Raw genomic sequence first — 144,179 nt, 5'->3', positions numbered from 1 at the left:
GTTAACAATAAATATATTTCTTAAGCGAGGGTCAATATTATGCGGTCATCCTTTGATTTAGCGAAGGGTTAATGATCTGTCTAAATACACAAAAATGAACGACAAATATACTGGATACACTTACTTCCTTCATCTAAACCGCATCTATCCAGTAGGCGTGAATTGCTAAAATTACAACATGTCATATTTATTGACAAGCGAGTGCACAGAAATAAATGTGCATTCATCTCTAACGATTATCTACCAGGAAAGTTTTGCACAAAACATTATTCATATTAGATAAATGTATCACCTGCAAGCGGCGGCTATGATATGTTGTTACTCACCCCACGTCACCCCAGTGTAAAGGCATGTGGCTACAGTGCTGATGGAGAAAAGCAATCCCCTCCACTGAAATAAGCAATTTATTTAGCAAGTTGACGATAACAGAACCTGATGCAGTCTGCTCAGTTGAGTCGACTTATCTATCTGTGTCATAGGACAGTGTAGTTGGATAAGTGAGCAATAAATTGGCACACAACTTTTACGGAAAAATGAATTTCTCTTTCTTGTAACCAATGTATATTTCAATAAACGATTATAATGACATGAACAACTAAAGTAACAACAACGGGAGATTATGCACGAATGCTTATTTAAATTGAAATCTGTGAACAACAATCTGAATCACTAAAGCCTCGTACAAGGTGGGATCTATCTAATGTCTTTCGTAAAATTTAGAAAAATAAACTGAAATGTAAGATTATGGAATATGTATCACATGACAAAAGTGTCAATGTTACTCACTAAGGACGGTAAATTAGTATAAAGGTGACTTAAAAATATATTGGGATACATAAGTCATTATGTTGTGCTGTCGATAGTTATGTTACTAGGTGTTATAAAACGTTTGTAATATTGGAGAATAATATATATATTATGATCTGCCTGTGAATGCCACCGTGTTATTTTCTCGGGCAGTGTACGTTACTCCATTTGCTAAGGAAATTTATAACCCATATGCGTTCCCGTGTTGTATTACATCAAGCGAGAACAAACGAACGTTTCATCTCAATAACATAGTAGCCATTTGTTACATTCATACATTTAAAACAGATTATGCACAGAAGTGAAGCAATGAAAGTATTTATACAGACATCGAAACTATTCCTTTCGATGCCAAACACTTTCTTTCAAACGCCTAGACAAGTCGTCAAATGACGAAACATATCACGGTATTAAAGTCATGTCATGACGTGAAGCATTTTTGTTGTTTTATTGATTTCTAACCACAATTCGGCGTAATTGCTTTCGTACAGGAAGACAATAAATTATTGCATTTAACCGGTTATGACGATTACTTGTGAGAATTTAATGCAGTTAACACTACTATTTCTGACGGGAATGTTCTCTGGTATCATTATAACAGTTGTTTATATCACAATAACTTCTCTCGAAAATAAGTCTCACCAACATTTTAAGACTTTCTATTTGACAGAAATAATCAATTGTTATATCGCCTTTTGTAAATAGAACAAGAGATAGAGACCAATTTAGTGAGCCTAAACTTGGCCTGTCTAGTTCGACTTCGCTTGTATCACAATCTAAAGTTCGTTACATGTAAATGAACAAACATAAAAAAGGCAATGAGGTAATCAATAAAAAAGTTCAACTTTGCACACGCATAAACACACACACACACACACACACACACACACACACATACACACACACTCCCGCCACCACCCATCACATTTTCTAAATCTGAACCCGTTGAAAAACATCGAGTATCCGGCCTATGTTTTAGTATAACGCATTACCTTTTAAATCTTTGATATACTTAACATTGTATTGTAGTATGTGTGTGGTTTGGATTTTTAACGTAGTGCTTTTAACAATTTTTAATTCATATTACTACGATGTCCGCAGTGTGAGAGTTTATAGTGATATCTAGCATTGGGGCGTCATGCCGCAGACTTGTAGAATGATGTCCCATCCTGTCACGTTATCCTAACACCAGGCCGACCAGTCCTAACACTAACCTCTTAATGCTGAGAACCTAGCGAGGCAGCTGGTAATACCATTTTTATCAGTCTTTGGTATGACTGGCAGTGGTTTGTTCCCGCGACCTCCCGCATCCGAGGCGGACGCTATAACCACTTAGGCCACAAGAAAGGTCACATTTTTAGTGGATATGAGGAGAAATTAAACAATCCAATTACGACAAACTTGGTAGGAATAGAAAACAAAATCTCATCTAGTACTTTGATATATGTTACAAAGGTTTCCTCATTATTTGGAAACAGTTTAATGTCACGCAGAAACATTCCTGATGGTGGAACTTGCTTATATCTGAAAAATTAAAACAGCTATTTTGATAAATGGAGTTAGTTATGCACACCATTATGCCCTGCTGAGTACATGTTTGGAAACATCAAACCGTCAGTTTGTTTTTTTAAGCGACAGTTAACAATAAATATATTTCTTAAGAGAAGGACAATATTATGCGGTCATCCTTTGATTTAGCGAAGGGTTAATGATCTGTCTAAATATACAAAAATGAACGACAAATATATTGGATACACTTACTTCCTGCATCTAAACCGGATCTATCCAGTAGGCGTGAATTGCTAAAATTACAACATGTCATATTTATTGACAAGCTAGTGCACAGAAATAAATGTGCATTCATCTCTAACGATTATCTACCAGGAACGTTTTGCACAAAACATTATTCATATTAGATAAATGTATCACCTGCAAGCGGCGGCTATGATATGGTGTTACTCACCCCACCCCACCCCCGTGTAAAGATATGTGGCTACAGTGCTGATGGAGAAAAGCAATCCCCTCCACTGAAATAAGCAATTCATTTAGCAAGTTGATGATGACAGAACCTGATGCAGTCTGCTCAGTTGAGTTGACTTATATATAAGTGTCATAGGACAGTGTAGTTGGATAAGTGAGGGATAAATTGGCATATACATTTTACAGAAAAATGAATTTCTCTTTCTTGTAACCAATGTATATTTCAATAAACGATTACAATGATATGCACAATTAAAGTAACAACAACGGGAGATTATGCACGAATGCTTATTTAAATTGAAATCTGTGAGTAGTAAATGGGGATAGATTAGCGACAATGGAAATTAGCATTACAGAGACCCCTGGGTCAGATTAGCGACAATGGAAATTTAACATGGCGAAAAATCGTGGGTCAGATTAGCGACAAGGGAAATTAACATGGGGAATAAATCGTGGGTCACTCTAGCGACAAGGGGAATTTAACATGGAACTATAGTGTGGGTCTATCTAGCGACAAGGGGAAATTAACATGGGGAATAGAGTTTGGGCTTGTCTAGGGACAATGGGAAATTTAACATGGGGAATAGATCGTGGGACTGTCTAGGGACAATGGGAAATTTAACATTACGGAAACCCCTGGGGGATATAGCCTCAAGGGAATTTAACATATGGAAATTGAACATGGTGGATCTGTATAGCGTCAAGGGGAATTGAACATGGTGGGACTATCTAGGGACAATGATGGTAGAGGGTCAAACACAACAGAGACAGAAACATACAAACACTAGTACAAGCGTGGGATTTATATATAAAGCGTTACCAAGACCTGAAATCTTGCTGGGGTGTTCAAAAATTTGCATAATTGTAATGATGCTATAAATAGCTATAATCAAGGAAATGATCAACGACAAAATGGATGTGACTAAAAGTAACGTTAAAATGACGAAATTGTCCCAGAATTTAAAGGAAAATAAACATATCCCCGAAAATTAAGTTACAATGGTTTAGACTAAAATGGATAAAATTAGTAACTACTTACAATATCAACTTCTGTGACGATCGTGGATAAATACCTATGTGTCTATAATCAGCTGAAATTCCTATGAAATCCCACTATCTATTTATAGCTCCAACTTGTGGGTTTTTCCTTTGGAGAATCCCACTATCTTTTTATAGCCTCAGCTTGAGTGACGTTCCTGTTTATGAATTCTAGTATATATGTATAGCTACAAAATGTGGAAATCCCCAAGTCGATATTTATAGTCTCAAAATTTCCAGCGTCAGTGACGTCACTGTACTGAACACTAGGGGATAAATGGCAACAGTGTTGCAAGTAGCTGACCTGAATACGCGCTACTGTAGGTAGGTAGGTAGAGTGTATCTGATAGGGATAAAGTGAGTTTTATAGGGACAAACAGAGACCAATACACACACACACACACACACACAACATACGCGCACAGACACACACACACACACACACACAGAGGGAAGAGGAAAAAACAAACCCCAAAATACACTATCCACACTCGGGAGGAAGAAAAAAACCCAACCAAATATACGATCTACACAACGTACGCGAACAAACACACACACACACACACACACACACACACAACATACGCGCGCAGACTCACACACACACACACACACACACACACACACACACAGAGGGAAGAGGAAAAAAACAAACCCCAACTATACTATCCACACTCGGGAGGAAGAAAAAAAAACAACCAAATATACGATCTACACAACGCACGCGAACACACACACATACACACACACACACACACACACACACAGAGGGAAGAGGAAAAAACAAACCCCAAATATACTATCAACACAGAAGGGAGATAATACAAACCCCAAATAAACTATCCACACAAACGTACGCGAACGCATACAAACCCGAAATATACTATCAACACAGAAGGGAGATAATACAAACCCCAAATAAACTATCCACACAAACGTACGCGAACGCATACAAACCCAAAATATACTATCCACACAACGTCGCTAACGCATACAAACTCCAAATATGCTATCCACACTCGGGAAGAAGAAGAAAAAACAACCAAATATACGATCTACACAACGTACGCGAACACACACACACACACACACACACTCACACACACACACACACACTCACACAGAGGGAAGAGGAAAAAACAAACCCCAAATATACTATCAACACAGAAGGGAGATAATACAAACCCCAAATAAACTATCCACACAAACGTACGCGAACGCATACAAACCCCAAATACACTATCAACACAGAAGGGAGATAATACAAACCTTAAATAAACTATCCACACAAATGTACGCGAACGCATACAAACCCCAAATACACTATCAACACAGAAGGGAGATAATACAAACCCCAAATAAACTATCCACACAAACGTACGCGAACGCATACAAACCCCAAATATACTATCCACACAACGTCGCTAACGCATACAAACCGCAAATATACTATCCACACTCGGGAGGAAGAAGAAGAAAAACAACCAAATATGCGATCTACACAAAGTACGCGAACACACACACACACACACACACACACACACACACACGCACACCACAGAGGGAAGAAGAAGAAAACCATTATACACTATCCACACGCAGTGAAGAAATAACCCTTTATATATATACTATCAACAGAGAGTGAAGAAAATAACCCATTATATTCCATCAACACAGAGTGAAGAAGAAAAAGTTTTTTGAAAGCACCTAAGCCCTCACCTGCAATGACCAACTCTGCCAAACACCTACACCCCACCCACCCCCACTCCCAACACTACAAAACCCATTTAACCCGTTATTTTACGGCATCAGTGTGTGATTTAGGAAACATCAAGACACAAAATGATGGACGAATAGACTGACTATTGTTTACGGACTTGCATGCCTAAAGAGCGTGCGTGAAGGAAAACATCCTTCCATTTCAATTCTAACTAAAACATGATCCAGAGGGATAGAGAGAGGTGAAAGAGCACAATTTCATAAAGTGTGAGTAAAAACAAAACACGCCATCCTTATTATACAATGTCAAGACCAAGAGACACTTACATTTTCTTTCTGGTCTATTCTCTTTTAGAAGGTAGTATGAAATTTCACATCAGGGCCAACGCATCGGCTCACATTGTCAATTTTTCCATTTCCATGTTTTTACTGGCACAAGTTCCTCATCATCTTCAATTTCTTCTTCTTCTGAATCCCTCTTCTCTGTTTCGTCTTGTTTTTGTTTCTTCTCTTTTCTCGTAGGGCACTCTGAATTCCAGTGTCCTTTCTCCTGACAACGATATTAGGTATCTTGACTTTTGTCTCTCTTTCTTAGACGAAGCAGGTATTCTGGAGACAAATACCCATTTACCTTTGCAGATATAGCAAACTTCATTAGCACTTACACACTTTCGTATGACTCTCATCAAATCAACGACCAAAAGAGTAAGTTTTGTTGCCACTTTCGCATGTGAATTATGCTTTCGTATGACTTTTAGCAAATATTTGACCAGCAGGTCGATCTGTGCTGACTCTTCCATCTACTTGATCGTTTGAGAGCGGAATGAATACTCTGACGCTAAGACACTCTCCTTATATACATGGACCTGCTGCGTATGAAACCTAGTCAAATGTAATTTTGCAATAAGATGAAACGATTTCATTGAGGAAGTAAAAAGCAATGATGTACCGTATCGCCTCACACAAAACCTGAAGTTTTAGTTCAAATCCGTGTCAGCGATTTCGAAGACGATATAACTGAGCTTTAATCAATGCTCTCCAATTATGCCACAAAACCACGAGTCCTGATTCACGCCAAAAGAAATTTCGTTCGGTCCATAGAAAATAGTATCACATCTGAGAAACGCAAAAACGAACTTCCAGAAAACTGAGAACGACGGCTTACACCTACAACGTAAATGTGTGAGTTCAAGTAGTGCGTAAAACTTAGTCAAATTAGATTTTTATAGTCAAGACGAAACGATCTCTTTTCGAACAAGAAAGCAGACACCAAGCGACAATGGCGATCCGTGTCACACAACACTTTTCAAAATGTATATTATCAGAGGTTTGTTCTAGCGATCTGCACGGTTAAATTAAATGTTGATGTATTTTGCAATAAGACGGACACAATTTCCATGGGATCGCCCATGGTACGATTGTTCGTGGATTAGTTTAATTTTTTAAAATATTTTTTATATAAATCGCCTATAGGATAGACCCAGTAAAGCATGGCCATTCTCGTCACTGTCTGAATAGCTACTCAAGTCAATTCGAAGCGAACGCGGTAAGAAAATAAGTATAGCCAATGAAATGGCTTACAACGGGTGATGCATTGTTTTGTTCTAGGGCTGTGTGGCATAATAATCCCTATGTTCTTGCGTTGTTACCATTACAGTGCAGACAGACTGAAATGTGAACTTACAAGCCATCTTTGTATGTGTTGTACCATTTCCTCTTACCACATCAAAATACTGAGCGTCACAGTATTGGTTCGCGTTTTCAAGCTGACCATTTTTTTATATCTCACTTAAACATTTCGACATAAACACTCACATCGGTAGAGTCAGAACAGACGTGTTACAGTATTGAGGGGCATGCTATCTTTTCTTTTTCAAACTAATAAATTTGGGGTTTGTATGAAGTAAAGAACCGAAAGTACAGTGAAGCTCAAGGATGATGACCCAGTCTGTCTGTCTATTGATGCGTGTATTTACTTAAGAAGAAATGTGACCTCTAAAACACAAAGAGATACGGCAAGCATGATTAGATTAAACACAACGATGTTTTCCTTCACGCCCGTGTAATTTAGAGTTTCAATCGTCTTTGAAGACAAACTTGGTCTCCTTTTGTAGGGCTTGAAATAATAAAAAAAAACTGAAAAATCTTAAGCACTTTGCTATAGATAATTTCATCAACAGACCAAACAACATAAATACCGTTACAACAATAGAAAGCCTTAAATCTTCTATCAAAAAGAAATGCATGAAAAAAATTAAAGATTAACGATAACTAACCAATGAAACCGAATTTAACAAAGGCAATGACATGTGAAGAAATGCCTCTCACTTTGGAAAGGTAGGCGAATGTACTCTGTCATGCACCGTCAACTTGAAAAAAATTATAAACAGAGAGAAACCTGAATTCAAAATTCAGTTGTTTCTTTTTCTTCAAAATTATTTCGTTTCTTTTTTCTTTTTTTTTTTGGAACAGATCTAAGCACTAATATAGAGTGGAAAAGGGAAAATGCACATACAAGCTTTGATATTTCTGAAAAAAGGAGGGGATATTCCTAACGTTCATAACCACCTATATATGCTTGGACTTGTCTGTGACTTATCCACAAAACAAGATATACATATTTCTGGTCAAGCTGCAAGTGTGTGCGTGTTTTTGAAAATGGTAAAAATTGAATATACAATTTTCTCGTGACACTTATAAAGTGAAGAGTCTGTGCAAGTGTCAAAAGCCAAAGTCATATAAGTTTTGTATTTTGTACGGCTTGCAAAGATTTCTACTTTAGAAAATGTGAAGTATCACAAGTTATTATCACAAACAGAAGTGGAACATAGGGGCTTGCAAGAAAGAAAATAACCCAGACAGTTGGTGTCATCAAGAGTGCTAGAGACGGTACCCGAACTTGCTTGCCTGCTTACTTGAATTAAAGTGATTTTCGCTCTAATGGAGCATGTATCACTGGTTTAATAACGCACCGCGTGATTTTTAATTACTCCTGGGGAAGGAAAGAGAGCCTCATCCCCCAGGCTTTTATGTACTCACAGACTATTTTTAAATTTAGCCACTCAGGTGTAGGACTAACTAGTCCTTAACAACCTGACTGAAAGACTTTAAACATGAGTGGGAATTGTCTCACCACACACTCATTTTTCTGTCCGAGCGTGGTAAAGGAGGAAAAAGGTGCTCAGCAAGACAGCCATGGATGTTAAGTACTCACCAAAACGCTAGCCCGTACTTATTTCAAATCAAGTCCCGTTTTTGCTAATGGACAATAAAAGGTACCAATAATGTGTTAACCACCTGTGCAATTAGTTCAAATCTAACGAGTCTGTTAAATTTCCTACTTCCTAACATATCTGTCTAATATTAGTACTTAGTGTACATAAAAATAGCCATACTGATCTTATTTTAAATTATTATGTCTAAGCGACATATACCGGTTTGATCACTGTTAGGTTTAAAAAGTTAAGTTTGTTGTGGTGTTCCAATGGGTCAAGTTTGTTTCGAGAATAGTTTAGTCAAGGAGGGATACCAAGCCAAATATGGTTCCCTATTTAATAAAAAGCAATCTTTTGGAGCCCTAAAAAAGTCTGTTTTTTCTGTTAGAAGGTAACACGTCTCTCTTTTGCTTTCACGTTCTTTCCCGCACTCCTAGTCTCATGATTCTTGATATCAGGAAATGCTTAGCCATGATGGGCGGTAATGTAAGCAGCGGTTTCTACCAGTTGACTGAGGGGGTATCCAGTGTAGGCTTGTCTGTAGAATTGGGGAAGAACTCTGACCCCTAATCCCCATTGAGAAGGTCTTGGTTTAAAGGTGTCTAGAGATTTGTAGGCAACGTATTGTATGGCTGTAATAAACTGCCCTGCTATGTTGACGTCATACAATGCTTGATCTAGCCCCATTTCGGTGTACTTCTCAACGAGGGTCAGCGTCCCCCTCCTCCTCAACCGCCTCAATTTCCTCTTCTGGTTCTGATACTAATTCTTCAGTTGAGGTAGATAGTTTCAAATCCGCTGCTATGGTGTCTGTCGCTGTTATTGTTGTTGTGGTTGTTCTTTCAGCTGAGATTGCCTGTAGTATCGGAGTGAGAAAAGAACGTAGTGCCTCCGATAATTACATTTGAGTTTGCCATACCGTTTGTGTAACATAATTGGACCTTTGTTTTGCCACCAAGATAAAGAAATCATTTTTGAATTCAAAACTGTTGTGTTGTGTTGTGTCTCCAGTCTGTCCATCCATTGTCGACTCATTTTCCTACGAAGATGTGCTCAAGATAAGCCAAGTTGAACGAAGCCTATGTGAATTTGCATAGGGTCATGACAAGTCTGATACCGAGACCTGAAGAGATAGACAATATCATAATGTTGAAAGTCACTGAAGACCTGAAAGAAGAGCTCTTCAAGGAGGAATTCAAGAAGGAGAAAGAAGAATGGACGGAGAAGTACAGACTTCATAAACATTAGAGAGAGCAGCAACAGTAGCAGTAGCGTGAACCTGGCAGAGGCTTTGTTAACAGTTTTATCGACACCAAAGAGTTCTTCTTCTCTTTCCGAAGAAGCAGACCTTATCCTGTGAGAAAGCCTGTCGTCAGAGGAGGCCGTCATCTTATAACCTAAGCGATCGCCATAGCTTCAACTTCCCCAAAACAAATTTCAGGGCTACCCCATACTCTCGAAAAGAAATCACATTCCATTGCCTATGATACGTTAGTCAGTTAGAAGAAAAAATACAGAAGTGAGTCTATCAGCACATGATTTCTTTATCTTGGTTAGAAAGTGTGACTCTAAGTTGTTCGTTTCCGTCGCTTATCAAAATTTTAAAAATAGTAATGTTCTGTAAAAAGTGAATGAGTGTTTCTTTTAGGTCTGTGCGTTTTGTTTTCTTTTGTTGGTGATACTATGGATAATGTAAGTTCGGGTACAACGAAATTTAAAGAATTAGGTCCAGAACTCGGTGTGGAGGGAAGAAATATACGCAACAGCAGCGGGAGCAAGAAATGCAGACCTAGCCAGTTAGCACTCCACCCACCTCGAGAACACAAATAACAGCTAGTCAACAGCCGACTATACCTAACAAACAATCCGTCCCGGAAAGAGTGGTGGCAAAACAAAGGTCCAATTATGTTACACAAACGGTATGGCAAACTCAAATGTAATTATCGGAGGCACTACGTTCTTTTCTCACTCCGATACTACAGGCAATCTCAGCTGAAAGAACAACCACAACAACAATAACAGCGACAGACACCATAGCAGCGGATTTGAAACTATCTACCTCAACTGAAGAATTAGTATCAGAACCAGAAGAGGAAATTGAGGCGGTTGAGGAGGAGGGGGACGCTGACCCTCGTTGAGAAGTACACCGAAATGGGGCTAGATCAAGCATTGTATGACGTCAACATAGCAGGGCAGTTTATTACAGCCATACAATACGTTGCCTACAAATCTCTAGACACCTTTAAACCAAGACCTTCTCAATGGGGATTAGGGGTCAGAGTTCTTCCCCAATTCTACAGACAAGCCTACACTGGATACCCCCTCAGTCAACTGGTAGAAACCGCTGCTTACATTACCGCTCATCATGGCTACGCATTTCCTGATATCAAGAATCACGAGACTAGGAGTGCGGGAAAGAACGTGAAAGCAAAAGAGAGACGTGTTACCTTCTAACAGAAAAAACAGACTTTTTTTAGGGCTCCAAAAGATTGCTTTTTATTAAATAGGGAACCATATTTGGCTTGGTATCCCTCCTTGACTAAACTATTCTCGAAACAAACTTGACCCATTGGAACACCACAACAAACTTAACTTTTTAAACCTAACAGTGACCAAACTGGTATATGTCGCTTAGACATAATAATTTAAAATAAGATCAGTATGGCTATTTTTATGTACACTAAGTACTAATATTAGACAGATATGTTAGGAAGTAGGAAATTTAACAGACTCGTTAGATTTGAACTAATTGCACAGGTGGTCAACACATTATTGGTACCTTTTATTGTCCATTAGCAAAAACGGGACTTGATTTGAAATAAGTACGGGCTAGCGTTTTGGTGAGTACTTAACATCCATGGCTGTCTTGCTGAGCACCTTTTTCCTCCTTTACCACGCTCGGACAGAAAAATGAGTGTGTGGTGAGACAATTCCCACTCATGTTTAAAGTCTTTCAGTCAGGTTGTTAAGGACTAGTTAGTCCTACACCTGAGTGGCTAAATTTAAAAATAGTCTGTGAGTACATAAAAGCCTGGGGGATGAGGCTCTCTTTCCTTCCCCAGGAGTAATTAAAAATCACGCGGTGCGTTATTAAACCAGTGATACATGCTCCATTAGAGCGAAAATCACTTTAATTCAAGTAAGCAGGCAAGCAAGTTCGGGTACCGTCTCTAGCACTCTTGATGACACCAACTGTCTGGGTTATTTTCTTTCTTGCAAGCCCCTATGTTCCACTTCTGTTTGTGATAATAACTTGTGATACTTCACATTTTCTAAAGTAGAAATCTTTACAAGCCGTACAAAATACAAAACTTATATGACTTTGGCTTTTGACACTTGCACAGACTCTTCACTTTATAAGTGTCACGAGAAAATTGTATATTCAATTTTTACCATTTTCAAAAACACGCACACACTTGCAGCTTGACCAGAAATATGTATATCTTGTTTTGTGGATAAGTCACAGACAAGTCCAAGCATATATAGGTGGTTATGAACGTTAGGAATATCCCCTCCTTTTTTCAGAAATATCAAAGCTTGTATGTGCATTTTCCCTTTTCCACTCTATATTAGTGCTTAGATTTGTTCCAAAAAAAAAAAGAAAAAAGAAACGAAATAATTTTGAAGAAAAAGAAACAACTGAATTTTGAATTCAGGTTTCTCTCTGTTTATAATTTTTTTCAAGTTGACGGTGCATGACAGAGTACATTCGCCTACATTTCCAAAGTGAGAGGCATTTCTTCACATGTCATTGCCTTTATTAAATTCGGTTTCATTGGTTAGTTATCGTTAATCTTTAATTTTTTTCATGCATTTCTTTTTGATAGAAGATTTAAGGCTTTCTATTGTTGTAACGGTATTTATGTTGTTTGGTCTGTTGATGAAATTATCTATAGCAAAGTGCTTAAGATTTTTCAGTTTCTTTTTATTATTTCAAGCCCTACAAAAGGAGACCAAGTTTGTCTTCAAAGACGATTGAAACTCTAAATTACACGGGCGTGAAGGAAAACATCGTTGTGTTTAATCTAATCATGCTTGCCGTATCTCTTTGTGTTTTAGAGGTCATATTTCTTCTTAAGTAAATACACGCATCAATAGACAGACAGATTGGGTCATCATCCTTGAGCTTCACTGTACTTTCGGTTCTTTACTTCATACAAACCCCAAATTTATTAGTTTGAAAAAGAAAAGATAGCATGCCCCTCAATACTGTAACACGTCTGTTCTGACTCTACCGATGTGAGTGTTTATGTCGAAATGTTTAAGTGAGATATAAAAAAATGGTCAGCTTGAAAACGCGAACCAATACTGTGACGCTCAGTATTTTGATGTGGTAAGAGGAAATGGTACAACACATACAAAGAGGGCTTGTAAGTTCACATTTCAGTCTGTCTGCACTGTAATGGCAACAACGCAAGAACATAGGGATTATTATGCCACACAGCCCTAGAACAAAACAATGCATCACCCGTTGTAAGCCATTTCATTGGCTATACTTATTTTCTTACCGCGTTCGCTTCGAATTGACTTGAGTAGCTATTCAGACAGTGACGAGAATGGCCATGCTTTACTGGGTCTATCCTATAGGCGATTTATATAAAAAATATTTTAAAAAATTAAACTAATGCACGAACAATCGTACCATGGGCGATCCCATGGAAATTGTGTCCGTCTTATTGCAAAATACATCAACATTTAATTTAACCGTGCAGATCGCTAGAACAAACCTCTGATAATATACATTTTGAAAAGTGTTGTGTGACACGGATCGCCATTGTCGCTTGGTGTCTGCTTTCTTGTTCGAAAAGAGATCGTTTCGTCTTGACTATAAAAATCTAATTTGACTAAGTTTTACGCACTACTTGAACTCACACATTTACGTTGTAGGTGTAAGCCGTCGTTCTCAGTTTTCTGGAAGTTCGTTTTTGCGTTTCTCAGATGTGATACTATTTTTTATGGACCGAACGAAATTTCTTTTGGCGTGAATCAGGACTCGTGGTTTTGTGGCATAATTGGAGAGCATTGATTAAAGCTCAGTTATATCGTCTTCGAAATCGCTGACACGGATTTGAACTAAAACTTCAGGTTTTGTGTGAGGCGATACGGTACATCATTGCTTTTTACTTCCTCAATGAAATCGTTTCATCTTATTGCAAAATTACATTTGACTAGGTTTCATACGCAGCAAGTCCATGTATATAAGGAGAGTATCTTAGCGTCAGAGTATTCATTCCGCTCTCAAACGATCAAGAAGATGGAAGAGTCAGCACAGATCGACCTGCTGGTCAAATATTTGCTAAAAGTCATACGAAAGCATAATTCACATGCGAAAGTGGCAACAAAACTTACTCTTTTGGTCGTTGATTTGATGAGAGTCATACGAAAGTGTGTAAGTGCTAATGAAGTTTGCTATATCTGCAAAGGTAAATGGGTATTTGTCTCCAGAATACCTGCTTCGTCTAAGAAAGAGAGACAAAAGTCAAGATACCTAATATCGTTGTCAGGAGAAAGGACACTGGAATTCAGAGTGCCCTACGAGAAAAGAGAAGAAACAAAAACAAGACGAAACAGAGAAGAGGGATTCAGAAGAAGAAGAAATTGAAGATGATGAGGAACTTGTGCCAGTAAAAACATGGAAATGGAAAAATTGACAATGTGAGCCGATGCGTTGGCCCTGATGTGAAATTTCATACTACCTTCTAAAAGAGAATAGACCAGAAAGAAAATGTAAGTGTCTCTTGGTCTTGACATTGTATAATAAGGATGGCGTGTTTTGTTTTTACTCACACTTTATGAAATTGTGCTCTTTCACCTCTCTCTATCCCTCTGGATCATGTTTTAGTTAGAATTGAAATGGAAGGATGTTTTCCTTCACGCACGCTCTTTAGGCATGCAAGTCCGTAAACAATAGTCAGTCTATTCGTCCATCATTTTGTGTCTTGATGTTTCCTAAATCACACACTGATGCCGTAAAATAACGGGTTAAATGGGTTTTGTAGTGTTGGGAGTGGGGGTGGGTGGGGTGTAGGTGTTTGGCAGAGTTGGTCATTGCAGGTGAGGGCTTAGGTGCTTTCAAAAAACTTTTTCTTCTTCACTCTGTGTTGATGGAATATAATGGGTTATTTTCTTCACTCTCTGTTGATAGTATATATATAAAGGGTTATTTCTTCACTGCGTGTGGATAGTGTATAATGGTTTTCTTCTTCTTCCCTCTGTGGTGTGCGTGTGTGTGTGTGTGTGTGTGTGTGTGTGTGTGTGTGTTCGCGTACTTTGTGTAGATCGCATATTTGGTTGTTTTTCTTCTTCTTCCTCCCGAGTGTGGATAGTATATTTGCGGTTTGTATGCGTTAGCGACGTTGTGTGGATAGTATATTTGGGGTTTGTATGCGTTCGCGTACGTTTGTGTGGATAGTTTATTTGGGGTTTGTATTATCTCCTTCTGTGTTGATAGTATATTTGGGGTTTGTATGCGTTCGCGTACGTTTGTGTGGATAGTTTATTTGGGGTTTGTATTATCTCCCTTCTGTGTTGATAGTATATTTCGGGTTTGTATGAGTTCGCGTACGTTTGTGTGGATAGTTTATTTGGGGTTTGTATTATCTCCCTTCTTTGTTGATAGTATATTTGGGGTTTGTATGCGTTCGCGTACGTTTGTGTGGATAGTTTATTTGGGGTTTGTATTATCTCCCTTCTGTGTTGATAGTATATTTGGGGTTTGTTTTTCCTCTTCCCTCTGTGTGTGCGTGTGTGTGTGTGTGTGTGTGTGTGTATGTGTGTGTTTTCGCGTACGTTGTGTAGATCGTATATTTGGTTGTTTTTTTTCTTCCTCCCGAGTGTGGATAGTATATTTGGGGTTTGTTTTTTCCTCTCCCTCTGTGTGTGTGTGTGTGTGTGTGTGTGTGAGTCTGCGCGCGTATGTTGTGTGTGTGTGTGTGTGTGTGTGTGTGTGTGTTTGTTCGCGTACGTTGTGTAGATCGTATATTTGGTTGTTTTTTTTCTTCCTCCCGAGTGTGGATAGTATATTTGGGGTTTGTTTTTTCCTCTTCCCTGTGTGTGTGTGTGTGTGTGTGTGTGTGTGTGAGTCTGCGCGCGTATGTTGTGTGTGTGTGTGTGTGTGTTTGTTCGCGTACGTTGTGTAGATCGTATATTTGGTTGGGTTTTGTTTCTTCCTCCCGAGTGTGGATAGTATATTTTGGGGTTTGTTTTTTCCTCTTCCCTCTGTGTGTGTGTGTGTGTGTGTGTGTGTGTGTCTGTGTGTGAGTCTGCGCGCGTATGTTGTGTGTGTGTGTGTGTATTGGTCTCTGTTTGTCCCTATAAAACTCAATTTATCCCTATCAGATACACTCTACCTACCTACCTACAGTAGCGCGTATTCAGGTCAGCCACTTGCAACACTGTTGCCATTTATCCCCTAGTGTTCAGTACAGTGACGTCACTGACGCTGGAAATTTTGAGACTATAAATATCGACTTGGGGATTTCCACATTTTGTAGCTATACATATATACTAGAATTCATAAACAGGAACGTCACTCAAGCTGAGGCTATAAAAAGATAGTGGGATTCTCCAAAGGAAAAACCCACAAGTTGGAGCTATAAATAGATAGTGGGATTTCATAGGAATTTCAGCTGATTATAGACACATAGGTATTTATCCACGATCGTCACAGAAGTTGATATTGTAAGTAGTTACTAATTTTATCCATTTTAGTCTAAACCATTGTAACTTAATTTTCGGGGATATGTTTATTTTCCTTTAAATTCTGGGACAATTTCGTCATTTTAACGTTACTTTTAGTCACATCCATTTTGTCGTTGATCATTTCCTTGATTATAGCTGTTTATAGCATCATTACAATTATGCAAATTTTTGAACACCCCAGCAAGATTTCAGGTCTTGGTAACGCTTTATATATAAATCCCACGCTTGTACTAGTGTTTGTATGTTTCTGTCTCTGTTGTGTTTGACCCTCTACCATCATTGTCCCTAGATAGTCCCACCATGTTCAATTCCCCTTGACGCTATACAGATCCACCATGTTCAATTTCCATATGTTAAATTCCCTTGAGGCTATATCCCCCAGGGGTTTCCGTAATGTTAAATTTCCCATTGTCCCTAGACAGTCCCACGATCTATTCCCCATGTTAAATTTCCCATTGTCCCTAGACAAGCCCAAACTCTATTCCCCATGTTAATTTCTCCTTGTCGCTAGACAGACCCACACTATAGTTCCATGTTAAATTCCCTTTGTCGCTAGAGTGACCCACGATTTATTCCCCATGTTAATTTCCCTTGTCGCTAATCTGACCCACGATTTTTCGCCATGTTAAATTTCCATTGTCGCTAATCTGCCCCAGGGGTCTCTGTAATGCTAATTCCCATTGTCGCTAATCTATCCCCATTTACTACTTCTGTGAACAACAAGCTGAATCGCTAAAGACTCGTACAAGGTCGGATCTAACTAATGTCTTTCATAAAGTTCAAAAAAATAAACTGAAATATAAGATTATGGAATATGTATCACAGGACAAAATTGACAATGTAACTCACTAACGACGGTCAAATATTATAAAGGTGACTTAAAATTAAATTGGAATATATTTGTCATTATAGTTATGTCTCTAGGTTTTAAAACGTGTGTAATATTGGAGAATAATATATATATATATATATATATATATATATATATATATATATATATATATATATATATATATATATATATTATGATCTGCCTGTGTATGCCACCGTGTTATTTTCTCAGGCAGTGCACGTTACTCCAGTTGCTAAGCAAATGTATAACCCGTATGCGTTCCTGTGTGGTAAAACATCAAACGACCAAACGAATGTTTCATTTCAATAACACAGTAGCCATTTGATATATTCATACATTTAAAACAGATTATGCACATAAATGAAGCAATGAAAGGATTTATACAGACGTTGATACTATTCCTTTTGATGCCAAACGCTTTCTTTCAAACGCCGAGACATGTCGTCAAATGATGAAACATATTACGGTATTAAAGTAATGTCATGACGTGAAACACTTTTGTTGTTTTATTGATTTCTAACTACAATTCGGCGTAATTGCTTTCGTAGAGGAAGACAATATACTATTGTACTGGACCGGTTTTGACGATTACTTGTGAGAATTTAATGCAAGTAAAATTGATATTCATTACAGGAATTTTCCCTGGTATCATTATAGCAATTGTTCATATCACAATAACGTATCTCGAAAATAAGACTCAACAACATTTTGAAAATTTATATTTGACAGAAATCATTAATTGTTATATCGCCCTTTGGAAATAGAACAAGAGATAGAGACCAATTTAGTGTGCCTAAAATTGGCGTGTCAAGTTCGACTTCGCATGTATCACAATCTAAACTTAGTTACATGTAAAAAACATAATAAAGGCAATCATGTAATCAATGAAAATTTTCAACTTTGCACACGCGTAAATACACACACACACACACACCCCAGACACCACCAATCACATTTTCTAATTCTGAACCTGTGGAAAAAATAGACTATCCGGCCTATGTTTTGATATAACGCATAACTTTTAAATCTTTGGTATATTTTACATTGAAGTATGTGTGTGGTTTGGAGTTTTAATGTTGTGCTTTTAACAATTTTAAGTCATATTTCTACGATGTCCGCAGTGTGGCAGTTTATAGTAATGTCTATCATTGGGGCAACATGCCCAGGCATGTAGAATGATGTCCCATCCTGTCACGTTGTCCTGACACCAGTCCAACCAGTCCTAACACTAACCTCTTAATTCTGAGAGCCTAGCGAGGTATCTGTTTCTAACCACAATTCGGCGTAATTGCCATCGTAGAGGAAGACAATATACTATTGCATTTGACCGTTTTTGACGATTACTTGTGAGAATTGAATGCAATTAACACTACTATTCGTTACAGGAATTTTCCCTGGTATCATTTTAACAATTGTGTATATAACAATTACGTTTCTCAAAAATAGGAAACAATAACATTTTACGACTCTTATTTTACAGAAAGCATTAATTTTTATATCGCCATTTGTAAATAGAACAAGAGATAGAGACTAAATGAGTGTGCCTAAAATTGACCCGTCCAGTTCGACTTCGTATTCATCATAATCTAAAGTTCGTTACATTTAAAAATATGATAAAAGCAGTCAGGTTATCAATGAAAATATTTGAATTTTGCACCCACCCACACACACACACACACACACGCCACCTGCATTCAAATTTTCTAATTCTAGATCTGTTAAACAAAAACCATCGACTATTCGACAAACTCGGTAACAATAGAAAACAAAACTCATCTTGTGATTTTAGATATGATATAATGGTTTTGAGATTATATGGAAACAGGCTGGTGTCAAGTGGAAACTTTCCTGAAGGTAAAACTAACTTAAATCTGAAATATTACAACAGTTATTTTAATACGTGGAATTATTTATTCGCGCTATTATGCACTTCTTAGTACATTTATGGAACCACCAAACTGTCATCTTGTTGTCTGACGCAACAGTTAACAATAAATGTATTTCTCGAGGGAGGGGCAGTATTATGCAATCATCTTTTCGTTCAGCGAAGGGTAAGATCTGTCTAAATATGCAAAAATTAACGATAAATATACTGAGTGCATTAACTTCCTGCATCTAAACCGCTCGATCAAGGCCTTAATAATGTTTATCTTCATTTCCATCTTGCAGGACACAGCGGTGTCTTTGTTGTCTGTGATGTAAAACTGTATATTGCATCAATGCCGGTTTTGTTTGAAAGAATTACGTCACGTTAGTGTTTCGTTCATTTGACTGTAAATATGCCCCCTCCCCCATGTCCGTGATGTCCACTTTATACTGCTTCACCTTGTGTAGGTTGATAATTTGTTTGTGGCTCACGTGCTGCTCACATCTTTGCAAGCAAAGGTTTAATCGGATCATCCTTTGACTATTGCGTTGCAAATTAGAAACAATCTTCCTTGAAATGATGGCTATTTTAACCTTCTTCAAGTCCGTGGTGGCTAATTTTTAACAATAACTCAAAATGCCACAATGAATAGATGACATGTCATCTCTAACAGGAAAGGCAAGCAATAGTTGCAGAAGGCTGAGCTCGAATAATTTCCTCAGTTTTATCTCAAAGTTGTATTATAAAGTGATTATGCAGCTGTTTTGTTAATAGTTGCAACGTCGTCGTGTATTATTCTCAAGACCTATCATGTTACAAGACCCTGGTAATCACACATAGGGTCAACTTTGTTTATCACACATATGGTCTACACTGTGTATCACACACATGGCCTGTCTCCAAAAACTTACCAGTTTGGGAACTATCACTTCGATTACCTCTGAATCTCTTTACGAGAGTAGACGTTATTACACTCACGTCGGAAAGAGAGCAGAAAGCTCTATATCAGGTGTGGGCAAACTACGGCCCGCGGGCCGCATGCGGCCCGCCAAGGGCTTTCATGCGGTCTGCCAAGGGTTTTCATGCGACCTAGGAACAAGTCATCATTCGCACTGACTCTGTTTATGTTACTCTGTTTATCAAATAAATGTGCTTCTTTTGAAGTTTAAGTTTAAGTTTTCAAACATTAACAACATATTAACAACTGAAAATTAATTATGATGTTATTTAGAAAAACCTTTTGTTTTTGCTATTTCAAATATTAATTATTTTACTTAATGAACTATGCGGCCCGCGACAAGGTGTAAATTTGTGTATGCGGCACTTGTACTGGAAAGTTTGCCCACCTCTGCTCTATATCGAGTGATGTTTAAAGGAAAAAACATCCCCGTTCTTCCTGATTGATATTTCATGGATTTTAAAAGAGACAAGATATATCTTAGATATTGTTAAAATTAAATTTAACAAAAATTGCCGATAACTACGTTTATATTTCTTATAGTATTTTTCGCATCATTTTTAATTCATTAATTGCACTCTGACGTGTTACTATTGTACATTCTTTCCGAATTTAGTTTCCCTATTTTAATAATTTCTAAAGTTTGTTTACAAGGACAAATTCAAGTTCATATCTCTAGCACATGGGAACAGCTATTTCCAATTTTAAGTATGCTTTTTGGAGCGCTTTTTTCCATAATACGACATGCAAAGAAAGATCAGCCGAAGCACGTAAAAATAAGCCGATGCACATACAAGTAGCATCAAGGTAAATTTATATTCTCACCACATTTCTTGTTGCAATAGCACACAAGTTCACCTTATATCTGTCCCTCGTTCAGATGTACTTAATAACTGAAGATGAGAACCGACAGTAATGGTCGTGGATCAATATGAATGGGCAGGTTTTATAGGTAGAGTGACATACGGCGATCCGCTAACATTTGCGTAAAATAACCCTCCTTCTGAGTCGACATTGTTCATGCACAGCCTGGTAATTTTTTTCTTCTCTTTAGTGTTGCAAGTTAAATGACGAAACCTATCACGGGTTTAAAGTCACGCCATGACGTGAAGTATTTTTGTTGTTTTATTTATTTCTCGGCATAAATGGCCTCGTAGAGTAAGACAATATACCGTAGCATTGGACCGTTTTTGACGATTACTTGTGTGACTTTAATGCAGTTAACACTACTATTCATTACAGGACTTTTCCCTGGTATCGTTATAACAGTTTTGTCTATACCAAAACGTTTCTCAAATATAAGACTCACCAACATTTTATGACTTTTTTAAAGAAATCATTATTTTTTTGTATCGCCATTTGTAAATTTAACAAGAGATAGAGACTAATTTAGTGTGCCTAAAATTGTCCAGTCCAGTTCGACTTTGCTTGCATCACAATCTAAAGCTCGTTACATTAAAAAATATTATAAAGAGAATCAGGTAATCAACGAAAATATTAGAACTTTGCACTCACATACACACAAACAAACACACACGCAACCAACCATCGCATTTTCTAATGCTGAATCTGTTTAAAACAAACATCTACTATCCGACAAACTCTGTAATAATAAAAAACAAACTCATCTCGTGGTTTTATATATGAAACAGGCTGGTGTCAAGTTGAAACTTTCCTGAAGGTAGAAGTAACTTCCATCTGAAATATTACAACAGTTATTTTAATACATTGAATTATTTATGCACACCATTATGTACTTCTGAGTACATTTATGGAACCACCAAAATGTCAGCTTGTTGCCTGACGCGACAGTTAACAATAAATGTATTTCTTAAGCGAGGGACAGTATTATGCAATCAACTTTTGATTCAGCGAAGGGTTAATGATCTGTCTAAATATACAAAAATGAACGACAAATAAACTGGGTGCATTAACTTCCTGCATCTAAACCGCTCGATCAAGGCCTTAATAGTGTTTATCTTCGTTTCCATCTGACACGGTACAGCGAGTTTTTGTTGTCATTGATGTAAAACTGTATCAATGCCGGGTCTGTTTTAAATAATCACGTTACGTTAGTGTTTTGTTTATTTGATACTTTTGACTGTAGATATACCCCCAAGGTCCGTGATGTCCCATTTTCTACTGCTTCACATTGTGTAACTTGCTAATTTGTTTTATGGCTCACGTGCTGCTCACATCTTTGCAAGCAACAGTGTAATTTGATCATCCTCAACCTTTTCCATCGCAAACTAGAAAACAATCTTACCTGTAAAATGACTATTTTAACCCCCTTTTCATAATAACTCAAAATAATCACAATGAACAGATGACATATCATCTCTAGCAGGAAGGCAGATAATAGTTACAGAAGGTTGAACTCGAATAATTTCCTTAGTTTTATCATTTTAATATGAATTGGCAGGTTTAATAGGTAGAGTATCGGTTGTCCATGTTGTACGTACATTCACAGTCTTTGTGCAGTCTAAGTTTTCACTGATAGTTCATTCTATTTATTCAAAGATTTCTTGCTCCCAATGGTATACAATTCTCTACAGTCTACACGATTTAAAAATTATTATGCGCTTCATTCGTTGTAAGCTTAGTACAGAAGCAGTAGGGAGGGTGAACAGACCACTTGCTATAAAGTCCATTTATGAAAATAAAATTTCATACTAAAAAATGAAAAAAATGTCAATAACATTAAACCGAAACCTCAAACAGGTATGATAAAGGAGGGTGAAAAGACCACTTGCTTTAAAGTCTAATTATGAAAAATATAATTTCATACGAAAAAATGAAAAATACAAACGTAATAACGTCAAACCGAAGCATCTATCCAAAACCGAGAGTTTCTCTAATTGCTTTAGCTCATTTGTTACTTCATCTTTGTCGTTCGTGTTTTTCGAAATTTGTAATGCGTGTTTTTGTTTACCTTTCGGACACTCATTTGTGGTCGCACCCTCCCTGCTGCTGTAATGTGAGAGTAATTAAATCATTATTGTATCAATAATGAATCTCGTACTGCTAGATTAGCTCGACAGCGACTAGAAACAATTAAAAAATATATCCCTGTTCGTGAATCTGTCAGACAAAAATTATAAGCTCATCAAGAGTCTCAGGTGGAATTTGCAGAAGGTGCAGAGCAAATATTTTAACCAATTCTCGAAACAACAAGGACAATTGTTACAGCAATTGAGGCAACTCACAAAAACTCTTCAAACATTACCTGTTGATATTGCTGGCCGTCTTCAAGCAGTTCAACCACCATCCAGCAATCTCCTCAACCACCCCAGCAACCTCCTCAACCACAACATGAAGATTAGCCACATCCTCTGCCAAGAGCTAGAACTATCATTTCAGATAAATTCAGGTCTGAAGGTATTTCCGATATCAAAGATCTAGACAAAATACTTAATATTGCCGCGTATGGATATCGTGATAGAGATAAGTATGTAAAATTCGACTATGTTAAAACTCTATGAAAAAATCTGATTAGGGATGTATATCCCAAAGCTAATGATATTCCGCAAATCAGATCTGAGGAAGATGTTAATAATTTTATCATCTTTAACCAGAAAGTAAATGAGTATATTGAATAAACAAAACAAGAAAGGAGACAAAAAGACGAAGAAATAAAGCAGCAACTTGAGAAAGAAAAAGCAGAATGGAAACGGTGGAATAAATCACATTCACCATTTATGAAAAAGTGGACATAACAATAAGTGAGGAAGAAGCAGCAACTGGAAGTGGTTTTGGTACTCGAGGAAGTAGTCTTCACTGGAGGAAAAACGAGCCGATACTAATTCCCCAGAAATTATTAATGAAGTAGCTGATATTTGTCAACGATTATTTACAGGAGGTATCATGGATATTAATGTTTATTGGTCTCTCATAGATAAAATCGTTGATGATTATCACAGTGATTGAGAATATACAATTAGATCAGTGACAGTATAATAAGATGATTATACCTAATGCTCAGCGTTGATCTGTAATAGTCAGGGAGATAAATTCGCGATTACCTATGTATAAAGTTACCTAGAGAGATGGATTCGGTGATGTTATTCATGGTCTATTTAGAAGGATAGCCCCAAAAACAATACCGACAGGAAAATAACTGGGACTGAAAGCTATGGACGTTGTTCGTGATAAAGGTATTGGTGATGTTGGTGCTGTTGCTAGTAAAGCGTTCTCAGCGATCAAGGATAGTCTAGCACGATTAATACGAAGAAAACCTCAGCCAGTAACATTACCCAGCACTGAAGTTATGCCTGTAAATGTTAGTCAAATAATAAATCAAGCTGCAAATCAAACACTAGCAGAGTTGGCTGGTGTAACCATGTCAGAAAAGGAAACAAATACGATTGTTAGTCTGATAGCAGGAAGTGGTCTTCGTAATAGATAATAACAATTAAAATAAAGATGTTTAAACGTGTATCCGATCCAGCATTTGATATGGGTGCGCCAGTTCTCAAAGATGAATATGTGAGCGATTATCAATATTATGACGCACGTTTACGAATCGAATTATTAGTTCAAGATACAAGTATATATATTTTACCTGCTGAAACGTTTATTGAAGTAGAATGTAGACTTTTTTAAGAAGATGATACAGCATACGGACTTTTCGATCGACCTGGTTTTGTTAACAATGTAGTTATGGCATTATTCAACAGTGCCATTTACTTGATTGACGTAAAAAATATTGAATCATGTCTCGAAAATGTTGATATTGCTACGACGATATTGGGTTTGGCAGAATATTCCGATGATTACTCGAGGTCAGCTGGTCCATCAATGATGTTTGCAAAGGATGCCACTGATTATCCAAAAAACAGAAATGTAGAAGAGGGTGATGTAAGAGATGCTGCAAGAGCTGCAACTATCAGCGAAGTACTATCAATGAATGACGATTTCAACTTTTGCGCACGTAAATCAATGTTAAACGGAGAACAAAATTTTTCATGTGTGATTCCACTATCACATATATTTGGATTCTGTAGAATTGTTAGAAAACTTAAACTTGGAGCTAAACACACCATGGTACTTGTTAGAAACGCGATCGACAATGATGCAATCTGACGAACCAACGCAGTTGATGCTGGTAAAGTAATACTAACAAAACTTTCGCTGTGGATGCCAGTAATGACTCCATCGATCGACGAATAACAACGACTGTTATCTTTCATGGGTCAAGGCGGTAAATCGGCATAGGCATGGTTGACAATGAAAACAGATAGCGTTCAAAGCAATGTTGATGGCTTATTCACATGGCATGTAGCATCACAGTAAGGAGTATCAGCACAACGACACAAATTTATCGCATTTCATGAGAATGCCCGATTAGATTCGCTGGAACGAAATCCATTGGTATTTGACACACTTGGAGTTTCTGAAGTTACTTTGAGGATAAATGGACATCAAGAACCTTCTGAAGAGGTTTTGCTGAATTTTGAACACAATCATGTTGCACGTGCTTATCATCGGTTGATGATATTCATGGGGCGCGAACAGAATATGGATTCTGGTTTGCAGATTTCCCAGCGGGATTTCACAACGCTGTATCCAGTCTAATATTTTCCATTGGAACACTTAGAACTGTTCAGACAATCAGTCGTTGATATACACTTCCGAGCTCGTGATGCTCGACTGCCCGCTGGCGGTTATAGAGCAATTGCAGTTATTCTCCCAGACAAAACAATGTTACTTGAAGGTGCTGGTGGATGGATGAAAGTCAGTGATGCTCTAGTAGAAAACTTGTAATTAAATCGCTCTTGATATTTATAATGTCATATCATCATGTTAGTGTCAGTCTGACTCCTGGTCAGATTAAAAAGCTTCACTCACTATGAAAAAGAACGGTAAAATAAAAATATCGCTAAAAATGATCAGATCACAGGTGGTCAAAATAAACTATCATGGTCAGAACGTTAACTCAGGCATTTCAACGACGCCAAACAATGAAAGACAGGCGTTAAACTTAATCTGTCTGCGAGCTCCATTAAAGATTCGGTCAAGACTGGCGGTATATTATCACTTCTTGCAGCTATACCAGCGTTAATAGCCGCTGCGGCTCCAGCTGTTGCAAAAGGTGCTGCACCTAGTGTTGATAGAACTGCTGCTGGAATGGTATTAAAGAAAGCAACATCAAAAGGAATAAAGACTTCTAAAACAAAGGGAAAGGGTCTAAGATTGCCGAGAACCGCTTCTTGGTCCGGAAAAGGTCTGAGACTTCCAGGAACACTTAGCTGATTCTTCCTATGGCCAATTTTGATTTACTCGATGCTGCTACAAAATTAAATATAAAAAAATTTCAAAGGAGTTTTTATGCGTGATTAATTACCAAAACAACCAAACCGTGTTGTAACCGGTATCATTAATCTTGATAAAAGTTCCGGTCCTGGTACTCGTTGGGTGGCATACATAATTGATCCACGTTGAATTGTTTATCTTGATCAGTACGGTTGGCTCCATCAAAAGAATTTTTAAAGTACGTAAACACAATAAAACTCCAGCTTGGTATTCAACATTACCAACACAGACAATAACCGACCCACGTGTAATCGTTTATTTTGATCCGCACGGATTGGCTCCACCAAAAGAATTTTTAAATTATGTAAACAAAATAAAAACTCCTATCTGGGACAGGGAATTCAGAATATAAATTTGTATGTAAGCTCATAGATCTTCACGTTAGTCATTGATTTTCAATCCTGGTTCATAATTCTGATTCTAATATGTATTCGGATTATAATATTTATTCCGATTCTGAAAATAACTTTTTTTCTGATAATAATATTTATTAATGATGCTGATTTTCGTATAAAATCTGATATTCTGATGAAATTTAGTCGAAATTCATCGTTTTCTCATTGATTTTAGTATATTTTTTCGTAGAAAATCTGCTAAATTACTTAGTTTCGAAGGGTCAAAACTAACGCAGTTATCTAAGTGATTTTAACTGTAATTGATAATTTTGTTAATTTTGTTCATTTATTAGATGAAATTTAATCAGAATCAGATATAATTTTTTTTTACTTCAGACTGTGTTTCATGAGAAATCATCAAAAATCATCAAAATCAATTAGAAAAGTGCATGATTTTGACCCTTTGAGGATCAGCAATTTAATAGATTTGCCAAGATCATTCGATAATAATAATAATAACAATAATAATAATGATAATAATAATAATACTAATAATAATAATAACAATAATGTTATTTCATAATTCTGATAATAATATTATTCTGATACGAATATTTATTATGTAAGTTCTGTTTTTAGTAGGATTTTCACAATTATGAGCATCATAAACCCTACCAATTAATAAAATCTGACTGATTTTCATGATTTTAAGTAGCATTTACCCTATCAAATTATAAAATATGACTGATTTTCACAATTATGTGTACCATATACCCCATCAAATTTGCGAATCAGTGAAAAACAAGATTATAATATTTATTTTGATAATAATATTTATTTTTATTCAATAAGAATATTTATTTTTGTTCTGATAATAATATTAATTTTTATTATGATAATAATATTTATTATTATGATAATAATATTTATTTTTATTATGATAATAATATTTATTTTGTATTTTTTCCAGATGAGGTTTTCATTACTTTAAGCATCATATAGCCAATCAAATTATAACATCTGACTGACTTTTATTATTTTGAATACAAAATACCAATCATATTGTAAAATCTGTAAAATATAAATTTTGTTATATTATTTTTATTTGTTCCTTGACAAGTTCAAGGGTGAAATTATTATTACGTATTTCCTTTCTTTTTTCGATGAGATTTTTGTTATTTTGAGTATTATTTACCCCATCAATTTGATGAAATTGTTTGATAATCTGTGTAACAAGATAACCGGGTGGGATTGCGGATTTACGACAGAACACTTTTGATGGTGATACAAATGCAATGTTTAATGACGAATGACTTGAATGCTAAAAGAATTATGATTATTACGTGCGTATAATATCAAATTATTGGATCAGTTAACATAATCCGCACGAACAAACTAACCGCGACTCCGATCATTCTGGTCACTCTGGTCAGTTCTACAGGATCGACTCCGATCACTCTGGTCAGCTGAAAATACATCTAACACCGTGTACTATGCATGACACGGGCATATACGATCAAACGTTATGACATACGGTAAGTTACGCAGATTACATTATCGGCACAATAATAACAAAACAATACACAAGTTCAGAAGTGAACCTAACCGTGCCCGACAAGAATCCTACGGTACTAAACATTTCTTAAAAATGCAACTTTATATATTGCTTATATAAATCTCTAATTAAGACACAAACAAGAATAGAAAATATTCGCATGATGCTGCGTAAGCTGAAGCTACATAGAAAATATACAAAAATAGATGTGGTAGTATATTAGTTATATTATCTACACAAAAAGTTACTAACTCACATACATCTACAGCTGAAAATGTGTAAGTCTTTAAGGCAGACCATCACTGACAAGACGTTCTGTAATATAAAGATTTTGACCTACGCTGAGGTATTGATATACGTACGATGCCACAATATATCGTCTGTGCGCTGGAAGCATTCGGTTCTTCCCATCGAAAGCAAATGGCACGTGCGGCATAGGGTGAACCGAACTCACTATTTCGAAATCTTTGTACAATATACATAAATCACCTTCGGGTATCGTTTTGCACAAAACAACGAAACCCGAGTACATGTATTTAATAAATAAAAGGATTTACACTATTCCGTGACAATCTGAACTAAGGCAATATCCTCATCAATTTGATGAAATTGTTTGATAATCTGAAAACTTATGAGTAATATACCCATAATTTTTATTATTTTGAATATCAAATACCTGAAATCTGAGCGAGAATCAGTAAAAAATAAATTTTGTTATGATATATTTTGTTTCTCCTGATTAAGAACGAGGATCGAAAACCAATCACTAACGTGAAAATCTATGATCTTACATACAAATTTATATTCAGAATATTCTGTCTCAAATCAAGCAAGTGTCCGGATTGGTCAGTAAGTCTGAAACTTGTTCGTTACAGAAAATTAATGTGACAGCGCAGATAGACAGGATTAATAGGTTCTTGCAAACATCCAGGCGGTACTAAAGGCGTATGTAAATACAATATATCCTGGTTGAGCCTGATTTGTTTTTGAAGATCTATTTGATAAATGACATCGATTGCATCACACACAAGATTAAATACTATTGTTGATGTTATATTTACAATTCCTGGTGAAATATGACGACTTTAACCGCATGGATCATTGTTATGTTTGAGAATACTTGATGGTGGGTCTATTTTTCTCCAAAACTCAACAATTTGTGAGAAATAGTCATTGATAAGAGCAGTGACTGATTTCTTCAGTTCCTCGGCTTTAAATCCTGGTATATACACTAATAGCCTTTTGAAACAAACAGGAGATCTTAGGATCTTTTTCCTGTTCGACCACAAGTGATTGTCGTTTATCACCCTGATAAGAATAAAGATAATGAGTAGTTAAAAGAGGATCACTGGGATCCATACTTTCTCATTGAACCAAACAAGGAGTGAGAGTGACCTGATTAAAAGCCTGACCAATACACGCGTCAGCTAAAGGAATACTTTCTTATCAACATCATTCTTGAAAGCTTTCTTTGCCATATTCTGGTAACTGCAAAAACTGGAAATAAATCAGGGAATTCTTTTTCAAAAAATTTAATCGATTTCCTGATTCAAGCAAGACTTGTCAGTTGCAAGAGGATTAACCATAACCTTGTCTCCAGATAGGTCGTTGCCTAGTAATAAATGAATACCCTCCACGAGTAAAACAGATACTGTTCTGACTGTCACGGGTCCTGAGACTAAGTCTGATGACAGATTTACGCAACGGAGAGGAACATTAACAAAGCCGCACTCTACTCCCTGAAAAGAAAAACACTCGCAATAGATGAAGACTTCTCAGAAAAAGTACCTGACAATAAAAGGCTCTGAAAAGCTCCTGTGTCCCTTAAACTTTTAAAAGGGATTGGATTGGCCGAATCACCAAAGAGTGATATAGAACCCTTCGATATGAATGGTTCATTATTCTCCGTAATAAAATCAGACTGGGGTTTATTAGACCAAACAAATGTATTGCTTTCAATACATGACCGTGACCTTGATCTCTTAGAAATAAGAGCATGTGGAATAGGTATCTCTTGATTCTGATGCCTTTTTTAAATTGTTGCAATCAGAAATAGCGTGTCCTTTTCTTAGCAATAGGTTTGAGTTTTAGAAGGGCTTTATTAGGCTGAAATAATTTGCCAGAAGACTGTTGAGTAGAGGTCTTATTTACAAAGGAACTTTATGAGTTAAAGAATACTCATCAGCAGCAGCACCAGCAACATTTTCCAAGATTTCAAACTGATGCTCGTCAAGATAAGACTTAATGTCACTATGGACACAGTTTTTGAAATCTTCAAGTAATACAAGTTGTTTGAGACTTTCATAATCTCGTTCAACATTTTTGGCTAAGTACCATCTATGAAATAACTGTTCTTTTCCTCTGGCGAATTCGATATGAGTTTGTCCAGCTTCTTTTCGATAGTTTCTGAAGTTTTGCCGATAAGCTTCAGGGACTAACTCATAACCCCTTAGGATGCATTCTTTAACCACATCATGGTTAATATTTTGGTGAACTGACAGTGAATATCACTAGCCTTACCAGTGAGTACACATTGTAATAACTGATGCTCCCTTGGCCATTTCATATTTATAGCAACTTTTTCAAAAGGAGTAAAGTATTTGTCTATTTCTTTTTATCTGAAAGGGACACTATTTTAATATTCTTTGCAAGATCAAAACGTATATTTGGATTTGTAGCATGAATGTGCTTTCACTTGCCAGTTCCATTTCTTTTATTCTAAATTGATATCTCCTCTCTTTCGCTCGTTATTCCTTATCTAATGGCATTTGCATTTGTTCTTTTTGTAATTGCATTTGTTTTTCTTTTTCTCTTTCTTCCGCTTGTAAATGCCTTTGTTTTTAGTTTTTGTAAATGCATTTGTTTTTCCTTCACTCTTTCCTGATTCTCTCTCTCTCTCCTCTTACTCATATTGTGACTGCATTTGTTTGTCTTGTAACTGTATTTGCATCTCTCTCTTTTTCTCTTTTTCTTCTTTCTGAAGTTCCAGCTCCTTAACTCCGATTCCATCTTGTATTTTAATTATAATTCCTTCATGTCAGAGTCTGTTGCAGACTTACTGATTGGAACCAAAGCACTTTTATCCAAAATATCCTTTTCTACCATATACTTATCCAAAATATTTTTTTATTTCTTGTTTCGTTAAGGACGGCTTTACCTCAGAAAGATCGTATTTTCTGGCAAGTTGAATAAAATTATCTTTTTTGAAAAGATCTAATTGTTCCTTGGTAGGATTTGGAAGAAAGATTTTCTACTCTTGATGACATTTTAGAAAAAGCTTGCCGATTTCACTAACAATTTCAAAAACTAGGGGAATCCAAACCTCAAAAAACAAAATTTTCTGAAATATTCTATAAAAAATTCTAAATTATCCTTAGGACGAGCTCCCCAATTCTTATGGTACGTGTTTAGACTCGAACAAACAGCAACAAAGGAAAGGGTGAAAACAAGAAGCTTTGAAAAATACAATAATTTATTTCCTTGGGAAAAAATTCTGTAATAATGAAAAAATATGAGCTTACGGTTCTAAGAATCAAATCGAAATAATAATAATCCACGAATAAAATTTTAGGACTCCTAATAATATAATGGTCTCATGTGCGAGTCTCGACGAAAAATCCAAGATGGAAGACGATGACGTATCTGTAATATGTAGTGTTGAAGTCTACAGTTCCTTGTAGAAACAAGAAATATCACTTCGGTTTTGGAAAGCTGAATAATTAAGAACCTCACATGAGCACACGTATTTTTCAGGAAAAATGACTTAATCTTTTTGAATGCAAGTAATTTAAAATAACTCCAAACAGCACAACATACAACGTCCAGTGTGGGAACCCAACTAACACTGAAAATATCTCTCCAAAACAAAGGTTATATGGTATTCTAAAACGCAAATGGGGGTCACGTGACTAAGTTCCAGAACCTCGTCCAAATGATGTACTTGTTAAAGATCACTTACACCCAGTGTGGCCTGACGAAAACCAATCATTTTACCCTAAGAAATAAAAAAAATTAAAAATTGTTTACTTATTAAATCAGTAGATCCATCATGACCTCGACAACAACCAATCATTTAAAAAAATATAGAACTTATTTACGTGGTTGCTACTAATTTTGAATCATGGTCAGGATCTAGATCAACGCCTGGTGTTTACAAAACGAACAGTCAAGGTCAAACTATTTTCCGGAAAAAGTATCATCTCTAGTGAATAAATTTACATTATAATAGCAATGCAATAAAAAATGAAATAAATTTATAACTGACAAACAAACAATTAAATTGAAATAAATATATATCATAAGTTGTGAAGTGGGGCGATAGGGCGTCAAGGGGACTTAGCATAACAGGACCCCTGGGTCTGTATAGCGTCTATGTAAATTTAACATGGGAAAAAATCGTGGGCCTGTATAGCGTCAAGGGAAATTTAACATGGGAATAAATTGTGGGCCTGTATAGCGTCAAGGGAAATGGAACAGGGTCGGGACCTTATTTTAATACGGTCCCGACCTGATGGGTCTATGGAAATGGAACAGGGGAGAGGGATAGAACACACACACATACACACACACACACACAAATAAAATAAAAAATGGGGTAGGCAATTGAAAGTCAAGGTCTTTTCGAGATATTGGATGGGCCCTGAAAAGAGCCTTTGGTTTTCCTCTTCTTCTATTTCCTCCACTTCTTCATCCATTCCCTTATCTTTCCTAACAATCCTTTCTTCTTCTTCTTTATTTCTGACTCTGGTAACCAGTCAGGATGGCCCAACTCTCTGAACTTGGTCTGTATCTTCATCCAATTCTGATTTAGCCTCTCAAACTCTGTCCGTTTCTTTTTGTTTTCTTGATTTTTTTTTCTTTACTCCATGTCTCTTTAATCTTCTCTACTTCTTCCTCCATTACTTTTCTCATCAGATCTTCCCCTTTCTTCATCTTGTCCAACCCCCATTTTACATTCCTCCACTCTGTCCAGTACAATATCTTTTCTAGGAAGCACCGGACTTGGATGACATGATCCAGTGCTTCCTTCAAACTTCCCACTCTGAAATAAGGTGGGTCAATGAAGCCTCTTGACTTATTGACTTCTTCTTCTATCATCCATGCTATGATTTCTCTTGCTGCCTTTAGACCTTGAACTTGACTGGTTACCAAGTCTTTCATATCTCCATGCCTCCATTCCTTTTCTATTCTTTCTACAACATATTCTACATCCATTATCCAAAAATAGATGTCTCTCAATAGATTAAATAAAGCTGATACTTGAGTCATTTTGTCTCGGTTATTCCGTGGAATGGTTCTAACAACAAACGTTGTGGGTTCTTATAGTTAAAGCGCGGACGTGAAGGAAAACATCCCCTAAAACAAAATTTATATTACCTAGATCATAACCAAACAACGCGCGGACGTGAAGGAAAACATCCCCTACTTTTCTCATTTCATATTATCTACTATCCACATACGTGAAGCAGCAATAAACAAACCCAAAATCTATTATTCACACACGCAAAGCATTAAAATGAAACCCTAATCTACTATTCACACAAACATACCTGATCACTTACAAAGCCCAATAATCTACTATCCACACAAACGTACGTGAGCTTTTACAAACAGAAACACATACACTCACACCACAAAAGAGTCAGTGTTTATATTCACACTACTCTACATACATATATTGGCAAATGGATTACTATATATTTTCTAAAGGTTTGGGTAACCCTGAAAAGGGCTGCTTATTTTGAACTCCAGGGCACCTGGTTAATGATGGCACCTCCCCGGCCTGGCACCACGCACACATCTTCTACTCCAGTCTCCTTTCACTCTTTTTTGGGGGAGTGCAGAGGCGGTATGAGTGGCTTCAGAATCCCAATCTTCTGTCTCTGGGATTCTGAAATTTCCTTCTTGTGTCTGTGGTACAGCCATTCTTCTCTCCTTTTCCTCCTCTTCTTTTTTTCTTCTCTCCTCCTCTTTCATCCATCCCTCTTCGACGATGGCCTCCGCGGCCAGTTCATTTAGTATGAGCCTGGCATATTCCAGGTGCACATGAAGTTCTAACAGTTTCGCTAGCCTTCTACTCATTCTCTAATGTTGATCAATCAACAAGGGTAGCTAGACTGCCGAGCGATTTTCAATTTATAGTTAAAGCGCTAACGTGAAGGAAAACATTCCCCTAAAACCCAAAAGTTATATTACCTAGATCATGACCAAACAACTCGCGGACCTAAAAGAAACACTCACTCACTTTTTTATACTACCCATTACTAATTTAAAAATTTTCATTTTAAAAAATAATATACTATCCACATACGTAAAGTAGCCAAATCAAACCCAAATTTACTATCCCCACACTTTAAACAACAAAAAACATTATCATCACCTACTATCCACACAACGTACGTGAGCGCTTACAATCGCACAAACACACACACACACAGACACACACACATTTTTTAACTAAGCAAGATAAATAATTCATGTGCTTATACACGCACTTCTATTTTTTAACTTCTTATAAGCAATCGATTGTTATTTCTTTTCTAGAGGTATGGGTAGCTCTGAAAAGGGCTGTTTTTTGTTTGCTATGGCAATCTTTTATATTCTAAGAATGCGACGTCCTCTGACGATAGACTTTCTGACGATAGGTCTGCTTCTTCGGAAAGAGAAGAAGAACTCTTTGGTGTCGATACGACAATCGACAAAGCCTCTGTCAGGTTCAGGTTGCTGCTGCTGCTGCTGTTGCTGCTCTCTCTGTTGTTTCTGAAGTCTGTACTTCTCTGTCCATTCTTCTTTCTCCCTGTTCATTTCTTCTCTGAAGAGCTCTTCTATCAGGTCTTCAGTGACTTTTAACATTCTCACATTCTCTATCTCTTCTGGCTTCGGTATCAGACTGTGTCTGACCCTATGCAAATTCACGTAGGCTTCGTCCAGCTTAGCTAGTCTGGAGCACATCTTCGTAGGAAGATGAGTCGACAATGGATGATTAGACTGGAGGCTGTCCCGGCTTTAAAGTCAAAGCGCGGACGTGAAGGAAAACATCCCTGTACGGTTTTCAAGCCGGAACGTTCAATGAGTGTCATGAGAGGGATAGTAAGAAGTCAAAGAGCATGAATCAAGATTCTTATAGCCAAACAAACCACAAAGGCATTTTTTTCTTCAAAACAGAACATTTTTTATTCAAAATCACTTAACACTAACAAACAGCTATAACATTTTTAACAATAATCAAACAATATAACATCAAACTTTTTTTAAATCACAAATATTTTTTCAAGTAACATATTATTTTGGACAGGGCTGACAACGTTGTGAATGAAATTGTGATTTCCACTAATTGAAGTCATTAGGCCATTGATGGACACTACGTTTCCTAGCTTGAGACAAAAGATAAGCATAATGGTCACAAAACCATCGATCTACTTTCACATCGTTTCTAGAAGAAGAACGAGGATCAAAATGAGTCACTAAATGTTCTAAGGAATAGCCCAGGTTGCGATGATGCAGAAAATACACACAGTACTGTCCACACACCAAGGAATCTGTGCCTTGTAATTTCACATTATTGAATCGGGTGGTCTGAGCATTTCTTCTCATAAAGTCAATGATATCGTCTTCCAAAGGAGGTAATCCATACGAATCGAAATATTCCACACATCCTTCTTGAGGAAAGTAGACGGCTACCCAGTGGGTTCCTGGGAGATGACTGTCGTCCGTGTTGATCACATAAGCTTGATGGTCTTGAAGTGTGCGATGAGGGAGTTCATCTTTAGCACAGACGACAGGATTCCAAGTAGCCGTATACGAACTGTGGTTCAAAAGGTAATAAAGTTCCCAGGTATCCATTGATTTGTGTAGTTTTTTTCTTCTTCATAGGTAATAATAAGTGATCAATTCGATCCTGACTTTTTGCTTGAAAATGTCTGACAAATAACCATTTCTTCGCTTCGTCTCCACACTCTGATTCAGGAGAGCTTCGATACGATGGATCTCTTCAGTGGTTAATGGTGGACAAGAATGTTCACGGAAGTCTTTATACCACTGATGCAACACGAGTTCGTCCGAGATGAGACCCCAAGCTTCGTCCAGATACTCGTCCAATTTTTCTTCTTGACTCAGCATTAGGCATTTATCGTGTTGAATTTGACTGGGATGATCTTTTTGACATCCATAGCAATCTTTCTTGATTAATTCCGTAATTTTTTCGACCACGTATTTGGGAAAACAGGAGACTAAATGGGTTTCTTGTTCTGGCCATCTTGACTTCATCATGATAACTTTTTCGTCTTTGTCTTGGGATTCTTCTTCTTCTTCCACAGTCTTCTCACATTCCATGTCCAAAGTTTCTCCACTAGGTAAAGAGGGATAACAGTCTTCCATGGCTTCTAATAATCTAGAATGACTTCTCTCAAACTGTTGATTTATATCGTATTGTCAAATTCTGCATACAGGATGACGTTCACCGTCTCAGTTAGAGCTTCTGCAAACTGAAGTTCCACACGAATCTGGCCGGATTTTATAGGCTGGAAATGTCCCTCGTCTGGAGTGAAATCAAACGCCCATAAAGCATAACCTCCTGCATAATCGTCGTATGTAATGCCGTGAGTGGTGTTGGCTCCTAACTGTCCCGTGGCATCGTACAGGGACAAGAACGACCTCAAGTAATTCTTCTTCTCAAAGTCAGGTTCGAAAGATCGGGTACACAAGGTCTTGCCATCGCGACTGACTTCAATCTTGGACACTTTGTAATGTTTAAACTCAAAAGGATTTTGATCGTGGACTCCGTTGAAGGCTCTATTCTCGACCATACCAAGGATTAAACGTTTGGGTAACTGCCCTTGGAATAGATGATCTTTGATCATGGATCCCTGTCCAGCAGGAATGGTGAAGGTTTTCACTTCCACGCGTCGTATGGGATACTTGGCAGTCGTTCTGCTCAACGTCCGACTAATGTCGTTTCCCACTTTAGGTAACACTTCCACACGTCGTATGTAGAGTCTGGCTTCTTGGATGATGGTTTTGTAACTGTCACTATCAGCCACTAAATGGAAAGTGACGCTGTTACGATTCAGTCTCAGGCGAACATTCACCCCGTTCAGCAAATACTTTTCTTGCAAGCACATGTCCAAATGCAAACGATCCATCAGTTCTAAACTCTGGCCATTTTTTGATTTTGTCTCTTCGTTCTACAAATCCCTCATTGTAGTCTTCTTTTGTATCAATTTCCAATTTGTCAAACTCGCCAGCTTCCCATAAGAAACAAGCATTGAGATGAGTGTTCTTGGCGTCTATTCCGTAAGTCAAGAGATTTTCCAGGTACGTTTGATAAGGGTAAGTATCCATGCTGCTATTGACTAGTTTGTTGTTCAAGTACAAGTCCACTCCGCTAAACAAGGAATGCATGAAATTGTTCACGGGAGCTACTTGCTCGTCATCTATAACACCGCCTGTTTTATCAAGAACTTTGACTTTCAGGTACAAGTAACTGCTGTTCAAATCGATGCAATCTTTGGGCTGTCCTTTGATTTCAAACTCGATGGGAGCGGAATCCGTCAAAAGAGGAGACAAGGTGAAATTCCACCCATTGGGATTCTTGCATGGTCATCATAGTGGGTGGCATGGCAAACAGATCCAGTTCCGACTTGCTACAGGCGCAAGACTCTCGGTGCATCATTTTTTCTGTTTCTCAATACTTTAATAATCGAAAACGTCTAAGTCTCGAACCGTTTTTCTTTTCTTTGTCTTTCTAGCTTTAGACGTGTGAAGTCTGGTGAAAGGGTGTTTTCTTCGTCGTCTTTTTCTGCCTTGTCCTTGCTGTGGAATGCCTGACTCGGTAGCGTGCAGGGCGTTTATAGACGTTTCTCGTCGGCTTAAAAGGTCTTTACCCGTTTGCAGCAAGACATTTTTGCCTGCCCTCAAGAAGGCTTCTTTTGGGTTTTGGAGAAGTTCTTTGCCGTGTGTCAATGCCTCATCTTTCAAGGCGTGCAATCCGCGTGTCACCATCGGTTTCAACACGGGGGCCTCTGAACGAAAGGCTGATTTTAACATATCTCCTAAACCGTGTCCTCGCTGTCGAGCAACGCCTCGGTACACTGGATACATGACTTACGAGTCGTGAGAGAACCGTTTTCGAAAATGGAGTTTCACTGTGACTTTCCCTTTGGTGAATGAAATATTTTGTCCCAGATCTCCTTTTATAGCAATGTTGACCGTGTCCAAATAAGATTTGCTGACGGGCAAATAGTGAGGATGTACAAATTCGCGGTGAACGTGATAAGTGTTTCCACCTTCCTCGTCAGCGAGCGTGGCAGAATCCACTTTGAAAGGAATGACACACAATAACGGTACGGAGGTGTGTCCCACCACGTTATACTCCACCACATCAGAGTACACAAAGATCAAATTCAGGCCCTGGTTCATTTCTACTGGGGCACGAAATAACTTGCTAAAAGAATCGTTGTCGGAAATGACGGGCAATTCGTTTTTCTTCATCATGGCCATCCTCATGCCCATGTCCCCGCCCAACATGTCAAACAATTCAGGACAAAATAAGAAAGACAACATTTTGTGCCCCATCAGGAAATTTCATCAGGAAGTGACGAGCTACTTTGTGGTACTCCAGGGTGACACTTTTTCTGACACTCTCCAAAGCTTTCAGAAACACGACATTAAACCTGGAGCTAATGGTGCTGACCAAATGTTGACCACTAAAATAATAGCCTGGGGGAATGATGGTCGTCTTTTGAGTTTCTGAGTTATATATTTTGTTATCATATTTGACGTGGGTATTCAAGTACTGTTGCATTTGCTCGTCATGAACTTCCACTCGAAAAACATTTTGATTGGGAAGGACATTGAGGACTTGAGTCGGGCGAATGATTTCTACCAAAGCAACTTCCCAATGGGCTTTGTGATCTAATTTCATAGCCTGAGGTAATTTGGCCCTGTAACAGCACAACGTGTTATTGGGAAATACCTCCATGGAACAGTCACTGGGTAAGGTTAAGTAAAATTGGTTAGTGTGACTCATAATTCCAGAGTTCTGGGGCTGTCCGAGGGGTTACTGGAAATCAGAGGAGTGTCTCCGCCCAAAATGGGGTTGTTGTTGTTGGAGTGGTGACTGGCACTGGCACTGGACACAAGGTTCCCGTTGTTCCCGTTCGAGGAGAATTTCAGGGAGGGATTGAGAAGCAGGTAACCGATGCAACTGCTCAATAAAATAGTCCAAAATTGTTTGTCTCCTTGTTGCAAACTCAAATTGGCAATGGCTGCCCCGATGACACAATACACCACGAAGATTTGGCAGAAAAAGACTATTTGCGTTTCAGGCACACGTTCTCCATACCACACCCACAAGGGTTGTTTCTGTAAATCTTGCACAGAAGAACTGGGTGAAGGAGTGGTCGACGTAGCTGCGTCTGTGTGAAAGGGCATGATGGTCACTTCTTTTTATAGCCGATGACTTGCGAAGCGTCGATCCAAGAATCAAAACTGGGTGGATATCCTTTCCAAAGTACTTTGACTTCTTTGACACGTCGTTTACCCACTTTACGGGTTCTGCGTTCGAGAATGCTTTCGATGTCGTACACGTCGTCTTCTTTTTTGGTGACACGTTGTAACTCTGGCAAATAAAACGTTCCTTTGAGCACTTCTCCGTTCATGTCTTCCAATTTATAGACGGCAGGATGACTGCCATGCACTCGTCCAGTGACACGAAACAATTCGGTCGTCCAGTTAGGTAAGTAACCTTTGTCGAAAGTGCGTTTGGTTTTGCCAATGCGCACCCAATCTCCTACGGTTAACACTCCACTTTTCTTGGGGACAGCTCTCGTCGGTGACGTACCAAACAGACACTCAAACACCAGCACTGCGTTCTCGGGAGTTACTTCTTGCGGGGCACGTCCAATGCTTCGATGGTAAGATTGGTTGTACGCTTGCACCAGGTGCGGTAAGATGTCGATGTACTTCAGAGTGTGGTGATGCGTAAAATATTTCCACATGTGTTCTTTCAAAGTGCGTTGGAAACGTTCCACGATGCTGGCTTTGGTTTCAGGATTCTCGGTGGTAAAAAAATGAATGTCACGTTTCTTTAACTCTTTTTAGAAAGCTTGGTTCAGAAATTCGGTACCTTTGTCTGTTTGCCATCGAAGAGCGTGACGACTGCTTTGTTTCAACACCCGTTGCAGGGCTAGCACTAACTCGCTGCTCGATTTGGAAGTCAAGGGTACTACCCAGGCAAATTTGGAAAAGCAAAACAAATATTTGTAGCCGCGATTGTAGCTGGCTAAATGATAGACATTGGCTAAATCGGTTTGCCATTGATGATCGATGCCTTCCACTAGGGTGCGACTTCTGGAAAACTTGCGTCGAATGGGTTTGTGTAAGTGTAAGTAGCTTGTTCTTGTAACCATCGTTGCACTTGAGGTAAACGGAGACTTTTCAGTCGAGTTTTGGCAGCACGATAAAATTTTTGAACTCCTGCGTAACCTGCAGGATGGGAGGGATCGTAGTAAATGTTGGCTAACACTTTTTCCATTTTTTGTTTGTTTGTTAATAAGGCACCCACTCCTGGAGGATGCTACTCTTTTTCTCTTGGGGTATTTTCTTGGATTGCAATGCTTTGCATGTGCGACCAGCAATAGGTGTCGAGGTGGAGGACGTCTGAACAGGGGATATAGGCTCTTGTTTCACTTCGGTCTTCACCCTCTTTTTCTCTTCTGATGAAGAAGGGCTGGTCATCATCTTTTTAATCCATCCAATTCTGGAGGTAGGTGGTGTTGTTAACTTGCGTACTTTTTCTGGTGGAGTTTGAAACCCTTCTTATTCTCCTTTTTCTGTCTTGGTCACTGGTAGTAGTGATGATGCTGGACTTTTCATGAAGGTCTTAAAATCTTTCAGAGTGGGAAGAGCTGTTTCGTCTGAGGCTTTCTGGTGAAAGAGTTGCAGTCGTTGCAAGAGTTGACCGTACTTTTGCGATTTTTCTGTTTCGGACAAATCAAGGTTTGCAATTCGTGTTGTAACTGGGACATCTCGCTCAAATGGGGATTGGGAGGTAAATGCGGGGTGCGTTGTTCTTGCCAACGATGGTATTCCATCCATCGTTTGTAAGGTACTAAAGCTAGTTTTCGTCATTCCATGGGATGTCAGGGGTCGATTCTGAGATCTTGGGACTTCAGAGGGTCTTTTTATCTTGCTCCCATCAGTCCTCCCAACATGGTTCCCAAGACTCCTTTTAGTAATGGGCCTAACAAGAGAAGTAAAATTCCTCCACGTTGGAGAAACATCTTCTTCTTTTGTCCGATGGGAATTTTCTTTTGAACCATTTGGCGAAGAACGTGACGATGTTTGCCTAAGCATTGTTTCTGGTGTTTGGACAAAGAGATCGTGCCTTTCAAGACGTTCAAACAACATTCGCACACGGTATCGATGACCTCTTTGGAGGCTGATTGAATGAGTTTTTTCGTAGGGGTGGAGAAGCTTTGGGCAGGACAGATAACATGTCCCCATGTTTGACTAAACGTGGAGGCAGTCCTTTCCTTTTCTTTCCTTGGGGTTGTTTAGAAGAGGGATGTTTTCTGGAGGGTGACATCTTCAGGAGCACCAAAACACTGATACCCCTACTCGGTCACACACCGTTTTTATACTGGAACGCGTCGCCACTGATTGTCTTTACGTCGTATTAACTTCAGGAGAGACATGACACGTCGTGCAGGGGTACGCAACGGACTAAATTGAGCCAGTTCTTGCTTGGACAAATCCAGTAAACTTTGTAACATGCCCGATCTTTCTTGAACTTTGATTTTGGGAGAAGGTACTTTGTGAGCAGCAGCCACTGCCACTAAATTGGAGGGTCCTGCCACTGGAGAAGTTCTTGGGGTCATCAACGGAGAAGTGAATAAAACTGAGGCTACCGGAGACGCAGTCACTGACGTTGCAGTTCGTGGTTTGCGAGTGTAAGGTTGCGTCCTGGCCGAAGTGCCTCTCTTGCGACTAGATTTTTGTGGACTCTTCTTTTTCTGGAGACTTTTTCTCTGCTTCTTTTTCTGGGGGCTTCTTTTCTTTTTCCAGGGTGGTGTCTGGTAAGAGGAGGGTCCCGCCACTGGAGAAGTTCTTGGAGACACGACTCTCCTTGGGGACCTGGTCTTGACACCGTGGCTCTTTTTCTTGTTCTTGGAGCTTAGTTTGACTTTTTTCTTGGGGAGAACTTTGGGGGCATTAGGATCCCATCTTAAGAGAGAGCGAATGATCACCCCTCCTAGAGTACCGCTCCCTCCAGGTTTCAAAATGATTTGTTTTTTTCGTTTGAGTGTCGATGCGGGGATCGGCCAGTTGGGTCAAAGCGACTTTGTTTCGATCAAAAAAGCGTTTGGTTTGATGAGGAATCTGAATGGTCCCTTGTAGCAATTGACGTGCTATCACCGGGAACCATCGTAAGACTTCTTTGAGACAAGCTTCTAAGACACGAGCTCGTATTTGTGGGTTTTTTTCTCGACTGATGCCATACAAGGCACGAATCAATTTGACGGGGAGATGTGACTGAAGGGACGTCATGTTGACGCTGTGTGAGACAGACGAAAAGTGTTTGAGGTTTTTATAGATTTTTTTTGGAGTGAAGTTAAGTCCAGGACGGAGACGTGTACAGGACAGGCCCTCCGTCTTGGCACCAGTGGTGAAACAATTGGGTACGAAATCGCAAATCATCGGGGATCGTAGGTTTCAAATGGAAGGGTAAATAAGCGTGTGGAGTTTGAGTGGCATCGTCGTACGCCTGAGTCAGCCAAGGCGTTCCTAACTGTTTGGCTAAGACTTGCACTTGCGATTTATCTCGAGGGCTTTTAAACAAGACCAATTTTGAGTGATGTAAACGACACTGACATTACGTTGATGCCCTTTGCGCGTGAACCACAGTTTAATTTCTTCTTCTTCTTCTCCTAACATGTCGTGGAAAATGACCAAATGGGTTTGACGGGTGTCAGAGACGATTCCGTCGTCTTCTTTAGGAATGCCTTCCACAAACACGATGGAATCGCCTTGACTTTCTCGCAAGAGGCTGTACGCCGATTGCCACTCTTTGTAACACCATACGATGCGTTGAGGCGGTCGATCGATCAAATGATGTTTATGTTCGATCAAACGTTTGACGAATTCGGTTTTGCCTGAACCGCTAGGTCCAGCAATTAGCATGTTAAAGGGATGACGAAGATACAAAGCCTCCCAACTGGCACGATCTAAGTGTTCGTCGATGACTTTGACAGTGGAGGAAGAGGGAGCAGAGACAGCAGAGGTAGCCATAGTGTTAGGAATGTCACTTGTGACACGAAACAGACAAGACAAGAGTTTGTATACTTTTTCAGGACACGTTTATTGAATGTTTTAAACATGAACACGAAAGACAAAAATACATAAAAGCCAAAGGCTTAAGTACAACGATAAAAGGCACATGAAAACCATCAACGTGGAATAGAAACAAGTGTCTGTACAACATGTTTTGGGTAATGTTCTGACCAGTTCTATAGGGGGTAAGGTCACACAAGTGTTCTCCCGAAAGGGTCTTTCAGGCATGTCCACGACAGTCCTATCCTGGGTGACGGGTTCTTCTTCTGGCACTGTCACTAACACAGATTGAAAAGTGACCTTTTTCCTTGAACAACTCTCGTGCATACTGGGCCACTTCTTGGGTCTAAGCCTCAAAACCCCCTTTTTTCCAGGCACGGACATATGTCCAATGGGGGTGTAAGTCACAAGCTACACATACATCGTCATACACGTCTTCGGTAGCTAAAAGTTGACGAATCTTTTTTCCCGTAGAGATCGAGAAGTATCCAGATGAAAACGCAAGGCTTTGAGCAAAAGGAGTCTTTCGTGACCATTTAAGGACATTTGGGTGGTAAGTACTGTTCGGAAAGAGTCCACAAGGAATCGGCTGGTAAACGAAATCCTAGAAAACAAGTCACTAAGACACACACTATGCGCCGACCCAAATTGAATGGATACAGTTCTTGTAATAATCGATGGTAATGATCCACGGTTTGAATATGGTCATTGAGTTCCTGCCACGGAATCTGTTCAATTACATGTGATAAAAGTCGTGGCATGGATTCCTGTTTTATAGTCTCTTTGTTTCGGAAGCAATACACGTACTTTCTAGCCAGAGATCGTCGTTCTCCAGTGGGAAATTTAAATGCTCCAAACTGTAATCTACAGTTCAAACTTCGTTTAGAAGTTTCCTCTTCAGCTAAGCAGATTCCACGTAATAGACATTTGTAATCCTTTAACTCGTCTTCCTCAATGCCTTGCACTAGGTGAATCTCGACGTAACCAAAATGATGAACATTTTGATCATTCACTAACTCAAAGTGTTGAACAAGATCTGACCACTGAAACAATTTCTGACGAATCAGTTCTCTTATACCATTCAGATACCAGTGGTTCAAACACCGGTGACGTAACGGATGCAATTGGTCTTTACGTTTGACTTGTATTTTGATAAGTTCTCGGTAAATGCGTTCTCTCAACTCCACAGGCAAAGCACGAATGTTCTATTGTAAAGTATCCATTTAAATATATTGCCCTACTAAGGGTAAGTAATGACAACTGGGAGACCATAGGGCATGTTCCAGGTAGGCTGAATCTTGCGGTTCCCAGTGGTGAAGTGACACACCGCAACTGAAGCACTTGACTTTATCCCCTTCGCCCAAGTAGTAAAATCCGGCTCTGGCTAATTCTTCGGGGGTCGGTCCTCCCAGATACTTAGGCCATTTTCCTTTGAACGATTGAAAACAATTGTCAAAGATGCAGTATTCCGACAAACGCACAGGGAACGAATATTCGTCTTTCACAGGTTCCTTTCGATGAGGGCTGGTTGACATGGACAGGAGTTTGCACAGGGCTAGATGACATTCGTAGGGAGGTAGACGTGAAGGTGGACATCCACATTGACCATGAAACCCAGTAAAGTGTCCAAGAAGACAAGCGGCATCGCTTTCGCATCCCTCAGGTTTGACACGCACAGCATCATTTTCCATGATAGTGGCAGTGAGAACAAAGTTCCCATGATGCTTTACGGCATCGCTAAGGTCACAGCGTACAGCATCGTTCCCATCGCAAGGCTCACAATCGCATTCCACTTCAGAGGCCACAAACTGGAATTGTGCAAATCTGAACTTGTTTTGTGTTTCTCTGAAAGTAAGCAGCAGGGAAGTTGTACAGACCAGGTGGCTCAGATAAATTTAACCCTCCCATCAAACATTTATCCGTAGAAGCCTCAGAAAGCAGAAATAACGCCTCCTGCGCAAATTAATCCGCAAAATTTCAACCCAAAGTGCATTTTCAGACATAAAAAAAAACAGCATTTTTTTTGGGGGGGGGTATTGTAAAATTTGTGTGTGATTGCAAGATCGGGTTGCGGATACTAATTTTATTTCACATTAAAACAATATCATTGAAAATAAGATGAGTAAAAAAACTAGCACAGTTGGAGAGCCTCATTCGGCTAGATTAGTGCGAGAAGAATTAGCGGCAGTAAGGAAACTTATTCCGACAAAACGATTATTTAAGAAAAAAGTTCGTGAGTACGATGATGAGCAACATCATATTGGTGAAGTATCGTCAAAGTGGTTGAGTCCAGTCACCGGAGTTATCGAACAAGTAGCATACGGCAAACAAAAGAAAGATAAGGAACTTAGAGATCTTGGGCTTATTCCTATGACAAAAGATATCGAGCAACACACTCGATTTGTTCCTGGTCAGCTTGAGCGGATTCATCAAGAACAAACTCAAGTGCGTCAAGCACAAGCACAAGCACAAGTGCGAGCACAAACACAAAAGTTACAAGGACAATTGCAGCAAGCACGAACAAAAGCACAGGTGAAAGCGCAAACACAAGCGTTGCAAGATCAGTTACAGCAAGCACAAGCACAAGCACAGAAACAAGAAGAAGAACAAGAAGAAAGATTAAGGATCCCAGGCTCCAGTAAATTTACCGATGATACTATCGCAGAAATAAAATCAATGAAACCGAATGAGGTTGTGAAATTTACTGCAGAAAATTATATGAAAGATAAACGAAAAAAATTTATGAAACCTAATACCGCCGAAAATGTATCATTTGCGCAATGGACCAAGTGGATATACTATATCCACAATGATGTCACAACGGTTAAAAACGATCCAGAATATCCTAATTTTTTATCTGCTGTGAACAATTATGGAATATTGCATCAACCTGAATCATTATCGCTACCTTCATCTAGCAAAATTGAAACTAAACCAAAGAAATTTGAACCAGAGGATTTTCCAAAAATCGGACAAAAATCATCAATGCCATTACAAGTCTTTACCGACGATGCTCTTGAACAATTTAGGGACGAAGATAAATTAATTCAAATAGCTAGATTCGGTTTTATGGAACCAGAAAAATATTTGAATCCACAACATCAGCTTTCAAGACCGACAAGAAGCCAGTGGATTCCTACTGTGTATTTTGCTTCTGTGGGTAAACCTACAAACACAAAAGATCCTGGGTATGTAAATATTTTAGCAAAAATAAATCTATTAGATTTAGAAGAAAAAATATTACCTGAGAAACCAAAAACAGGAAGCGGATATTCAGTTTGTCCCGACAATGTTGTCAACGACGTATCTCGCCTCGAAGTATTAATCGGAGGAAAACGAGCTGGAAATAACTCTCGCGAAATAATCAACGAAGCTTCAGATATTTGTCAGCGATTATTCCGTGGTAATGTAATTGATTCTCATATTTATAAGGAACTTATTGACGAGCTCATTGATTAAAACAACATAATTGAAATAATATGATTATTCACAAACATCAACGCAGACCTAATCAGGTCCGCATAGTAAACTCTAGATTGCCAGTATACAAATATATTCACGGCAATGGATTCGGCGATATCATTGGAAGTCTTGTCACTCGAGTAGCACCTAAGATTGGTCCCGTGTTCAAACAATTAGGATTAAAAGCAATAGGAAAGATTGGCGAGACCGCTGTTTCTGGTATTAGCAATTTGGCTAGTAAAGGATTCAACGCTGTCAAAAGTAAAATATTAAATTTAATACGTAAAAAACGGCCAGTCAAATTACCTATCACCAGCGAAATGCCGCCCGAAATTAGCAAAACCATAAACGACGCAGCAAATAAGAAAATAAACGATCTAGCACAGGAAGTTGCTAAGGCAAATATAATGCATGAAATTGCAAACACAAATCTAGCAAACACAAATCTAGCGCATGAAATTGCAAACACAAATCTTGGAAATACAAGTTTCATTTCAGGAGATGGTCTTCGTTTTAGACGATATCATTAATAATAATGTTCGCAAGAGTGTCAAATGAAGTGTTTGACATGGACGAGCCTGTAGGTAGGGATACATCAGTACGAGATTTCCAGTATTTTTCATATATTGCGGTTGAACCAAATACACCTAATCGCTTGGAAATTCAAGTTCACGATACAACAAGATATTTTCTTCCATCTGAGGCATATATCGAAGTTATTGGGGAGATTGTAAAGTTAGATGGTACCAATTATAATAATGATTTTAGAGTCGGATTTGTCAACAACGGCATTATTGCGTTATTCAAGAGCGCCACTTACATGATTGACGGAAGAGAGATTGAGTCAATTACTAATGATGTTGATTTGGCAACGACGATAATAGGCCTAGCTAGATACTCGGATGATTTTACTAGATCAGCTGGCCCTAGTATGATGTTTGCCAAAGATAATTCTGATCGTCCCGATAGTAGGCAGCACAACGTCAGGAGACCGAGAAATCACGCTAATAATGCTGACGCTGATGTCGAAGATATGATTATTAGTAATAATACTGATTATAATCTCGGATTTGCCACGCGAAAGTTTATGCTAGCAGGGGATAACAGAAGATTTGCTTGTGCTATTCCGTTATCTCATATATTTGGATTTTGTAGGCATTTCAGAAAAATTATTTATGGAGCAAAACACACAGTTACGTTTATTAGAAAAGAAAATAGCAACGATGTTATTTGGCGAGAAGGTGCCGTCGATTACGCTACCGGCGTGATAGGTCTCAATGATGCCGCGAATAATAACGGCATAATAAGATTACTAAAATTTACCTTGTGGATGCCAGCGATAACTCCATCAATAATCGAGGAAGAAAAATTATTATCATTCATGAACCAAGGTGGTAAATCTGTGATGTCATGGCTGACAACAACAACAGATTCCACAACTACCAATATTAACGGCGATTACACTTGGCGTATTGCATCGCAGCAAGGAACATCTGCACCAAGGCATATCTTTATTGCATTTCTACGTACTCAAAGATATCATCAACTATATAGTCATATGATATTTGATAATATTGGAGCAACAAACGTTTCACTAAGAATAAACGGTCAACAGGAGCCATCAGAGGAAATATCCATTGATTTTGAAAATTATTCTACAGCCCGTGCGTATCATCGATTGTTAAGTTTCATGGGTCGCGATCAAAATATTGATACTGGTTTGCAAATATCACAACTAGATTTTAATAAACTTTATCCCATCTATTACTTTTCATTGGAACATCTCGATTTGGTAAAACAATCTGTTGTCGATATTCATTTCAAAACCAGAATTAACACTGGAGGGCTTAACCACAAGGTAATTGCAATAATCCTTAGTGATAGAACAATGATTCTAGAAGGCATCAGTGGTAGAATGAGAGTCATCGACGCGCCCGTAGAAAATATGTGATAAATTCTAAATTTAGATAAAGTGATTATTAATATGCCATACGAACACGTCAGCGTAACACTGACCCCGGGTCAGATAAAAAAACTTCAAGCAGCAACAAAAGCGCGGAGAGGGTTGAAATTAATCTTGAAAAATAATCAGATTCACGGTGGACCTAACAAACTATCACTGACACGAGGTCAACACGGACGATTTACCAAAGCCAGATCAGCGAATTCTGGTCTTCATGTAACTCTCTCCATTGGCGCAGTGAAAGATATGATAAAGGTAGGTGGCTTCCTTCCTTTTCTATTGCCTTTATTAGCTCCGTTGATAACGGGCGCGTTATCAGCGACGGCTGGATTTGGAGTTAAAAAATTATTAGACAAAGTTACCGGAGGAAGATACGGTAAAAAAAAATACCATCGCGGATCCGGCCTGAGACTAGGACGACCTCCAATGTACTGATCCGGCCTAAGATCATCGCGCCATCATCGAATTTAGATTTAATCAATGAAGCAAAGAAAAAGAAAATAAGATTTTTCAGAGGAGTATTCATGCGAGATCAATTACCGGACAAACCAAACTCTACCGAGACAGGAATAATTAACCTCGATAAAAATTCCGGCCCTGGCACTCACTGGGTTGCGTACGCGATTAATCCTCGCGAAATCATTTACTTTGATTCGTATGGACTAGCACCACCAAACGAATTTTTCAAATATATTTCCTCGCTGAAACTTCCAGTTTGGTATTCAACACTTCCAACGCAAACATCAACCGATCCACCAATATGCGGTCCAGAATCAATTAACGTTCTTGATGCAATTTCAAAATCATCCCGCCCTTATCACAAAATTTTATTTGAATATACCGTAGATAAATATCATGGTTGACATTTATGGTAGATCTCTCTTTAGAAAGAAAGAAGAAACAGATGAAGAAAAAAAAATCGATACATCAAATTTTGCAACCAAGAAAGACATTAACAATCTTCTATCGTTGGCAGAGATAAATCCTGGCGAAATTGCTGTTTTTCAAAATACCGAAGGTCGATTACAAACTAGCAATGTCAAAGTAACTGATATGATTAGCCGAGATGAATATAACGAACGCATCAAGCAATTTACTCAGTTATCAGATTCAGTAACAAAATCTATCACTGACGTTACTAATATTATCGCAAGTTTACCATCAAAGGCAAATATCGCAGATGTAGAAAAATCTGATAAAGAACTATCAGCGACATTATTGTTAAAGTTGGATAAGGCAGTCTACAATGAAGATCAGGAAAAACTTACAAAGCAACTAACTAAACTAACTAACGATCTTAAAAAACTCGATGAAACCTTAAAACAACTTAGCAAGAAAGTTGATGATAATACAAAGAAAACAACTGATACTTCATTCGTCGCAGATCAACTAACAAAGAAAAAAGTTGATCAGGAATTGCACGATGACCTCATTGATAAAGTAGGAAAGATCAACGAAGATATTACTAATATTATCGCTGACGTTTCTGAAATAAAAACCACAATGGATAAGAAAGGCGATAAAGTGTTATACGACGATCTTAGCAAGACGACAAAGAAAATTAGCGATGATATTGCAAAAATCAATAAGCACATCGAATCGTTACGTGGAAGTGATAATTACGATGATCTTGTTGAAAAAACAAAATCCATCAATGATGATATTGCCAAGATAAATAAAGATATCGAGGCGGTGCGTTCACTAACATTTCAAAAAGCTGATAAAACATCACACGACGATCTTAGCGATAAAACAAAGAAAATTAGTGCTGATATTGAAACGATGCGTGTGTTAATGAATCAGAAAGACGAGAAAACAAAATCTATAAATGATGATATTGATCAAATCAGCAAAGATATTGAAACAGTTCGCGGATTAGTGAACCAAAAAATTGATAAAACATCACACGATGATCTCGGTGAAAAACTAACAAGAACAACCAGGGACGTTACTAACATTCTTGCCGATGTCACAAAGATAAATACTGCAATAAGTGAAAAAGTTGATAAATCATCACACGACGAGAAAACAAAATCCATTAATGATAATATCAATCAAATCAACAAGGACATTGAAACGGTTCGTGGATTAACTCATCAAAAAATTGATAAAACATCACACGACGAGAAAATAAAATCCATCAGTGATGATATTACTAAAGTTAGTAAGGACATTGAAGCAGTTCGTGGATTAACACAACAGAAAGTCGATAAATCATCACACAATGATCTTGGTGAAAAACTAACAAGAACAACCAGGGACGTTACTAACATTCTTGCTGATATTAACGCAGTTCGTGGATTAGCGAATCAAAAAGTTGATAAATCATCACACGATGAGAAAACAAAATCCATCAGTGATGATATTGAAGTAGTTCGTGGATTAACGCAGCAGAAAGTCGATAAATTATTATATGATGAGAAAACAAAATCCATTAGCGATGATATTACTAAGATTAGTAAGAACATTGAAGCAGTTCGTGGATTAACACAACAGAAAATCGATAAATCACCACACGACAATCTTGGTGAAAAACTAACAAGAACAACCAGGGATGTTACTAACATTCTTGCTGATATTAACGCAGTTCGTGGATTAGCAAATCAAAAAGTTGATAAATCATTGCACGACGAGAAAACAAAGAAGATTGATGAGGATATTAACGCAGTTCGTGGATTAGCAAATCAAAAAGTTGATAAATCATTGCACGACGAGAAAACAAAGAAGATTGATGAGGACATTGAAGTAGTTCGTGGATTAGCAAATCAAAAAGTTGATAAATCATTACACGACGAAAAAACAAAGAAGATTGATGAGGATATTACTAAGATTAGTAAGGACATTGAAGTAGTTCGTGGATTAGCAAATCAAAAAGTTGATAAATCATTACACGACGAAAAAACAAAGAAGATTGATGAGGATATTAACGCAGTTCGTGTATTAGCAAATCAAAAAGTTGATAAATCATTACACGACGAAAAAACAAAGAAAATCAGTGATGATATTACTAAAGTTAGTAAGGACATTGAAGCAGTTCGTGGATTAACACAGCAGAAAGTCGATAAATCATCACACAATGATCTTGGTGAAAAACTAACAAGAACAACCAAGGATGTTACTAACATTCTCGCCGATGTTACAAAGATAAATACCGCAATGGTTCAGAAAGTTGATAAAACATCACACGACGAGAAAACAAAATCCATCAACGATGATATTAACGCGGTTCGTGAATTAGCTAATCAAAAAGTTGATAAATCATCACACGACGAGAAAACAAAGAAAATCGTTGAAGATATCGCCAAAATCAACAGCGACGTTGAAACAGTTCGTGGATTAGCAAATCAAAAAGTTGATAAATCATCACATGATAATCTCCTAAAAAGAACGAAGAAAATCGGCGATGATGTTACTGGTATTCTCGCAGATGTTACCAAGATAAATACCGTAATGGAAAAAAAAGTTGATGAAACATCACATAATTTTCTTGACGAGAAAACAAAAAAAATCAACGAGGATATTATCAAAATTAATGAAGAAATTTCCGTGATACGTCAAATCATTAATGGAAAGGTCGATAAAACATCACACGACGATCTTGACGAGAGAGTAAAATCTATCAACGAAGAAATTGCTAAGGTAAATACAGCAATAAGTGAAAAAGTTGATACGACATTGTACGACAAAGAAATTCTAAGTATCAACACAAAATTATCAAAATTGAAAATTAATAAACTTTCGAAATTTAATATACCAGATCAAGTAGTGGCAGATAATTTATCCTGTCACGTGTCATTTGTGTTGGGGGCACAAGATCTTATCTGGACACCTGAAAATGATTCTTTTTCTTTTACCGCGCCGATACAAGGTATTTATCGAATATATATTCTCGCCGGAAAAACAAAACTTAGCGTGAAGGCTGTCAAATACAGCATTTGTGAATATTATCCTGGATTTTTTATTATTTCCATGAACAAAAATGATACTGAGACTTTCAGATTAACACCGCCGGATAGAACCACCACGGGACAAGTGTTTTATTTTGTAATTTTCGAATTTTTAGCCACGTGGCATGAAATTCCTCCATCAACAATAGTTGTTGAAATAGGGAAACCCCAACCAGCTGAAAAAATTCCATTAATCAAATATTAGCTAGATAAAAAACCAACTAGCTGAAAATTTACTAAGAATTGGCTAGATAAATAACTAATAAATGACCGCATCGGATTATCGATATAATCTTGCGCGATCATGGCAAGATTCGCTAAAAAAAGAAATAGACGAGTATCAAATAAAAATAAAGAAATATCAGCGCAGATTAGTTACTATTGATGTTGTTGTTTATACTGCATCAGCTATAATCGCCGGTGCGGGTATTGTTTTATCCGTAGTAACAACAATCGCGCCGATCGTAGCAACGATAATAATTTCATCAACAACAACGATAGCCGGCGTTCTCAATATCATTGCAAGAAAAATATCTTCGTGCACAAGTGAGAAACTATTATCGTACAAAAATAAACTAACTAAGATCAATGACGCATATTCGAAGTTATCATCGCTGATTTCCGAAAGTCTCAACGATGGAGTTATATCCGATATAGAATTTTATTCGATGATCAGCATCTACTCTGAGATTGAACAAATGAATAATAATAATGTCCGAGTTAGTCCAGATAATGACAAACACAACACCGCCGACAACAACGTTAATATCACTAAGCTCAACTAATCCAGAATTTAGTATTAGTTTTCCAACTCCAATTAGCGTCAAGGAAATGGCATTGATACAACTTCGTGTTTATAATAGCTGGCCTAATATCCGATCAAAATCATTCGGTAAATTATTATCAAACAATTCACTTGTTGTTGCTGATAAGAAACACGCCGATGGAACTCCTAGTTGGTTTGTTGTTAGTATACCAACTGGCAGCTATGAGATTGAGCAAATTGATAAAGAATTCAACACTAGAATATCGAATATTACTGGCGATGCTCATCCAGGAATAAAGATATCAGCACATGAACCAACGTTATCATCAATCATTGAAGTAAAATCGCCATACATGGTAGATATTTACCGTTCATCTATCAGGTCGGTATTAGGCTGGCCTGATATTCCGCCTGGTAGAATAACAACACCAGAACCAAAGAAGACCGACTTTATCAGCAATGAAAAAAACTACCATGGAATTGACTTGGACTATATTGATCAATATGAGAAAACTAAGGCGAGTTTTGATTTTTCATCAGGATCAGTTTATATGCTAGATTTGTTCGAGGATAGCATTACAATATTATTTGTTAAAATTATCGACAAATACGAAGGACAAAAAGATCTACTGGAACATTATTTCCAAGAGTGCGTATTTAATGTACAAACTTCGTGTAACGAAATTATAATAACAACAGAGCGGATAAATAAATTAGCCGCTGATATGGAACTTATTAACAACCTAGCAACGGGCTATATACAAAACAGCGCCGTCTTTGGTATGGGTTTTATTATTAACGCGTTTATGCAACGACATAATCTAACCGAGAGGACGTTGCCAAATTATAAGTTTCCCGGCTATAACGTTGATGAGATGAGAAAATTTGTCACTGATACAGTCGATAGGTTATTTCCTAAATTACACGACGCGTGGGTTAAGAAGAAATCACAAGCAGAATCAGTCTTGATGCATGATAATGATGGAATTGGACAAGGAAGACATATTTCTCCTGGGATAGTTAATATAACCGAAGTTATTGCTGTTTATCTTCATGCTGATGTTGTAGAAGGTAGCTATAATGTTGATCCTGCAATATCAAAAGCGAAGCAGGGATTTATATTATACACATTCTCTCCTAATGTCTCTCCTGGTTACTTGATAATAAAGGAGCCGGTTAATCCGTTTTACCTACGCTGTCATAATCGATTATTATCAAGAATAAATTTCAAACTAACAAATCAAGATGGAAATTTACTTGATATTCGCGGAGAAACATTAAGTATCAGCTTGTTGGTGAGATCGTAAGCGAAAGTTTTTGATTTTTAAATCTGTATCCCAGGGAAAAACAAACGAAAAAAATAAATAAAACCCAGGAGAATTTTCAAAAATTAATCTTTTTTTTTTTATTTTGCAAATTTATGCCGTTTTAGGAATCAAGGATTCTCTTGCTTTATTCTCATCAACAAGTTTTTTCAACTGTCTAACGCGCGAACTTGTAATTTTTCTTGATTCGTATGCGTCGGATAAAATTAATCTAGCTTTTTCTACTAGCGTTGATAATTTAACAAAATCCTCGATGTGATCATCACTGACCGTTGCAAGTGATTGGTACATCGCAATTTGAATTTTCTTTATTAATTTATATTCTGACGGCAGGGTATATTTATATTCGAGTCTTCCTAGAATAATTGTTTCGAATTCTGATCTGATTTTATTCACATCAAGATCCGATGGGAGATCTATTTTTCTTTTCAAACTATTAATCTCTCCCATAATATCGTTTATTATTTCTTCGTCCATTATACTAATTTTGTAGTATTTAATTATTCTTCATCGTCATCAAATATTATTGGAACATAGAAGAATCTGATCCACTCGCCGAGATTGTAGGAAAATGTTCTGTGGTTTATTCCCTCCGCTACTCGCCATATCGATACTGGAGTAATTTCATAAAATTTCGCAGCAGCATATATCGACTCAAATGCAATTTCTTCATTTGTTTCTTGATTTACCGACTTAACTGACTTGGCATCTTTCGGATATTTTCCAGTGTTACCCGAGGAACAATTTTCACTTTGAGTCACGGCTCGAAGATTAGTTAATTCATTATTAAGTTTATTTCCGTCAATGTGATCTATAACCAAATTATCCTTGATGAGTCCATGGAAACATTCGAATACGAATCTATGAACGAAGTAACCTGTTCTTCTTCGTTTATTATTTTTGGCGATTGAAAATTTGAGATATCCATTCATATTAATATTACCAACAAGATTTTTTGTTCTGATGTGTCTCACATTTCCATCCTTGGATGCTTCATAATCATCAATGATGGGATGCGATCTATATTCACTCATAGGAATCGTTGATTTTACTTCCATATACTATATTTTATACTTCTAAATCATAATTTGCTTTGAAACGATTAATATAATCTTCTTCACAAGAAATTACTGAGGAAGATTTCTTTTCATAATATCTCCGTAGTTCACGATATTTCTTTCCTCCACAAGAAAAACACAATCTTGTCTTTCCTCGAATACCAACTTGGCAAACCAAACATCGTTGTGGTCCTTTGTTGCCTCGTCGAACTTCGTATATATGAGCGCCGCAATATTCACCTCTGCAAGATTTGTCACATGATTTTGTTGATCCAACTATTATCCAAGCGCATTGCTTCATTATTATAATTTAAACATTTGTCTAAAATATAATAATGGATTTATTTGATCTTGATGAGGCAGAATATATCATTCCTGAAGTTGATCGTGCGAAGAAAGAATTTTTCGATGATGGAGCAATTCATGTTTGGTCAACTTGGAAAACTAACTTCATTGATGCTACGATGAATCTGGAGCGAGCGAAAAAGATAATCGAGCATATAAAATCTGAACACAAAGAAGAGCGATTTATCTTTGGAATAAAATTTATTGCACAAATGCCCGATGACACTTGGATTATTCGCGATAAACGAGATCCAGTACGCGGCGGTAAGAAAAATGTCGTTCTTGATAAGAATTCGAAACCGGGATTGTTATTAGGGATTGATGGTCCTTATTACGCTAGAGCTTATCCTTCCAGTGCTGTAGTTTATGGAATTTATCGGCTAAATAATAATCCTGATGCGAAAAATTTACCCGCGATGAAAGAATCACCGATGATAAATTGCGTTGCCGAGCGCGTCATCGAGCATATGAAAAATGCTCGTCGCGGATCTGGTCTAACTCAATTAAGACTGGATAAAATTAATTCATGGGCAAAGACAGTCGCTGATGGCGCATCGATTGATGATGTTGCTGCGTTGAGTAAAAAACTTAAATTTCCTATTACGGTTAAAACACTATCGGGTGAAATATTATATTCGTCGCCGTATAATTCTCGAGGAACACCAATCGAAATTGTTGATCATAATTCACATGCGTGGACTCAGTCAGTGATGATATTCCCGAAGGATCGTGTTGTTAAATTCTATCCCGCGGAATCTTCCACGGATGTTGGAAAAGACAATTCTGATGCAATGTTCCGATATATCAAATTATTAGCCGCATCTGATCCAATATCGGTTTGGTTATTTTCTAGCGAAGAAAGATACGATCAATTTATCTTGCCACGCGGAGATATTTACCGTGATGAAATACTGCATGAAGCGATGAAAAATATCGCAGAGAAATATTCATCAAATCCAGATCAGTTGCTGACAAATTGTTTTACTGTTCCGTCTGTTGCCGCTCACGCTGCTAGAGAAAGAAATTCGTGGAAACCTACGAGGAATGAGTTTCTTAATGATATTCAACTTAGTTGTATCGAATACGGCCATGGAGGATTATGGAATACCAAATATTATTTCGAAGATATGATTTCTGTTGACATGAGCGCGTGCTATCCTGGAAGTTTCCTCGGATATGGCGATTGTGCGGATTATTTTGCTAAATTCGGTCATCCTACTAACGAGATGACGAGAGTGGCAATTAATGGACCATTACCCGATTTTGTTATGACCGGATTCGCTCATGTTACTTCATTCAAGTTTGCTGAGAATTTACATAAGATTTGCTATATTTGGTTTGGTCGGCATTTATCTCAACGCAAATGGGTCCCTACGGTATTATTGAGATATATGCTGGATTCGTCGATGTTGATATCGCTGACGGTGAGCGAGGCGATTATATCCTACAGGAAACAAACTGAAGTGTGGTTACCCACGGACTGCGAAAACGCGAAAGATATTGGAAGAAAAATCATTGGTAAATTCACTCAAGGAGGATCAGTTGATCATAAGCATAGACACGCTAGATTATTCATCAATGATGCTGAGATGGATTTTATTATTGCCGATACAGTATCGCGTGGAATATTTTGCAACAGAGAAAATATTATTATTGATGGAACGAAGTTAGGTACCGTGATTACTTATCTCGATGGAGAGTCAGCGCAGTATACTCATTTAAGATCATCGATGCTCGCTTATGTGAGTATCAATTTACTATCAATGATAAATAAATTTTCTGATATCGCGGTAAGAGTTGCAACGGATTCGTTTTATATCAATAAAAAATATCAGTGTAGGTTGGAAAATTTAATCACCGATGGTTCTTGGGGAACCTGGAGAATAAAAAATGAGGATATTCTAGATTATTGCGAAGATGCTGATGTGGAAGATTGTGATAAGTTTCATAAAGACCAATGCGATGAAGTATCAACAGCCGCATCTGCGTTTGATCCGATTTCACGAAACAAATTTGTTTATCTGAATGGTCCTGGCGGTAGTGGTAAAACAACAAGAGCAATAAACTTATTTTCAAATTCTGATATGATCGTGTTGACTCCAACTCACAGACTAGCGCGAGAAATAAAGCAGCGTGGCGTTAGTTCTTGTACTTATCACAGTTATTTCAAATATAGTGGTGGATTGTGGGATCCAGCTCGAATGGGAAACAAATATATCAACAAAATTATAATATTTGATGAAATTTGCACAGTAAATTTAGTTTTGTTAAAATCATTCCTGAGTTGGCTAGAAGAAAAAAACACCGCAGTAATAATGTGCGGCGATCACGGCCAACCTGATCCTATTGATGGCGAATCTCCTCATAGATGGCTTAGAAATTTTGTGGATTATTATGAAGAGATTGATGCTGATTATAGATCTAATGATATTTTACTGACCGAGTTTAAAAAAATGATTCGGTTGCAACCTAATAAATTTCAATGTGATGTGATGAGAAAAATAATTGATGAGACTCCGATGGATAATTTTCTAACTTTGTGGCGTCCGGATCATTTGATTGTGGCTAGTAGAAAAATTATTCGCGATGCTATTCAGGAAATACTATTTAAGCTTCACTGTGAGAAATTTCCAACGTTGCAGGTACCATTATGCTATAGGCCAGCTGATACTAGGAAACAAAATATTAATGTTATTTTGCCATGCGGAGAAGAAAAAATAATGGTTTTGAACGATATTATTTTCGTTGATATTAATCTTGTCAATGATGCGATAAGCGCAGAAAGATCGCCGTGGAAACTCGGATATGCAGCAACGATACATTCATCACAAGGATTAACAGTAGATGGCCAAGTTTGGATTGTCGATGATAGAATTTCCTGGTCAAATTTAGTTTATCTAGCTGTTTCTCGAGTAAGAAAATTATCTCAGCTAGGTAGAATTAAATTTCACATTAACGAAGATGGCGGTAATTGAGTATCTTTTGGAATTACTTGTAATTCTTCTTTGGTAAATCCGCGTTGTGGTGCTAATGAATCTAGAAAATAAATTGCCGGTCTTCCCGATGATCTTGTTACGGCTGATATTTTATGTGTCGTAACACTCCAGTTTGGATCAGTTGCTCTTTTTCTGCCACCTTCGGCTTCTCCTTCCTTATACAAATACCTTACAATAACGCTACCTAACACCGGCGAAATTATTGAACTTCGCTTTAGTGGTATTTTTGTTTTTGTAATTGCAATTGCGGGTTTCATTGATATCGTTCGTGTTACTTCGTTATTTAGCGCATTAATCACGTGAGGTAATCTTGTTACCCAATCGTGAGATCGTTTATCTTGAATAAATTCTCTCGCGTACTGATATCCGAATAATCGTTCCGCTAACGTTTTGTTGAATCTTTCAACGATGGCTTGATTGCGATGAACACCAACTATGCCACGTCGGATTTTAACACTATTCTTTTTCATTAACGCAGTAACTGCGCCAAGAAATTCTCGTCCTGGATCAATCTGGAGAAGATTCGGCCATGTTAGTGGAGATCGAGAGTAAATTTTCTCAAATGCATTTGCTATTTCCGTTGCTGTTTTATTCGATAGTGGTTCTGCTTCTTTGTATCTGCTAGCAATATCAACAACCGTCAGAACATATTTGTATGTGATTCCATTAACGGTATCGTGAGGAAGAAACATTAAATCGGCTTGATGAACTTCGTTAGGTACACTAACGGAAAAATTCGCGTATGGTATTTTTTTGGGAGGAGGAAGATAAATTTGCCAAACAGCTTGCTTTGATAACCATGATGCAGCGGTGGAGTGTTTTACTTTTGCGGCCTTGGCAAGTTTGGCAATTGCTGATTTTCCTTTCCAGAATCCTCGCGGAGAATAATATATTTGCTCCATTATAAATTACCAGCACCGAGAACTAATTTACCTTTCATTGCTCCTTTTATCAACCAAGTTGCCAATTTTTCTTTGAATTTTTTATTAGGAATGGCGTCTATTGCGTGAATTAGCTTCACATCAGCGAGATGTCTTTGTTGTAAATCTCCGCTGCGATATGCAAGATCGTGATAATAGCATGCGTTATCAATAGCATTTACTGGTTCTTCACCAGGATTTGGTTGATTATTATTATTAAGTCTTATATCTAGCCTTGTGCCAGGTCCGCAGTAATTGTATCCTGGCAAATGTTTCTCTCCGGGATATTTCGCCCAGGGCAATCCTGGCAGATTTTTCATGGAGGCGGCAATGTCTCCTCCGGTTCTTCTATCTTTTTTTTAACAAATCTAAATTTGCTTGTTCCACAAACCGCACATTCACCTCTGATTGCATTCCTGTTGTTGCGCGTAACGACTTCGATTGGATTTAGCGTAGCAGTTCGAGTGCGACACTTAACACAATATGAATCCATAATATTCTAATAACATGAATGTAATTGATTTTTCAGCCACGAAAAAACGCGAACAAATAAAACACACCGAGGCATTACCAAATTCGATTAGAATGATAATCATTGGACCATCTGGTTCTGGAAAGACGCAGTTGTTACTAAATTTGATAATGAGATGGTTAAAATGGGATAAATTGTATTTGGTTGCGCCATCCGTTGATGATCAGCGATGTTATCAAGTACTAAAGGAATTTAGCGATAATACTGAGGATGGCACAATAGAATTTATAACGGACATCAATGAAACTCCATCAGTGGAAAGTTTAGACGGCGATACTAATAATCTTGTTGTTTTCGATGATGTGATGCTGGATAAGCAAACTAACCCAGCTAGGATATTCTCGCGTGGCCGACACAAGAACACCGATGTGATTTACGTGACACAGCGATATACGCAAATTCCGAAGGTAATTAGAGATAATTGTAATATTTTATCAGTTTTCAATGGAGTTGATACTCACACGCTGAGGAATATCCATCAAACTTGGTGCAACGGCGACATGGACATAAATAAGTTTAAAAATTTCTTTAGTCACGCTCAGGCAACACCGCACGGATTTGTCACGATTAATCTTCATGATCCTCGTAGTAGGTATCGAATCGGTCTTGATCAAATTTACTCATAAAATTGCAACCCAATCTTGCAATCACACACAAATTTCACAATACCCCCCCCCCCCAAAAAAAATGCTGTTTTTTTTTATGCCTGAAAATGCACTTTGGGTTGAAATTTTGCGGATTAATTTGCGCAGGAGGCGTTATTTCTGCTTTCTGAGGCTTCTACGGATAAATGTTTGATGGGAGGGTTAAATTTATCTGAGCCACCTGGTCTGTACAACTTCCCTGCTGCTGAAAGTATTCATCTTGTTCGCTTGGTCTTGATAGTCACAATGAACTATCGATCTTGACCATAGCCCCCAAGGGTCGACTGACGATGTGGTGGGTGGGTAAACGTACAATTTTTGGGGGCTGATAGGTGGTCACTTTAAAGTGTTCATCTTCTCTAGACTGCAAGGCTTCTTTCAATACGTCAAAGTTCACCAATCCACTGGCACGATAATTCAGAGTCAATCCTTTCACTTTACACTTCGTGTGTACTTCTCCTTGTTTGCCTGGTATTCGTAGCCGTAATTTTTAGGACCGCCACTGGCGAAACTTAGAATCTTGTCGTCGGGGTGCTCGTCTGTCCAGGCTCCTAAACGGTCTCCTTCGATGGTAGGGTGCTGTTGACTCGGGTGATGGATGTAGATGCAACTGTCCGTGCCAAAGTACAGGACACGTTCCCCTAACAGTTCTAAAGCTTCGTACAATTTTAAGCGAGCATGAGCTGTCACGTAAGCCGCAGTGATGACATTTCCAAAGGGGTCGTCTTGTACAAAGTCCAGATCTTCTTCGTAATTCACTAAGATCAAATTCTCGCGAATGACGTCCACGTGTTTCATGAATTTGGTTTTGTCGTGAATCATCTGGAAGTAGCGGGAAGGTTCGGTATTCCGTCTTGGGTAAACACGGTCGTTGTGCCATTTTACCCCACAAGCAATTTAACATCACTTTGGCAAACGATCGCCTGCCTTCGTTTTTCTCGATGTGGTCTAAAGTAATGCCTTCTTGTGCCCAGTATTTCTCTTTGAATTGTATTTGGTCTTCGGGAGTGTGACACCAGGACGGATAGCCGCTGGCTTCTTGTTTCAGTTTCAAAAAGGCATCCACGTAGTCTGCGAAAATGCCTTTCTGCGTGGGGTCACCCTTGTGGTATTGTTGTGTCTTGGGAACGTGACAAATTTCGTACACTTCTAACAGTTGGTATCCCATGTCCAGAGCTTTGAACAATTCTACGCTGACCCAGGTTCCCGTCAAGGCCCGTTCTTCCTGGGTGTGCTAACAAGTCTGGTCTTGGTTGCACGTTTCGGCACAAGTACGGCACAAAGGAAACATCAGTTTACCTTGGCAATGGTGAGGTAAGACGGGATGGTACAAGTCCGTGGGAGGCAAAACTTTACACTTGATCAGACCTTCGTATTGTCGAATGTTTTTCAGGTCGATGTGTTCCGTGAACAATTGTGGGTGCCCTGCAGGAAAGCGACAATATTTGCACACGTAGGGATACAGCGAAGACACGTCCAAGTATTTCATTTCTTCTCCTTTCTCTTCGTTGGTTTGGTACAGCAAACAGGTGGCATTGGTTCTTCCTCCGTACAAACTATCCCTCGGGTTCAGCGGGTCCATGAACTGGCAACTTTCCACGAGGCGTTTAAACTCACGTTCGGTTTTCAAACGGTGATCGTACTCGTGTTCCCACATTTCCACCACTTGGTATCCTTCCTGTTCTAACTTTAGGCGTCGCTGACAAGTGTCCTGGTACAAATCTTCCATGGTTCGTTGTAAAAACTGATTTTTAGTGCCACGGTCAGGGTAACAGACGGGACATCCGTGAAATAAGCAACCGTTAAACTCGTACACGATCTTGGGGTTTTCTAAGTCCCCACCATCGACCGAATGCGTTCCGATGGTATTTTCGCCCCCTCCGTTGCGGGCATGCTGAATCCATTTGTCTTCCTTGTCGCACAAGTAATGTAACCAGCGTAGGGCTTTGACCGAGTATTGACGTTTGACATAGTTGGTCGTTTGAGGACTGATGACAGCCACGGTGTTTTCAGGCATGAATCGTTGCCGGTAGACTAAGGAACACGCTTTGGCAATGGTGCAAGCTTCTTTCAAAGGATCGACCTCTCCATGTTCCATGAACAGTTCTCGAAATTTTCCACAGCAACGCCGTAAAATGTCCACTTCGGAACGACAACACTTTAGCATTTCTTCCTGAAAGTCAAAAGGGTCTGAGGCGTGAGCCTGGTACCAAGCGTAGAAAGCTTCTCGTTGTTCGTTACTCATGTTGTCGGGGTCGTAGTCTTTAGCCTCAGGCAAATGGGGTAGAACGGCATGTTGATTGGCTTCCGTATTGAAAAAGTGTGGAAAGTACCCTTTAGCCATTTCTGTCATTACAGAAGTTTTAGGCATTCGACTCAAAGGCATGGCCAAGTAACTCATCGAATCTTTAAGCTGCACTTGTCCCACTTGCATGAAAATGATTTTGGCTCCATTCAAAGTGACTTTAGGACGTTCGGTGCCATGTTCCGTATAGTACCTCAAAAGAAACTGTCCATCGTATCCGGAGAAATTGTGAGTCATCACCGTGGCATGACGATGAAAATCTCCGTAACGTTCGATGTCCTCTTGGCTCCACGTCTTGTCGAAGGGGTCTAAGACCCATCGGGCGAAATCGGCTAGCGTGTTCAGTCCTTGAAATATTTTTTCACGCCCTCCAGGAATCTTACTGCAGTGAGGGCAATGACTGAAAATAGGTTCTTGAATGCACTTTTCGCACGCTCGATGAGCCACGCAGAAATTAAGAATGTGAATACCGGTCTCTTGCATGCATTCGAAATCGAAAAAGATGAAATTGCCTTTTTTATTCTTGTGGCCGTCCTCTTTCTTTGGTTGGGATTGGTATTTTTGCACGTAGGATTGGTGTTCCAAGTCCACGATGTGGTGACAAATGTGACATTTTTTCTTTCCTCGACATACGTGTGCCTTGGCATTATTGGTAAGTATGCCTTGTCCACACGTAGGACACAATCTCAGCAGTTGACAAGCACATTTCCTCTGTGAACCTTGCGTCTTCAAATGTTGTTGGTAACAGGCAGGGCTGACAAACGTGCGCAGACAAGTTGAACAATGCACTGGTTCTTGTCCTTCGCTCAGACAGGGTGGAGAGGCCAAACATCCTGAGCATTTCGATCCACAATGTTTGTGTTGCTCTCGATTATTATAACCATAGTCACATTGCTCACAGTAATAACTGTATCCCAGGAATGTGGTGATACTGATAATGGTATCGAAATGTTCATCGTGATGATAGAGGTGAATGTATTTTCCATCTTTAAAGTCTTGGTCTCGAAACAACAGAAGCCCGCGCACTTCTTGAGGGTGCACTTTCAAGGTGTAGAGTGGAGCTAGGATGTCTTGCAAGTTTTGCAGCTCAGGAATGCCACAGGGTGTATCTGTGGACAGACCAGCTTGTTGCAACAGGAGTTCTGCTTCGTTTTGTTGTTAAGCTCGGTCCGATTGTTGAATAGTTTTCCAGGCTCTTTTCCATTCTGCCGTGTCGTTCTTGTTGGCATAGGTTCGTCCCACCAAGATAGCCCTGGCTAAACACATCTGGTCTTGAGGGTTGTGAATTTGGACGAGGCTACGCTTAATGCTGCGAAGGTCGTTCACCAATAACACCTTATTGCGTTGTCCGGTCCCTTGAGGAGGTGAAACGTGGGTCATGTCCAGTGTGGCTTTTCCATCGGTGATGTCAAACTGGTCATTGGATTGTTGCACGTGTTGAATCTTGCCCATGACTTTGGAAGCGGTCAATTCTGCAGGGCTGCTAAACTCGATCCAAGCAGGGGATTTCAAGCCGTCGTGTTGTATGGAAAGTCTCAAGCGATCGTCTTCTTTGGGTTGACATTGTCGCTTGAGTGTGGACTTGAAATTTTTAAACTTCTCCGTGTATTTGTAAACCGTGGTTCTAAATTTTCTTGAGGGAGGCTTTTCCGTCTCTTGAATGGAATAGTACTTTTCAGGGTTGACTAAGGGTGGTGAACTTTGTTTAGAGGGTTTGTATTCTGGTTCACTCATGTCCTCTTCAAAATCACTGGCATGAATTTGTGCCAAGATTTCAGCCCTGGTACGAGGCGATAGATCACGTTTCTGCCTCTTACTTTCTTTTTCTTTCTTCTCATATGAATTGGATCGTTTCATCTTGATAGCAAAATATCAAATGACTAAAGTGTAAACACCATGGACTAATTTATAGACATGGCAGACCAGCGTATATAAAGGGTATGTGTCTTGTCCTTTCACTATTCATTTCACTCTCAAACCGAGTAGAACGATGGAAGAGACTACCCAGATCGAACGTTTCATCAGAGCTTTGCGAGGGGTCATTAGAAAATTTTCTTCAGACCAGCCGTCGGACTACTCTCCTTCCTATCGAGATAAAAGTCAAGATACTTGCTATATCTGTCAGAAGAAAGGGCATTGGTCTTCAGAGTGTCCAGACCATCAAAAAAGCAAAACAGGGGTTAAAAGAGACAAAAGTCAAGATACCTGTTATCATTGTCAAGAAAAAGGACATTGGTCTCCAGATTGTCCAAAAAAGAAACAAGAGGAGTCAGAAGAAGAAGAAAGGGATTATGCAGAGGAAGATGAAGAAGAAGAGAAAGAAAGTAGACAGGTGAAGAAAAAGAAACAGGAGAAGAAGAGAAGAAAGTGAAGAGAAAGAAGAGGAAAAGACTGTAACAGTGAAAAAATTGAAAAAACAGAGAGAGTAAACAAAGAGATAGAAGAAGTCTTATGAACTTTTTAAAGTGATTTGTTCTGAATTGTGAATTGGATTGTAAATATTTATAAAAGAATAAATTAGGTATAAAAAGGTAAGCGTCTTTGGGTTTTGATTTTAAAATAAGAACCTATACTCACGCACTCATACACAGACACGTACTATTAGGTAAAATATTTGTTTTTTTTTAGTTATTGGCAACTGAAAGTCTATCTCTTTTCGAGAGACGTGGGTGGCCCTGAAAAGGGCCTTTTTTTGGTGTAGGGGTGAGTTTAAGCAATCAACTTTAACTGCCTTAAGCCTTTGCCACGGCCTAGGTCTACTTCTGATGATGATGATTTGGTTGAAATCACTATGGGTGGTACGGTAGGCTTAGTCACAGGGCTGGAGTGTTTAGCTCGGGAAGGTCGTATTCTCTTCGGTCGTAATAAAGAAGTCTGATACATTTGTTTCAGACTTCTTAACTCCACTAAAATGTCTAACAGTACCGTGACGGTTTGACTTTCACCCTCTTGTTTCTTTGCTGCTTCTTCTTCTTCTTGTTTTTTTCTTACCTCTTCTTCCTGCTGATGCTGCTGTAGGAGAAAAGCTTGTTCTGCTTCCTTTTGCTGCGATATAAATTTCTCCAATTCTTCTTTCTCTCTCTGTCTAAAATTCTCCACGTGTGGTAATGAAGGAGAAGGTGACGAAGGTTCTGGAACAAATTCTTGCGAGGTAAGAAAATCCACATAATCCCAATTCACCTCTTCTGAAAGTAAGTCCGGGTTCCGTTGGGTAGTCTCAACGGCTGGTACACCCCAATTGATCGTTTTCTGAGTTTCCGTCATGTTGAAAAACTGTCGCATGGATTGACTGCGCACAGGCGCTAGCAAATCTATATAGACTACGTGACGTCACAGACTGGTCTCTTCGGATTGGACGTGGGCTGACTGAATTTTGTAACGCGTGTTTGGATTGGTCAACGAACTCAATCCGTTTGAATCCTTCCTCTTCCTATAAATAAGTGCAGTTCACTGCATTCCTTCACCTATTCTCGGCACCCGCAACATGTGGACCACAGCTAAGTCGTCGACTCTTGTTTCTTCCATGATGTTCCGGACGGACATACCGATGTATGTCCGATCCAAGTGGACAGTTATCCACAGGACAGACACCAGCCTGTGGATGCGAAGAGTCTATGTGGAGAGGCAAGGATGCCTTAAAAGAGTGCTAATCTATGGTCCTACAGTGAGACGAAGTTTAAGAAGAAGATGTCGCAGATGCCCTTTATGTTAGTATACCTTAATATTAACATAAAACCAAAGGCCCTTTTCAGGGCCACTCCAATATCTCGAAAAGACCTTGACTTTCAATTGCCTACCCCATTTTTTATTTTATTTGTGTGTGTGTGTGTGTGTGTGTGTGTGTTCTATCCCTCTCCCCTGTTCCATTTCCATAGACCTATCAGGTCGGGACCTTATTAAAATAGGGTCCCGACCCTGTTCCATTTCCCCTTGACGCTATACAGACCCACGATTTACTCCCATGTTAAATTTCCCTTGACGCTATACAGGCCCAAAATATATTCCCATGTTAAATTCCCTTGACGCTATACAGGCCCACGATTTTTTCCCATGTTAAATTTACACAGACGCTATACAGGCCCAGGGGGTCCTGTAATGCTAATTCCCCTTGACGCCCTATAGCCCCACTTCACTACTATTATATCAGATATAATTAAATCAAATATATATAACACACCACGTGTTTTAATATATTAGTATAGGATCAGACACCCAGTCCTCGATTTCAAAGAGACAAACAATGTAACCAAGCCAATGAGTGACGTGTGCAGCTATTTTGTCGAAGTAGAAGTTGATTATCCTGAAAAGTTACATCATTATCATAACGATTATCCTTGTCTCGCAGAACAAATGGTGATAAATAATGCTATGTTAAAAGAAGAACATTTATCTCCTCGCACAAGTGGACCTTGTACTGTTTCAAAACTAATATCTAATCTATTCAATAAGCGAAACTATGTTTGTCATTATAAAATACTGAAACTTGCTGTTGATGCCGGATTAAAAATTGTAAAGATTCACTTCGTGTTAATGTTTGATCATTCTCGTTGGATGAAATTCTATATTGATTCTAACACTGAGCGATGAGCAAAAGCGACGACAGATTTAGAGAAGGATTTCTTTAAAGCTATGAACAATTAAGTGTACGGAAAGACAGTTAGAATATAAGGAAACGTGTAAATGTTGAAATAATTAATAACAAACGTCGATGTAGGAAAGTGATTAACTCAAATACGTTTGATGGGTTAATAAATATATCTGAAAATCTTGTTCTTGTGAAGAATAAAAAAGGCTAAATTAGTTTTAAATTAAACAGAAATGGCCTAATGCAAATTTGATGTTCACAGATACTGACTCGCTTGTTGGTACGTAAGTATTAAAATTGTCAAAGTGGTTAGTGTATGATTTTCACTACGGCTTTGTAAAACAGAAATGGCCTAATGCAAATGTGATGTTCACAGATACTGACTCGCTTGTTTATGAAATTTATGGAACATATTGTGCTAATAATTATGTTTTATAAGATATCTACGATAATAGACAATTATTTGATTTATCCGCTGTTTCATCAAAAACAGGATTTCATGAGCCATCAAACACAAAAAGTGATTGGAAAGTTTAAAGCTTAATTTAGCTTCAGAATTATCCAGGAATTCGTTGGACATCGTAGTAAAATGTATGCAATATTGACCAATGATGTAAATGACAAAATGGAAAAGGCAAAAGGGTTGAATAATGATCATGTTAGAAACAAGGTACGATTTTGGATGATCATTACAAACAAGCTACGATTTGATCATTACAAACAAGCATTAAATAGAAAAATTAATTGGATAACAAATGGTTTTAGGCCTTATAAACATCTCGTTGTAACAGATGAAGTTACCAAAACTAGATCAAATAATTTTGATGATAAACGTAATAAAAGTAATTAGAGATAACTGTAATAGTTTGGTTGTCTTTAATGGAATCGATTAATATACTCTGCGAAACATCCATCAGACTTGGTGTTCAGGGAACATGGACATGATTAAGTTCAAAAACGTCTTTTCAAAAGCACAAGCTACCCCATACGGATTTATAACAATAAATTTACATGATCCAGTGTCACGATATCGTAAAGGTCTTGATAAAATCTTTGGATAAAAAGATAGCAGCAGGGTGGGTGCGACCACAAATGAGTGCCCGAAAGGTAAACAAAAACAGGTATTAAAATTAATAAAAACACGAACGACAAAGATGAAGTAACAAAATGAGCTAACCCAATTAGAGAAACTCTCTGTTTTGGTTAGATGCTTCGGTTTGACGTTATTACGTTTGTATTTCTCATTTTTTTCGTATGAACTTTGTTTCTTCATAAATATACTTTAAAGCAAGTGGTCTGTTCACCCTCCTATATCATACCTGTTAGAGGTTTCTTTTTAATGTTATTGACATTATTGTTTTCATTTTTTAGTATAAAATTTTATTTTCATAAATGGACTTTAAAGCAAGTGGTCTGTTCACAGTCCCTGCTGCTACAGAGCATCGGTTCAAAAGCGTGACTTAAATATTTTGGTTGAATACAGTTGACAAATTTTGTATGTAATACACATTGTGCATTTATGAACTATAGGTAACTATCAGAGTGCCACTTTCCTGTATTAGCAACTAATGTATTACCAAAAGATACGATAATTGCGATTCGGGAAAGGGTTTAAGTAGCGGTGTGGCAAGAAATAAAAGAATGAATCAAAATTAGGTCAGAGCGAACTAACCCTCCGAGTATGCACAGTTCATACTCGCCCTAGCAATGCTTTCTTCAGTTTCGTTTTGCTAGACAACGGGAGTCCCAATTGGCCATGACATTCTATTGTCTGTAGGCTCCATCGTTTGGTAAAAGGTTATGTGCGTCCTTAATATAAATTGATGGCACAGTCGATCGGTGTAAACGTGCGTCCTCACTTGCATTGCAAAATTTTATATTCCTTAGAATTATTCCTCAATACGCGCCTCGATCCATCAGTTTCCTATACATTTTCTACCATAATTTCTGATATCAGACCATTAATGAGAGAAAGCGAGAAACAAGACATACGAACTTCGTGTATGTTTTACGAATACAATATCATGCAACAATATTGAACAACATTCCGTTCATGCAGGATTTAGTCTTTGTCGATATGACCTGCGTAAACATGTATATTAGAAGCGGGTCTAAAAGTAAATTTCATATTGTTACATATGTATGTATGTATGTATGCACGTACGTACGTACGTACGGATGGATGGATGGTGGATGGATGGATGGATGGATGCATGCGTGCATATGCGTGTGTGCGTGTAAGAGAATATGTATGTATGTATTTATGTGTGTGTTTGTGTGTGTATGTATGTATGTATGTATGTAAGTATGTATGTATATATTTATGCATGCATGAATAAATATAGCTGGCATGAAAGAAATATATATATATATATATATATATATATATATATATATATATATATATATATATATAAGAAGATTTATTTCGTCGAACATGTATTTAAATAATAACTTTATTGGGAAGGAATATGCAGTGGATTTGGAACAAGAAATCGTGTGGTTTATAGTGGAACTGTACATTTAGGAAAAGGAAACATTTTGGACAAAAATAATATAATAACTATAAAATCTGGTATTCTCAATTTGAATTGTAGGATAGAAGGAAGCTGATCCGGTTGCCATAGACACGGTGTAGCTCATAGATATGCTAAGTAAAGTAATTCTAGTACGTTGTAAAGACATGATCTTCAGTCTCCCTTTCCTTTTCAATATTATGCAATAATGAACTTTTTCTAGATATTCCTCTCTTTAAATTAGTTGTGCAGTTTATAAATATGTATTATTTACATCATGTTCGTAGACTAATCAATACTAGTTGTAGACACGGGCAATACTAATGGTACACAATGGAAATACTAATGATTTCTAGGAACAATAATATTGGTAGACAAAGGCAATATCTTTAAGCCAGTATGTCCCATGATAGGCTAAAGAAAATGTAATAAGTTAACATTTCCCAGATATATTGTTAAGCTTCATTTATAATCAGCTAGTGCCTTTTACAAGGTTCTGTCCAACATGTTCGTTTGTAGTTTCCTCAAACTGGATGGACATTTTGGGAAGTAAACACATCGAGCACATATTGTTCGTTACATCGATACCCCCCATCCCCCATTCTTTAGATTTTTGGTGTCGCCTTAGGAGATCCGAATGGTTTGGCATCTTCTCACTTTGGTCATTTTTTAATTTTGAATTTAAATGCTTGAAACTACTTTTCCATAAAGTACTTTTTATTGCGTGCACAAAGGTGTAAAGGAAAGACAGTCCCGTACAAGTGGGTATTTCATTTCATAATATTTCTAGAACTAAAAATGCTCGTTGTTAACGTTTTTTGATGATATTAATTATATGAAATATACGTGGCATATTATTTTAAACATTATATTATTGTGCCAAAATTGGCAAATGATTTCTCTGAAAAGTGTATTCCTTTGAAAACGGTAAATAGGTTGCTTGTCCTTTTCCCTCCCTACCTGAATATTAACCGTTCGGGTGGCCTAGTGGTTAGAGCGTCCGCTTCAGATCCAGGATGTCGCGTGTTCGAACCCCTGCCGAGTCATACCAAGGACTTATTAAAATGGTACTAACAGCTGTCTCGCTAGGCGCTCAGCATTAAGAGGCTAGTGCTAGGACTGGTCGGCCTGGTGTCAGGATAATGTGAATGGGTGGTACATCATACCACATGTCTGCGACATGATGCCCCAGTTCTGGATCGCTATAAATTGCCACACTGCAAACATCGTAGCGATATGACTGAATACATTTTAAAGCTACGATAAAAATCCAAATCACACACACACACACACACATACACACACACACACACACACACACACACACTACCTTAGCATTACTTTAAATTTTTGGTATACATCCAATATAAAATGCATGTATCTGTATGATTTGAATTTTGCACTCATGCATTTCAGATATAAATGCAGACTACTCTACCTTTAGTTATGGGGCTACTAGGATGAAGTAGTAGTTTTGCCTGCAAATTCTTCTGTGATAGATGGAATCATGCCTCAACCTATTTCCCTTCTTAATATTTTTTATCTATTGATACGTTTATTTTAAGCTAACACCTCCATTTTGGAAACAAACTTTCCTCCTCTTTTGACTTGCTTGGGATGGCCACACCTTTCTGTTTTCCTTGGCATTTTGTACTTTTAAATCTCGAAAATTCATCCAAAATTCCAAACAAGTGCTAAAAAGCTGTAATGTACTATGTATGGTCACAGAGCGGCTTAATACCTTACTTTTGGTCACTACACAAAAGAGGAAACTTTTCACCTATAGTATAAAGGGGATAAGGAAGGCTGACATGCATGCGAGAACTATATTTTTACTTCATGTATCTGCGGCTAGTGCAAAGTTTTGAAAAATTATACATTGTGTCATATACATCAGTTTCTGCTGCTAGGTTCTGTGTTTACTGAAATAACTTCAACTCTTAAATTTTAGATTAAACGTATGTCTGAAATCGGACTGGCCCTATCCGATCAATGTTCTATGGGTGTTGTTATGAATTAAACAGGGCACAATTGAAGTAATTCATTGTATTCAAAAGATATGATTTCACTACCATATCACATGTATAAAAACCCGAGGTCACACTGGTACATCATTTCAAAAGAGATTGATACTGTTTGAAATAGCAGGATCTTACGGTCGGACAAAGTAGATAAAGCAAACGAAAAAGTAGATAAAGCAAACGACAAAATAGATAAAGCAAACGAAAAAGAAAATAAAGTCATCACATAAAGTATTGATATAACGAGCAATATCAGTTGTACACTGCATCAGTATGCAATTGTCCTTGAAATGATCTAAAGGGAAATTTATTTATTGATTGATATATGAAAATAAATCAAGAAAAAAGACACAGATCAAAAGATGGACAGGAACACAGATATAAAGATATCATTAAAGATATAGCATTAAAAGATTATAAAGTCAGTACTCAGAAATGTATTTGATTCCTTATTCTTCTAATTCAGTTCAATTGTAATGTTGATATGCATTTTGCATAAAAATATATTAGGAGCTCACTAAAACATTAGAAAAAAATTTGGTCATAGTCGTCACGAATTTTACTTCTTTTCATCACCAGCCTCTCCCTCTATTAGAATTTTCAGGAGTAGGTGCGCCACTTTGTTCGTGAGGTCATCTTTTCCTGTGTCCAAATTCCGCTTGGCGGACTTACTCCAAGGGCTGAGATCCAGTTTTGGTATCTGTGAGCAGGGAACGGCCAGATTCCTGTAAATGTATAGGCTTATAATTAAAGGTGGCCAGTTCAAGCTGTATTTCACGCTTTAATTAAATTCGGACGAAGTTTAAGGGTTTGATTTTTTTCTGATCCTGCAGTTTAAGTAATGAAATATGAATTCACATCTCGATGAAATAATATTTCTTGTATGAAAATACAGCAAAGAAAAGCACCAGCTGTACCTGTAAGAAGGTATTTTGAGTTATTTCCCTTATACCATATGTAATATTTCAAAATGTGTATTAAAGTTTAGAATAAACGACATAAAATGATGACAATTCAAGCAAACCTCGCCTAATGATACTTGTATTCATTCAGTTATCTTACCATTATAAATTACATGCATACACAATATCTTTTTGCATGCCCTTTATTAGTGTTTGCCCTGGATGCGTCAGGTCGCGGGTTCGAACCACGGCCGAGTCATACCAAAGACATAAAAATGGTACTAACAGCTGCCTCACATGGCGTTCAGCATTAAAGGAGACTAGAAATCAAAATTTTCCTTTTACGTATGTAATTCTCTATAGATTTTAATCCGACTGTCATGTTTATAAATTAAATATCGTAAGCGGGTAGTGATTTTATTGCATGGAAGATAACACGATTCCGTAAATTGCCGAGTTTTTCCGAGTTTTGATGAGACGACAGATCACGTGGTACCGTGACGCAATACTAGCCAGTCCTCGAATACAAACATAAACATTGGCGAGCGAGGCAGACGGAAGGAGACCATACTTGGGTTGCACATTCAAAACTTGAACTTGCAGTCTGATATATAAGTTTATGTACTGTACTGGTCAGTGCTTAAAGAAATTTATTATGCACAGGCCCCGGACTGGTGACTTAAATAAACTCAAGCCCTGACTGAAATTCCACAAGCACGGACAGTTCATACCTGTCAACTCTCAAGCCGGGAGAAAAACCTCCCGATTTTGGGGGTATTTCCTCATCTACAGCCCGATCTCGTAATATCTCTAAATTTTTCGCAGCGAAGTCCCGATTATTACATTATGTCTGTCAATTTTCATTTGTCAGAAGAAAAAAACCCAACCCCAAACCATTTATAAACAGATATAACGTATGCAATCCACAGTCTAAACTGCCACACTGCAGACATCGTAGTGATATGACTGAAAAATTGTTAAAGCTACGTTAACAGTTCAAATCCCACGCACACACATCTAAATCCGGCAATGGACGAAATAATTAATATCACACAACAGTTTTTTTTCTTTTTTTCTTCTTCAGTAAATAGAACGTGAAAATTAAACATTATTCAAGTAAATTTCAGATGTTTTTAAACAACTACAACAGTACTATAGTATAAAAAAAATTAAAAGAATAAAATTGTCACCAATTAGCTTAAATGAATGATCACTGTGAAATTTTCTCTGCAAACAAAATCGCATCTCCATTTCCGCCGAAGAAACTCGGCCAGTTAACACCTGACATTCCTCTACCGTATATGTAAAGTTTAATTACCATGATTAAATTACAAGGAATAAAACAAAATATACCATGCAGTATATGTGGCCCTAAAGAACTAATTCTGAATAAATATTTTGTTCAGCAACCAGTGTTACATGCATTAAGACTTAAACCTGAAGTCCATGGCATCGTAAGCAACAACAAAATAGGCATCGTTTATTTTGGCAATCAATTGCTGGTGCTTACACATACACACACTGTCGAACATGGTTTCTTTGAAGTATGTCCGAAGGGCAGTCCTTTTCACAAGATCAATGCAAGGATAAGGAGTCTGTTCATTAGCCACACCGGCTTTATTGTTTGCGTACTTAAATTAAAACTTTAGCTATTTTGCAATTTAGCCAGAGCTGACCAGAATAGGCAAAATGGGCTTGTCCTGGGGGAATAATAAGGCGTATCACATGGAGAAAAGGTACGTCCCATGGGCGCACGCACATTGGGGCAAGGGGTTGGGGGTTTGGTCAATAGTGTCTCCCCTCCCCCCAATTTCTATTGTCAGACATTTAATGTGAAACTTTGACCTCTTTTCTTTTAATCGCTGCTATTTAAACTGCCCAAGGAATAGTTTTATATCAGTTCCAATCATTACAGATTACCGTTTATACATACTACATGTATACAATGATTTTTTTTTTAAATTTGTAATTTTTATAAGATTACTGAAAATTGTGTTTTCTCGAAACAAGACAGGTTTAGAATATTATTTTTGGCAAAGCCTCCATTTGATTAAAATCAAATCTAAATTTCACCTGGGACAGTAGTGATTTGATTTAGATTGTGCCGTGTTAAGGCATGTATGTCAACATCTTGAAAATACATTTACTCATTTCACCAGCGCGATCAAAGTTTCCTCAGGCAAACAATTTTTGTTTCGACAAGCCTGACGGGCACCTCACTTTGAATACAGGATGGGCCGGAACTAAAACCAGAGGGGCCCAGGGTGTCGGGCTATCAGATTTATTTTTAGCACTGCTGGTGTAAATAAAAGATCTGTGAATTGATTGTTGCATTTTGTGGTCACTTACTCGGCCTTCTGCCTATTTTCGTAACTCGCATGTTTAACACTTTTCCCAGGATTTAAAATATTCAACGTTATGTCTGGAACAGCGCCAACTTTTAGTCTAGGCCTAGCATTTGCGTATCTTTGAGCTGCCACATTTTTTCAGAATCCCTCTGGTAACAGTCCTTTGAGAAATGTAACGAGCACATAGTGCTGTATGGTGTTGCTTTGAAATCGACTCGTTTGTAATAAAGTATTCATTCTTTCATTATGCCTTTATCTTTCGGAAAAGAAAAAAAATGTTGTCCACAGGCTTTTCTTAATGTTCTGTTACACCCGTAAGCAACGCAAAACGGTATTGTCTTTTACTCTGGCAACTCCCACTTGGGCTGCTGGAGTCGCTACTATGACGTCACATCCCGAAAGTAACCGAATAGGCGCGGAAATTATGCATACGAGGTCACGGAAATTCAGCTCCTAGAAGATAGGCCAATATTTTAATATTGGCATTACGGTCGCAGATGATACTTCGTAATAAGGTTTTCTGCTATAGTACTTTTATTATTATTCTATATTTCCATTGGTTTCTGGTCTCCTTTAAGCGGTTATTGTTAGGACTCGTCGGCCTAGTGTCATGAATAATGTGACTGAATGGGACATCATGCTACATGTCTGCGGCACGATGCCCCAGTGCTAGATATCACTATAGCGATATGACTGAATCTTTTTTTTAAAGCTACGTTATAAATCCAAATCACACACACACAGAGACACATACACAGATGTCCCCTTTATTTTCAGATGGAAATGCACACTGCTGTATATGTAGTTTTCTTGCTGCTAAGAAAACAAACCGTACCCCTACCCCTGCCTGAGGATTGTTCACGTACGGTACCAATGAAGTACTTCATATTTGTTTAAGGTAACTCAAACAACTATCGTTTCTAAATTGCCTCTTTTCTCTTTTTTTTTCTTCTTTTGATCCCTTTATAATAAGCAACAGATTCTTCATTGTTAAACTCGCTTGTACGCGTACCACTTTCCTAAGGATTTTGCGTTCTCTGTTGTCAAGAGTTCACCCCAAATCCAAAGGAATAGCTGAAATGTTGCGGTCTATTTGGTAAGTTGACACTACATATCACATGTTACTTAAATTCGGAGTAAGTTTAACTCTTCGAATACTTTCTGGTCTCGTTTACTGGTGAATGTACTCATTTAAGACAATGCATCTCTGCTACTGAAACTAGGTCGCTGCTAAATATATTACACTTAAGTGTTACGTTTACGTCAGTTTAGGAAGCCATGTTAACTTCCATATAGTGAATATACGTTTATGTTCGCTTCGTACCAATGTCAGCACCTTCATGATGGTATGCAAAAGAAACTCATCTTTCATTTGGCAAGTATATTTCATTTTACAAATGTTATCAGGGTCTCATGGCAATCCATTTTGACTGTTATTAACGTTGGGAACAATAAAAAGGTCGTACAGAGGGACGTATATATCTCAAAGATTATTTACACCATAAGTCTCTACATTGCCCCCGTTTGAAAGTGTAGAATCATCCCACATCGAAGAATAAAATACACAAAATAATGATATTTTATCGTTATGGACTGATATCCAACATTCCAATATGCACTAAAGATAAATTCGTTACATTTACAAACATACATTCATTTTAACTTGATTCCACCATTTGTTGCTGTATATAATGCTTCATACTTTAACATAAGTCGTCCTTCATAGCCTTTTATAAATTTCTACCTTTCTATTTTCAAACCTTGCCAACACGTTGCTAATGTCTCACTTTGTAATAATGCGATATCCACAAAAACAGTGAGAAAACGGTCACGAAAATTACCAAAATACTATAATCTTACTTTATGGTGTCTGCCGCGAGGAACGCATCTTTAGGGATAACGAAGTTATCGTCATAAACGTTTGCACACAGCACGGCCGAGAGGGATGTTTGTTTTATGGCGGTCAGTTTTGCTGGAACACAATAATTAAAACTGTATTTGTTAAAGATGACAAAGGTGTATTAAAGTCCTTAAGAAAGGAATTAATATAAAAAATAGCATGCATGTCTGAACATATATTTCGGTAAAGAGACACTAGAAGTGCATCTCACTGATTTCAAGAAAAGAAGAAAGGAGTGATACATTATTTTAAAGACATTATTTTTTAGAGAGTTGAAATCATCTATAGTGAAGGACAACAGATTACTAAACCGGAAAACAGCGCTCACCTTTTATAAATTGTACCTCCTCATCTTTAACATCTAGCTTATTGTTTTATTTAGCCGGATAGTCATTACCTTTGGAACATTCTTGACTCACCGATTGAAAACCCTTCCGGTTCCGGCCTCTCAAACCAAAACCTGTCTCCATTTTTGAGGGCCTTGAACTGCGCTAAAAGGATGCAGTTTAGTGTTGGACCGACGATGAGTGTGGAAATCTTTTCGGTGACAAGACCAGTCCACAAGTCTATGTCCATCGGTGATCTGTATGAATTAAGATGTAAATTGATAAATTCACGTAAATTTAAAGGGATCAACCTAGGATTAAGTGTATCATGTCATGTCTATTTGGTTAGTAGAACTGTTTCAAAAAATGAGATTCGTTAGCATTTTTTGCATATGTGCCATGGTCTGCAACATGTCCTTTGTAACATTTTGAAAATACAATTCAATTCATAGTTTTCTTCGCCTCGGCTTAGTGGAAGTGTACTGACTTAAACGTATAAGTGGTGCACTCCATTATTTTCTCTTAGATCTTGTAAACCGTATGTCACATATGCCCTCTTGCTCTTGCGGATAGCTTTTTAATCATTGCAATTAGTTCGATATCAAGTGTTGATATTAAGAATAGTTTGGTACAAGGAGTGTTAGGTGACGTGCGTTGGTGGTGTTGTGGATTAATCAATCTAAATATTGATATAAACAGGGACACTTAAGGCTAATATGAAAAATAATCCACTGAGCCTTTACTCTCCACAAATCTCAACAGTAGATACAGAAACATGTTTTGTTTCTGCATCATTATATTAAATCTCAAGATATGTTGGGCTGGAGCGGTGACTGAGCGGTATAAGACGCTTGACATTACAGATCACTCCCACCTCCTCTCTGTACGCATGGGTACTGATCTAGGCTCGGCCAACGTAGGCATGTGCGTAAGATTGCCAGTAGAAATCCTGATGGTGGGTGGTTCATCCAAGGGTTTTCACGGTTCTTCCTGCACCAGATATTTTGAACGCCTATTATGGTATATCATGTGATGATAAGTGGCATTGAACACATACAACAAAATCTAAATGTATATAACAGGTTAGAAGGACGTCAGCAGATCGTAAACATATTCAGAGAAGGAATTGCATAAGATTAATATTTTAAGAAGATAAATCCTTCCAGAAATAAAACATAACGATATAGTTCTTGAACACAGAGCTAAAGGCAGAAATGTTCGAGTTATATCAATGTATATTAAATAATTTATGACGGTAAAATGTGCATACAATTCTTAAAATTTGCGATCATATTTCCTTATATAAACCATATGCCATCGAAACGTCCAAGATTTAATCGTGTGGTGCATCATCTTGGATGCCCGTAAAAGCATTTAAATCACGAAAAGAATGTCTTATATGATGGGTATTGATCCGCCCAACTAGAATGTGTTCTATTGCCTATGACCATTACTTTGCATCTGCACTGATGGAGGTCAACCCTTCGTGTGTTATGTATCAGTGAGGTATTTGTGTCCTATACACGATCATGACAACGACACAACCACTCTGCGATTTGTTCAGGGATGTCACTATCCAAGGATGAATTTAAATTTCTCGAATCTTGTTTGCCGACTCGCATAATGGAAGATGTCAAGATATTTCATAACATCATGACTGCGGAGCATCTGTGTCTAACTGTGTATGCCCTTTCATTACTTGTGATATATATTTAACTAGGATGCCAACGTTTTGGAATACGTTTTCCCATATTATTTGAACAAAATACGTTGGGACTAAGATTTAGGATCTGAATTGGCTGTCAGACTTAAGGTTTTACAAAGTTTCCGGTGTTTATAGTGAATCTGAAAAGATCATGAAATTTGTGTTGCGTATCCTTGTATTTCAAAGCATTTGCTTTTGACTATAACTTCTGAAGTAAAAAAGGAGAATTTATACGCTTAACGCCAGCAGATTTTGCAACGGGGTGTTCGAACTGTCTGTACACAGGGAACCATGGCCACGATGGAACACTCAATTTACTCTAAGTAATGAAATTTATTCGCAATGCCAACTTGCAAAGTAAACGGAGCTTGCTTCTCTTCAAATGATTTTCTTCATTTATTATTAAAATAATTATTCATTTATTGCAAGTACGCGTGAAACCAAACACCTATTATTTTGGTTTCTGGAGTTAAATCATTAGAGATGTGAGTATATTTGTGCTCACCAAATGAGGAGTTTAGTGAATACAAAGCCTAAACATGTTTTGGCCTTCTTTGTGTTTGTGTGAATGTGTGAGTGATTGTAGAACTGAAAAAAGTTTGTCTTACTGATAGACACTCTTCAGTAGTGCTATGGTGGTGCTATCGTGCCATGTCAGAGATGCCCAAGAACTTGGATCAGCCAGTGATTCACCGCATAATTCTGTCCGGTATTTCCAGTAAGGAGGAATTCCGTGGTCTCTTCCTCTGTTTATGTTTAAGGCCGCCAGGTCATAACTTACACCGTTCGACAAATACAGCTTGTTTCTCGCTCCATCTTCCACGAATCTTTAAACATGTGTGAAGTTTGGATGGTAATAATGTAGAGGATAAAGCATTTGAGGAGAAACAATGTAGCGAGAACTAATTAGTAGATGCTATGATTAGAAGATATGACCTTGTAGGACAAGTTAATACTGTTTGTATAAGATAGAACGAAAACATGTTATGAGGCATTCTATAATCTAATCGTCCGCCGCACGATGAATGAAGCTCGCTCTTTATTCGTTTCTAACGTTAAATGACTGGAGTCTACCATGCGATTGATTGGCTAGATCTCTGTTCCGGAAAGGGTTTTGTTTATTAACAACAATTCTAAAAAAGGCAATCAATAGTACGCATGTGTTATCAGTAGTACTCGTGTGTTATCAGTGGTACTCGTGTGTTATCACTAGTACTCATGTGTTATCAGTAGTACTCGTGTGTTATCAGTAGTACTCGTGTGTTATCACTAGTACTCATGTGTTATCAGTAGTACTCGTGTGTTATCAGTAGTACTCATGTGTTGTCAGTAGTACTCGTGTGTTATCAGTAGTACTCGTGTGTTATCACTAGTACTCATGTGTTATCAGTAGTACTCGTGTGTTATCACTAGTACTCATGTGTTATCAGTAGTACTCGTGTGTTGTCAGCAGTACTCGTGTGTTATCAGTAGTACTCGTGTGTTATCACTAGTACTCATGTGTTATCAGTAGTACTCGTGTGTTATCAGTAGTACTCGTGTGTTATCACTAGTACTCATGTGTTATCAGTAGTACTCGTGTGTTATCAGTTGTACTCGTGTGTTATCACTAGTACTCATGTGTTATCAGTAGTACTCGTGTGTTATCAGTAGTACTCGTGTGTTATCACTAGTACTCATGTGTTATCAGTAGTACTCGTGTGTAGTACTCGTGTGTTATCAGTAATACTCGTGTGTTATCAGTAGTAGTACTCGTGTGTTATCACTAGTACTCATGTGTTATCAGTAGTACTCGTGTGTTATCAGTAGTACTCGTGTGTTATCAGTAGTACTCGTGTGTTGGCGTATTCCATTGTCATCTCAGTTTTTCAATGTCACCTCGAAACTCTACAGTTTGCAGTCTTATTATGCATGCGTGTAATCAAACGTGAAAAAATGAGAGGGACCAAATATTGTTTAATCTGTTAGAGTCTTTACAGCACATGCAACTAGTATCATGTATCAAACTAATGCACTTGATACATTTACATTTCTAAGAAGGAGATGAAAAATTAGTCGAAAAGATCGTACACTGTCCTATTGTAATTTAATTTCAAATCAAATCCACGCATTTTGTGGTTCCATTTCTTTTGTACTGTGTGAGTATCTAGACATCGTCTACCTTTAATATCTATGAACTCTGTCCCTAACCCGTTAGAACATTTTTGTTCTGCCATCATGCAGATGTAATATTTAGTATTTGATTTCGCCCTATCTCAGTGTCTCCAAAACGTGTAAGATACATGTATTGATAGACAGACTTATATATAGTTAGGTACATAGACATACCGATAGATATATATGGATATGTACAAGTAAACAACTCGATGCATATATAGGTACCTGTCGGTTTTAGGGCATTTTGTTTCTGTCATCCATTTCAGCATTCGATGTGCTCCGGTTCTTCCCCTCATGTAAAGCATATGAGGATTAAGATACGTGTTCTCAATATTTTTCAGATCCGGGTCATTGATATCTGTCGTCTCTGTACTCTCTGTGTGAAGTTTCATTTCATTCGTTATCCAGGAATGTCCTATTCTAAACGGCATGGTTATATATATATATATATATATATATATATATATATATATATATATATATATATATATATATATATATAGGAGAGAGAGAGATGTTCATCGATACTAACATCTCCCCGTCCATTCATCTACGCTCTTATTCATCCTTAAATCCATTGATCCAGATGACTCTTTAACCATCCATCATACAACTAATAGACAACTTGCAGCTCGATCCCAATTGTTTATTTATTTCAAATAATATATCTTTAACCAAATCTTTCAATTTGTTTTGTCTCTTTTGTCTCATTTTTATCATTAATTCTCTATCTATCCATCTGGCAAGCTAGATATTTAGATATTTAGATATTGATCTAAAGTTCTTTCTGTTATGTTATGAATATGCCTATTTACGACGCCAATAGATATATAGATATATATATATATATATATATATATATATATATATATATATATATATATATATATATATATATATATTACTTGAGTGAATAATGCTATCAAAACAGTTTACACAAGGTAATGTTGAAATTGTATGAATGTGATAGACCGGAACTATTTTTTACCTGTATGCTATTCCAAAATCATTGGCAATGTCAGTGTTTATGGTCGGGTCGTAGCCTTTGAAGTAAGTCACTCTAGTACCAGTATTGAGGAGGCCATTACTAGTCATGACTTTACGTGTTAGGAGCCAGGAAAGAAACTCATTGTATGTAATGTGCTGAATTTGGGCGATATTTATTTTCCTGGCCTCCTGGAATAATTCCTCTGGATCTGTCCACCCTAGTCCTTTGAGAAGATCCACGATACGATTGTGTTCCTGTACAAATAGTGTGTGGTAGGAGCCAAGACTGGGTACAACATTCACTCTAGAGTCACCTGGGAATGACGGTATGATATGTTTTTTTGGTTTTTTTTGTTTTTTTTTTGTTCAACTTTATCTTAATATTGATTCCACATTACAAATTAAATACATAACCAGCATTCGTTTATTTGTGTGTGTGTCTTTGTACACTCATGCGAGTGACAAAATCGAAAAATATCAATTATTACAGGCGGATAGTTTCTTTTTTGTTCGTCTTGATTGAAAATATTTTTACCTTTATGACAACCATCACATTTTGATTTGAAGTCGATATTTAACGGGCAGTCAAATGCATATTTGTGATGAATGACGATATGATTATTGAAAATGGATTTTAAGCCTTGTCATAATATAGATTCCACATTAAGAAAATAATAAATAATAAGAAAATAATATATATATATATATATATATATATATATATATATATATATATATATATATATATATACATAATAATAATAATAATGATAATAATAAGGACTTTGTATAGCGCCTAATCTTTATAAGCTCTAAGCGCTTTACAACATTAGACAACACCTATAAGATAAAAAACATATAATGATATGATTACAAAAACAAACACCATGAAATTAGAAAACATAAAAAAACATGCTGAGAATACTTAAGGTAGGAAACATTATTAGGTCTTTAAGTTTGTTCTTGCAGTCGAAATAAGTGAGTTCTGAGAGCACTCTTGAATAGGATCACTGTGTCTTTGTGTCTAAGTTCAATGGGCAATTCATTCCACGTTGCTGGGCCCTGGTATGCAAAAGAACGATGTCCATATATGACTTTGTTTTCATAGTGGGAATAATGAGTATATATATATATATATATATATATATATATATATATATATATATATATATATATATTAGCATTCGTATATGTGGTTGGATATCTGTTTGCACGGTGGGGGTTGGGGGGTGGCCGTATCGAGCAATAGCAGTTAATACAAACAGACAGCTTTCTTTTAGCTTTAAAATTAATCGGATGCGACACAATTTTATCTTTATAGCAACCATACAATTTTGATACAGTTAACAATGCATGTTCGTTTAGTACGAGATGAATATTTAATTTTTAATCGGAACCTTTATCTGAACGTTGGTCATACTTGTAGCCATGGGTTTGTCAGTCTAAAATAATTGATTATTTTCTAGATTAAGAAACCTTTATAACTGTCAATATTTTAAACGTATTACTTACTCAAAACAAATTATCCCATTAAGAGAAAAGAAAACAACAGTTGGCAGAATTCCGTAAATAAGATATCAGACTGTCACTTCTTTCCTATATTTCTGTAATTGCTCATCCATGTTGCAGAAACCTTTTCAAAAATACGCTAAATGGCGCGCAGCGTTGGTTAAATTTATAAAATTTCCACTTACGCATATCTTTTTTAAGGCTATCCTATTTGTCCATTATGACAACAGTTGTTGATGGCCACTTTCTCAAGAGTATTCAAAACTCCATTGTTTTACATATTTGTATGTAGTTGGTGACCGCCGCTCATTAGAAAACGACTCGCTTGTGTCCAGCACGTTGCCAGTTCGTATCTTATCTTTCCAGAAACGTACAACAAATGTCTCTTTAACACTGATAAAGCTGTGCATCCATGAGTACATACAATTGCTTGGCAATTTATCTATAATTGAGCAGGAATAAGAATTCCTTAAGCTGACCGCGCTAAGTAAGATTATCCATAGCTTAAAGCATACTGACGTTCTAAGCATGCATTGCCACATGTGTATTTACCATTCAACACACGTGCCCGCAGTACATTGGTACGGCCGTCTTGAACTTACCAGCGACGGAACAACTCTCCCCTGTCACTGTCAGAGTGCACTTCGAATTGTCATCACCTGCTGGGAGGTTGTCACCATCGGAGGCAGTCATATACTCGGGAAAATCTTCAGTTAGAGTAAAGCAAAGAACTCATTATTTCAACAAAAAAATTATACAACCTTTTCGTGGAATATGTAATATGGAATGAATGACAAAATGAGTTTTGGTTTGCCCCAATACATGCTGCTTAGATTAGGCTTGACAGCTAGTCTCATAGTATATTATCTTACAAGTAGGCAGAAAGAACATGCTCAATATGGCGTACATATATGTCTAGGCTAACGGGCAGAACGTATCCCTACGTCCAAACTGAGCGAGTAATTTACTCCGAGTGTGACTATACACGAATCTATCGTTGTATTCATTTCATACCTCTCCTTTTCCGCTTTCCGATATTTTTAAAAGGTTTGGCATTTGTGCCAATTAGTCTTGTATCCTGCTAGAAATATAAATGCTCAGACGTCAGTGAAATGTGTGAGAAGGAAATATGAACATCGGTCTTGAAGACCTTAAGAATGATGTTAGATAAAATTGGTAAGTAGTATTGATACCGAGATCTATAGAAAATATATATCCCATCCAATGCCATTGTATTAGAACCATATACAACTGAATGATGGATGTTCCACCCAAATACATCTTATCTGAACCATATACGTTTGGATATATCGCGTCCGACTTACTTTTTAATTCATGGTAGTCAGGTTAATAATAAAAAGAACAGAAATGCAAGAGATCTGGACTCCTTATATTTTCATTATATTCAATTAATTCCTAATGATAAGAGAATTTCAATATATATATATATATATATATATATATATATATATATATATATATATATATATATATATATATATATAACACGAAGGGATAGCTATGGAAAGATTGAAAGATTGCAGGACAAATTTGGGTTTCGAAATTTGATTAATTCAGCTGCTGAGGAACCATACACATTGGAGGCATCAATGTACGAGGTTATCTGGTTCTCTTGCCGTCGTGGTCCGGCTGTAAATAAATAAATTAAAAATAATAAAAATAAAAAATAAATCAATACAATTGTCTTGGTCAAGGAGTAATGCATATTTAAGAAATTTGTGCACACACGATTTTCAGCAAAATACAGTCTAGTCATCTCATGACGATAACATTATTTTTGTTGATAGCGAAGTAAACGCTTTCTTTTGTGTGTGTGTGTGTGTGTGTGTGTTAGACTCGCTTTTTCCAACAGAGCAGCATCGAATATATTTTTCCAGTAAATGTTTATTTGTTATTGTGTGCTAACACGATTAAAAAAATCAGGCGCCTTGTTCCTACATACAATTATTCAGGAAGTCAGAAGTTATCTCTAATTTACCTCCTGGAGAACAATTTCGAGTTCAAAGCGTTTTCTTGGTGTATTTTCGTTTTAGAAAAAAGTGGAACGTATATTTGTAGCATTTGTTAACACAACTGCTAATTTCATGAAATGTCTGGTACACATATGTGGCTATTAGCGATAAAGCTAATAATATATGACTTTTTTGTTACAGTACTTTCATATTTTGGGGACATCCAAATTGACGAAAATTATTATACCAGGAAAATTTTAAATTCACAGCATCTGAAAATAGATTTTTTTAGGAAACTATTTTCCCAATAATTTAGCTCATACGTATATCCTCGCGAAAATGTCCTGATTTGTATTTTATTTTGTACTTACTCAACGTATTGCAGCTCACGTCCAATGCCGGGGTGGAGCGTTTTACGTTCATGCAGGTTCCGTTTTTAAAGAAACTATCGCCGTTGGGTACGTAAATTGGAATGCACTTCTCTCTGTTGTTTGAAATGAAAGATACATGTAAACAATTTTTGATATAGTGACTTTCCTTATATTAATTACACAAACAGAAGCACAAGTTCGGCCTTGTTTAAATATGCACCCTCTGTCTCTTATTTTCAAGGCAAGTTGAATTCGAAAACCGTTCTGTCTATATATATTTATAAACCTGTCTATCTCACTAATAACATTATGTAATAAACTAATTATGTGTGCATGCTTGCATGTGTATATGGATCTATTTAGAAAGGCTAGAAGGTAGCATATATATATATATATATATATATATATATATATAGAGAGAGAGAGAGAGAGAGAGAGAGAGAGAGAGAGAGAGAGAGAGCGAGGGGGCACGTAGGACTATTAGGTTATATATTTAATGAATCAATCTATGATTTTAAAAAGAACAAACAGTGAAACGTTAAATCGGACTTACGCATTTACGTTTACTTGATTCGTGTCACAACAGTCCAATGTCCCAACATTACTTCCTGAAATTCATCAACATTACAATACAGTTTAAGAGATCTTATCAGAATACATTACAAAAAACACGACCATGGTGGAAACAAGCAAGAAAGAAATCAAATAGAAAGTACGAATAAAGCTATTCGGTTACCTATCAATAGAAACATAAATTTACAGTAACAGAGATATAATTTAGAAACAGAAGAAAATGTTGCAGCTGATAACACCTTCTTTCAAAATTTATATAGCAAACATAATAATAGCAAAAAATTAAGATAAAACAACATATTCGGGTAGAAAAAGAAATTACACCATGTAATAGTGCCTTAAATACAATTTATTTCCGGTATTCACGGATTTTATAGCTTTTATATAACGTGTTCCTTTTTCGTAGAGAATAAATTTTTTGTTAAATGATAACTTTTTATTTTCAGACTAATGGTCTGAACGATGTTTTAACTGTTGGTGATGGTTTTATTGGTATCAACTGCTCTTTTTACTCAGGTACTTAAATTAGTTTTCTTGATTAACTGAAGAATTAAGTTTATATTTTAGTTTTTGGCGTGCATTGCACTTGCAATCTAGATCTTCGATCGTTACGTCTGTTTAAGAAATCCTGAAAATCATTTGTATTGGTGGAAAAAGTTACCGGATATCAGATTGCGAAATTCACATATTTTAAGTCGCTAACGAAGTGGGATCCCGGGTTTGATTCTCTTACTAAACTGGGCCCTAAACGAGATTACTATCATTTGTTTTATTCTTATGTTTGTGATCTTTAATTCATGTGCATCACCTGATTTTCGTTCAGACTTTATGTATATTTCACCCTTAATACCTAAAAACATTTGTGTTCTATATATTTACTTAAAACAACCAGTGCATTTCACAATTGACAACCTAATAGTTACCTTTTCATTATGCTCTCCGTGCAAAATAAATTTTTTATTACATTGCACAGCAAGCTGCAACAGATGTCACTGAGAGGTCCTAATGGTGTCTGAAAGGTTCACGTGTTATACGCTAAATAATTGATTGGGAGACTGCAGTTGGTGACCCAATATATGTTACACAAATAACTGTTACGTGAAGCTCAACAAAACTGTATCACTAATTTAGGAGATACTGTTAAATTAACAGATGTAGTTAATAGTTTGAACAAAGACCTTTTTATACTCAAGTGCGTTTAAATTTGGGGGATAAAAGTGTTTGGACAATTAAGACAAGGAGAGATAAATTCGTAAATTAATAGCCATCGACCAAAAAACTACTAAAAGAGCTAATAAAATCTTATTGTTACAAATGCAGATTGTTGCAAACTGAGAGGAAAATAGAAACAATAGCCTTGTTAAGACAGATTTTTCTGGCATTTAAAAGGTAAAGAACAAGTGAAGCGCCTAACTTCCAAAAGGATTTACAGCAAATCGAACAGGAGATTAAAAAATTAAGCAGATTATCGGACCTGGAGAACATATTCAGATCCCAGGAAGATGATAAAACTTAACAATTCCTCCTAGAAAAGCGATATAAGGATTAGAATAATGACCTGCGTTCAAACGATAATAAAGTCTACGTATACAAACTCTGAGTACAAGATAGTCTGTACAAAGCTAAACGTTTCCTTTTCACACAACCACGTCTAGTAGAGATCGCCTTAAAGAAACCTGAAAATCTGGAAGCAAGCGACATTTCGGAATGAAGGGAATCATATATATATATATATATATATATATATATATATATATATATATATATATATATATATATATATCGCGAAAAACAAATCACTTTATTCCATTCATCTTAGCTTTCAGTGAATTAAGGCTTTCAAGATTTGCCAACATGAGGCACAGAATAACAAAGTATTATGGTGTAAAACGGGGGATATCAAATAATGTAAATAATGTTATGGTAAATTTTCAATAAGTCACAGAAACATATCCTCTCATTTTAACAGTTCCCACTCTCTGCATCACTCAGCAAGTTACATTAAGCGTAACACTGAAAAATCCTTCAGTAATATAAATTCGTAAGTTTACTATAGTTTCTCAAATTAATTAACTAATTAATTATTAGATAAATAATAATTCAATAAAAGATCAATTTAGAAATAAATGCGAATAAAAAACTGTACGGAAAGGTCAAACCTGAATATATCAGATAAGATGTTTGTAAGCTCAGTTTTTTCCTTTTTTATAGTGCGTCAGGTAGACCCTAAACGAATTGTGAACACTGACCATGATTTAATTTTCAAAACGCATTTGCAACAAGCCAGAAACCCGAACAATACGCATTCATTCTATGCCCGAAGCCTTCCGAAAGCTTGAATCTAAACCTATTTACAGATTTGTGTGCTTCACGGTTATAGAACGTGTTAAACAACCTAATTTTGTGATAACACATCCAGACACAATAATTCAAAGTTTTAAATTATCATACTTAAGTATAAATATTCGCTAGGTCTAATTACTGCTCTCACACAAGATGTCAATAACTTTAGCTAGCAATGTTGGCCTCTCTGTCTTATTAACACAGACCTGATCATTCGCGCCCTGCCATAATTGGTCAGAATTGTAAAAGCATGCGACAGTTTTATTTTACAATCTTCCCTGTTTCCCTTCGATTATAAAGCAGTGCTAATTTGTTAAACATTCTTTATCACTTTCGATACAGATATTTGCTCGTATGAGAAAGCATTAGTTGTGACTATCACGTATACCATGATTATTATATTAGTTTATGCCAACGTTCTGATATTACTTGTTACGACAGAGTAATGCATCACAGTTATTAGTAACAATGAAAATTAAATATGTCTCTGCAATTTTGACATGTGAAGATTGTTGTTGTTGTTATAGGTTTACTGCAATTTTTCAGCACGTGATAGTCTGTCTACACATAACGGCCAACATTGGTTGTAGAGGAAAACCCAAGAAAACCCCGATAAGAATCATCGACAAAAGGAAGGTACCTGGCAAATTTTCTCAGACACTGACATGAGACCCGAACCCATGCATACGATTTTGTTGATATGTAGGTAAGTGTGTACCAATGTGTTTTCCTTTTAAAATGACTTTTGATCCTGTTTTGAAGACAATCACTAAATTGAGATGAATACCGACTTTCTGATCCTTTGTCAAAAATGTTGCATTGCCTAAACGCGTCCTTAAGCAGAATTGACCATCCTCTTTGCAAACAATTTAATGTATAATTCCACAAGTGAACATTCTTAAATCGTGAGGTTCAGAATCCCGGTACAGATAAAAATAATATTCACGAGTTTAACGGAAAGGAGCCTCGTGTTGTATACAAAGCTGAAGAAGAATGATCAAGCAGACAGAGGGACAGACAGACAAACGGAATGGCATGCAGAATAAGTCACAGACGAGTATGGTTGTTAAAAACCATTTGACAGGTTGAGTACAACTAAGAACAAATAAATAAATAAATAAAAATACAGGTATAACCTGTGTAAACTGGAGTAGAGATAATGTCATGGTCCAAAAACTGCCCCCACTGGAAAACATGCAGCGAGATCTTCTGATCTAAAGTCGCCTTAGTGCCCGTGTTAGCGTGAACTACATTACTGATGGTTCTTGGGTTGGGCAGAGTTCCGGTTCCGCTTGCAGTATGGGTTCGCGGACTGGATACTCCATCTGGTATTTGAAAATTAATACTTTAAGACCTCGATGATTGATTCATATAATTTACTGGTAAAAATACTTAACAACTTTCTATCACTTAAAATTAAAAGCATTGAAGAAGTTATAACTGGTTCTACATTTCAGATACACCTAATTGGTAGGCAAGTTTTGTTTTTTGTATTATGAGATATCCTAAAACCGAGACATATGCATTTCGATCGAGTATGACAGTATGTAATAGAAAAATGTATAGACATATAGACAGACAGACAGACTAGCAATATAAAACGAAAGGATACAACGAACGAGAGATGGCAGTTAATTAAAGCTTAAAATGTAAAGCAGACAACAACATGTCACGAAAGATAGACAGTAATATATACTTTAGTAGATAATCTACGTACCATCATATTCTGGGTCTAGCAAGCGTCTCTGGGGCCTAAAGGCCATGCCCCACTCTGGATGATCAAGGTTATTGCATGAACCGTCCAATGTCCGGTACATACTTGTCGCTTGTCCGGTGCAATTGAAGAAATTTCTGGCAACGCAAACTGCACGGATTCGGAATATGGCATAGAACGTCTCATGATAAACGATGCTGTTCAATTGGGTTGCTGTATAGCTGAATCAATGATCAATTGTGAATACATCATTAGAAGTCTTGTAGAAGTATATCATAGATTTGGCATACGTGCGTACAAAATGAACATACGTATATATTTCTATGTTAACTAATGCATTAATAAACGAGCACACACACAAACTATACATATGTACACTGCACACTATCACACATACACATACACACATACACATATATATATATATATACAACAAACTTACCTACTTGCATATGGACAAGTACACACATACAGACATATACAGATTATACCTATTTACACTTCATGTGCATTTATAAAAATATAAAACATATTACTCTCCTACTTACCTACCTCCATACATGTACATACCTGCGAAGACATGCTTACCTTTTTAAATACAAAATGCATCAAAAATTGCTGCACATCTGCCTTCATACATACAGAGAGAAAGACAGAGAGACAGACAGACATGGATGCATACATCCATCCATCCATCCATCAGTCCGTCACTCCGTGCCTGCCTGCCTGCATGCTTGCCGACCATCCTATCTACATACATACCTACCTACCTATATTCCTACCTGCATACCTACAGACATACATGCCTACATACACACATACATGCATACATATATACACACATACATACATACATACATACATACATACATACATACATAAACACATACAAAAATACATCCATACATACATACATTAATACATATTTACATAAAAACATACAGACATGCATACACAAATACATACACACATACATACATACATACATACATACATACATACATAAATACATACATACATACATACATACACACACATGCATGCATACACACATACAAACATACATACATGCATGCATGCATACATATGTACATACATACATGTATACATACATACATACATACATATATATATACATACATACATACATACATACATAGATACATAAATTATAAATTAAACAACACCAACACGTAAAATGTAGAATACATACATACATATATGCATACACACATACGTACATACACACATACATATATCCATACATACATACATACATACATACATACATACATACATTCATACACACATACATACACACACATGCATGCATACATACACACATACAAACATACATACATGCATGTATACATACATATATGCATACATACATTCATGCATACATACATGAATACATACATACATACATACATGTATACATACATACATACATACATACGTACATAAATTATAAATTAAACAACACCAACACGTAGAATAGAGAATACATACATACATATATACATACACACATACAAACATACATACATACATACATACACGGTCAACAATATACAGATCCTACTGGCCTTATAACATTTATCCATATCTCTGTCTACAAGAATTTTCTACAGTACATTATGTTTGCACAAACGAACATGTGCAGGTATGAGCACATGAACGGACGGACCAGACGTGGCAGTTCCGGGTTCTCTATAAAAGGAGAAAAGAACGACAAATCACTTTAGACCGTTAAGGCATTTCTTAGAGATGAAGAATAATTTCTCGCAGAGTATTCATTATCCGCAGTAATTAAATAGTTACTATCCGTCCTGTCCCCTCTGGGCAAACTCCCTCCCGAAATTGTGTGCATAAACAAAACCAATCGGGGACAGATCTGGTGATAACGTGAGTCCGGGATAGATCTGGAAAATAACGTAAATCGGGGATAGATCTGGTAAGAACGTCAATCCGGTATAGAACTGGTCGTAAAGTCAATCGGGGATAGATCTGGTAATAACGTCAATCGGGGATAGATCCGGAAACAACGTCATTCAGAGATAGATCTGGTAATAACGTCAAGAACAGTAGCAACGTTGTGATTTAATCAGGTATGTGTGTGCATCTGAGAGAGAGAGAGAGAGAGTACATTGTCTGTTAGTATCTCCAACGTCTTTGAAACCAAGAAAGCATTACTGTCATTGTATTGTCCTGAGTTAAATAAATGTAGTAGCTGGTCAGCGTCTGCAAAGAAAAAATAAAAAGTAAAATTATATTAATGTTTCCTCATATTCGAGGAATCCTACACATTTTCGCTTCCTCTACTATTATAACTACCATAATCATTATCACCGTTATGAATGTGTTTGTAATTCTTCTTCTTCGTCGTCTTCTTCTTCTTCTTCTTCTTCTTATTGTTATTATTATTATTATTATTATTATTATTAATGTTCTTGTTGTTGCTATTGTTGTGATTATTATTGGTGGTGGTGAAGGTGATGGTGTTCTTGTTGTTGTTGATGAAATGTCGTCGCTGTTACTGTCTAACATTTCGAAATTTGTTACCGATATTATGCAATAACCTTCTTTAATCATGGACTATTAAGGTTCCTTGCACAAAATCGGCGTTGACTTATACCTTTATTGAGCGGACACCTGTCTAAAGATGCTGAAACTTTTCTTCCACTTCTCATGAGTGCCTGCTTAAGACGAGTATCACTGTACGTTTTAGATTTATTGAAGATGATAAAGTTTTATTTGCAACCTATCAGAAAATATCTAGATTAAAATTAATTCATAACATCTACTGTCAAGATGCACATCTGGAGATCTCAAATTATACATGAACTGCTCGGTTCTAGTCTGAATTTTGCGTGAATTCGAGGACTGATTTCCAACACCTATTGCCATTTGTTTGTTAGTACTGTAGGAAGTCAAGGGCGTATTTATTTTGTATGTAAGACTCCATTTTATGCTTAGCTAGATTTTAGTGATAGCTTATTGAATATGGGTAGCAGGCGTATTTGTCTAACTAGTAATTATCCAATTATTCAATTATTGGAGCAGACGTCATACTTTACAATCTCACGCGACTTGATGACAGTTACGATTAGTTCCGTAATAAGGACCTTCTTAGATTTCGTAATGTAGAGAATCAACTGGTTATTTTTACGTACGCCTCGTTTAGTAACTTGAGATCGGAATAACACATTGCATTGCGAGTTTCGGTCGTGTTTTGTATTGCAAGTACTAAAATTCACCTCTGAAAGGTTTACTGACAAGAAATAGCATGCAAGTGTGAATTAGTACAGTTTCGTGATATGTGGTTTTTATGTGATTAAAGAAATATTTCATTTATATTGTTTGAGCGTTTAATAATCTTTCAGTAGGCAACGTCTGTTGAATTAGGTACCATCGAAACAAGAAAATATCGACTTTCAAAGCCAGACTCACCCAGAGGTTGATTGATTAACTCCATAGTGGGACCACTTTCTGTAACAGCACAGTCTTTGTACAAGTTGAATAGATTGTGTGCATACTTCGCCCATTTTTGTAATTTCCAAGTAACAAAATCTGAACTCAAATACTTATTTGAATTACCATAATGAGTTAGTCTCTCTCTCTCTCTCTCTCTCTCTCTCTCTCTCTTAAATGTGGCCTTTTGAAAGCAATTCCACTCTGTATAAATTATTGTGCACACCTACAAACTCCCCTAATCCCTGATTTTGGATTACCTAAATATAAGTTTGAAGATGATTGAACTGTTGAGTCTGAGTTAGGATCATGAACTTTGAACAAAACCAATCACAGTAAGTTTTACTTTAGAGATCGTTTTCTGATTGGCTGAAAAGAAACCTCAAATTCAGTCTCAAAAGCTATATACATTTCAACCCAAATTATAGTTTTGAACATATTTATACCTGCGTTGGTGACTTTGTTATTTGTATTTTCTTCAGCTATATCAATCAGAGCCAACCTTACAGCAGCCATGACGTAGTTAGCAAAGACGGAATCGTAATAGTACGTTGCCTGTACTGTGCATGTCAGCACAGATAAAGCCAAACGAAACGTGGTTGCTGACGTCATCTAAAATGAATAAAATGAATATGAATCAGTTATAAAATTATTCATTTTTAAGTTCTGAGCTCTTATTTTAGAGATAAATATAAAATTAAGGAACGAACAAGAATTTATATTTGTTATTAGAAGTCATGAAAAAATTAACCGCCAAGGAAAACCTGGGGCATTTTCTATGACACACTTAAGAATTTTCGTCAATGATTGGAAAAACACACCGGAAATATCCTTTGCATTCATTTTTACATTGTTTGCGAAACAATTCGGAATGATGCCTTTCCTATTCAAGGTGATTTAAAGTTAGGTAATTTCTCATGGACGAAACATGCATACGTTTCTCATTTGAAGTATTAGATAATTAAAGAACTTTCATTTACGGGACTCGTTAAAGCGTAACACAATAAACGGAAATGTTACATGATTTCACGTGCATTGACTGTAGGTAACACATAAATTACATTCGTCTTTGTCCACTGTAAGGTTTTTCCGCAAAGTTCTCTCTCTCTCTCTCTTTCTCTCTCTCTCTCTCCTACATACACAAAGGCACAACACATGAATGCACGTATACGACGTTCTATACAGAACATGACCATAATAAATTATCTAGAAAGTGAGCAAATTAAATGATCTACAACACAACAATCATTGACGGATACTCCCAATGTTTTTGGTAAGGAGCCCCTGTGCTGACAAACATGCCAGTAGGTCTAGTTTCCTGGATTTAATGCTGTCCTATACGTGTATACGTCCGCGTTAGGAATATTAGCCAGACATAATTTGATCAGCACGCTTATTACATTGATATATATATCAAGATCTGGCCTTGATCTCTTGCTGTTCCGAATATGGCCTAATGCAGCATGAACATAGGAACTCCTCTCTAAATTCGTTGTTCTGCGCAATGGTTGTTGTCCCGTTTACATTAGTGACAGACTCCACCGTCCGCAGTTCACCAAACATTTACGTCTACTGCTCACTTAGACCAGTTTTCTCAAAAGCAAGGCAAACTCATGAGCTTTTTTGTGGCCCACGTGATTTTCGTACTATCTATGCTTCTTACTCATTATTTCAAAGCCAATCATATACTTTAGACTAAAGCAGTAAATAAGAAACAAAAATATTTACCAAAAACACCGAAAAAATCACACAGGATCCTGTCCCCTGTGACAGCAATGGTGCGACTTTTTCCGTAGTCCCAGTATACCTTCCTAAATGCACAACAAAGAGCAAACAAAAAGAAAATACAGAAATAAAGGCATCTAAGAGAACAATACTGTATTATATTGCTCAGAATGGATTCTGATAGGACAAACTGCATACGTACGGATTTTTGACAGAATTCATTGTTTCCCTCAGTAGGTAACCACGCCCTGTCCATTTGCCTTTGTGTGTGCATGCGTGTGTGCAACAAAACTGTCCAGGATTCAAAAGATTAGTTGAATAAGATTCGAACCATGTGTCTATAGTTAAATTTCCGCATTCAGATGAGTACCTGAGATAAAAAGGGAAAATTACATGAAACAATGGCAGGTCTTACAAACGTTTGCATGAACTGGTAGTAAAATATATTACCGATATAACCAACTGCAGTGTTCGTAATCCTATGCAACATTGATAAATGGAATACTTGGTGGAAACAAAGGCAAGTCAAACAAGTTGATTAAAGATTAAACTCGAATCTACGAACTGATATACGCTATACATTATTAAGGGAAACACGCTACTGTAGTCCTCTGTTTAGCGCCTGCGTACACGGAAGTAAACATGTCATGGAATACTGAAGCAGTTATGCATTACTTGTTGCTACACTGGCAAACGGCAATAAAATCTACCTTTTCATCTTGGTATATATTTCTGAGCTAAAACCCGAATAATAAAGATATTGTCGCATGCGAAGTATTTTTTTCTTAAACCCTGCTTGTGCATTGTATATCAGACCATTGCCTTCAGCACATGCGTATATAGGAGTATTCAATATATCAGTAAAGACTTTGCATATAGTATCAATAAGAGATGTACCTCTGTACTTGTTTGGATCGCTCTAGTCATCGCACTTATAGATATAACAGATAATACTCTTCTCCCACTGTTTAAGAAAGTAGCCTGATTCAAAGATTTTTAATAGAACTTTATTCGTGCACTGGTAAAAAAGAGTATCAGGTCCAGATGCTGTGTTTGTGATTTAAAGTAAACTTTTCAAAAATTTCGTCATTTGTAACAGGAGTGTTTAAGTCATCAACCTGTAAGTGAGGTAGTTCTTCATTATTAATACCCAGCTGAAATTTAACATTGATTCTCTCGATTTGATAAGCGCTGTCAGGAATTGCATCGACGTGTTCTTCCGACGCCCGTTCAAAGTTTTCCACGAAAATACAGTTGTGTTATTCATTGGTAGCTGATCTAATGTTGGGCTACGTGTAATGCCGACGTAGCTGAGCCAGCGATATCTCAAGGGTGCCGCCTGTCGGCGCACTAATCGCCATGGGAAATATGACCTTAAAATAACGGCATCATTGTCGACCCCGACACAAACATAGTGGCACTCGAAGTGGTATTTGTAATTATTCTATTAAATCGTAAAATTACTATGTTTATGATTCTCTGTGGAGTCCATTATATAGCTAACACCGGCATATAATTACGGCGATTAACCGCCGACGTCGCTGTACACGTCGTCGTATTTATCAATCACCTCGTTTATTACATACACCCCACAATGGGTTCTGATCGATGAATATCATTCAGCAGGTTGGCCGTACTTAATTCTGATGCCGCTCTAATAATGTTATCGGGACTTGGTTGTAGCTGCGGACCACGGATTCGCTTGCTGGATGCATTTTCGCATGACCACGTAGTTTCATCGCGAGTGATCTTGGAACCCGTAGGTACTAACGTGGTTCTTGGGTCAGCTTGGAGCTCACTGGCGTTTTGACCATTCAGTAAATCTAAACCAGTCATCATCGGCCTTCTTCCCATCCTTATCTAATACCTTACTCTTTCCGGTTAACTCTATAAACCAATTTGTACCTCTCATCAGCGTTCTTCGGAACTCTTCCTGGTAATATGTTGACCTCTGCGGGAAAACACGTTTATAGCAAAATCTGGTGCGTCCTCAAAATCTTTCTTTCGGGTGTCGTCGTTAAAAAGTGCGATTTTGTGGTCGATTGTGATTTATACTAGGGTGCTTGTTCTTCACGTGCAATCATGTAAGCATTATCATTGACTTTATTTGGAGCTTCCCATGCAGCCTGCTCGGCGCGTTCTGCTTACACATGGGCTTCTCTGGGTTCTTCCGGCCTGAGTCCGGCGGCGCCTTGGATTGCCTCAATGTCCCACAGAACACTTGTTAATGTCTGTTCTGTTACTCATGTTGCCGCTGCGATTGCCTTAGAAGGCGTAATTAACTGGGCAAACGTTTGTTTGAATCCCGTGGTGAGATAATCCGTCGTTCACTGACGCGATTGTAATTGCCCTCGTGCACATTCACACGCTGGTAAATATCGTTGTAGCGTTGGCAAACGCTACTGCGCCAGCTGTATATTAAATATATATTCATTATATTGCAAATACATCTTTAAGACGCTGGGAATATTTTTTATTAAAATTTCACATTGACCCGTTGCAGCAATGAGCTTGAGGTTTATGACCTTGAAATTTCAGCATCCATGCGTGGGCTTGTGAGAAAAGAGTTGCAGTTGATACCAAGCAGATGTTCAGTTACCTCAACGGGAGGTCATCCTGCAGAAATGTTGCAAGTTGGCGGTTTTTGTACTGACACTTTGCGCTAGCGCTTTACTAGCACAAAGTGTCAGTATAAAAACCGCCAGCGTCTTGGCGTTACACTCAGGTTATCTGATAATGACGTTACCACGACAATGAACTTGTTGATTATCAATACGATCAACGGTAAATTTGTCTGGAATCATCAGCGGGGTAATCCTATAACATTTCGACGTTGCATTGTCTGCAATGGTTGTTTTGTTGTTGCTCCAAGTCGAAGATGTAATCCATGATGAGATTGCTGCAGTCAGGAAAACGTTTCTTCGTGTCACAACGTCGGTAAGATACTTTCTTTTCTTTCCTATCGAGAATATGCTGACCAACGTGATCCTCGTACCACCATCAAATACAAACCGGACTAATTGTGATAGATACTCGTCACGAGACACGGTAAGATCAACGATACGCATCGTCAGTGATCCAAACGCACTGTGGGTTCATTATGGCTAATCCTTGCGATGAATGCATGGTGACACATTGAGACGACTAATTGCTCTCAGCGAGTTCAACTTCTCACAACGGGAAATTGACTATATCGTTAAGTACAAATTTGAGAGTTGTTTCGGTACCTGACATCGACACGTTGATGTTTTAGCACCGTTTATCCACATATATGTGTACAAGTCCTTGGGGTACTTTAATTTTCTTTATGAACTTTTACCAACTTGCGTTGAAGATTGTCACAAACTTGTTTTCGTGTGACCACGATGATGTCGCTGTAGAATTAGGTAGCATTAAAGTCACCGTATTAGGTTTCATACATTTTTTGACATTACTCCTGATCTCATCTCACGCAGCTCATCAGGTCTGGTCCGACAATCGTTTAGCACTTTCACATAATTAATCAAACTGGACACCAACAAGTCACAGAGATATTTACCAGAAATAGGAAGAGGCCGATCTTGATCACCATACATGATTATGCAACAATGTTTGGTGCTTAACCATGATAAAAACGTTTGTAATGTGTAAACGGGTACAATGCATATTTCGTCCCATATTACAACGCGATGTATATACTTGTTTCCTCTCTCTTTCTCTCTCTCTCTCTCTCTCTCTCTCTCTCTATATATATATATATATATATATATATATATATATATATATATATATATATATATATATATATATATATGGGATTCCATCATGACTCTCCTTTCCATCTGAAACAAAATATGATGAGTCTCGTGTCAGACGCAAGTTCATGAGTGGGGGGTTGACACGATGAAGACTGAGTTATCGACACAATTTTCAAGCAAATTGATGACCCGCATTGTTTTACTATCTGTTTTCAGCCAATATTGTTTCCTTTGTTTACCAGTAGTATTGCCCTAGGCTGCCAGCATTATTACCTGTGTCTACCAGTAGTGTTGCCTAGTCTGCCAGTATTATTACCTTTGTCTACCAGCATTATTGCCCTAGTCTGCCAGTATTATTACCTTTGTCCACGTCAAAAGTAAGGAAACTATGCTTTTTCTTCTTCTCGTGTTTTCGTTCTTTTCTCTGTTGATATCGTTTTTGGAAAACGATTTTCATCGTGCTTTGTGTGGCTTGTATTCGCCATACCTACTTGTTTTACATGTTATTTGTTCTTTTTAATCTAAACAATTCACCCCTATTCCGAAAGAATTGATGAAAATATATGATGTTCTATGTATCCTCACAGAGCGGCTTAATTTTGTCATTTTTTTGACTACATGAAGGTGCAACTTGTTTGTCTATGTTATATATGGGTCGGTGGAGGCCTTTATATGTATTGAAAGATTTTGCTTTCGATAGGTCATGCATATCAGTTTCTGATGATAAATTCGGTGTCGACTAAATAAACGTCAAGTCCCTTATTTAAAATGGAATGTCTTTCTTGAAATAGGAATGGCACTTAATGCCTAGTACTTTCGATGCGTGTTGTTATTTATGAAACAAAACTGAAATGAAGTAATTCATTTTATTCGAAAAATATGATTTTGTTACTGAAGCGTAAGTATCGAAATTGCTGTTCATGTCGCTCCATCACATTTCAATACAGACTGATATTATTTGAAATAGCATACAATGTGCAGGTAGGAAGAAGAAAAAAGGAATACAATGAAAATAAGAACCGAAAGTATATATATAGCGATCAGTACTAGTTATTCTCTCCATTATAATTGGCCATCAAACTATCTAACAAGAAAGGATGGGGAAGGTTACATAAATTACATTTATTTATATGATTAAAATTGTACACTCATGAATTTTAGAGGGGATGGAGAAGGTCTGCATGAGTGCGTGCGTGCGCGAACGGATGTTATTGATTTCATGGGTTTGCTGCTAACAAAAAGAGTTGAAAGAATATACTTTGTGTCACATACATAAGTTCATGCTGTTACATTTTGTGTCTACTATAAGCATTTTAACTCTTTTATTTTAGATGTACGTTCGATCAGTGTTCGATAAGTGTTGATATAAATGAAACAAGACTGAAGTGAAGTAATTTGTTTAATTAGAAAAATGATTTCACTACCAGAGCGCAAGTATTAAAACAGGAATTAAAATTGCTACATCACATTCAAATCCGATTTATATTATTTGAAACAACATAGAATCTTCCGGTAGGACCAAAAATTATGAAACAAAATAAAAGGAAAAAATGGCTTCACAGAAATCACAGATATAACGACCAATAATAGTTATACACTATATTAAGATACAATTGTCCTTGAAATTATCTACAAGGAAATGCATGTATGGACAGATACACAGACACATAGAAATCAATACGGACATAACCTGAAAAAATTATAAAATCATATTCATAAATTTTCATCATGCGTTTTCCTTTTTCCCTTCGCCATCCTCGTCAGCCTCTTCCTCTTTCAGTATTTTTAAGAGTGGGTGCTCCATCTTCATTCATTGTTTAGCTGTATCCTAATTCTGCGTCGCTGTTGTACGCCAAGAGCTCAGATCCACTTTTGGTATCGATGAGCAGGGTAGGGTCGGATTCCTGGAAATATATTGGCATATAAGGATTATCTGCTTGGGTCTGTACTTGTGCGGTCTTTAGATTAACTGATTTCAAGAGAAAAATGGTAGTCTTGTGTTTGGTAGATGCTTTGTGGTCAGGACAATGTCCACCTATTAAACGTCGGTTAGTGCCACCTGCATTTCACATTTTAATTCGGACTAAGTTTAACACTTGGACTAAGTTCTGATCTTGCAAGTTAAATATGTATATGCGAATCCACTTCTCCATTTACTAATTTTTCTTCTGTGCAAAATGCAGTAACGGAAAGCAACCACTGTGCCTGTAGGATGTATTTTATGGAGTCATTTCCCCGTACAGCATACATAGTATTTCAGGAACTAAATTTGTATGACATATTATACTAACTGCTTGAAAATGATGCTACTTAAGAACACTTCAAGATTTTTATAGAAAAAATCTATCAGCTTGAATATTTAATAAAGGTTCTTTCTTGCCTTTCTTACCAAACTTAAAATTACTTTTCATTTCATGTGATTGACCATTATAAATTGCATGCACCGAAAATGTTTATGTTATATGCCCTTTGATTCCGGGTGGAAATGTACACTGCTGAACATGTAGTATTGTTGCAGTTAGGGAATGTAGTACTAACACTTCACATGGATTGTTCTGGGATCAATGAAGTACTGCATATTTGCGCAAGGTAAGGAAACCACACTTTCTCCTCTTAATTTTCTATTTTTTCCTATTTTCTACTTTGATCCTTATATTGCAAGCTACACGCCCATTTTGAAGATAGAATTTCCTCATTTGTTTAACTCTTGTGTACTTGCGTCATTTACCCAAGCGGAATTGTGTTTTCTTTTCTCTAACCTTTACTCCAGTTTGAAAACAAGTGCCACAAAAACCTGCGATTTAATAGCTAAGCGCAACCTACATTTAACGTGTTAGTTAAATTAGTTTAATACTTGGATTAATTTCTGATCTCTCTTATTCGAAAGTATACCCGCTGTAGTGAGTAAAACTTGTGCATAAAATGGGTCACTGTAGCAAATATAGATCACTGTAACACACACAGACTTATATATATATATATATATATATATATATATATATATATATATATATATATATATATATATATATATGCATTGTGAATGCTATTTAAAGCGAGAACCATGCAGATGTCTTAGAGAGGGACGTATGTACAAAATAACAGTAACGTTAACTTGATTGTATGATAATTTGCTGTGCAGTCTGGGTAATCTGTGCTCAGAGGGGCATCAGGCCTTTGTCATAATTTGTTTTTCATAGCTCCTTTCCAGTTTGTACCTTTCTAATATTGTGCCAACACAGCGCTACATTTGACATTATGGCTGTTCCTTTAGAGAACACCTCAATTGATAATCATAATAATAATGATAATAACAATGCGGCATGTCCTATAATACATTCGAATCGTTTTAATTTTATCAGTTCAGCCATTTAATAAGAGCCAGTTTCTATGTCGGTAAACTGCCTCAATCGTTTCATGCTTCATGCTCTCGTTATTTGAGGTCGTCGAGCTAGCCCGATTTGAATACCAGCGTGGAAATGTTTCATTTGGTTGCTCGATTTACAAAATATCATGTGAACACGTGCCTAACTAGCACTATAACGATGGTAAGTATATTCGCTCATTAAATGTGAATATTGCTACTAAACAGATGTCCGTAAAAGAGTGAAAACAACGCTCGCAAACGTCTCTATTAATAATAAAGTTATAATCATACATATAGCTGCCATAGTGATTTCTCTTATTACGCTCAGTTTTTCTAAAACAATAATTAAAACAAACCAGAATACATTAATGGTGTCTCGCTTATTAAAATTCTTTAAGAAAAGAACATATTATGTATATGTCTCAAAGTATATTTGGGAAATATTCACCATAAAATATGGATTCAGGTTAAGAATCAATGAATGATATATTTATTTTGAAAAGAATGTTAACATTCTTTAGTCCGTAATAATCAGTCGAAATTGTCCATTTTAAAGCCCAAAGTTATATTATTTATTAAAATCCCCACAAAAGCATGACTAATCAGGATAAATGACGTTTTACTGTTACAGACTGTACTAAATCATTTATTTAACTCTAGATGGTATTTTATTTTGCCGAAATATCATTAAATTGAACGTTTTCTCGACTCACCGATAGAAAACCATTCCAATTCCGGACTTTCATACCAATATCTGTCTCCATATTTGAGGACTCTGAACTGCGCTCCAAGGATGCAGTTTAGTGTTGGACAGACGATGAGCTGGGACGGCAGTTCCTCAGTGACAAGACCAGTCCACAAGTCTATGTCCTTCTATGATCTGCATGAGTCAAGTCAAAAATTAGCATGTTCAAAGGTATAAATAAAGATCAAATTATGATACAGGGAGATTATGTAACATATAAAGCATATCAAGTAACATATATTTGTACATTAGAAAATGGTATGATACGCTAACATCTTTTGAGTGTGGGCCATTTTCTGCAACGTGTTTAAAATAAAATGCAACCTGTATCTTGTACCTCATCCGCTAAGTGGAAGTTTACCTATTTTATGGTTAAGTGCAAGGCATATATGTTTCTCAGATATATTACACTGTATTTCACAATGACCCATTGCATGGCTCTTGCGAATAACATTCCAGCCAATAGAGTTAGTGCTATCTATGCGGTTGACGCCGAGACATATTTGGGAAAGATATGGTTGGGTGAATTAGGTGGGTCGCTAACCTGCTTAATCAAAGAAAATATTGATATAAACGTTGACCTTAAAGCAAATTGAGACAAAAGGATGCACTCCAATCGTAGCTTTCCCCAAATACCAACAGCCGATACAGACAAATATGTCTCTACATCATTATTAAATATCTTTGTATCTGGTGGTGGTGGAGGAGGGGATTTTGGATTGTGCGCTAGTGGTCTAACAAGGCCAACTTTACAGACCACTCCCGGTTCATTTCTATCCGCTTGAGTTCCGGTCTGAGCTGGGCCAATGTGGGTAGGGGCGAATGTTTGCCAGTTGCTTCTCGAGGGTCGGTGCTTCTTCATGGGGTTTTCACAATGGTTCCAAAACCAAAAATCCTGGCCCTCATTTATAGCCTTTCATTTGCTGAAAATGGCGTTGAACCACACAATTAAATCAAAGCGTAAGTATAAGGGTAAAGAGCTCATAAGCATGTTTTAAGGATGATCAGATAAATAACTAGAAAAAAGATTCGTTTTGAAAATCGGAAAATAAATCTCTCCTCCAATAATCATAAAGATTTAATTCTTCAAGAGAGAGCATGAAGGTAAACATGTTAAATTGATGTAAAAAGATCTAATACTTAAATGATAATGGTAAAATGTAAACAACGCTTTTTATTTATGATCAACTTTCGTCATATAAGCCGAATCCATTCAATATTTGTGTGTGTGTGTGTGTGTTAGAGTGATATATATTTGCTAGAGTGACCCGTTTTATGCACAGAGTGTTACTCACTATATATATATATATATATATATATATATATATATATATATACTTATGTGTGTTTGTGTTTGTGTGTGTGTGTGTGTGTGTGTGTGTAAGTGTGTATGTGTGGTATGAACCGAATGTCAAATGTAAGGTGTTGAAACGTGTGAACCTGAACTGATGATACAATTTGTGTGATATTCCAATGTAGTACAGACGATCTTTGCGTGAGTTTAATTTCTGAGGTACAAATGGAGACAATTTATATGATGTTGCAATGATATTTATCATTGCTTCAAACCGCCTGTCTATGATGCAGACTTAAACGGTTTTTGTGCTTCCAGAAACGTTGTGGTGCCAGCAATGCCCAGGACTTTCACAATCTTTGGATTTCTTTCTCTTGCTTTTATTTAGGGCAGTCTCACGAGTAAAAGAAGTGATCGCCTTTTACGGGGTTTTCTTTGTAAAAACCAATCCATCGTGACCCTCCTGTCTATATATAAAGCTGATTGGTTCCATCTTGGAGCCATCTCTGTGGTAGCAGTATTCCAGGAGGTTAAAGTCCCGAGAAAGATTAGAGAAGGTAGGCAACGTGTCGCAGTTGAATGTCAAAATGTATTTCTGGGAATGAACTTGACGTTACGAAGAATGCTGATTTGTTTCGCATGGGAAACGTTATGAGATCTGAGGTCTTCAAGCATCTCAGTCTCGTTGCTACCGTCCAGATACGGATCTCTATATGAATTGAGATATGTGTTTGAATATCGTAATGGTTGTCTCAAGGAACCGCTTTCAGTGAAGGAGATTATCAGAGTAAGCTTGAAAGATACACACGAAACTCAATTGGCTTTGACATTATGTGGTTTTCCAGGCGATCTCTGAAATGCATTTCGATCATTAAAGGTGATACGTTTCGTAGCTTTTGACCTTCGTCACCGGATGCAAGGATTCAAATTTCTTTCAACAGAACTGTTAATTGAGCCAAGGTTTCAAACTATTCATCTTGAAGATCATCACTTCAATACTCGTTCATTTATATATATATATATATATATATATATATATATATATATATATATATATATATATATATATATATATATATATATATTGTTACGTCTTCAGGCTCGAATAAACAGTAGCGCAGAAAGAGTGAAAACAACAAGCCAATAATTTATTTCCCTGGAAAATTCTGTAACAATGAAATAAAGAGAACTTACGGTTTCATCAATCAAATCCAAAAATAATCCAAGAATAATCCACATATTAAATTGCAAAAGTCCTAGTAATAAATGTTCTAATAATTTCAAGTTCGAATCCTGATGAAAAATCCATGATGGATGACGATGACGTATGATGTAGTCAATACTGTGTTTATATGCAGTTCCTTGTAGAAATACAAATAATGACACTCCGGTGTTAGAAATCTAAATTAAATTTGTAAGCAATGTCTTTCCAAAATTTCTGTAAACACTCCTCAATATTTCCAGAGAAAAAATAATTAATCCTTTTGAAATCCAACTGATCTAATGAAAATTTTGACTCAAAATCTGGCTACAACAAAATAACGTATCTCTATTAAAACTAACAAATGCGCAGTAATGGAAAAACCGGAATTGCGAAATCGAAAGAGTGTCACGTGATGGTGTTATTTCTCCGAGCCCGTGTGTGTGTGTGTGTGTGTGTTTTGCAGGACGGAACGCATATTCATCTTACTGATATATACTCTTCATCAGTTCTATGGTGTTGACTTCGTGCCATGTCAGAGATGTCCAAGAGTCTGGATTAGCCAGGGTTTCGCCATATAATTGTGTGCGGTATTTCCAGTAAGGAGGAATTCCGTTGTCTCTTCCTCTGTTTATTTTCAAAGCCGACAGGTCGAAACTTACACGGTTCTTCACGACCAGCTTGTGCCTCGTTCCATCTTCCACGACTCTTTAAAATGTATGATGTTTGTATGGTCATAGTTTTTCCAAGAAGGCGTTTGAGGAGAGACAATGTACTGTAAGCTCTTTAGTAAATGATACTAACGGAAGATCTTAGAAAACAAATCAACAGATTTTGCACATACCATAGAACAAAAAAGTTTAGGGAAATATCCCAGTATCTAAATTTCTGCCGCAACCTGAATGGAACTTCACTCTTTTATATCGTTTAATAAGGCTAATGTACTATACTATTCATAGACTAGTTTTCCGTTCCTCTAGGAGTCATGAGTATCCACTACCTTTCAGTTGTCACCTCTAAACTCTCTGCCCTACAGCCTCCTCATTCTAGCCAATAAAATAGCCAACTTAAACAGATTTTTATTTTACGAATCTGATATTTTATGATAAAACAATACAAATGCTGCATGTCTGTATCTCTCACGATTTACACTACATTGTTTATCAAACCCCAAATGAATGAACTGGCAAATGTTACATTTCTAATAACTAGGTGGAAATTTAGTTGGAAGGAAGGGAAAATTTGGGTAATACACATCCACTGAATAATTTGGGTTTGTCTCTTTAGCGAATGAAACGAGTAAACAACTTTTAAAATATTTCACAAATTAAAACACTATTATTACAACATAAACCAAATAATATATACTTTTCTAGATAGTTTAACCAGATAAAACGTACACTTTCCTGCAGTAACTTAGTTCAAATTTACTCCACTGTAATATTTTTCTTACTCTGTGTTTCTACAAGTCCTCCATTTTCTGCTTACACCTTCTCTACCCTATAGCTCATTCTTGTTCTGGGATCAGGCATATTTGTTATTGTATCTCCTTCTCTCCGTGTCCTTAATGTATGATATACAAATGCTTAGATAGACAGAGATACAGTTCGATAGATAGACAGATACATATTTTTTAGTTACTCTAAAGCATAAAAAAATATACAAGTAGAGAATTTGATGTAAATAAATTTTGGTGCCTATCCGAGTGAGGACATGTTGTTTCCGTCATTCATTTCAGCATTTGATGTGCCCTGGTTATTCCCCTCATATAAAGCATGTGTGGATCTAGATACGCCCCTCCTCCATGTTATTCAGATCCTATTCATTGATATCTCAGGTATCTGTACTCTATATGTAGCGTCATTTGATTTGATACCCAAGAATGCCCGATTTTAAAAAGAATGGATAAAAAATGTACATTTCAGCCATACTTACATGTCTCCGTCCATTCATTCATTCATTCATTCATTCTTTCATTCATTCATTCATTCATTCATTCATTCATTCATATAACAATACATCCATCCGTTTCTCTTAAACTATCCATCATCGAGCTGGCAAGGTAGCTTTCAGCCCAGTCCCAGCTGTTTATCTATTTCAGTTAATCTATCTTTGAACCAATTCTTTCGATCGTTTCATTCACTTTTCTCTCCTCTTGATTGTATTTCAGGGTTTGCTTTTATCGTGTGTGATATGTATGTGCCGCATCACTGCGCCGGTATCTATCTATCTATATATCTATCTATCTCTATAGATGGATGGATAGATTAATAGTAGTCTATCATAGGATTGAATGATGACATCACATCACCTTAAGCGAGGGAGATATTAAAATTGCACAAATACAATAGAGTAAACATGTAGCAGAACAAATATTTACCTGAATGCTATATCAAAATCATTTGTAATGTCAGTGTTTATTGTGGAGTCGTAGCCTGTCAAGAACGGATGCCCACCACCCCCGTTGAGGCCATTTTTAAACATGACGTCACGTGGTCTGAGCCAGGCAAGAAACTTACTGTATGCAGTGTGCTGAATCTGGGTGATATTTATTTTCCTGGCCTCCTGGAATAATTCATCTGAATTTATCCAACCGTCTCCTTTGAGAAGGTCCACTATGCGATTGTGTTTCTGTACAAATTATGTGGTAGGATCCAAGACTGGGCGTTGTGGAAGTGGAATCTAAAAAATCGCACTGTCTTTCCCAGATGATTCCAGGGTGAATGTTGTATTCACCTTAGAATCATGTGGGAAAGACAGTGCGATTCCACTTACACATAATCAGCATTATGTGTGTGTTTGTGACCATATCCAACAATAGCAATTATTATGCACGGATAGCTTTCTTATTGTTGGGTTGGTTTTTTGAAAATATTTTTCTCATTATAGTAGGCGAATCATCAGATTTTGGTTTGAAGTCGAAGTTATAGGATATTATAAAATGCATAATGTTTTTGTTTTAAAGCTATATCAGCATGATGATGCATGAAATATGGTCGCTTGCATTTTTCGTTCAAAAGGTGTCGACAGCGAAACATTGTACATCACATTCTCTGATATGAGGATCTTTACTTATGACCTTATTCAAGGTACATTACATAATTGAAACGGTCCCTATATTACCCATAAAAAAGGAAAAAAAAAAAAAACACAAACACAAGAGTTTGTAGAATTCAGTATAGAAAACATCAATCTGAAATTTATTTCCTACGTTACTACAACTTCACCTGCATGTTGCAAACAACAGTTTAAAAATTATGATATAAGGTGCTCAGAGTTGTTAGGACATGTTACCTCTCCACCTATGCAATATATCAGCCATAATCTCAAGAGTACTCAAAACTCAGTTGTTGCATATTAGTGCCTGTAGATGGCGACAACAGATAACTATAATTGCCATTTTACATAAACGTTCTACAAACGACTGTTTTACACAGGTAAAGCAGTGCATGCACGTAAACATTTATAAAGCTCAATGCTTCATATATTCATGGTCAGACGCCTACTTACGTTTCATATATATGTCGGATATATACAAGTGGACGTTCTAGCGTGCATTGCCGAATATGTGTATTTATCGTTCGAAACAGCTGGTCGCATTACACGATTATGGCAGTCATAAACTTACCACTAACGGAACGTTTCTTCCTCGCCACTGTCACAGAGCACCCTGAATTGTTAGCACGTGCGGGAAGATTGTCACCTTCAGTGACAGTCATATACTTCGGTAAATCTTACTTTAAAATGAAACTCTGTTTAGAAACTTTAATACATCAAAGAAATTATACCATCTTTTCCTGGATTACATAATATGAAATGTATGCATAAATGAGTTTTTTGGGACCATAATACAGGTTGCTTAATTTTGACTTCATCTAAGAAACAAAAAAACTTCCAGAATGTATAATGGTTTATGAAAGAAGAGATATGATATCGCGTATAGATAGATATTCAATGGTTGCAGACTCGACTTACCCCAACATCCAAATCGAGCGAGTACCTATCCGAGAGGGAGGAAAACACGAATCTCGCTTTATATTTATTGCATACCACCTAGTTTTACGCTTTGCGACATTGTTATTGAAGGTCTTAGCAACGATGTTTGATGAAACTACTATCTAATATTTGATACCGAAATTACTTACCCTTTTAATTAAGGCATTTGTCCATCAATATAAACAGCCATGATATGTAAAAGCATTTATTTAATGGAGAACCATATACAAGTGGATATTGTACCGTAAAGCATCGTATTTAAACCATATGCATATCGATATTCCACCGAATATCATCGTATTCGAAAATACATTAAGTTGATATTCACTCTGTGATACATCCCAGGTCTATAACTACCTAAAATGTTTATTAATGTCCGTTGTCAGACTTATCATCAATTTGATCAGTGGAAGTAACGGAAACTCGAACAATATTTAAAATGAGGAGTGTTAATTTTTAAAACATTTACCCAACTTGTAAACAAATAATGCATAAACTAGTGCATGTGTTCTTTCTCCGTCCTTCATTAAAATTGTTCACGTATATAATAATGCAAAAATGGGAGCGTTGTGCTACATTTCTTCAAATCAATGACTCTTACACAATGACTCTAAAAAGAATTATTTCTTTGGTCACGGTGTACCCCTTCAAACTTTTAAAATTATGTATACAGTTTTGCAAGTGTTTATTAAAGTTACCAAAGGCACAAGACAATAAATTCATATTACTGTATGATTAATCTAAATTTTCTACCTTCTTATTTGGCAGATGCATTCAGCTCTTACTTAAGACTAACATATTTCAAAAAATTTTGCTTATATTAATCTGTGACCATGGAGTCCAAATATATTATTGTGGTAACAGTCATTTATGTATTTAAAACCACGTGAAATAATCGTTCGTAGACGCAAAATTGTGACGCTTAGTTTGCACATGCATGATTGTATTCGTGAATACAGAGGGTTTTAAACCAGAAACAAACAATGAGAGAGACAGAGAGACTTGAATAAACGAAGAAATTTGATCACATTAATGTCAGGAAGCTAGTAGCGATTATAGAAATGCATCAGTTAGACACAATCTCCGCGTGTAATACATTCTATATTGTATAGTGGGGAAAATAAACGGGCGAATTGGCAGTGAAAATTCGAGTGGTAAAGAGGCCTTGAGTTTTGTGCCATACCCAATTTGACGCCGCACTATATGATATTGTGCGATTAAATCTTTAATGCACTCTTCAATCGACATTCACACCTCGGAGGGTGAAATGTGACGCGTTCTGTATCTACGGATTTATAGTCACATTGACTTATACAAGGACATGTACGGCTATAAAGCGGATTTTATTGTCGAGCTTACTTACCATTTCGTTCTATTTCTGCATCCAATGCCAAGTTTTCTTTGAATATTTCTATTATAATTGAAGATATTGTAAGCTGAAGATTTTCTCTCGTTTTATTTCCGCCGATTATTTGATGACGGTATCTGAGTTTAACAGACACGTGTAATATACTGCATCTGAAGTAATTAAAGATGCAGACTGTCTTTTGTGTAACTGCGACATGAAGAAAATATTTGTTAGTTAAGCATGCATCAGAGCATCAGTTTCATACAATAATTTTTAAAGAGACATTTGATGAACTTATAAAAGAAATACCACATATTAGATCAGAAGCTGTCAATATAATTGTACACTTTACGTTGATGTTTCGTTTAAAGAAGAATGAAACCGATTCAGATTATATGACATATTAATATTAAATATACAGTATTAACTTTACCATCCGTTGTATATTTATGAACTCAATTTCTTTGTCAACGATTTTATTTAATGATTTTTCGTCTTTGATTCTATGTCGATTGCAAAATTATATGTAACAGATGTATTTCCACCCCATTGCCTCTTTTCATTTCACACTTTATATGCGTCGATTAAACGTTTTGTCACAACGTGTATAATTAGTAAAATATCATATTTACGGTATTCATCCGTAAGCAAAATCTCAAACGAATAGAAATAACACTAGTACATTAAAAACGGTGTTCCTCCAAGCTAGTTGTAATATGAAAATTAATGTACGGTTCATATTTAGACCCATCACAAATTAATAATTAGATCACTCTCAAGGTAAACATAGTTGTATGCATGAGAGAGAGAGAGAGAGAGAGAGAGAGAGAGAAAGTTAGAGACAGAGAGAGCATAATTATGTACTTGGTTCATACTTATCATCAAGGGGGCTACACAGCTGTAATTCTATACATATTTTCACATAAATATTGATGAAACAGATTTCAAGTTGTGAAGTGTTTCGTAAGCATTTATCTATTTACTTATTTTAGAACTTTGAATTTTGATCATTTTCAAAATAAAGCGTTTGTGTTATGTTCGTGCTAATCATGCATAGTTCTGGTTCTGGTTTGGGTTTCAGTTCCTGTCAATTGTGTAACAATGAGTAAAGCATATTTTAGGCCTTAGCTGAAAGAACAAATGTGCTGTACAGTCAACAGTATAAAACTATCTCACATAAAGACCGTTCAGAGCACATATTATTGAGACATTGCTAACTTGAAGATTTGATGCGCTGTTTATATTTATTGCCGGTACACTGTTATTTTGCTCTCGATGTGCTATCTAATGGTATGTATTCCACTCCAGGCCATTCTTTCATTCTGAATGCAAGCCCGATCCAGTTTGCTTCTGTTTGGTGTTTTAGGACCAATCAATAAAAGTTGGTTAAATAATACCAAGACAACTAGGGGCAAAGTTCTGTGTCCGATCTATGTTGCAACAGACTTCTCTGAAAAAGCAAGTCATTTCTAATGGAAAGATTCAATATCTCCTAAATAAGGTTTTTAACTCAAATTCAATTACTGTTTTACAACAAGACAAAAATCAGATAGGGAAATAGGGAAATATCCCTTTTCACAGCCCTCAATCATTTACATGATAGTGATCAGGTAGAAAATATAACGTAGATAGATTATATATATATATATATATATATATATATATATATATATATATATAGAGAGAGAGAGAGAGAGAGAGAGAGAGAGAGAGAGAGAGAGAGAGAGAGAGATGGATGGATGGATGGATAGATAGATAGATATATAGATAGTAATAATAAACAGATTGGAAATATTACAGTATGGCTATTTGCATTAACAGTTACATTTTATATGGAAAAACCTCATATAATGAAAGGCATCTTGAAAGTGATTAAAAGCGGTTTCCATCAGGGCGACACATTCAAAGGTTTCTCTTTTCAAGTATAGACTTATTGGAGAACCTTTATTTATGAAGCTTGTGCTGATAATTCCACATCGGGGTCGCACATGCATTTCGATGGACGTTTTTGTCCTAGGAGGAGAAACAGCTATGATGTGATATTATTAAGTCATTGGGGTTATTTTGTTTCCTGACAGATGTCATACTATATATAATTATAATATCCCAAAGAGTCGATACTCCTTCCTGGAAAAGTTTGTTCCGAGATGTCTATTGTTAAAAGTTTGTAAGAACGTGGATCCATTTAAAGGAACGCAGAAAGACACACACCCATGCACGTGAATGGAATTACAGACGATAGCAATTTTACCAGTTAATATGATATTTGAGTGGGAGATCTGCATTTGGTTAGTTAGGTAACTGTAAGGGAGTCGCTAGAGGTCAGTGCAGATGATCTCTTTGGTATCAGACAATGGATTGTAAAGTCACTTTGTAATGAAGCGCATGTCTACGATTTGAAAGAAAGAGATTACGAATGTTTTTTGCAAGAGGTATAGAGTGATTCATTTCACTTTCTTCAATGATTATGAATATAGTCTGAACACTTTTAATATTTTTCTCATTGAATGAGTGCCCTCGTGTTCTTTTCAATATACCCATCATTCCTTGTTATATACCGAGTGATTTGTCTTACGTAGCACTCGTTCCACCTCTGCACAACGTATGATACAGACAATTACAGACTCATTGATCCTGTTACCATTAGTTCAAATCATTTACTACATGTCCTGTTGAATCGATCACATGATAATGAATCATTGCTATCTGACACTTAGTTCGGATTTAAGAGGTATAATTCTACTTAAATTTGCTTATATGCTTCCATTGTAGTTGCCGCTCTCTGTGGTCCAGAAAAATCCTTGTTTTATACATACTCCAAAGGCGGGTGAATATATATATATATATATATATATATATATATATATATATATATATATATATATATATATATATATTGATCTTGTCAGATACTGGTGTAGTAGTTAAAAAGTTATTCAGTCAGTCCATAAGTTTTATATTTTGGTAAAGAGGTGTCTTGTACTCTTTCTATCTCTTGTATTTGGATGATTTTAACTGTACTTCATGTAAATCTAATATAGAATGTTACATCAATGGTGCATATGAATATTGTATGCTGATGAAAATTGGAAAACCTGATAACTGTTGTTGTATTATATGATACTAAAACGAAGTCGTCTATATTCTCTTTATCCCTAAATGTGTTGATATCTATTTAAAATCCAATGTTTTATTAGTGGAGGTAGTATACACAGTTTAGCACAATTATGTATCTTTGGCACGTAATGTTTGCACCTTGTCTAATGGAGATGCCATTGTGAATCAGAGCAAAACTCTCCGTTAGCATACTGGCATGCTAATGCTTAAAATTTGGTATTTGTAGTTACTTTGTAAATGTGCAAAAAGGTAAAGCTCTATGTCTAGAACTTACTATTAAAACCTATTCTGGCCCACACAATATAATAAGTTTTGGCGGCAACATATGCCTGAAATAACTTTCTCCTACTACCACGTATCTATGGTTTGTCCTGTTTTAGTTATCACCTCTTTTATGGAATGTTTATTTCGTGTCTGCTTGTACTTGTACAAATTTACGTAAATTTACAATTTGATATTGCGGACGCATAACATGAGTTATGATTGGTTAAGTATTGTAATAGTCGTCTATTTGTTTGCTTATTTTTATTTTTTATTTTTGGAGATCAAAGTCTATTTTGATTCATACCTATTCTCCCTTTTTACATTCATTTTTATTACAATCGAAAACAAATGTCAAGTCCATGTTTTTATCATCAACTGGTTCCCAGGTTCAAGTAGATAGCTTTTTATGCAAACCTGCCAAACAAGAGCGTGCGTTTGAAAATTTGGTTAAAGCAAAGCTCAGTTCAACAACAAAACATACGTATGCAACGACTTTGAATCTATATAATAAATTCTTTATAGAAACATTAATTTAATTATGTCTCACCATTTTAATTACCACTCTGACTCTGACTCCCTCAGTGGCTCATTTATTAACAAGTAATATGTAACATCTTCATTATCTAGTTCTGTTTCAGTACCAAACTATCTGCACATACATAATGGGTTGAATAGTTTACTTTCTCATCCCTTATTTATCTATAACTCAAAACTATTTACAAAATATAAAATCGCGTGACTTTCTCTAGTCCATGTGCAATAATATAATAAACAACATCTTTAAACCTCATTGCATACCATTTTAAGCACATTATGTATGGAACAATATTTACTATGGATTTTGTGATTTTCTAAGAAACTCGACTGATTCATCTCTCTTGCGTTCAAACACAGATGAGTACAACTCTAATCTTACCAATTATTTGATTCAGCTCGGTCTAAATCCGGTATTATCTCTGTAACACATTTGCATGCTAACGTATCACTTAAAGAAACACTTCTGTGCAGTTAATTAACTACCAGTTTAATTCAAAGCATAGACAAGTTATCTACTGTTATAGCATCATTCTGCCAAATTTAGGTTTGCCATGATTTACTGCTTTAAGGTGCGACTGATCATTTCAAACAAGGTCACATTCGCTACCATTACAGTAATTAGGTCACTAGATATCAAATGCATTTAAGATATTAGTTATAGCATTCAGTTGGTTCTCAGCATTTTAAAACTTAAATCGTCTGTGATAAGGATTGTTGCCTTCCGATTGATTTGTTGTTTCTTTCAGGTCACGCTGGGTTTGCTGAAGTAGATGTAACATTATTATACCATGGTTATTTGAAGGACCTGACTTCCATCCTGCCAAACCTATGTCATTCAGCCCTATACTATACACATACGATGTCCTACCAACACAATAAACAGCAGCCAAACCATCACGAGGGTCCCTCATTAAATTTTCTCGCTTCTCTACACAAACCAAATTATATCTACTCTAATGCAGGGGCTACAGGACTTGTATCCACAGTGACCCTGACAGACTTGTTCCATTCACTGAAAAAAGTTTTCCATTTATATTATTCCCGGAATTTCTCACATCGTAGCGCATCAGTATTCTGAATACGTAAGGTGACGGAGCTCATGAAACAATCATGCATGGCCCAATGTTTACATTTACGGAATTGTGTACATGTTTTATATAGCTACGATAGAGCCTGTTTATTGCTCATTATATTTGCTTCTAATTTTCAAAATTGTAATAATTTGTTTTAATTTCTTTCCTGACATTAACCAATAATTTCCATAAATATAATACTAAATTGTCTTTCTCTAACTGGATAAAAGGTATATTTGTTGGTGTTTACAAACCTACATTAGTAATAAGATGTACACATTAACAGTTGAACTAAAGTCTTGGTGATAGCGGATTTATGATTCTTTGCTGCTGCCAGAAATATGGCAAAGACCTATTTTCCATATTTCGTTTAAGGCGATTGCATCTTATATATTCAGTTATGTTATGCAGTGTTAATACATTGTATATATTCATCCTGAAGATAGCGTGCTTTCAAATCCGAAGTCATGAATGCGGCCAGTATCAAACAAAAACTTTGGGCTTTCTGTATTTATGCAAGCATGTACATTTCACTGTATATATTTGCTATCAATGATCTGAAGCGTAACTGTTCTATTCTCTCTTCATTTGCCTTTCTTTTGCAAGTACTTTATTCTGTATTGTGTGCGTGCGCGTGAAGTTCCTTCGTCTTCATCGCTTCTAATATCACCTGATCATAACTCCATTTCAAACACTTTAGGTTTATCTATATTTCCTTCTTTCTGCAATACATTAAAAACTTGTACTACATCTCTATCTATACTCGTCTCCATTACACGCGGTCTCAACATAGATTTCATGTATTTCGCTCCAGCATTGTTGCTAAACCATTACACCAACTACCTTGTGACATTCATGCACTCTGTCATAAGACCGTCTTATCTAAGCCATGGTATGGATTATGGCTTCTTATTCTCAGGCCAACGTTAAATCCATAGCACCTTTAAGAGGCACATTACATTACTTTACTGTTATTACGTCATTTCATCTATGTAGTCTACCAGCTTTGCTTTGCTGTTTTATTTTGCACAAGGATTAAGTCACACAGTTTTACCATCAGGTGGGCTAATTTCCTTGAAGTCAGGAAACGTTTATTGTGTGCAGTCTAAAAAATGAACACGATCTATAATACCTTCTTGTATCAACATTCGGGAACATAACACGACTATTAGTCAACGGAGTAGGTAATACAACAAAGTTAATGTATGTTCCCATCTACAGCAACATAGCTTATGAAATGATAAAGAATATGAACAAAGACAGCTAAAGAATGACATAAGTAGAACGATAATTAATTATGTTCTGACACGGAAAATAAAAATTATAAAGAAAAGAAAAGAGACCAAAATTAGAGGCAAAATATCTCTTCATGCCTTATTAATATGTTAGAAGTTCCCTTTCTTGACTTGAAGTTTTGTTTTGAACATGCTTCTAGCTTCTTCTAAATTGCGGACTGTAGAGCCATTATTCATATAAGGTCCAGAATATTTTGTAAGGTAGCAGGTACATGCATAATGTAAGTGGCGTTGAAGTTGTTGTTTTAGCTGCGTTAAAAGCATGTCTTATATGCATCGACACATATTTAGTTTCAATAAAAATGACATAATCAGAGTACATGGACCAAAGTTTAAACGAATCAAATTCATCTTTCTTGTGTTCTGGTTTTTGAATTTTTCAATTTAGGCTGCAGATCTCGTCTAGGTATCATGCTGTCAAGTTTAAAGGACTCTTGATGAATCCAAAGTAATTATTTACATTTATCATACACAATTTTGCGAAGTGTTCATAAACTTGTGAACGCTTTTTAATAAATGAATTAAATGAAATATACATAACATATTATTTTAAACATTAAATTATTGTGCCAAAATTGGCTTATAATTTCTCTGAAAAGTGTATTCCTTGCAAATGGTCAATAGGTCGTTTCTCCTTTTCCCTCCCTACCTAAATATTAACTGCGCGAGTGGCCTAGTCGGTAGAGCGTCCGCTTCGGATCCGGATGGTCGCGGGTTCGAACCCCGGCCAAGTCATCCCAAAGACTTATAAAAATGGTACTTACGCTGCCACGCTAGGCGCTTAGCATGAAGAGGTAAGTATTAAGACTGGTCGTCCTGGTGTCAGGATAATGTGACTGAGTGGGACATCATTCCATGTGTCTGCGACATGATACCACAGTAATGGGGCATAAATTGCCACACTGCTGACATCGTAGCGATATGACTGAAAAGTTAAAGCTACGTTAACAATCCAAATCACACATACATATACGCACACTACTTAATATTACTTTAAATGTCTAGCATACATCCAATTTTAATTGCATGTATCTACTCAATCACTTCAGATATAAATGCACACTACTCATCCTTTAGTTAAGGTGCTACTATGGGATGAAGTAGTATTTTGGCCTGAAAATATTTCTCTGCTAGATGGAATCCTGCCTCTACATATTTCCATTCTTATTCATCCCTTGGTTTTCATTTTTCTAAAATCAATATATACATTTATTATAAGCTAACACCTCCATTTGGGAAACAGACTTTCCTCCTGTATTGACTTGCTTGGGATGGTACACCTTTTTGTTTTCCTTGGCATTTTGTAAAACTCGAAAAGGCATCCAAAATTCCAAACACAAGTGCTGAAAAGATGTAATGCACTATGTATGGTCACAGAGCGGCTTAATTTCTGTCACTACACGAAAGAGGAAAATGTTCACCTATATTATAAAGGGGATAAGGAAGTCTGACATGCATGCTAGAACTATTTTTTTACTTCATGTATCTGCGGCTAGTACAAAGTGTTTAAAAACTATTCTTTGTGTCATATACATAAGTTCCTAATGCTAGGTTCTGTGTTCATTGCAATAACTTCAACTCCTATATTTTAGATCAAACATATCTAAAATCGAACTGGCCCTTACCGGTCAATGTTATATAGGTGCTGTTATGAATGAAACAAGACACAAGTGAAGTAATTCAGTTTATTCAACAAAGGTTATTTCGCTACTAAAGCAAAAGTATAAAAACCTCAGGTCAAATTAGTACAGCAGATTTCAAAACAGATTGATACTGTTTGAAATAGCAGGATCTTACGGTAGAACAAAGTAGATAAAGGAAACGAAAAAGAAAATAAACGCATCACATAAAGTATAGATATGACGAGAAATATTAGTTGTAAACTGCATTTACATGCATTTGTCCTTGAACTGATCCAAAGGGGAATTTACTTATGAGTGATAGATATAATCAAGAGAAAGAGACACATTATAAAAGATGGACAGGAACACAGATATAAAGATATCAATACAGATAGAGCATAAAAAGATTATAAAGTCTGTAATCATAAATGTATTTGATTCCTTCTTCTTCTAATTCAGTCCAACTGTAATGTTAATATGCAGCATAAAAATTTAGTAGGCGATAACTAAAACATTATAAACAAATTTGGTCATAGTCGTCATGATTTTTTCTTCTTTTCATCACCAGTCTCTCCCTCTTCTAAATTTCAAGGAGCATGTGCTCCACCTTGTTTGTGAGGTCATCTTATCCTGTGACCAAATTCTGCTAGGCGGACTTAACCCCAAAGGCTGAGATTTAGGTTTGGTATCTGTGAGCAGGGCACGGCCGGATTCCTGAAAATGTATAGGCTTTTACTTACAGGAAGATGAGTTAAAGCTGTATTTCACATTTTAACTAAATTCCGACGAAGTTTAAGGCTTGGATTATTTTCTGATCCTGCAATTTAAGTATGGATATATGAATTTACATCTCGATGTGCTAATGTTTCTTTCACGAAAATACAGTAAACAAAATCACCAGCTCTACCTATAAAGAAGGTATTTTGAGTTATTTCCCCATACCATAAATAATGTTTCAAGAACAACATTTTTATTTAAGTTTACACTAAACCATATAAAATGATGACAATTCAAGCAAACATCACCTAAAATGATATTAGTATTCATTCAATTATATGACCTTTATAAATTAAATGCATATACAATATGTTTATTATATATCCCTTATTAGCGTCCGCTTCGGATGCGGAAGGTCGCGGGTTCGAACCACGGCAGAGTCTTACCAAAGACTTATAAAAAGGTACTAACAACTGCCTCACTTGGCGTTCAGCTTTAAGAGTTTAATGTTAAGACTGGCCGGCCTAGTGTCAGAATAATATGACTGAGTGGGACATGATCCTACATGTCTGCAGCATGATGCCCTAGTGCTAGATATCACTATAGTGATATCACTGAAGAATGTTTAAAGCTACGTTAAACATCTAAATCACAAACACAGACACACACACGCATATCCCCTTTATTTTCAGATGGAAATCCGCACTGCTGTATATGCATTTTGTTTGCTGCTCAGAAAAAAACCGTACCCCTATCCCTGCCTGAGGATTGTTCACGGTACCAATGAAGTACTTCTTATTTGTCTAAGGTAACTCAAACAACTTTCGTTTCTAAATTATCTCTTTTCTCTTTTTTATTCTTTTGATCCCTTTATTATAAGCTACAGTGTTTTTCATTGTTAAACTCTATTGTACGTGCACCACGTTCCTAAGTATTTTGCGTTTTCTGTTGACAAGAGTTCACCCCAAATCAAAAAGGAGTTCTGAAATGTTTCGGTCGATTTGGTAAGTGGAACCTACATATCACGCGCTACTTAATTGCGGAGTAAGTTTAACTCTTCGAATAAGTTCTGGTCTCGTTTACTGGTGAGTTTACTCGTTTTAGACAATGCATCTGTGATACTGAAACTAGGTCACTGCAAAATATATTACACTTAAGTCTGACGTTTACATCAGATTAAGAAGCAATGTATCTTGCGTGTAGTAAAGATAAGGCTATGTTCGCTTCGTACCAAGTACAACACCTTCATGATGGTATTAAAAAAAAACTCATCTTTCCTTTGACAAGTATATTTCATTTTACAAATGTTTTCAGAGTTTCCTGTCAATCCATGTCGACTGGTATTTAAATTGGGAACAATAAAAAGGTCGTACAGAGGGAAGTTTATCTCTCAAAGAATATTATTTACACCAGAAGTCTCTACATTGTACCCGTTTTAAAGTGTGGAATTATCTCACACCGAAGAATACAACACACAACTAAATGATATTTTATCGTTTTGGGCTGAAATCCAACATCCCAATATGCACGAAACAGAACTTCGTTACATTTACAAAAATACATTCATTTTAACTCGATTCCACCATTTTTTGCTGTACATAACAGGTCAACCTTTATCCTAACTCTTCCTTAATAGCCTTATTTAATTTCTACCTTTCTATTTTAAAACCTTGCCAAGACATTGGTAATGTGTCACTTTGTAATAATGCGATATCCACATAAAAGAGTGAGAAAAATTACAAATATACTACATTCTTACTGTATTGTGACTGCCGCGCGGAACACGTCTTGCGGAATAACGAAGTTGTCATCATAAACGTTCGCACACAGTACAGCTGACAGGGAGGTTTTTTTAATGGCGGTCAGTTTTGCTGAAACATAATTATTAAAACTGTATATGTTAAAGATGACAAAGGTATATTAAAAGCCTTAAAAAAAGAAATTAGTGTAACAAAATTGTTTGCATTTGTCTGAACATATATTTCGAAAAATGACACTAGAAGTTTATCATATCGATTTCAAGAAAAGAAGAAAGGAGTGATACATTATTTTTTAATGACATATTTGTAATATCTTTTATTCGTAGTGGAGAGTTGAAATTATTCATAAGGAAGGACAAAAAACTACTATATCTTGAAAACGACGTTCTACTTTTAAACATTGTGCCTTTTCCTCTTTAACATCCAGCTTATATTTTTATTTAGACGGAGAGTCAATACATTTGATGCGTTCTTGACTCACCGATAGAAAACCCTTCCGGTTCCGGCCTCTCAAACCAATACCTGTCTCCATATTTGAGAGCCTTGAACTGCGCTAAAAGGATGCAGTTTAGTGTTGGACCGACGATGAGTGTGGAAATCTTTTCGGTCATAAGACCAGTCCACAAGTCTATGTCCATTGGTGATCTGTATTAATTAAGATGTAAATTGATATGTTCATGTAAATTATAAAAGCTCAGCCTGTGATAAAGGGATCCTGTAAAAAAAAATATATCACGTCATGTCTATTTGGTTAGTAGAACTGTTTCAAATAGTGAGATTCGTTAACATTTTGTGCATGTGTACCATAGTCTGCAACATGACATCTGTAAATGTTTAAAATACAGTTAAACTCATGGTTTTCCTCGCCACATCTAAGTGGAAGTGTACTGACTTTTAATGGGTTAGTGCATGCCATACATTTTTCTCGGATCTTGTAAACCGTATGTTACAATGATCTACCCTCTTGTTCTTGCGGATATCTTTTTAACTATTGCAATTAGTTCGATATCAAGGGTTGATATTATGAATAGTTTGGGTCGGGGAGTATTAGGTGAAGTACGTGGGTGGTGTTGTGGATTAATCAATCTAAATATTGATAGAAACAGGGACACTTATGGCTAATAAAAATAAGAATACACGAGGAGCTTAGTGAATACATCGCCTAGACATGTGTTGGCCTTCTTTATGTTTCTGTGAATGTGTGAGTGATTTTGAAACGGAAATAAAAGATTTGTCTTACTGATAGGCAATCTGCAGCCGTGCTATGGTGGTGCTGTCGTGCCATGTCAGAGATGCCCAAGAACTTGGATCAGCCAGTGATTCCCCGCATAATTGTGTCCGGTATTTCCAGTAAGGAGGAACTCCGTGGTCTCTTCCTCTGTTTATGTTTAAGGCCGCCAGGTCGAAACTTACACCGTTCGACAAGAACAGCTTGTTTCTCGCTCCATCTTCCATGAATCTTTAAACATAAATGAAGTCTGCATGGTCATAGTTTAGTCGAGAAGGCATTTGAGGAGAAACAACATAGTGAGAGCTAATTAGTACATGCTATGATTGGAAGATATGACCTTTTAGGACAATCAACAATGTTTGTAAATAACGTAGAAAGAACATTGATGTTTTACAGTGTCTAATTGTTCTCCGCACGATGAATGGAGCTTGCTTTTACTCGTTTCTATGTTTAATGACATGAGTGTACCATGCGATTGACAACCTAGATTTCTGTTCCGGAAAGTTTTGCTTATCAACAACAATTCTGAAAAAGGCATGTAGTGCGCATGCGCTATCTCTAGGACGCATGTGTAGGCGAACTCCATTGTCTTCTTAATGTTTAAATCTCACCTCTAAATGCTTCCTTTCGAAGTTTTATTATAACAACCAACAAATGAGCCTAATAAAACTTTTCATTAGCCTACGATCCTGACATGATATTTTAAAAAATGATGTTGTGATATTACAAAATAAAACAATGTTCTATGTCAATGTATCTCAAACGAAACGTTCTAAACTTATGCAGATACGTGCAGTTAAGCAATCATGGACAAATGAGAGGGATAAAATACTGTTTAACCTGTTAGAGTCTTTGCAACACATGCTACTAGAATCACGTATCGAGTAAATGTGCTTGATACATTTACATTTCTAAGAGGGAGATGCAAAATTAGGTGATATTATGTGAAAACGTGAATGTAAAAAAATCGGCAGTATTCGGTTGGCTTATATTTTTAGCAATTGACAGAAGAAAAAAATACTTAATAAATTATTGCACTAATGTTTAACGATATAACGCAAAACAAGGGTAGAGTTGTCAACAAAACAAAGATCCGTTTCAGCTCAAAATGTATTAATTATCTAGCCTCCAGTCTTATTTCCGACAATCAGTCCCCACTATTATATCAGATAATCAGCCTGTAGTCTTATATCCGATAATCAGCAAATGATACAGTAAAATATACATTACTTATCTAGCCCCGAGTCTTATATCCAATATCAGCAGCTGATATAGTACATATACATTACGTATCTATCCCCAAGTCTTATATCCGATAATCAGCAGTTGATATAGTAAAATATGCATTCCTAGATCGTGTCTCCTGTTTAAAGCATAGACTATCCTGCAGTAATTTACTTTCATATCAGCTCAACTACGTTGCCGTTCTTTTTCTTCTGGTTCCATTTGTTTATTTCTTTGTGAGTATCTACACGTCCAATACCTTTAATATCTCTGGACTATGTCCCTAACCCGTTAGCATATTTCATCTGCCATCATACTCATTTAAGATTTGATTTCTTCCTATCTCAGTTCCGCCGAAATACGAAATTGGTATAGATAGACAGGCAGATGTCTAGTTAGATACATGACATATATATATATATATATATATATATATATATATATATATATATATATATATATATATATATATATATATCGATAAGCAAACTACTCGATGTATGAATATTTATATATATACCTATCGGTTTTAGGGCATTTTGTTTCTGTCATCCATTTAAGCATTCGATGTGCCCCGGTTTTTCCTCTCATGTAGAGCATATGAGGATTTAGATACGTCGTCTCAATGTTTTTCAAATCCGGGTCATTGATATCTGCCGTCTCTGTACTCTCTGTGTGAAGTTTCATTTGATTCGGTATCCAAGAATGTCCGATTCTAAAAGATATAGATAGAAATAAATATAGATATATAGTTAGATAGATATATAGATAGAGAGAGAGAGAGAGATTATCATCTTTACTCACATCTCCCGTCCATGCATCCATTATTCCATTCATCCATCTACCCATCGATCTATCTGTCTCTTAAACCAGCCATCATACAACTAGTATATAGCTTGCAGCCCGATCCCAGATGATTTTTTTTATTTCAAATAATATGTCCTTAACCAATTCTTTCAATTTTATTTGTCTCTTTTTCTCACCTTTATAATTATTTCACTATCGATCCATCTGGCTAGCTAGAGGTTTAGACATTTAGATATTGCTCTAAAGTACGTGCTCTTAAGTATACATGTGCCTATTTACCACATCCATATCTATATATATGTGTATAATTATTCGTTATTTGAACGAATGGTGGTATCAAAACTATTTGCACACGGTAATGTTGACACTCTATAAATATATTGGACCAGAACCATATTTTACCTGTATGCTATTCCAAAATCATTGGCAATGTCAGTGTTCTTTGTTGGATCGTAGCCTGTAAAGGAAGTCACCTGGGTACCAGTACTGAGGAGGCCACTACTAGTCATGACGTTACGGGTCAAGAGCCAGGATAGAAATTCATTGTACGTAATGTGCTGAATCTGGGCGATGTTTATTTTCCTGGCCTCCTGGAATAATTGCTCTGAGTTTGTCCATCCTTGTCCCTTGAGAAGGTCCACGATACGATTGTGTTCCTGTACAAATAGTGTGTGGTAGGAACCAAGACTGGGCACAACATTCACTCTGGAGTCACCTGGGAAAGACGGGATAATCATTTATTCTGATGGGGCTTATAAGTCTTGTCATTCTACACGCGCGTATGTGGTCACATCGAGCAGTAAAAGTTAGTATAATTTGACAGCTTTCTTTAAGCTTTCTCATTGTTCGAATTGAACACATTTTTATCTTTATATCAACCGAAAACGTTTGATTCATTTAAAAAGGCATATTCATTTAGCATGCGATGAATATTTAATTTGTAATAATAGGAACCTATATCTGCATGTTGGTCATACTTGTAGCGATTGTTTTTTCTTTCAGTCTAAAATGATTAATTATTTTCTTGATTAGAAAATGTTTATAATTGTCTAAAATTTACACTTCCTACATACTCAGAATTAGATATCCCATTAAGAGTAAAGAAAACAAGAGTTGGAAAAATTCTAAAAATGAGATAATTCTGTCAGTTCTTTCCTTCCTTTCTGTAATTTCACTTCCAAAGATGCAAACCCATTTTAAAAAGTATCCTAACAGCGCTCAGCGTTGGTTGAATATATTAACTTTTACCTTATGTATATCTTTTTAAAGACTACTCTGTTTGTCCATTACGACACCAATTGTAGAAGGTCACTTTCTCAAGAGTCCTTCGAAACTTCATTCTTCTATATATATGTATGTAAATGGCGAGCGCCGCTGATTAGAAAACGACTCTCTTTTGTCAAGTATGTTGCCAGTTCATACCTCATCTTTTCATAAATGTACAAGAAATAACTCTTTAACGCAGATAAAGCAGCGTATGCATGAATACATACAAGTACATGCTTGTTATTTAATCCCTAATTGCGTATGAATAAAAATTCCTAAAACTGACCGCACTAAGTAAGATTATCCATAGCTTAAAGCCTACTGACCGTTTCAAATACACGGCGGACGTTCTAAGCATGCATTACCACATGTGTATTTACCATTCAACACACGTGCCCGCATTACATTGGAATGGCCGTCTTGAACTTACCAGCGATGGAACAACTCTCCCCTGTCACTGTCAGAGTGCACTTCGAATTGTCATCACCTGCTGGGAGGTTGTCACCACCAGATACAGCCATATACTCGGGAAAAGCTTCAGTTAAAATTAATTTAAAAAAAAAAACATTCATTAGTTCATCAAATAAATTATACGATCTTTTCGTGAATTTTTGTAACATGGAATGAATGAAAAACTGAGTTTTGGTGAGCCATAATGCATGCTGCTTAAATTTGGCTTGGTCTTATGTGACAACTAGTCTCATTATTATCTTACAAGTAGGCAGAAAGAACATGCTCAATATGGCTTATATATATGTCTAGGCTAACGGGCAGAACGTATCCCTACGTCCAAATTGAGCGAGCAATTTACTCCGAGTGTGAGCGAACACGAATGTATATTTGTATTAATTTCACACCCCTCCTTTTTCGCTTTCCGATTATTTTCAAAAGGTTTGGGATTTATGTCAGTTGGAATAGTAGCATGTTAGAAATATAAATGCTCGTACGTCAGAGAAAACTTCTTGAAAGTGTGAGAAGGAAATATGAGCATCGGTATTGAAGACCTTGACAGACATGTTAGACAATACTAGTATATAATATAAATTCCGAAATCCATATACAAGTAGATATTCCATCTAATGCCATAGTAGTAGAACCATATACAACTGCATGTTGGACGTTCTCCCGATGCCATCTTATTTGAACCATATACAAGTGGATATATCGTGCCATACTTACGGTCTAATTCAGGGTAGTCGGATTTACAATAAAAAGAATAGAAGTACGAGAATCTGGTTTTCTTCTATTTACATTCAATTCGATTCATTCTTTATGATAAGTTACTTTCAATATATATATATATATATATATATATATATATATATATATATATATATATATATATATATATATATATATATATAACACGAATGGATAGCTATGGACAGATTGAAGGATTGCAGGACAAACTTGGGTTTCGAAGTTGGATTAATTCAGCTGCTGAGGAACCATACACATTGGAGGCATCAATGTACGAGGTTATCTTGTTCTCTTGCTGTCGTGGTCCGGCTGTAAATAAATAAATTTAAAAGAATAAATAAATAAATAAATAAACTGTCTTGGTCCAGCAGTAACATATACTTAAAGAGTTTGTGCACGTACGATATTTGGGAAAATAGACTAGTCATCTCATGACGATAACATTGTTTTTGTTTCTTGCGAAGTAAACGCTTTCATACGTGTGTGTGTGCGTGTGTGTGTGTGTGTGTGTGTGTTTTAGATTCGCTTGCTCCAACAGAGCAAGATCGAATATATTTTCCCGGTAAATGTTTATTTGTTTTTGTGTGCTAACAGGATTAAAAAAAGACAGGCGTCTCGTCCCCAAATAAAATTATTATGGAAGTCTGGAAATTATCTCTAATTTACCTCCCGGAAAACAAGTTCGAATTCTATGCGTTTTCCCGGTGTATTTTCTTTAAAAAAAAAGTGGAATTTATATTCGTAACATACGATAACACAACTGCTAATTTCATGAATTGTTTTGCATACATGCGTGGCTATTAGCGATAAAGCTAATAATATATGCCAATTTTTTACTGCACAGTCGTGTATTTTTGGGACATCAAAGTTGAAGAAAATTAGTATACCAGGAAAGTTTTTAAATTCACCACATCTGAAAATAGATTCTTTAGGAACATATTTTCCAAACAATTTAGTTCATACTTATATCCTGGCGAAAATGTTATGATTTGGATTTGTATTTGTATTTTGTACTTACTCAGCGTATTGCAGCTCACGTCCAATGCCGGGGTGGAACGTTTCACGTTCATGCATGCCCCGTTTTGAAAGAAACTATCGCCGTTGGGTACGTAAATTGGAATGCACTTATCTCTGTTGTTTAGAATGAAAGATACATGTAAATAATTATCGACATAGTGACGTTTCCTTATATTAACTACACAAACAGAAGCATAAGTACGGACTGGTTCAAATATACACCCTCTGTTTCTTATTTTCAAGGCAAGTTGAATTCGAAAATCTCTATATATTTATAAACATATATATCTCAATACTAACATTATGTAATAAACTGAATTTTCGCGTGCAGGCTGGTATGTGTATATGGAGTTATTTATAAAGGCTAGAAGGTATATATATATATATATATATATATAGAGAGAGAGAGAGAGAGAGAGAGAGAGAGAGAGAGAGAGAGATAGAGAGAGAGAGACAGACAGACAGACAGACAGAGAGGCAGACAGACAGAGGCAGAGACAGAGGCACGTAGGGCTATTGGGTTATATATTCAATAAATCAATGTATGATTTTAAAAAGAATAAAAAGTGAAACATTGAATTCCACTTACGTATTTACGTTTACTTGATTTGTGTCACAACACTCCAATGTGGCGCCGTTACTTCCTGAAATTCATCAACGTTAGACTACAATTTCAGAGATCTTTTGATAAGGAAATTTAATACCGCAATACATCTTTTAATCCCATCAAAATAACTTGATAAATAAATATTTGAGAAATTATATTAAAACAAGTTTAAAATGTATGCAGAAAATACTACACCAGTTTAACTCAGCGCCATTACTTTACGTATTTGAAAAGTAAATGAGTATTCAGACCGTCAAGACCAGTAATAGAGAGAAATGTTAAAACAACGAACAGCACGTTTTTAAAGAAATCGTAAGTAGTGGCATAAAACTAATTTCATTGAATTCCTCAGCTTTAAGATGTGTACCAGAATGGTTTCGTGAAGATAACATGAAAGCATCTTCGTTCGTGTCAAGAGATGGTGAGTATTTCCTTGTAAATTAGATACGATAAAAGTAGAATCAAATCTGGGTGTTTGTCCAAATCATATTCAGGAAAATAATTAAAGCAGCAGAAATGGTGTTTCAATGCTTCAGACCAGATGCAAATTACAAATTGCTTTCAATGACTATAATAACATAACAATCAATGCCAAGATAGTACAAGTGCTTCAAAGAAACATTAAATTGCCTATTTCGTGCAGATAAATGAATAAAATTGTTTCCGGCTAAATTTACACGTGAACATATGATACATTTCTACAAGATGGAGCTATATGATTCTAATAAAACAAATCAGGAAGAATTTATGGAAATAAAGCAGTATGTGGTGGCTCGTTATGTCAACAGCTAAAGCAGTCACGAGCCTACAAATGGAAAACTCTGGCATACACCTGGAATCTTTTATACGTTTGGAATGATTGAAAAATCGCGGTGAGTTGTTAGCAATAATGATATGTGTCCCAGATGGTCCTTTGTTCGCTTGTTGATATCACCTTTTGCCAATTTATCAGACGTAAAGATTGTACATTATCAGATGCTACCATTGAAGTAAATGATCTTTACCGTCCTACAGAGAACAATGAGTTCGTCTCAGTTTCCTCAGACTATATATATATATATATATATATATATATATATATATATATATATATATATATATATATATATATATATATAGTAGAAGTTTTAGAAGAACGTTTAAGTCCAGAAAGTGTACAAGTAAAAATGTTGACGTATTACCATAGCTAAGAAGGATATACAATACCGCTGAAAAGATTTTCAAACAAACATGCCCAGGTTAAAAACAATCAAGAAAGAAAGCAAACAGTAAGTACCTTCTATCAAAGTTTAAATAGCAAACATAATAATAGCAAAAAGAGATAAAACAACATATTCGGGTAGTAAAGGAAACGAAACTATATCCTACTGCCTTAAATATTCTTCGTTCTCTTTCTTGTTTGTTTTTATTTTACTTTCTAAAGTTTTTCATACATTTTAACAGCAGATCTCATTCAATTTATTTCAGATGTTCGAGGATTTTCTAGCATTTATATAACCATTTCCTCTAGTTTGCAGAAAAATATTTTTGTTCGAGATAATTTATCTTTTGTCTTACTAATCATCTGGTCAATGTTTAACCTGTAGATGAAGGGTTTATTTGTATTAACTGCACTATTTACTCGTGTACATCAATTAGTTGTCTTGCACAACTGAAGTTTCAATCTAATATTTTCGGATTTTTTATATTTTATTTTGGCGTGCTTTGCACTGGCTGTCTAGAACTTTGATCTATATTTCTATTTACGAAATCCTGAAATTAATTTGCTATGGTAGAAAGAGGTACCAGATATCAGAGTGAAAACTTCGCGTATTTTAATTTGTTAACGGAGTGGGATCCTGGGTTTGTTTCTATTATTGAACTGGGCCCTAAAGGAGTTTACTATGATTTGTTCGATTCTTATGTGTATGATATTTAATTCAAGTGCATCACATCATTTTCGTTCAGACGTTATGTATATGTCACCCTTAATACCTAAAACATATGTGTTCTATATGTTTGCTCAAAACGTCCAGTGCAGTTCACAATTGACAACCCAATAGCTGCCTGTTCACTATGACCTCCATGTAAAATAAATCGTTTATTTCATAGCACAGGAAGCTGCGACAGATATCACTGAGAGATCCTAATGTGGTCTGAAAAGTTCACGTGTTATACATTTAACCATTGATTGGGAGACTGCAGCTGATGACCCAATATATGTTACACAAATAACTGTTATATGAAGCTCGACAAAACTGTATCACTAATTTAGGAGATTATGTTAAATTAACAGATGTAGTTAATAGTTTGAACAATGACCTTAAATTAACAGACGTAGTTAATAGTTTGAAATAAGACCTTAAATTAACAGATGTAGTTAATAGTTTGAAATAAGACCTTAAATTAACAGCCGTAGTTAATAGTTTGAACAATGACCTTAAATTAACAGACGTAGTTAATAGTTTGAAATAAGACCTTAAATTAACAGATGTAGTTAATAGTTTGAAATAAGACCTTAAATTAACAGCCGTAGTTAATAGTTTGAACAAAGACAGTTGAAACTTAATTGCGTTTACATTTGGGGTATGAAAGTCTTTAGACCATTAAGACAAGGAGAGAAAACTTTGGAATTTAACAGCTATCGACAAGAAAACTACTAAAAGAGCTAATCAAATATTTTAACTACAAATGCAGATTGGTGCAAACTGAGAGAAAATAGAAACAATAGCCTTGTTAATGCAAAGTTTCTTCTGTCGTTTAAAAGATAAAGAACAAGTGAAACGCCCAACTTCCAGCCAGATTTACCGCCAAACGAACAGAGGATAAAAGATTGAGCAGATTCTCGGACATGGAGAACATATTCAAATCCCAGGAAGATGATAGCAATTCCTGCTAGAAATGCGACATAAGGATTAGAATAATGACCTGCATCCAAACGATTAAGAGCTCAACAAATAATCAGTGATTTGTACACAAGCATTACTGACTTAAACAAGTGACAGTGCTAATATACTATTTGGTAGCTGATGTAATAAAGTTTACGTATACAAACTCAAAGTACAAAATCGTTTATTATAAGCTAAAAGCCTCCTTTTCACACAACCATGTCTAGTAGAGATCACCTTAAAGAAAGCTGACAATTTTCGAAGCAAGCGACCATTTCCTAAATCATGTAAAATCGGGATACTATATAGTTAACCAAAAAGATATAGAATAATTATTTCGGATTACACTGTTTTTAAATCAGGTTTGACAGAGTTAGGTCAGCATGTTTAAAATAGAAATTACTCTATTGACATCATTAACACTGCTTTCCAAAAAGTATCTTCTCTTACACAACTTGAATCTTTACAATGTAAAATATCATTCCTTTTGTTATTGAATTTAATCCAAGTTTGGCTAATATAGGTAAGATTATCAATACATATTGGGATTTATTACAATTTTCATGTAAAGCGAGTGTAAATCTCTACAAGAAGGCAAACCCATACTTTCTTATAAAAGGACTAAAATTCTTAAAGATTTCCTAATTAATTCCAAACTGGAAGAAAATATCATATAAAATGGGATCATCAACTAAATGTAATAGACCTAGATGTTCGCATTGTTTTTTTTATTAATGAAAATACTTATTTCAACAGTAATAATACGAAAGAAACATTTAATATCCATTGCGATACTAATTGTGCAACATCAAATGTAATTTATTTGATCAGATGCAAAAAATGTGACATCCAGTATATTGGAAAAACCAGTCAGCAAATATCTAAACGTATCAGCTAACAACATAGACCAGACATAAAAAAAAATTATATCGATCAATCCCTATCATCTCACTGTGACAAGAGTTCCCATACTTTGTAAGATTTCTCCTTTCAATCTGATTATCATATGGAACATCTGCTAAAGGAAACCGATTAGATTCACTGACTTTATACGGTATATCCAAAAGGTCTACATTCACAACTCTATACGACAGTCATTAATCAAACTTATTTTTGTGTATTTGTTTGTTTGTTTTTATAATTATGTCCCCAGTTTACAATTAGTCAAGATAATTTTAATATTATTCTAATTTACAGAATAATTCAACTTGTGCAATTTAAAATTAATATCATACAAATTTATTTACTAATTTTTTTAAAAATGAAAGGGCATTTTAAAATTAAATTCTGAATTTATTATGATTAATTATTTATAAAAATATTTTTTTATTTTATGATTATAAGAAACTTTATTATATAATTTGAGTTCTGATGCATTGCTAAACATTCGTCAAAAATATATTAAGGTTTAAGGTATAATATATATTTTTGTTTACAAATGTGCATTATACATAATAAAAATATTAATAAACCTCTTTATTTCTATTTAATCATAATTTATATATATATATATATATATATATATATATATATATATATATATATATATCGCGAAAAAGAAATCACTTTATACCATTGTCATACCTCTCTGTCAATAAAGGTTTCAAAGATTTGCCTCATGAGGCATAGAATAACAAAATAGCGTAAAATGGGGGATATCCAATAATGTAACTAATGTTATGGTATACTTTTAACACAACACAGACACAAATCCTCTTATTTTAATAGTTCCCAGTTTCTGCGTCACTCGGCAAGTTACGTGAAACTTAACATTGAAAAATCTTCAGGTAATATACATTCGCAAATTTACTATTGTTTCTCAAATTAGTTATTTAATAGGCAAAAAATAATTCAGTAAAAATTCACAACTGTGCGCAAAAGTCAAACCTGGCTATATCAGATAAGATGTTTGTGAGCTCAGTTTCTTCCTTTTTCCTTGTTTATATTGCATCAGGTAGACCCTGATCGAATTGGGAACTCTGATCATAATTTAATGTTCAAAACGTGTTTGCAACAAGCCAGGAACCCGCTTAATACGCATACATTCTATGCCAGAAGCTTTCAGAAAGTTTGAATCTACACCTGTTTACAAATAGGTGTGCTTCGAGGTCATAAAACTTGTTATACAAGATAATTTTGTGATAAAATCGTTTGTGATATCCAGACAAAAATATTCAAGATTTTCATTATCATTTTGAACTTAAAATTTTGTTTCATAAAAATATTCAAACCTTTTATCTTCAGCAGTAAAGCTTTGCATTCGCTGGGTATAATTACTGCTCTCAATCACGATGTCAAAATCAACAACAAACTTGAGCTAGCAGTTTTGGTCTCTCTGACTTATTAATGCCATGCTACAGTCTTTTACAACCTTTCCCATTTCCCTTGAACTCTAAAACAGTGCAGGAGCAAATGTGATTTTTTGTTACACATTCTTTAATACTGCCGTTAAGCATGTTCGCTCATATAAATGATACATTAACTATCACGTATACCTTGATTATTAAATTAGTTTACGTTAAGGTTTTGACGTTACTTGTTACCACAGAGTTATTGAATCACAGTTATTAGTACCAATGAAAACTAAATATGCGTATATAATTCTGACATGTGAAGATCGTTGCTGTTATAGGTTTAATGCGATTTGTCAGCACATCATAGTCTATACATGGCGGCCAGAAATATTTGTGGAGGAAACACCCAAGAAAACACAGATAAGAACCACCGACACTACCAAATTTTCTCACATACCCACATTGGCCGAACCTGAGACTCGAACCCATGCCGACGATGTTTTGACATATAGGTGAGAGGGTACTGGCTCCAATGTGTTTTCCTTTTGAAACAAATTTGATCTTGCATTGAAGACAATCACTAAATAGAGATAAATACCAACCTATTGATCTTTTGTCAAAAATGTTGCATTGCTTAAACACTTCTTGAAGCAAAATTAACCATCCTCTTTTCCAAATTTTGAATGTATAGTTTCACAAGAGAACATTCTTACGTCATGAGCTTCAGAGTCTTGGTACAGATAAACATAATATTCACGAGCTTAGCGGAAACGGATCCTCGTGTTGTATACATAAGCTAAAGAAGAACAATCGAGCAGACAGAGGGACAGACAGACACAATATCATGCAGAATAGGACACAGACGGATAGGCAGGTAAAAAGCCATTCGACAGTTGAGTACATCTAAGAAAAAATAAATAAATAAATAGACAGATATAACCTGTGAAAACTGGTGTAGAGATAATATCATGGTCCAAAAACTGTCCCCACTGGAAAACATGCAGCGAGATCTTCTGATCTAAAGTCGTCGTCGTGCCTGTGTTAGCGTGAACTACGTTACTGATGGTTCTTGGGTTAGGCAGAGTTCCGGTTCCGCTTGCAGTATGGATTCGTGGACTCGATACTCCATCTTGTAATTGAAAATTACTAATTTAGAACCTCCATAATTAATTTATAATTTTCAGTGGCAGAAAAACTTCACAATTTTCTATTATTTAAAGTTAAAAGCATTGCAGAAGTTGGGACTGGTTCTGCATTTCAAATATATCTAATTGGTAGGTATGTTTTTTCTTTTATTTTGTGAACCATCATGAAAACAAGGTAGATGCATTTCAATGCAGTATGAAGTACATAATAGATAAAAGCATCGACAGATAGACAAACAGACAGACAAGCAGGTAAAATCGAGAAACGAGAGGATACAACGAAAGAAAGATGGCGGGTAGTTAGAGCTTCGAAACATAGAGCAAACAAATACATATCAAGAAAGACAGACATCAAAATATACGTTTGTAGATACAAATTAATTACCATCATATTCTGGGTTTAGCAAGCGTGTCTGGGGCCTAAAGGCCATTCCCCACTCTGGATGTAAAAGGTTATTGCAGGAACCGTCCAATGTCCGGTACACACTTGTTGCTTGTCCGGTGCAATTGAAGAAATTTCTGGCAACGCAAACGGCACGGCTTCGGAATATGGCATAGAACGTTTCATGATAAACGATGCTGTTGAGTTGGGTTGCTGTATAGTTGAATCTATGATCAAAAGTGCATACATCATTTAGAAGCCTTGTAGAAGTATATCACAGCTTTGGCATACGTGCGTACGAATGCACATACGTATATATTTGTATGTACATTAATGCATAAATACTGGAGCACACATACAAACTATTTATATTTACACTGCACACGCACACAAACACACACACAAACACATACAAACACACACACATACACACACAGATATATATATATATATATATATATATATATATATATATATATATATATATATATATATAAACCACGAACTAACCTACCTGCATACGTACATGACGTACAAGTACACACATACATATATTTACAGACTATACATATTTACACTTCACGTGCATTTATAATAACATATAACTCGCCTACATACCTACCACCATACATGTACACACGTACAGAGTCACGTTTACCTTTTTTAAATACAAAACTAAACGTTGCTACATTCCTGTCTTTATACATACATACATACATACATACATAACTATATACCTACCTACCTATACACACGCACGCGCGCACATACATACATACATACATACATACATACATACATGCATACATACATACTTACTTACTTACATACATAAGAACATATATACATGCATGTATACAAGCAAACGCATTGACATACATGGTCAACATACAAAACCAACTGGCCCGATAACATTTATCCATGTCTTCAATAATAATCTGCAGTATTTTATGTATGCACAAACGAAGATGTGCAGATATCAACGCATGAACGGATGGACGGACAAGCCGTAGTTGTTCCGATTCCTCATTAAATGTGGAAAAGAACGAGAAAATATTTTAGTCCCCTAAGGCCTTTCTTAGGGAAGCATAATAATGTATCGTAGAGTATACATTATTCACAATAATTAAATAGGTACCACCCGTCCCGCCCTCTCCCAGCAACACCCTCCCGAACTAGAGTGCATAAACAAAACTAATCTTGGATAGATCTGGTAATAACGTGAAGAATAGTATCAACATTGTGGTTAAATCAGTGATGTGTGTGCATCAGAGAGAGAGAGAGAGAGAGAGAGAGAGAGTACATTGTCTGTAGTTTCTCCAGCGTCTTTGAAACCAGGAGAGCATTGTTTTCAGTGTACTGTCCTGAGTTAAATAACTGAAGTAGCTGGTCAACGCCTGCAACGAATACATAAAAAGTAAAAGTATATTAATGTTTCCTTATGATCGAGGAATCCTACTCAGTTTTGCTTTCTCTACTACTATTACTACCATAATCATTGACACCGTAATTAATGTGATTATAATTATAAGTATTAGTAGCATTAGTAGTAGTATTGTTGTTGTTGTTGTTTTTGTTGCTTTTGTTATGATCATTATTGGTGGTGGTGAAAGTGGTGGTGTTCATGTTGTTGGTGTTGCAGAAAGCTCGTCGCTGTTACTGTCTAATATGCCCAATAAATTTGTTATGGATATTATGCAAGCATGCACATTTAAGGTTCCTTACACAAAATTTGCATTAACCTTTACTGAGCGACATTTGTCTGTTTTCTTTTACTTCCAATGAGTGCCTGCTTAAGATGAGTATCACCACTGTACGTTTTACACTTCTTGTCGATGATAAAGACGAGTATCACTGTACGTTTTACACTTCTCGTCGATGATAAAGACGAGTATCACTGTACGTTTTACACTTCTTGTCGATGATAAAGACGAGTATCACTGTACGTTTTACACTTCTTGTCGATGATAAAGTGTTATTAGCAATCTATCAGAAAATATCTTGATGACTGCATGAATTAGCGTCGTAATACGGACATTCTCAGATTTCGTAACATAGAGAAGAACTTGGATACTTTGGGTCGTTTAAAAACTTTAGAAAAGAATAATACTTTGCATTGAGAGTTTCGGTCGTGTTTTTTTATTGCGAGTACTAATATTCACCCCTGAACGATTTACTGATGGACCAAACCAATACGAAAAAACCCACAAAAAGAACATACAAGTGTGAAATTATTAGTTTTGTGATGCGTGGTTATTAGGCTACTAAAGATAATATCATTTATATTGTTCGAGATTTACGAATCTTTCAGTAAACAACATCTGTTGAGTTCGGTACCATGGAAATAAGCAAATATTCACTTTCAAATCCACACTCACCCAGAGGTTGATTGACTAGTTCCGTTCTGGGACCCCTTTCCTGTAACAGTACAGTCTCTATATAAGTTGAACAGATTGTATGTATACTTTCGCCCATTTCTGTCATGTCCAAGTGACGAAATGTAAACGCATATAGTTATTTAAATTGCCATTATAAGTCTCTCTCTCTCTCTCTCTCTTAAATTTTACCGTTAGGAAGCGATTCCACTCTGTATACACCATTGTGTACATCTACAAACTCCGTTAATCCGTGCTATTGGATTTCATAAATATAAGTCTGAAGATAATTGAACTGTTGAGTCTGAGTTAGGAGCACGAATTAGGAGCACGAATTTTGAACACAACCAATCACAATAAGTTTTCTTTATAGGTCGCTTTAGAGGTCGCTTTTATTCAAACGATATATCCCCTTTAACCCGAAATATAGTTTTGAACGTTTGCGTTTGTGACTTCGTTGTTTGTATTACCTGTATTACCTGTAGCTATGTCAGTTAGAGCCAACTTTACAGCATCTATGACGTCGTTAGCAAAGACGGAATCGTAATAGTACTGTGCCTGTACTTTGCATGTCAGCACAGCTATTGCCAAAAGAAACGTGGTTGCTGACGTCATCTAAAATGGATACAATGACTATGAATTAGTCGGGAAATTATTCATTTGTAAGTTCTGAGCTCTTATTTTGCAAATTAATATAAAAATAAGGAACTAACAAAAAATTATTATTTGATATTATGAGTCATGAAAACATTTGCCGAAAAAGAAAATCTGATGCACGCTCAAGAATTTTCGTCGATGATCGAAAAAAAACCCCATCGGAAATAAGACATAAGAATCCTTTGCAGCAAACTGTACATTGTTTGCGAAATAACTGAGAATGATTCCGTTCAGATTCAAGGTCATTTAAAGAGTTGGGGAATTTCTTTTGGACGAAACATTCATACGCTTCTCATTTGAAGTTTAAGATTATTTAGGAACGTTCATTTAAGCCACCCGTTAAAGCGTAACTCGATTACACAAGCATGTTTCATGATTTGACGTACATTGACTGAATGTATCACAGCTTAAAACATTATTGTGTGTGCACTGTAAATGTTTTCCACAGAGTTCTCTCTCTCTCTCTCTCTCTCTCTCTCTCATATACATACAAAGAAACACACACACATGAATGCAAGTATACGACGCTCTCTTTAGAACCTGAGCATAACATATTGTCTAAAAAGTCGGCAAACTAAAAGAAATCCATAAAACAACTTAAAATTATATTCACATCATTTAGCGCACATATTCCAATATTTCACATCTAGAAGAGCGCTTTATGGATTTAATACCTCTCTATCACGTAACGTTGTATTTCCTTCCCACAAGACTGACATAATTCTCAATATATAATGTAACATCACCGCGAGAGACATTATTAGTACCTATCAATATGTAACGTAACATCACCGCGATATACATTATTGGTACCTATTTCAAGATATACAACTGATGTATTTTCCTGACAGAAATCACAGAGTAAGAAAGCTTTAAAAAAATCAAACATATGAGGAAACCCCATGTATCAATAGCCGTAAATTCCACGTCAATCCTTAGTTCAATGGAGCGAAAACTCTCAGCACATGTGTGGTCGCCCTATAGGCAAGTCAAGTTGTCGACCTGTTGTTTTATGTGCAATTCAAAAGAGTTTACAGGAAAGAGTGGGAACGGAAACTTTGGTAAAGAAAGAAAGGATGGTCGTTCTTAATCTTAATTAAATTCTTCACGAAGAAACTCTTAAAACAAATCTCATACAAATAATAGTGCTTACCTTCTACGCCTGTGCATGGGTACCAATCTCTACCAATGGCAAAGGAAATCTGCTAGCCTTGGTATATATATCCCCGGATAGGTCTGCCCTTTTGTTGGCACAGCACTGGTTCACTCGCTATACAATAATAGCATCGTCATATCCCAGTATACAAAAAGCAAAACGTATAAAAAGTTCAGTTCGCCAGTAAATCAACTATTTTTAAATTTGCATTGAAATTCTACCGGTACTGCATTGATTATTGAAAATATCGTATCTATGACGCAAATATGTTCAATGCCTGTGGTGGTGTTGGTAACGGTTGCTAGTGTCAATATGGGTTCTTCACTACTGGAATATCACACTTGAAACCATTTACACCAATAAATTTCATGAATTTCGCTTGTCAATTGATAAGAATATACTGCTCAACTTCAATGCGGCCTTAATGCATACATTTCATATCATTTCGAGTTCAGGATGTTTTTGTAACTATGACTTCATGTGCTTTTCTGGCTATATGCAAATTATCTATGTTGTGTTGCTTTACTCGGATCAGTTTAGACATGGCAGTTGCATTGTTTCTTGAGTGATCCTCCTCCTCCTCCTTTCTATCACGTCTATGTCTGCCTGCCATCTTTACTACGATACATCTATGCTGGTGCTGTATCAACTCTCTCAACATCAGCAGATAGTTGTCAGCATCAAACACGGCTTAGGACATTATTTCTTGTATGCAAAAATGTAAATTTAGCTGTATATGTTTACTACGAATGAGCTGATTCTGTCTTTGCTCCATCTCATTTGGTCGTGAAGACCCTATGTTGTTGAATGACTGTTCATGTTCGTTCACTTCTTTGTTCTTCCTGCCTCAGTCATGTCACATCCAGTAGTAATGTAGCCTACCTGTTCCTACCTCCTTTCGAAACACTTTCAGCCTTTACTTTATTTTCTTCTCCCTGAACTACATTCTAAAACTTTCCTTTCAACGGCTCTTATCCATACTCGTCTTCCTTACACACATATCTATATAGATATTACGGAATACGCTCCCTCTTTGCTTCTGAAGGTTTATAACAAACCCTTTGAGAAATTCACACAATCGCACATAACTGCATCTTACCTATCACTATTGACGCCTTTGGAGGAAAATTCACGGGAGGTATGATGGGATCCCTTTTACCGCCAGCTTCCAATGTATGGTCCCTTTAAAGGGCCCATTACTTCGCGGGTAGCAGGGCATGTGATCTCTATATGTGACGAGATGCTTTTTGTGTACACTCTAAACTGTTCAATCCTCAGAATTTTAATACCATTTTGTATACTATTTGGTGCATATGACGCGAATGTTGGATACATGTGCAGGAAAAATAAGGAAGTTACCATACGCTTTGACCTAGAGCAACATCGATTCTTAGGGAACAAAAAAGATATACACAAATACAGGCTAAGGGCGTATAATAATATTCTGTCACGGTAGCTAAACACTGCAAAGGATACTAAAACTACTGGTACTAAGTGTTCTATGTCTGCATTTTATGGTAAAGGTATTAACAAAACACAACAAATAGCTGTAAGGCTTCATGGCTTATTTATACATTAAAATATCCTTTTTTGGACGTGGCTGTTTATCTTGAACATTTTATGCTTGCTTCTTTTAATTATGGAATAGAAAATCAAAAATATATTTCTAAGATCCACATTCACCAGGAAGATGCATATAATTTTGCACGTGACTTTGAATTTGGGGCGTTAAAGTCGTGTCCTTTATTCAACGGCGCATATTGACTTTCAATATTTATTTTGTAAATTGGGCATAATCACTAAAGTTTAAACGGTCAGATTATCTCTCGTGCGTCCAAAAATTACACTTATATTCCCATGTACATGTATATCCTACAGTTTAAGAAAAGTAATTATGTTTTTGTATTGATGGCTAGATGGTGGATTTACAACATTCAACTGTAACGGGATTTGCTGTCTATTGTCAAGAAAATAAAGATGAAATATTTTTTCCATTTTGTACTTTTTTGTCGATAAAATGATTTACAATACGAGCATTGTTTTAGTTTCTCAAACAAATACTTTAGCTGTACAAATACAGATCTAAGAATCTCGTTTCTTTTAGAAACAGTCAGAGGTCAATTGCTTAATCAAAACGTTCAAAGTAGACATTTACTCTTTATTAGGTTGTATCTGGAAATTGTTAACTTCTTATCAATACTGTATAATTCAAGGTAAAATAAATACACACTTCAGGGAAATCGTTTTACGCTTAGTAAGAAAATTCATGAGAAATTCGATGGGTTCACTTCTAACAACAAGATTTCAGTGCATTAACTATCTAAATAATAACTAAATTTAGAAGTTTAAGTCCACGTTTCCTGTCCTGCCCATCAATTTCCATATTATATATATATATATATATATATATATATATATATATATATATATATATATATATATATATATATAATATTAACGACCTCTTGGACGAAATTGGGTCGGTAAAAAAACCGTACGAAATTATTTAACCAAAAGGAATGTCTTCATTAGATGACACGAATGCAGTATTTACATGGACACATACATAATGATTCATGTATACCAATAAATGATTACATTCTAACACAGAAAAGAAAAACCCCTTAAGACTAGCCAAGAGTTAAACAAAAGACAAAAACAAAATAGTAACAATATCGTCTGTATTGATGAATATAATGTCTTTTTCTACGCGAGGTGTTTACTCCAAACTTTACGGCTAGCTTTTTTTTTTTAAATTACGGAATAAATGTCGCTGCAGAATATGATACAGGCGAGGATGTAAATTGTTGAACACG

At 36.5% G+C, this 144,179-nt stretch overlaps 2 protein-coding genes across 4 annotated transcripts; both read right to left on the bottom strand.

Annotated features, from left to right (window-relative positions):
* Nucleotides 1-71,928: 71,928 nt before the first annotated feature.
* LOC149790275 (salivary peroxidase/catechol oxidase-like) lies at nucleotides 71,929-141,380 on the bottom strand. Of its 3 annotated transcripts, none has more exons than XM_089972318.1 (15): nucleotides 141,361-141,380; nucleotides 140,030-140,165; nucleotides 138,479-138,572; nucleotides 137,179-137,402; nucleotides 136,589-136,777; nucleotides 130,470-130,524; nucleotides 129,882-129,994; nucleotides 129,074-129,172; nucleotides 128,094-128,198; nucleotides 126,800-127,112; nucleotides 126,111-126,305; nucleotides 124,376-124,594; nucleotides 123,617-123,780; nucleotides 123,135-123,246; nucleotides 71,929-73,780 (listed from the first exon to the last, which is right to left on the bottom strand). In XM_089972318.1, exons 2-15 carry the CDS (start codon nucleotides 140,163-140,165, stop codon nucleotides 73,615-73,617), a joined length of 2,184 nt encoding a protein of 727 aa, XP_089828444.1. In that variant the 5' UTR covers nucleotides 141,361-141,380; the 3' UTR covers nucleotides 71,929-73,614. The 3 variants fall into 3 exon arrangements, with proteins under 3 accessions (XP_089828444.1, XP_089828443.1, XP_089828445.1); XM_089972317.1 differs by having other exon boundaries at nucleotides 71,930-73,780; nucleotides 140,021-140,165; XM_089972319.1 differs by lacking the exon at nucleotides 71,929-73,780 and adding an exon at nucleotides 120,708-121,372 and having other exon boundaries at nucleotides 140,021-140,165.
* Nucleotides 86,402-92,787, bottom strand: LOC149790276 (peroxidase mlt-7-like). The gene is made up of 5 exons (XM_089972320.1): nucleotides 91,867-92,787; nucleotides 91,286-91,474; nucleotides 87,787-87,841; nucleotides 87,234-87,346; nucleotides 86,402-86,539 (listed from the first exon to the last, which is right to left on the bottom strand). Exons 1-5 carry the CDS (start codon nucleotides 91,964-91,966, stop codon nucleotides 86,409-86,411), a joined length of 588 nt encoding a protein of 195 aa, XP_089828446.1. The 5' UTR covers nucleotides 91,967-92,787; the 3' UTR covers nucleotides 86,402-86,408.
* Nucleotides 141,381-144,179: the final 2,799 nt, after the last annotated feature.

The sequence above is a fragment of the Sinohyriopsis cumingii genome, chromosome 10 (genome assembly GCF_028554795.1).
Source record: "Sinohyriopsis cumingii isolate HCF-2022 chromosome 10, ASM2855479v2, whole genome shotgun sequence".
Classification (NCBI taxonomy): Eukaryota; Metazoa; Mollusca; class Bivalvia; order Unionida; family Unionidae; genus Sinohyriopsis; species Sinohyriopsis cumingii.
This window is presented reverse-complemented; position numbering and strand designations above follow the sequence as displayed.

Excerpts from the sequence above, each read along its gene's own strand:
- LOC149790276 (XM_089972320.1), bottom strand. The coding sequence starts at position 91,966 with ATGTACCGGACATTGGACGGTTCATGCAATAACCTTGATCATCCAGAG. Across the intron at positions 87,842-91,285 it reads CTCTACTCCAGTTTACACAG|GAAGTAATGTTGGGACATTG; the intron begins GTTATACCTGTA and ends GATGAATTTCAG. Across the intron at positions 86,540-87,233 it reads CGTGAGCTGCAATACGTTGA|CCGGACCACGACGGCAAGAG; the intron begins GTAAGTACAAAA and ends ATTTATTTACAG.
- LOC149790275 (XM_089972317.1), bottom strand. The coding sequence starts at position 140,165 with ATGACGTCAGCAACCACGTTTCTTTTGGCAATAGCTGTGCTGACATGC. Across the intron at positions 123,781-124,375 it reads CGGCTGCAGATTGCCTATCA|ATCACCAATGGACATAGACT; the intron begins GTAAGACAAATC and ends TAATTAATACAG. Across the intron at positions 123,247-123,616 it reads ACCGGAAGGGTTTTCTATCG|CAAAACTGACCGCCATTAAA; the intron begins GTGAGTCAAGAA and ends ATTATGTTTCAG.